The sequence below is a fragment of the Semicossyphus pulcher genome, unplaced genomic scaffold (assembly GCF_022749685.1).
Source record: "Semicossyphus pulcher isolate SPU_LCO1_2020_fin unplaced genomic scaffold, fSemPul1.0.p SCAF_2, whole genome shotgun sequence".
Lineage (NCBI taxonomy): Eukaryota > Metazoa > Chordata > Actinopteri > Labriformes > Labridae > Semicossyphus > Semicossyphus pulcher.
The window spans coordinates 10,378,198-10,522,376 of record NW_027211693.1 but is presented as its reverse complement, the minus strand read 5'-3'; the positions used below and the strand labels follow the sequence as shown (position 1 = coordinate 10,522,376).

The 144,179-nt window shown below is 40.8% G+C and overlaps 4 protein-coding genes across 6 annotated transcripts; 1 reads left to right on the top strand and 3 right to left on the bottom strand.

Annotated features, from left to right (window-relative positions):
- Nucleotides 1–41,734: 41,734 nt before the first annotated feature.
- Nucleotides 41,735–46,324, bottom strand: LOC138598086 (eukaryotic translation initiation factor 4E-1A). Its single transcript, XM_069669776.1, has 5 exons — nucleotides 46,243–46,324; nucleotides 45,886–45,949; nucleotides 43,911–44,024; nucleotides 43,427–43,566; nucleotides 41,735–42,967 (listed from the first exon to the last, which is right to left on the bottom strand). Exons 2-5 carry the CDS (start codon nucleotides 45,913–45,915, stop codon nucleotides 42,853–42,855), a joined length of 399 nt encoding a protein of 132 aa, XP_069525877.1. The 5' UTR covers nucleotides 45,916–45,949; nucleotides 46,243–46,324; the 3' UTR covers nucleotides 41,735–42,852.
- A 2,175-nt stretch (nucleotides 46,325–48,499) lies between these two features.
- On the bottom strand, nucleotides 48,500–54,066 carry LOC138597997 (alcohol dehydrogenase class-3). Its single transcript, XM_069669625.1, has 9 exons — nucleotides 54,022–54,066; nucleotides 53,337–53,438; nucleotides 52,831–52,972; nucleotides 52,637–52,724; nucleotides 52,205–52,424; nucleotides 51,310–51,570; nucleotides 50,934–51,069; nucleotides 49,734–49,872; nucleotides 48,500–49,634 (listed from the first exon to the last, which is right to left on the bottom strand). The coding sequence occupies exons 1-9, from the start codon at nucleotides 54,037–54,039 to the stop codon at nucleotides 49,610–49,612; spliced, it is 1,131 nt and encodes a 376-aa protein (XP_069525726.1). The 5' UTR covers nucleotides 54,040–54,066; the 3' UTR covers nucleotides 48,500–49,609.
- Nucleotides 54,067–55,447: 1,381 nt separating this feature from the next.
- Nucleotides 55,448–58,885, bottom strand: gar1 (GAR1 homolog, ribonucleoprotein). Its single transcript, XM_069669626.1, has 7 exons — nucleotides 58,826–58,885; nucleotides 58,349–58,555; nucleotides 56,735–56,889; nucleotides 56,537–56,596; nucleotides 56,322–56,436; nucleotides 56,066–56,224; nucleotides 55,448–55,979 (listed from the first exon to the last, which is right to left on the bottom strand). Exons 2-7 carry the CDS (start codon nucleotides 58,536–58,538, stop codon nucleotides 55,969–55,971), a joined length of 690 nt encoding a protein of 229 aa, XP_069525727.1. The 5' UTR covers nucleotides 58,539–58,555; nucleotides 58,826–58,885; the 3' UTR covers nucleotides 55,448–55,968.
- Nucleotides 58,886–60,807: 1,922 nt separating this feature from the next.
- LOC138597891 (alcohol dehydrogenase class-3-like) lies at nucleotides 60,808–72,687 on the top strand. Of its 3 annotated transcripts, none has more exons than XM_069669447.1 (11): nucleotides 60,808–60,871; nucleotides 61,590–61,633; nucleotides 63,618–63,661; nucleotides 68,242–68,343; nucleotides 68,663–68,813; nucleotides 68,914–69,001; nucleotides 69,088–69,307; nucleotides 70,392–70,652; nucleotides 70,892–71,024; nucleotides 71,459–71,597; nucleotides 72,413–72,687. In XM_069669447.1, exons 3-11 carry the CDS (start codon nucleotides 63,644–63,646, stop codon nucleotides 72,438–72,440), a joined length of 1,140 nt encoding a protein of 379 aa, XP_069525548.1. In that variant the 5' UTR covers nucleotides 60,808–60,871; nucleotides 61,590–61,633; nucleotides 63,618–63,643; the 3' UTR covers nucleotides 72,441–72,687. The 3 variants fall into 3 exon arrangements, with proteins under 3 accessions (XP_069525548.1, XP_069525546.1, XP_069525549.1); XM_069669445.1 differs by lacking the exon at nucleotides 60,808–60,871 and adding an exon at nucleotides 61,051–61,110; XM_069669448.1 differs by lacking the exons at nucleotides 60,808–60,871; nucleotides 61,590–61,633; nucleotides 63,618–63,661 and adding an exon at nucleotides 67,381–68,023.
- Nucleotides 72,688–144,179: the final 71,492 nt, after the last annotated feature.

Below are 144,179 nucleotides of genomic sequence, written 5' to 3'. Positions count from 1 at the left end.
CGACTGTTCGCTTGGGAGCAAGCTAGCTGTTGTTTGTAACATTATTGCAACTGACTAGGGCTAGCAGTTTCCCAGTTAGCTAGTGTGTTAAAAGTTAACAGTTAGCTCGCAGGCTACCTTAGATTACTATGTGAAATTTTAAAAAAGCAATGTCATCAAGCTATTAGCAATTGCTATTTTGGGACGATGCATAGATTAGCTGAGCTATTGTCACAGTGTTTAAAATGACCAAAACAGTTTAAAGTACCCATATTTCTTAAACCTCCCCTCCAGTGAAAATCCAGTGTTTAACCTTGTAAACATCTCCATGTGGTGTTCTTCATGTGCTACGAGACATATCAGGGACAACATCAGCAGTCATCTCCATTGCTGGGCCTGTCTGCTTTTAAACTGCAGTGTACCAAGGACAGGCTGAACAACACGTTTTCAGATTGGCAGGTTTGAGACGTCACAAACCTAAGGAGCCAATCCCGTTAATGGACGGAGTGATGCTATGCATATCATTATGCGTAACCTATGGCAACCACTTCTGCGATGTACGAGCCAGCTGTAACCGCCATCGTAATTTTTTCAAACTCACTACTGACTACTAACGTTAACGTTACTACTTCTAATTACTACATTTCAAGCTAGCTGAGTTTCAACAAGTTGCCACTAAACGATGGCAGAGACGTGTTTTGTTGTTGTTGGCTGTAATTTAACTTACATCATCCAGGATTTGGGCAGCAATCATTATATTTCCTCTAAGTTACAAAACCTTTAGCTCTATAAACTTAACGATTTTTTTGCTCTTAATACTTTATTCATCCCCGAAGGGATATTCAACTAGTTAAGAACATTTCTGTCTGACTGTGTTTTTATAATGTTCTCTCTCTTATAATTTTTGCCACATGAAGATGTTGGGTTATCTCAGTTACTTTCTTTTACATTCAGCAGAAAGGAGATCAAATCAAACCAACGTGCCTCCCACTCCTCCAAGCTGTTGACTTTCTGTAAAGTTAGAAAGACTTGTTTGGTATATTTCTTTTTTATGTGAGCTTCCTCTGTGTGCAGAGTGAACTCGGACTGGCCCTTGGCTGCTGGCCATTGCAGAAGAAATAAAAAAAAACCTCCACTCATGAGGATATTTGCATTCTGAAATGATATTATTGGTTCTCTTGATGGAGCTGACTTAAAGCTGCCCCTCTGACACAGAGTGAATTGCGGAAAGGCTTTAATGCCATGAAGGATTTCAAATATCCCAAAGCTACAGCACACAATCTTTATAATCCCAAAATGATTTCGCAGAATTCAAATTTCCATTTTTAGTGCAATACATACCTCACACTTCCAGCACAGAGGAGGACATTCTTCACGCTGCGTTCCTGGGGCGGATTTATACACATTTGTAATGGCAAAACCTCAAAAGCACAATGTGTGGTGCAGGCAGTACAATGGGGATGATGACCTTTCATTAGGCAGCCACTTGTGAACAGTTAGTGAAATGGCCTTTTGTCTTTGATCCCAACAAAAAACAACTGTTTATAACCTGAATTATTTTGTTTGAAAAGTGTCTGAGTAGCTTGAAATATGGAGATACTGTATGTGCTTTCCTTTACTTAGAAAACCAGCGGGCTCTTTGACGTCAAAAGTTGTATTTAAGATTTTAATGTGGTTTTATAAATTTTTAGTTTGGGTTCATCTAGGAAAAATCCTGTGTGGAATTTGACAGCTCACTGCAAACTGTAATCTTGTTTTGGTGTGATCGCAGCAGCTAAGGGGAGCATCATCAAATCAATAAGATAACAGCATGACGCAAGTTAAATTTAACATCAAACCTTTACTCAGTCGAACTAGTGGCTACCCGTCTGACTTCACTGGATCCTTGGTCAACACCAACAGCATCAAAAACAGTGTCTTAACAAATAACATAAGCATCTTCACAGCGGATAACTCCACTCAGAAAAATCTGTTCATGCACAAGCAACTGATGATGCATGGGCACGTTGACCTGGTTGGCTAGCAAATGGGGTCATATTAGGCTCGTGGTTCAAGGCAATCTAACAAAAGCGACTTATTTCTAAAACCTCCTTCTGAGGCAGCTAAGCTCCCGAGAGAGAGAGACAGAGAGAGCTGACAAGTTGACACCTGCACCACCCAGACTATATTTGTCTTCAAGGGCCTGTGATTTGCCTAATGACTTTTGATTCTGCACATTTTATTACAGGCTTTTATCCATGTTTCATGACTGATGTGAGCATGGGTGACCTGGGGTCATGCCTCTTATATATGTACCAATTTTATTGCCATGAAAATTAAGATGCTTCATCTAGGGTGTCTTTTTATCTTGTATATTGTCTTTGTCTGAGGCACACATACTCGCAGCCATACACACCTGGAAATACAAGTGTACTGGACTGTGCAGCAATATATTAAATATAGATTGAATATTTTAAAAGTAATGCCTGACTCTCAAGGCAACTCCACAAACATGGGCACGCTCCCCCCACCAGCTGACTACCTGCACGTATTTTACACGGAGCTTGGCACACATTAGTTTTGCACAGCTTTGACAACGACCTCTCTGCTGGCTTCAATAACAACAACTTCCTGGCTTCATACAAATATATTTCCAACCTTTGTCTTCACCTGACCTTGTGATCTTAACCTTCACAGCCAATTATAAAGGACATCATGTAAAAGCATGTTATATAGGCCGGCTCATGAAGTCACTGAATAGTCCAGCCTTGAATATATAAGCTCAGGTTCAAGGCTCGCTCACCTACTGCAGATATTGGATGCATCCCTGCTGCAGCAAGGGGGGGGGGGTGCATTTTGCTGCTGACCATGTGCTTTGACCTCGTTATGGAGAGGGCAAAGGATTGACTAATTTCTCCCATGGGGGATGAGGGAATTTAAAAAGCAGAGACTAATTGGCAATTGCAAGGTCTAGACTGAAGGCCAGAGGCTGTAGGGGCCGGGGCTACCTGGAACATCCCATCTGAGGAGTAACAGCTTCTAAGATTCACGTAATCCTTAAAGCAGCCTCCTTTTGAAGACATGCTTCTATGTAATAATTGTTATTCTTATCATGTGTGTTTGCTTTACTCGTTTTAATCCTCATAAAACTCACGGCTGAATGAATTGCTTTTGTTTATTAGGTTTTTTTTTACTTTGTTCTCTGTTTTGGTAAAACCAGTATAAAGAAGATTGTTAAAGAACATTCATGCATTAAATGCCATAATTTAAAAATAATCCTATTTAGATTTAATTACAGTTTGCCAATGTTTTTGTTGCCTATTTAGTAAATAAACAGATATCCACATATGAATGCAATGCAGGGGACAAGATTAGAGTCTGAGTATATTGACTAGTTATGTTTCAGGAAGCAAACTGCTCTCCTCTGACAACAACATACCCTCTGGGAGAGATGGCCAACTTTTCGAGGAATCCAATATACCAAGCTGTAAGAAATAAAGGACATCCTGCTCAGACTTACTTGTTTACAGTCTGACTAGCAACTTGAGGAGCGAGAATAGAGTTGAGAGATGACACCTAAGAGCAGATTGTTTGAAAGTTCAAGAAAAGCTAAATTGTTGTCAGATGAAAGCCAATGAGTTCCGGGATTGCACTCCTGCTGATTCGTTCCACTTCTTTTGCTTTCCATGTGGACTGTTTTACTGCAGACAGTGAAAGCCGGCTGAAACGTTGGCCGGCGATACTACTCAGACTACAAATGGAAATCAGAACGCTTTTGACACCAACGATTGCCTTGTATATGCAGAAACTGTTTCTAGGGATCATTTTTCAGTGGGGTTTGGTTCTGTACAGGAAAATACTTCGAGTTAAAGGGCAAAAAAGGGCGTATCCACGAACCCATCCATGAACCTATCGGCTATCGTCTGATGAATATTTGCCGTTTTATTACACAGTCATTTGCATGTATGTGCAATTAACAATCCAATTATAGACATATAGACGTCTCCCAAGTCCTATTCCATTTTGCGTCTCAAGTTGCTAATCGGACGCTTATCCGAGTACCAGAGTAGTTCTATCTGCAGAAACACAGACTGCTTGATTAGACCCTTAGACTTAGGCACCAAATCTACTTGGTCGGGTTTAGGATTCAAATGACCTGGATAGGCTTGTAGTGAATTGGGCGTGTCTTGTAGTTAAGCATGTAGTCTGCAGAACTGGAACACCTTCCATTCTTGAATAAGAACTCGTTCTACCAGAGACCCGAAAGGATTGGCGGAAGCTGTACAGTAGCTCATGGGTCCAGACATGGCCAGTTAAACAATGATAATATTCTATTTCACACCATACAGCTGTTTTTACACCCCCCCCCCCGTTATTGTATTTCTGGTGTTGGGTTGTTAACCGATCCATTCTTCACCTGCAGGACCCACCTGTCCCTCGTGTAATGAACCTCTGTGTGACTTGTTCAAAGCTGTACAATTTAATCCTCACCTCACGATATTCTACATCGAGCCAATTCGCAGGTCTTCCCCAGTGAGGCGAGGACACTAGTTGGTGATGGACACAGGATCTAACACAATCAGGCTGTGGTCATGATTCCCTCAGGGACCTGCTTTATTCACTTGTTTTCCTCTGTTTGCACTCCCTGATATATGTGCAAAGCTGTGCCCGGGGGGAGGCATTCAGAGAGGCCTTCTTGAAATTCCACTTGTAAAGACCCTGGAGGTGGAGGGGAGGGGCGGACTGGTGGGGACAACAGGATAGTTATTTCATAGTATTGGCCATGGATGTTAAAGCTTTAATCTCCCCAAGGTCAAAGGCAGGTATTTCTGATGATGAGGCCGATTCCCCTGTTGAAGACTAGATTTTCATTTAGAGCTCCTCTAGTAAATAGACTGACCACAACGTACAGCCCTAAAGCATCTGAAGCGGCCTCTGTGACTTCAGTGGAAGACTATCACTCACCGAGGAAGAGGGATGTGGTCCTGTGTTTTTTCACCGTCTACACTGCTGCTCGTGTTTGCTTATCTGCCATTTCTCTCTTTGTGTTCGTTTAGCAGACTGCGGCCATTACAGCATATTTGGAGGTCAACGTGACACATCATAAAAAGAGGTGTTCCGATACGAATGCCAGTGTCAGAAATGCCTCAAATGCTTCTTTAAATGCTGTACTGAGTATAAGCAAGTACGCCTGTTAATGTACCAAGCCAACAACAACTATTCTTTGCCCTCCAAACAACCTTATTTGTCTCTTTCTAAAACAGCAGCCTACGTGAAGTAATTTACAGTTTAGCTGCCACTAGCAGCTGCTGTTTTAGAGCAGCAAAAAATAACTGGTAAAATGATTAAGTGTTGATGGCAAATAAAACCAAAAATTGCTGACGTTTTGTTAGCTTGGACTTTGCTCGCACTAGAGAAGAGGGTTCAGTGTTTTTTAAAACTCTTTGCCACGCACGGGGTGTCAGGAGGGGCTGCAAGTGAAGCTATTAGCCTAGCTTCTTTCTGAGTGCTCAACTTGGTTTTAGGTCAGTTCCCTGAGACAGGCCAATACACCGATATCAGTCATATGACAATCCATACAGGGTTAGTGGTAAACAGCTGTTTTAAGTGATCAAAGGTATGTTAGTAGGGCTGGGTGTCAATAAGGATTTCTCAATTCGATTCAATTCGGATTCACAAGGTCCCGATTCGATTCGGTTAGGGGAATTTCAGTTACAATATCAATGCACCTCTAACCTGGTGCATTATCAATATTTTTAATGTTTACAAGAAGAATTGACCCTAAAGAAGTGACATCATGTGCTTTCTATTTAACATGAAAAACACACAGCAGTCAACACAATATTAACAATTTTATGAATTAGACAGCTTATGAACTTTTTTTACAGTTTCCGATTTTTAGTCCGTAATTTTTGTACGTCTGGCTCATGGTTATGACTAAACCAACTGGGGTTCAACTTGAGCGAGATTTGGCTACGAGATCTCATAGCGCGAAGAACAAAACCACACGAGACTAAGAGTTATGGGGAAAGGCATACTGTATAACAATATGCCGAAAATATACCCCGGCCAAAGCCAACGCTAACAGAGAGTAACATAAACATCAGTGCAAAACTAACTTACATATTCATGGACGCACACACGATAAAAAGAGTCCGTCTGCGATCACTGATGTCTCCGTAGTAGGTACAGTAAACAAGTCCGGGCATGTCTCCCTCACTGCCATGTTTCGGAGTCGTGCTGCGTTCACAGGCGCTCAGAAACGTGAGTTATCAGACACCTTTTTACACATATTTTTAAAGATTGATCTCGGGTTTTATTCATCGATATTGGGTCATTCAAATCAATTCGAATCAGGAAAATCGATTTTTTAAACCCAGCCCTATATGTTATGAATAATATGACTCCCCTTTTATCCCACTGGTATCAGAGCTATACTCGGTATCTACCATTACTCAAGGTCTAGGTACCGGAGTCGTCTTCAGGAAGGTAATAAAGCTCAAACCTTCTCCACTTTGGTGACATTGAAATTCCACATTGTCATTCCACTTGGGTAGGAGGGATTGTGCGCAACAGTACCAAATGCTTCTGTTATTATCTAGCTTTCCTCTTGCGCATGACTCCAGCTACAATAGTCCAGCAGGGTGTAGAAATGTTCAAATGGGACTGAGAGGAATCCACGCCGCCTGTGTCTTTTGAGCCCAACGTCTCCAGCTGATCTGATGAGATTACACCCTAGGAATGGGAAAATTCCCCACCTCTTGACTTACATCTTTCATCACATCAGATGCCCTTTTCTGAGAGGGGCAGGGAGAGGAGAGTCTGACTGGGGAAGGAAAAGAGAGGGGGATGGGAGAATGATAGAGTGAGGAGGATGTAGAGGGAGGGAGAGACAAAGTGGAGATGGAAAATGACAATATAATATGATTTGATTTGTGGGGCAGAATGGATTCTCAGTGCCCATTTTCTGGGAGAGAGGAGATGGGGAACAGGGACAGGGAGGGATGAGGAAGACAGAGGTGGGTGGAGGAGGTGGGCGGAGTGTGAACAGTAGGGCCATGGAGTTCATTTAGCACAGGGGCCGTGATCTGGCTTGACAGCTGCTGGTGGAGGCATTAGGCTGCACACTTTAGTCCAATTTTGCTCTCTTTTTCTCCCTGTATCCCTCTCTTTTTCTGCCTCTCTGTCTCTAATAGCTGTCTATGTCAGTCCTGCAGTGTCCATCACTGTGGACTATGGACTTCAGTGGCACGGCAGGATTCATAATGACGACAAAAACAACATTACAATTCATTAACGGTCACAAAATAGCTGCAGGCGACGGGACGTTTTAGAGGTCATAAATTAGGGAAAAGTCTGTTTCCGTAAAGACTGTAGCTGGAAAAGTTTGGTGCCAAAGTCAGACACTATATATCTGTCATTTGAGAAACATGACACCTGCTCTCAGAGAATGATTGACAGAAAGAAATTTGAATAAATTCAGATGAATTTGACATATCCAACGTTCTGAAAAACAAGACACCTGCTCTTACAAAGTGAGTGACAGGGAAAAAAAGTCATTTCAAGGAGAGTCGGTTTCTTGGTAGACAGGGTAATAGCTCTATTATAGAATTGAGTGTCTGTATTATATGGTTTAATTCATTTTTTGGAAATTAACTCTTGAACATAACATATCTCGGCAAATATACAAAATGCAAACGTGCATGCGCTTAAACAATCCTGCAAAATATGGAATAAAACCGTGCTCTGAATCAAAGTGTATCCTTTTTCAAGCTATGCTTCCTTCGACAGAATGACAGTGTTTTTTACTAGCAGCTAAGAGGCAGCCATAATTACTTCTGTCAAGGACCTGAACCCTCTCAGAGAGGAGCAAAACAACATTACCTGTCAACAAATATGTCTGCCTCACTGTTTCTATCTCTGCCTCTCTTTTGCTCAATTCTCAGTTCAAAGAGCAGCAGTGGTGTAAAAAAGATGAGCAATATTTTCAGCGGTACTCAATAAAGCACAGGTGTAAAAATAACCAAATACGACGCAAATGAATTATTTTTAGTTGAAACATAACAGCCTCCTTTTAGGCGTGCGAGGAAGTGTGTGTACTCTCGTCAGCGCTTTATTATGAGGCTCTCTAAATACTGAATATGTGAAACTCTCACAAAACACACAGTAAATACTTCACGACTCACCACGACTTTACTTTCTCTGTAGTTTTGCGATGTAGAGGAGTAAAAAGAGAATTTGATTAACATTTGATCTGAGGCCCTATTTTCCTGCTCGATAAATAGTGTAAGCATCAATTGGACTATTTATGATTACATTTTCATCCCGCTAATGTTTTTTCCCCTCCAGAATGATTCACAAACACGCATGATGAAACCTTTAGATCTGTGCGGAGATCTCAGTTCAGATCTAAATGTGAGTGGTGAATAAGAAAGTGGGTTTCTGTGTGTGTTTTGATCTTCTTGAACATTGACCAGACATTGAGGATTCACCGAAGACCGTGAATAAAATATTGGATAAAACCACTATTACGTCACCCGTTGGTTTGTGGAGTCGTGTTTCAAGCCTGGAGTTCGGCATTTTGGCCTGCCCAAACTTTTAATGTTATTTTTAACCTGAGACATTTAGTGATTGAGATCATAAACTCATTGTATCCTTTCGGTAATATCTTGACTCAAAATACATTTTCTGGAAGACGTACAAGCAGGCTCCTATTCTCTACCAGTGGAGTCGTCCCCTGCTGGCAGCAACAAAGAATGCAGGTTTAAAGTGTTGTGTCAAAAAGGTCCGGCCATAAGGGCCAGATTGAAGAGCCCTGAGACCCCCTGCCACAACGTAATTACCGCCATTCTTAAAAAAAAATAATGGAGACTGGCAGAATCTGATGCAAAGAGAGTTTATTCCTTTACAGACATTCTATACAAGCAACAAACTCGGAGTCACTCCGGAAAGTTACCGACTACGCAGTTTAACACTTGGGTTTTTATGGGCTTCAGTCTGAAATCAAGACACTGGGTCAAAATCTTATATAAAAAAATTTGCCTCATGTCTGATCTACTTAATCTGCAGGTCTAATAAATGGGACAACCTATTTAAATATAAAGGACTGCAGTTTCTCAAAATTGCCATTAGCGCTGGGTGCCAAAACCAAGTCAGTCCCCACAGAACACCACGTTAAGATGGACAATTTTACAGCAGAATGGTTGTGCTCTCTTTAGCTGATTTCCTCATTCGTGGCAGCTGCGTGTTAATTTCTCTATACGCATGTCACCTGTTTAAATTTAACTCAGGCACAAAGTAATGCATAATCATAAGGCGTGGTTGCTTTGAGCGACAGGTGGGAGCCGTTAGCTGTCTTCTTGGCGTCACCTCAGCTAACGCGAGTGAGACCAAACCTGACCTTTATGGATGTTATATTACGCTAATATCGTCAATTCTGTCTCCCAAAGATCAACAGACAAAATGCCAACTCAAGGCGTCAAAACAGAAGTCCACAAAGAAATAGATGACATCTTGGTGTCCACTTCATACGGAAGCCCTAAGCCGACATGCATCCATACATTTGATTTACTCCGTTTTCCTGTCATAAGTAATTTCCAGATCTTTCTCAAGATCTCTACTTTTTTAATGTCATATTCACTTGCACCACCGTAACGTCAGATGATCATAACTCGTGTCCCCAGAGTTGCAAAAGCACAAAACAAAAATAGAAATACACTTAACTTAAATCATTAGTGTGGGTAATTGCAGCGTGTCATGTCCACTTCTACACAGTAAATGATCTTGGCTTATAAATATATATAAATGTGTCCCTGTGTGTTTCTCTCTCCACTTTATGCAGCTCACGTGTCTTTGTTGTCCCATACATGCTGCTGTGGCTTCAATTAGGTTGTGAGAGTATAAAAGTTGCGCACTGACAGACAGTGTTGTTCTACTTTGGTGTAAAAAGGGGTCGTGTCTGGCAGAGGGAGAGGCTATTATGGCTCCTTTATGGATTATGAGACAGGAGTGTGACCCTTATCTCAAGGTGAACGTCAGTAGCTGCCCTTGTCGCACTACATCAAAACACTGTTCCCTATTACATTACAGGTGATGGCCCTCTGCAGCCACTCTTTGCAAACAATATTCATCTTAACAAGTCATTTCATACGGTAATAATTCTTACATATTTTATTTCCAGTAAAAACAGGGACATTTTAGGAGTAAAGAGAGGTGATTTGATTTTCTTTCAGAGCAGTACGTGTTTGGTGATAAAAGGCAGTCTCCCCTTTCAAAGATGATGTCTCTCATTTGAGGAAAATTCTTGACACAAGGTGCTTCAGACCAGAAACAATCAAAAGGTATTTCGCCTCTCAGGTGGATTGTTGACTTCTTAAAAAGAAAAAAAAGTATTGTAAGGCTAATTGATAGTGCGACCTCTTGAGATGAAACACAAGCACACACCCGCAGCAGAGTCTGAAGATTAACAAGTTTTTGCCAGGACGCGTGATTCACACAGCCGGTTATTTCAGAGAAACACCACACACACTAATCAGGTCAAACGCACACACTCGCACGCTCATTATTTTAATGAGCAGAACCTGGGAGACCTTTGTGACCTGGGAAGTACCTTTCTCATTGTTTAGCTCAGTGTATACTTGTGCAACAGTACACCTAATGAGGGCATGTCTGACAGATTTTAAACAGAAAGTTCACCTTTTGAGGGATGCATCTTCTCTAAAACTGCATGTTGGTATTGTAGATGAGCCGAAAGATGTGATCTGTAATCCCCACAGTAAAAGGCGGAATAAATGCTTCATAAAATCAAAAGAAAAGAGTGATTATTAACATGTTATCCCTTTGTATAGTTATCTTTGACAGCTCGAGTCTCACGAGATGAATGTGACGTACACTGACTTCTAAAGCACAATCCCAGGACAAAAGACGACTGAGGGGCAGGATAGTGAAAGCAGGCAGATTCTGTGCTGAAGATAAGCTCTCGGGAATACAGAAAGTCCTGAGCAGCAAAGGGAAACTTTCTTCAGGCAGGGACAAAAGGTAACAGACAAGACTTTTCTGTGTTGAGTTAACTGAGGACAGTCTCCGAGGGTACTAACCTTTATAAAGCAGCTTTCCTGCCATTCCTGCCATGCAATGTTTAGAACAACAAAATGGGACAGAATAAACTCTTAAAAGGTTTTTACACCTCTAGATTCAGACCAGCCTTTATTGAGCATTGAGTAACTCTTGGTGTTTAACCTGGAGTGACACTTCCTGGGGCTGCTTCGTGGTCAAAGCCTTCAGCAGGACCTTGTGTGATTCTTACTCTGCCAGACTTTTTGCAATCAATCCCTCAGGTTGGAAACATCTTAGCAAACTGTAATCTAAATGAAAAGTGTGCCTTTTACTTTACACAAGACTGAAGCAGAGAATTCAGAGACTAGCTAGTCCAACCATAAGCCAAGTCAAACTCAGTTATTAGTCCATTAAATGGCAGTTTTCCTGGGGAGCATAGATATGATGTAGCAGGGCCCTATTGCACCTCCCCTAACCCTAACCCTAACCCTCCACAGATTGGTAGGGAGTAACTATCTAGAAGTGAGGTGGAATGACTCCTCTTTTATATGCATTAAAGCAGATATACCTATTAGTAGTAGTTATCACGTTGGGAGCAAAACACACAACACTCTTTAGGCATGTGGACCAATAAGGTAATGGTTGGGTGTCATGGGTGGGTCAAAGTAAATCTTAGGACACCAGATTAGTGTCCTATGTGAGACCAATTTTAAATGACACTGGTTACATCCAGCCAAAACATGGCTCCACTTCCTTCTTGACTTTCCTTGAAGTACCTTATTTAATCGAAATCATCTTTTTCCAGATCCTTTTTAAGTAGCTTTTGTACCTTCATTTTAACTTGTTCAACTTGTCTAACTCTTGTGTGTTTAATTCAAATATGGGGGCCAGTAGAAGCCATGTGGTAGGGTAGGGAGTATCAGCTTTGTCAGCGCTTGCGTGAACGGAGCCTCGGTCTGTTGAAATTGGCAACGCTGCTTGGGTTGCAGTGGTAGGTTAGGTTAATTATAAGTATCGGGATAAGGGAGGGGTTTCTTCACTGAGCGCTTATCATTAGGGCACACGTATCTTGTGTTTAATTCAAAAAATAAGCCAGCTGCAGTCGTGGTTGTTACATTAATGATGAAGGTCAGTAGTTTTCTTCCTGCCGATGCTGTCATGACTATAGAGGTCTTGAGAATAATGGATGACGTTAGACCTTCTGGCCCACTGGTAAATGCAGTTGGCCACATCTGAAGCGTCCTAATGGAAGTGAAACAAATATTCACATCAAAATCAGGTGCCTAATGTGATTACTTAGATTCTTTTTACTACTGCCATTAACATAAAAGTGAGCCCACTACTAACATCTGCTGGACTCTGAAGGTGGTACCGTGGAACATGGGAACATGGAAACTCTCCAGTAACAGTCTCAAGACTCGCATGCTGTGAGACATTAATAGATGGGGGAAGAAATTGGCTACATCAGCGTGTCATAACTGCTGTGCTCAAGAGTAGAAAATTGTTTAGTCAGTGAAATATTATTCAAAAGCTTGTATGATATATTGAGAGACGTTTGAGGACATTGGGGTAGGGGCTGCAACTTGGGTTTCCCATTTGACACCAATGGATGAAAACAGTGTACAACAATCTCTGCTAGCTGATTCAAGGTCTCTTTGTGTTTTTCAACAGCATCATTTCTTAGAGATTTAACTTTGTACTCAACATTTTAAGAAAATATAAAGCTAAGGATCAGCTGAGGAGCTGTTTAGCTTTAAGATTCATGTTCTTCATTGTAATTCTGCACCAACGTGTAATCAGGCAATCACTCATTCTTGATCCCATCACTGAGGGAAAACCTGACATCCAACTCGCTGTCACGCAATTGTTCTACAAGATTGTAGCATACAGAGCAGACAAGCTGCGAAAAAACCCACCTCAGCACTTCAGGAACCTGACGAGGTTGTGGGCTTTTTATCGACAATGTTCAATTAAAACGTCCCATGTGGATTATGTGCCCAGGTGTCACCATGATGGAATGGCAGTCCTCTTTAACCCCACGAAGCAATGCTTTTCCACATCAATCCTGGAAAGGCTCCGTGTCTGCAGTTTTTGATTGTGGGGCAGCCAGACGTAATGCTTTATCGAGTTTTGATAGGATTGCTGATGAATCTGCACCGTAAAATCTTTTAATGCCGACTCTGGATCTGGAGCCCGATTACTCGGACAAGCTGGTGTTCATCCGGACAAAAGGCCCATTTTATTGGAAGATGGTGATGATATGAACCCCGTGTTATTGAGCCAGATCACTTATTGTATAGTGATTTTATCTTTTGTTTGTTTGACCCTTTGGAAACAATATTTATGTGACAAAATAAAGAGCTTGAGGGTGTTATTATACCATAGTTAGTGGAACAAATGAGCAGTCGGCAATCTCAATTTATCTTTCAATCAAAAGCCAGCTCAGCTCCATCAAAATCCTCAGCCAAGGCAGCATTTTATTTAGCGTCATTAGGATTGCGACGGCATGCGATTCGTCTCTGATTTTGCAGATACTTTCCTCTCTTTTTCTCGATAGATACAGTAGTCCCTGTCTTGCGAAAAATCAGATAACCACTGTATTCTTGGGAAATAAATAAATAAAAGTGTGATGGAGTTCAGGTACAGGTCACTTTTGTTTCCACTGCTGTGTGGCTCTGAATTTTAGCAGCTGGCATGATCTGCTCTGAGGCTTAGCCCCGTTCAACCAGCTCCAGAGTTCTGGAGAGCAGGCTGTCTATCAGTGTTAAAAAGAGAGCTTGCATGACCTTTTCCATCCATCACTGGTCTCTGATGCTGCTTTCTGTTCAGAAAGATAGCGGAGAAAAAACATCACGGACCACATGAAATAAAAAGTAAAGAAATCCTGCTGTCACTGATGCTGAGAAGAGATGTTTCAATACAACTTCTTACTTCCCGATATTGATTTTGTTTCCAGTACCGAGCCAATTCCAGTGCAAGAGAAAATCTACGTTGTATCCTTTAAAACTTGTAGACCAACGACATATGGCAACACTGGTGCTACCCCTTAAACCTGAAGCCTTCCATACTGTACGCATCATTTTTGTACAGTAGAGATTTTTCACTGTAACTTAGTGCCTAGTTGCTGTCATGGTTAAATACCTGAAATCTGCTCTTCTTCGGTGCTATAAAACAGAACTTGTAGCCATTATAAATCCATGCTGGCAGCAGCGCAACTCTGTGTTGGCGACTCTTCTGGAGCAGCGAAGAAGAATTGATTTCTGGTGAAACATGTTTATTTCTTGTACAATCCTAATAAATAATGATATTGCATTTTTATACTGCATACATTCACAAAGTTTGGTGAATGGGATGATTGTAGTCCAGGTCACGACTATAGTGGACGCTAACACAAACCATAGCTTGGTTACCAAGGGGTAGCCATAATACTGTATGTATATATATGTATGTATGTAATACACTTTGATAAGTACCTGAGAAGTACGGAACTATCCCTTTAATGTTAAACTTTCCTTGGTTGCTTCTTGTAGTACTTGTAGTATGTCAGTGATTTATTGTAATGTCGTAACTTAAAGCTGCTGTGAGGAACAAAAGCCGTACCTCTCATATCTTTGCTGATTTTGTCCTGTACATCCTTGAGTGGTGGTTTTTAACAAAAAATCTCATCCTGCTTTCTTTAACAGTCGTATGTATTACTCACTTTACATTTCTCCCCTGGAATATGTAAACAAAGGCAGCGAGCAGTTCTCGCTTCGTCTGACACCTACCTCCCCCCCGCCAGCAGCTTCAGGCATTAAAAATAACTACATAGAAATAATCAATCTTGTTGCTGATGGTCTGGTTTGCTTTTGTAGGTCATATAGGGTAATCAGAATTAATATCAGTCCATTTCATAAACAGCGAAAAACCCCTCACAGGAGCTTTAACTGTGATATTAATAGTGACTTCATTTTGCAACCAGTGGAGACGCCCCCTGCTGGCCCTTAGAAAGAACGCATTTAATGCACTTCTGCGTTGGCTTCACTTTGCAGACCCAGAGGATAAGTCTACTTCTTTATTCTGTCTATAGTTCTAACCTTTCACCTTAGAAAACTGTTGCTTTTACTGCTCTCTTCACCGATGTGTGAAGCCAAAAAAAAATAAAGTTCACATAATCTCTGGAGATCGTCAAAAGACAATCTGGGAAATGTTGAGAATCCTTTCTAAAGCGGACAAGGAGTACATTCAGCTGGCACTTCAAAATAGTACATTGTATTTTTTTTGTACGTAATACAAGTGGAATTTAAATCAAAAGGTTGCTTATAAATAAAACAGAAGTGGGTACATATTGTACAGGGACAACGTCTCAAAGAAACATCAAAGATAGAGGACGTTCACACAATACTCAAGCTCACGTTCCTTTTTTAAAGCAGCATGTAATATCGTCTGTGTGCAGCTGCTGAGGGGGATAGTGTGGGTCCTGCAGTGCATTTCAGCGAAGCAGAATTCTATTCATGAACTAAGACATGAAACAAACTGTCCAGGTGTTCATTCCACCACATTAGTGTGAACGCAACACCTGCATGAAAAGCAGTTTGGGGTATCCACTTCAAACCAGGTGAAAGGAGAAAAAAAAGAACTGTAGATTGACCGTGGACGTTTAAAATTAAACAGTGGGTTGTTAACAGGTTTTGAGGGCTCAAGAGCGTGGTGCTTGGAATCTAAGTAGGCACAAACTAAGCTGCAGAAATATGTGTTTTTTCCACCGTGTTTGCTGTAGGCCACAAGCTCACATCTTAGCTGAATGCATACAGAAGTATAGATTATGCATGCTCACAGCTATAAATGATGTGGTGTATGTTTTTTATATTGGGAAACATCATCAAGATGCATGTGTAGCCGTTTCTGTGTGTGTGTGTACGGATTAAAAATTAGAGCGAAGAGATGAATTTCCCCAGGGTGATAATAATAAAGAAATTGTTCTTCCTCTAAGAAGATATTGCAAAAGGTGGTCACTGTGTGCTCGCAGAATGGAGGTAATTCAAGGATGCAACTGCATTAGTGTTGTACTGATTGTTGAATACCAAGTGACAAACACTTTGAAACACTTCAACACATGCTAATTAAACAAATGAAGTTTTTTTTTTTTCTTTTTCAATTAAGCCAGTCCATGTGCTTCCGCTGTCTTGTGGTGGCCGGGGGGACAGAAGGAAGAGGATGAGGAAGGAAGGAGAATGCAGATTTAAATCCCCAAACAAAGGCGACTCTGTGCCTCTGCAGTCGACAAACTTCCACCTGAATTATCTCCCGGTTTGGAGGACATTAGTCCTGCATAAACGACTCCCAGGTTAAAGCTTTAAGACAGCCTGGATAGCACACCGCCAAGAGCTAAGAATGATGGAGTGCTCTCTGTATTCACACTGTCTCTCTCACTAGTATTATATGTTTATTAGTCTGTCTCGGAGCCAGCCTTATAAAACTGGCCAAGGCCCGCTATATCATACAAACCATTTTTCACTCCACACCACATCACCGCTTTTATAGTGTTGCTCTGCCCTAAGAAGAAATGGTCAAAAAAAAAATTCAAATGCACTTTCTTTTTAGCTGTCGGGAGGCAAAAAGGAAAGCTTAGCACCCAGTTGTTTGAGATATGAGGTCACTGTGGTAATATACTGCAAGTCCTCAGCTGCACTTTTTTAAAGGAATAAGATGCAGCGGCTCCTGCATGACTAATGTAAGATAGATGCATTGTGAGGGACCTTTACCTTTCCTATCATCACTGTATTATTGCACTTAGATGTCGAGAGGGGGGCTTATCACTGCAGTAAGGAGCTGGGACCTCTCTAACATTGTATCCATTAGAGTGTTAATGAAATATAAATGCAGCATGGAGGATTTCCATCATGGTTGCCTGCCACTGTAGATGTAATTAAGCACACATGCAGGTTCCCATTGTGCTTTAATCACCTTTTAGTTATAGCTGGTGGGAATTGCTTCGTCCCTTTCAGCAGAGAGCTACATTCCAGCTCCAATGACAGCTAAGTGATGACATTTTCAACGCGATCAATCGCCATGATTGCAAAAACTATGGATACAAGGCCCAAGCTGAAAATATTCCCCCACAATCGACTACAGACATAATCTCTGACCCAGGTCTGACGCCCAGCAAAGAGCCATAAAGCTGTGTCAGTTTCTAATGAAAGGAGGGGAAATGATTTATCTTCTCTACATAATCCTGATCACCCACATCATTAGTTATAATAAAATGCTAATAATGTATCGTATGTCTTCAAGGGAAACTCATTCGTCAAGCGTTCGTTTGTATATGAGCAGAATCTGTGCGTACATTCCTCTAACCTTTGAAGCTTCAGAGATTACTACCTCCAACACTGCATCAATGGTGCATTTCGTGGTGTCAAGAATAAAGAGTTTCTCTATTCATATGTTTCTGAAAAAGCTACCGTGACTCCTTTAAACGTGTATTGATGGTGGTTTGAACACGTGGAACTTCAATAGGAATGCATGGATTTCGGAAACTGGGGCCTAATGTGACATATGATAAAATAAGGGCTGCTCGATATTGGAAAAAAGTGACATTGCGATAACTTTTTGCTCTGTGATATTTATTGTGATAAAAAAAAAAAAAAAGACAGGAAATGATACCAGATAAATGCAGTGACCAGCTTGGTGACAGTCACTTTTGGAAACGAAAGCTCACCGTCTCCTACTTCCTGTTGACACACATAACGTTCTGTCATGTGTGTGCTGCAGGTATAGCCGCTAAAAGTAAACACTCCGCAACCCGTCCACTCCAATGACTGTATATATAGATTGACAACGCGTCTCTATCTGCTCTCATTGTACGGAATTGATGCCAAAATACCCACCGTGAGAGGCGCTGCCATCTTGCGATGGTGACGTCATTTGGAGCCAGAGACCACACAGTAGAGATCGGCAGGTGGAGCCACTGTAACCACTTCCACTAACCAAAAAACACTTAACTTACCAAAAAAACAGCAAAGATCCCGCACGCCGGCTTGTCAAACAGCAGAACAGCTTCTTTGTGTTGGTCTGAAGCAGACGTTCACACGTTATTGAAACTTCAATGACTGCAGTGATTGTTTCAGCTAGTTTCCTCTCGCCGATCCTCCTCTACTCTGCTAATCAGGCTGCAGGAGCTGGATTTGTCAGCAGAGCTGTCAATCATCCTTTATACAGCATCAAATAACTAATTAAAACTAAACTAAAGAAAAATGAACTCTTGGACATAAATCAGCATGATAATAACTTTCTATATTGACAGAAACCATGTTTGAGAAAAATGTATTTGACGTGTATTTTGATTTTATACTTTGACTCATGTCCCATCTGTTAACATGGAGGAGGCGGGCTTTATGACCTATACTGCAGCCAGTAAGCAGGGGGCGCTTGAAATGTTTGGCTTCATGTGTGGGGAGCTGTCATGTCTTTTTATACAGTCTCTGGTACGATTTATCGTGCAGCCCGATGTTAAAGAGAATAAGAAGTATGAAGCCTCAGCTGCTGGCAGCTGTGAATAGGGAAAAAAAAGGCTGAAACATAGGCTAATCTTTGTGGGCAACTGTGCCTGATCAAAGTACTTCCAGAAGGCTGTTTTTGCCAATGATGGCTCAGAGTGTTATTAAATGTCTCACAATATTTTAGAAATATACCATTCCTCTAAGAGGAAGATTATTTTTGTTTAACCAGAAACTGAAGTCTTGCTCTCAGTTTTACTCCTTTATAATTATAAAGTTGCATTTCTATAAATGTGTTTAATAAAAAGCTGTCTTAAGGCCTGTTAACACCAGGAAGTGGCACATGCTAGTTTATCTGTATATCCACACAAAATAGGTGGGGCATAAGGTGATATGGGAAAGTATTGGCAGGGCTGGTTGGTGAAACATGCTAGCTTGAAAGCTTACAAGCTAATATGCTAATAAGCTGGGACTAGTGCTGATCTCAAGTATTCTTAGCTTCCCTTGTATTGTCTCTCTATCTCAAGCATTAAGACACCCTGGTGTTTTGTTGTTTAGGTGTACATTTTATTTAAAAGAAGAGGGACCAAAAAACGTATCTGCAGGTTAGCAAGATAATTAGTCTGGTTGCTAATGAGACTCATCAACTTCTGTCCCATATTTGTCCAATAAACTCTTATGTGAAGCAGCTCGTTCTCAAACAGAAGAGGTTCAACTCAAGCTGATACTAACAAGTTATTAAAACAGCCTCCATTTAGGATTCACTCTGTCTCTGTGCCTCAAAAGTTAGGCCTGTCAAGACTGCGAGCCAATGCTCAACAGCACAAAATGCATGTTACAGCTTGCCAAAGTTGAATTTATTGTGAAAGATATGCACCAATTTATATTTTATGTATCTGCCCCCTGCAAGCGTATCAACAAATCACAGCTATTCCACTGAAATGAACTGATTTCACAGGGAAATTTGAAGATCTTGCCGGTGTGACCAGACTTTTATATTTCCCCCTTCCTTATTCATTTTGCCTCTGCACTCTTAAAACACTGCTTACAATAATTGAACATTTTCTCCTCTAGTCTGCGAGTGTGAAACAAGGTTACAGAAGCACGAACTTGAGACATAAGAGAACAGATAACAGCTGCTAAAACGTCCTCCGAGACCTTCGAGAACTTCATGAAAGTGTGTGTAGCTGCATACAGTAAAGAACACGTACTACAGCGCGTGAGGTTTAGCGTTAAAAACAGAAGTAGAAATCAGAGGTGCAGCAGCCTCAGCCTGTGTCGGACTGATTACACTGTGTCATCCAGCCACTGGCTCCTCATTTTAAACCACTCGTGGAAAATGAACAGCCATGATAGGGTATATATTGCTGCTCCCGCCGTTGTCAGCCTGGCTGGATGTACAGCCATGTTATCTATTACCTCCTATAAATTCCAATTATCTCCCTCGTCAGATAAGATCACACACGCACATACGCCCACATGTCAGAAGAACAACACACACACAAAGCGGGAGGCAACAAAAATTCTGTGATAGCAATAAAATAATCCTGTCCTTGGATCTAATCTCCACTACCTCAACTGTAGACAAACTCCACTCCAGTGTAATTAAAGCTGATTTAGCATGATTTACACGCTGTGGGCTAGATAAAATAAACATGATTAGGTTAGACAAATACTGAGGTCAATATTTTTGAAGGCTGGGAAATTAATAATACATTTCATATGATAAACACTTGCACCGTGGGCTGCGAACATGGAATGCTAAACAGTTAGGTTGCCGTGCCAAGCAAGGATCTGGGGCCCCCTGCTGTTATCGACTCAACCTCTTTGTTAATTGCTGAAATATGTCTCCTAAGGCTCTTGTTATCTCTCAAAAAAGAGGCATAATGTGCTTTGAATTTGCAATATCAATGATTTTCTCAGAGATAGTGTCATTTTTTACGCATTAATTTTGCAGTTCTTATTTAGGAACAAACGTTTCTCACTGCAACGCACTATTACAGTCTCTTCTTTCTGCAGCTGTTTGTGGTCCGACACATTACGGACTTACATGCTAATTTTGCATGACGCTGCTCTTTTAAACATGAGGAAATCGACGTAAACATGTATGCGAGTCCATGCTCCAAAACTTGATGCAAAGTGTGCTCTGCAATTTCTGCAATCCGCAGGATCTGGGACACGCTGTGTTTACAGTGAATCCAACCTGAGAAAGACTGGAACCTGAGAGAGAAAGACAATAATGTCCTGCTCATTGTGAGCTGCTTATCGCAGGCACTCAGCAGTGTCATCCTCTAAAATTAGCTTGTGCTGGCTGAGCACTATCTGCTGAAGATAAAATAAGGAGGGGGGGGGGGATCAGTTATGCTGCATTATTAATCTTGAGATGTGGGGGGAAAGAAGGAGAGGAAGATAGAGAAAGGGAAGTGTAGAGAGAATTGAATTGAGAGGGAGGGGGGAGCATGGTGTGAGGATAGGACAAGATAACTTCCCTTTGAACTCCTTTTACAAGCTGTAGCTCCTGGAAAAAAAAGGGGAAGAAAAACATTTAGCTAAATGAGGTTGCCACTCTCACCTGGCACAGCCGCAGATTTAGGTGGGTGGAGAGTCTGCGGCTAGCTGGAGGTAAAAGAAAAGTCAAGGAGATGACTGTCCCCTCGAGGCGGGTGGGAAATCACAGCAGCCGGGGACACACAAATGTACAGCGGTGCTCCCTCCTTCTCTCTCTCTCTCAGACACAATCACACACCGGCAGAAACATAACTGCCTCTCTGTTATTTTTCTTCCCAAAGAGGGATTTTGGATGGCCCCATTGCACCCAATCCCACCTCTCGCTCGGGTCACTGCCACATTGCAGCTCTATATCTATTCTTAAGGTCAAAATTCAATTACACTGCAGTATAAATGCCTCGATTCAGTACGGTGTTTATTTTGTGATAAGCCATGAAAAGTTGATATGTGGTTGTATTATACCTTGACTAATAGCCCGGGGTCTGAGGATCAACTTAGCTGCTTTTTCTCTCTTTCTAAACACACGAGCTGTTACATAAGGCGTTTATATCATTTGATATTTTGGTCATTCAGTAAATAGCGACTCATGCAGAGCAGCTATACAGGAAATGGCATCAAATGAGGCTGACTCAACAGACACCTAAGAGCATATAACCACGCAGAGACAATTAGCGACGCGCATGCATTTGTCTTCCCACTGGAAAGCATTCGCCGTGCAGTTGGGGCAAACTAAACCATGTGGGCTCGCTGCAGAAGACGTGCAAAACAGAGGGAATATTTAAAGACACACTAACAGTATCGGAATAAATAGGCCGATGGTGTGTGTGATGCTGCCCAGCCAAAATGACATTCTCCACACCGAGTCATGTACGGAAATGTCATCAGAGAAAACAAGGGAGTCCATCAGTCCACATGCACAATTTATGAATTCATGCATCCGGGCAGGTCAGTGAAGAAAAGAAAAAAAAATGCCAGCGTGGCACTTCATCCAGCAGTGATGAAAATCCAGCCGTGATACAGCAGGGTGGTTCAGGACAGGAGAGGGTTTTCAAGATAAAGCTGCTATAAAAAATGAATGACTATTTGCAACAAACACAGTGGCTCCTGAATCATTCATGGGTCATGTAATGGAAAAGTATGAGGGAAGGGATGACAGAGGAAACCCTTTACCCACGACAGGCTTTTGCAGGACAACAGGATTCGGACGCAGATGTCGTCGAATCAAAGCAAAGCTTCAGACCAACAGGAGTATTTCTATAGCAAGTTCTATACTCGCAAAATGCATAGGATGGCATTTTTACAATGGCAACCCTGGTGTAGTTTGATTTTGTAAAGTTACATTATGTTTGGTCAAGGATATCTCTTACAAATATCCGTGCATGCGTGGGTTCCCTCCGGCTTCCTCCCACAGTCCAAAGACATGCTCGTTAGGATCATTGGTGTCTCTAAAATTGCCAGTAGGTGTGAATGTAAGCGTTAATGGTGGTCTCTATGTGTCAGCCCTGTGATTGACTGGCAATCAGTCAAAGGTGTACCCCGCCTCTCGCCCCAATGACAGCTGCGATCGGCTCCAGCCCCCCTGAACAGGATAAACGCTACACAGCTCCGGAAAAAAAGAAGAGGCCACTCCAAATGTTTCTTGAATCAGCATCTCTCTCTAGGTTACAAGTCACAGCCCAATCCAGATCTGAAGCCCATTGAAAACCTGAATGTGATCAAGAGGAAGATGGACGGTCACAAGCCATCGAACAAAGCCGAGCTGCTCCAAGAGTGGCGTAACTTCACCCAACAGCAAGGTGGCGGACAACAGGCTGGTGGAGAGCATGGAAGACGCATGAAAGCTGTAGATAAAAACCAGGTTACTCCACCAAATATTGATTTGTGAACTCTTCCTGAGTTGTTTGAACATAAACAGAAAATAACATATATTTGCAGTGGTCTTTTTTATTTTCTGAGGCTGTATTCAGGATGGCATTTTTATAATGACATCCCCAGTGCACCATAAGAGCTTAATTTTGTGTAGTTGCATAATGTTTTCTGCAGGATACCTCTTGTTTACAACTAAGCATTATGTTAATCTGGCTGTACATTTATTTTGCAACAAAAATCAATTTTTTTTGTATAGTCTATGATAGTATATTGGAAGGCTGGATCAATGGGAGAGAAGATTATCCGCCATGTTTCCAAGAAATCCCAGTGTAGCGTGTTCAGGAAAGAAAAGATTGAAGATGAATGATGAAAACCCATGGTGTTCATGCCTGTGTAATCTGATTCCATGTGTACATTTAATGCATGTGTGGTTTGCACTGTCACTCCTCAAGATTCTGCTTTATGTTATCTACACTGTAGATTAACCTCTACACAAGCAAACACAAGCACAGACGCTTTCTATGCTGAAGCTGGAAGGTTGTTATGGACTATCTTCTATTTTTAAGATTCATATGAATACGGCTTTTTTAATCCAAAAGTCGGCTATTACACTGTACTTGTTTTGATAAAGATTCCTGTCTTGCCTGTTTGATCATTACAGTCGCAATGTGCACATGTGCAGTAGTCAGGAAGTGGGATACGACGAGCTTTCGTTACCCTCACCAAACTTTTCTTTGGATTTTCACTTATTTTTGAAGTTGTATCTGTAGTCATCGATCTTTTCTTTGTTTGTTCAGCCATAGTAGATTACTGTTTACTCGCAACACTTGCAGCGAGCGGAAAAAGCAGCCGCTTAGCTCCGCCTACCCTCTCTGGCAGACCAACCACTGCTGGGTGATGGAAAACGTGTCACTAACTGGGTGCCGCTTGTGAATTTTTTGGTTAAAGTCACAACAGACACCCAGTCTGTAATACTGCAAATGTAAGGGCTTTCATCGCACTGCATTCATCTGGTATAAATTGAGGATTTTTTTTATCTAGCAATAAAGATCACACAAAAAAAGTTATCACAATGTCACTGTTTCCAACAGCATGCAGCCCTAATCTAAATGTATTTCTTGTACCATCTCTTTACTTTATCCATTCTCTTCTTTGTTCACACCCTTTTTTCCAAAAGCTATCAAAAAGAATTTAAGTTGATATGAGAAAAGTGAAGTAGAAGTAATGCGGTCATTACATGGATAACTCTGTCTCAAACTTTCTTCAAGGCAAGCCATTGAAATGGTTCAGTGCATAAAACCTCGTCCAAAAAGAAATTGCTTTCTTGTTCAGAAAGTGAAAGGATATAATTCAACTGACCAAAAGCCTAAATGCAAGAGATTAGATCACCGTAAAGATCCCGGCCTCACGGAGATGAACACCTCCCTGCCAGCGCCGAGGACACTGAAAAGCCTGAGATCTGTCCAAATCGCTCCCTCAATTATCACAGCCGAGATGCTACAGGAGGATTCAAGGTCCTTCCATGATAAAGACGTCAGAATGGGAATAGATCAAGTCACAGAGAGCAATGAATATGAATTTTATTTTATTCATGAGGGGAACATACAGCAAACGACTATCAAAGTCATCCAACTACTACTTCAACCTCAGTTTAAGGCCACACGTAAGGCAACAACTTCAGATTTTCTGGGCATATTTTAATGTCTGTGTTGTATTTTTTTAGTTCCTAGTCAAACGAATAACACATGACATCCTATTGAGCTATTTCCTGTATAGCAACAACAGCAGACACTGTGTTACTGAGAATCTCTGGCTATAAATAGTCTTTAGCAACACTTAATTCAGCACTGAGCAAATATAGCTGTGTTCATTTTCAGTCACAATGTCAGTGTTGATACTACGAGCAGATTGTGCAAAAGTAGGGAGCCCTTCATGTAGAGTTTTTAATGAAGTGAGTAAAAAAAAAAAAAAAAAGGACTCAAATTACTGCACAAACACAGACACATATTTTTTCTTTACATCAATTCATGTGGAGCCAAGTGTGGCAAAAAGAAACAGTTTGCATTAGCATGCTAATATGCTAAAACGTGAAACGCTTAACATCATAGATCAAATTATATATAATTAGCTCTTGTAAGTACCCTAACATTTTAACATGCTAAATGGTAGCATGGTGATATCAAGCAGCCATTAAAAAGCACGTTAATTATGCAGGGTGCTTTAAAGCCTCTCCACACAGGTGTTTGCACTTATTGTGCCTGATTAGACCTGGCACCAGCACTGTGTGGCCGTCTCCTCGGCTTGATTGACATCTGCTGTGTTTTCCTGTTAGCACAGCGTACCCTTCACCATCTTTCCCTTTTAGTTTATGATTTGTACTGACAACATATAATTTCAGGCAAATATAGTTTTAAACCAAGCAAAGCTATAATTAAACAATGTGGGCGTGCATTTTACATGTTAATGCGATTACTGCCAAAGTGCAGCTAAGATTGAAGGTTAAGTCTTTCAGCCGCAGCTCAGGTGTCTTAAAATCGCTCTCAGGAATGAACCTTAAAAAGGAGTTCTTCAACATATTGGGAAAGCCTTATTAACTTTCTTGCAGAGAGTTAGATGAGTGCTACTACTGTTTAGTTAGAGCTAGGAGGATATTTCCCTAGCTTAGCATAAACCTGGGAACACCAAGTTTGCAATAACTGCACAGGCCATCTGTGATCTTAATCCTGTGAGAATCTGCCGTGTCATAATATGCAGCAGTAAAGAATCCACCTCAAATTATCAAATTTGTTTCCTCCATGCCTTTTTTTCTGCTATTAACCCGGACGGAAATGATCGAGGCTGCACGGGCAAATATAGCTGAAGGACTTGACAACATTTTGGCTGCAAATTCTGTGAGCTCACATAAGAGCTTGGAGACAGATCTGCAGAAGGAAGCTCAAATCAATCAGAAGAGTGAAATTATAAGATGAATCATGACACGGCAGCAAAACTTTAAAAGACTTTTCAACAGGCTGAGTAGTTTATTGTGGCCTTTTGATAGCAAAATAAGGAAGCAAATGTTACAGAGACTATTTTACCATGTCTGAGAGACAATGGGCCTCATTCACAAACAAAACCTGTGCTTAAACGTTTGACACACAAATCTGGGATTCATCACTATTTTCTTGTGTTTGTTCGTACTTTGCGAGCCAAGTTCGAACTTCCTCAGACCATGCGTACGCACAAACCGGCTTTCTCAGAAATGTTACACACACCTTTTTAACTTGCATGCATTGACCAAATGTATTAAATAACCATGAATTGACGCCCTTTCATTCTTATCAATAATAATTAAAATCTTTTATCTTAAAATTAAATTCTTAGTTTTACAATCAAGATCCAGATATGGATGATTCACCAACAACACCAACGCCGAATGATCCAGCTCGACTCTTGCTAAAGAGCCGTACTATACCTAACCATCAGGAAAGCTAGCGCCAAATAAACGAATGAAACAACTCACCAAACAACAGCAGAAGTTTCCCCGTCTCTCTGTCGGCCAGTCTCGTCTGTAAAAGTAGCTCCTCTGTGGTCTCATAAAAGTATCCTCTAGTCTCCGCCGTGAAGAGCAAGCAAGAGTCCAGCTGGATCATCGGCGTTGGTTTTGCCTAATCCTCTACAGAAAAATGATCGGTGCAGGCGTCTAACTGTCTCAGTGTTGCGCCTGGAGTGTTTATGTTTACATTTAGCAGAGCAGCCATGCTATCTAACAGCATTATCACTCAGCAGAACTCGGTGTGATCTACAAGGTAATCAGGACGCTCTTTGTTTCAGCAGTCCGGAAAAAAAACAATCAAGCACCAGCTGTGATATCTTCAGAAAAGTGAAGTTTGATTTCAGTCAGTGCTCGCTGCTGCACTTTCTGACACAAACAGCCGACATACGGCAGAAAACACTTCACGCCATGAAGGAAAACAACGTCCTCTGGTCCCCACCGTGAGCGGCACTTTGTCGTTTCCATGATATTGTATTCTCTTTAGTTTGTTGTCTCTTCTACAAACAGCTGATCAGACACTGCACACTTACTATTGATAAGTATCTCATACAACCCCACTTCAAACAAACCGAACTATCCCTTTAACACCTTTTCACTATAATATAATATGCACGGTCAGATTTACAGATAGCACACACAGCCTCTTTTTAAAGTAAAGCTTTAATCCAAAGGGCTTTGACATCTGCAGCTGCAGAAAATATATATTGCGTTATATCATGTTGGACTTTGTTTATATCTCATTTCAAATACGAGCTGGCTCTTTCCTTTGAGCAGCGGAGGGAGAAGAATCAATAGGCAGAATAATGATGCTGTTGTCTGTCCTGCTTCCACGCCTTTACGTTCACTGTCATCAATTTACGACACAGCCTTTAGACCTCAACCTCGCTTTTTATTCAGCTGCTCTCTTATTTATTTGTAAGAGCTGCGAGTGTGGGGGTGAGTGAACGAATGTATGTGTGCAGCATGTATGTGTGATTGTGTGTGTAAGAGGAGGAAGGTATTGTAAGGACATGAGGAGGAAACTTAGAAAATGAGAGAGGAGGGAGGAAAAGAAGGCAGGAGGTGTGAGAGAGAGAGAGATCACAGACGAAGGTGAAGTTCTTTTGAGGTGAGATTTTCTGACAGACCTTTTCACCACACCACGCCGCTACAAGCAGGAACAAAAGCAGCAAGGCTTTGGTTGAAGAGGTTGGCTAGTGGTCCTCGTGCTCGCCAGCCTGCATAATGATGGGAAAAGAGGAAATGTTCTTACTCGGAGCAGAAGATAAAAGGATTTGTAAGGGTATGTAAGTACAGAAGAGGAGTCGAGAGAGCGATCAATAATTAATTTACTTTCAACAGTCAAGGGCAATTAACACGCTTTTTTGCCCATTACCCGACTAAAAGGGCCGGCGCTGTGGCTCGAGCCCCCTAATCTCACTGACCATTGTCACAATCGAGGATTACACAGCTAACAAATCGATGCACACACACACACACAGATACAGAAAACACGCCGGATCCCCTAAACTCTGGAGACTTGGATTAGAGGCAGTTTTGTATAGTTACAAATGTCGAACATGCAGGATTTTGTTGCATTAACCTCGTCCTGAAAAACAGGACGGCTGAGCGAGACCGTGTTTGTTTTACTAACAAAGCCCTGTTATCCATCACAAAAAATGTAATGGCATATCAATAACAGATGCGGCCTGAATATTTAGAGCAGAACATACGCTGTGGTGCGACAGTTTGTATCCTAGTGCAACACATTTCTCTGGGACGTTCGTGACACTGTCTGCAGGGCAGGTTTTGGTGTATGAGAGACCTTCCTGCACAAGCGAGGTTAGAGGTTTGTTCCCTTTACTTGCCAGGACGTCCAGGAAAATAAATGGTTTTTGTCTTCATAATATGATCAGAGGCAACCAGAGGATGTTTGATTCGGTTTCTTCTTCATTTTCTTTGACTCCTTCGATGTGTCTCCTGCCACTCTGGTGAAAATCTCGACATCTTAGAGCCAAACGATGAGGGATTTTAGAGACCAATGAGACTTTAACTTCTGACATGGAGGCTGATACTTTTAACTTTTGACCTGGAATGAAAATAAACCTTTTTTATGACAATTATCCAGCGAATTTGCACAGAAATCACAATGCATAAGTACTCATGAGGCTGCTCTCTGACAGCCGGTGCAATAATGGGTGCACCAACGACTTCATTAGAGAATATGTACCGTAAAAAAAAGCAATATAAGGAGGCAGTCTGTTTTGGGGGGTATCCCAGAGGGAAAAAGGTTTTCTATTGCTATTTATTAATAAAAACGTGTAATTCAACACTATTTATTTTAATTTCAAACACATTCAAAACTTACACAAATTGCAGCCTACCATCTGTTTTCACCATGACGAGTTTGCAATCCTGCTAGCTACCAGTGCTGTAGCTTGCAGTAGCTGGAAGCCTACGGTAACATTGATTGTTGTGATGGTGGCGGCTGCAATGGCGATCATGATGGTGCATGTCTGTGACGAAGCGTTAGCAACAATCAAGTTTTCCTCCCTTAAATCAGTGAGGAAAACACAAAACGGAGACGTTGTAGCGGCTTGGACCCGGAAACAGTTTAATGCGAAGGTGTGATGTCACAACTTAACAACCGACAGCTTTAGCTAGATTATAGCGCCATCCTCTGGGTAAGTCGCGTAACACAATAACATCCCTCTCTCTGAATTTTATACTGGTATATTGGTGGCACCAGTATATAGGACGCAGCCCACTTTTTAGATGGAAAAAAAAAAAAGCATTAAAAATGGGTCTTATATACCAAATTTTGCGGTAATATTATTATACAACTTCAATTGCAGAACAACCTGACTGCTCAGCTGTGAGGCTCTGCTACATGTGCTGCAGACAGTGCTGAGAGTATTATAAACTATGGAGTTAGAGCGCAGTCTGCTGGACAAACTATGTGATGACACCATTTCTTAATCACCTTTAGCATCGCATTATAAGTTCTGTAAAAAAAGGTTTTGTATTGGCACATACCCTGAGACATGTATGCTCATAATAGGACTGTCATGTGATAGCATAATTTGTTCGTGGGCAAGCGTTACCTGCTGTGCTTCAATTTTGAAATCGATCACATCATCACAGTTCGAATTATTAATATTTCAACAAAAGTGACAGCCCTAGCAGTTGATGCATCTGTGCTAAAACCATATCGGCCCAGTAATATCGGCTGACTGATACCGGTCGGGTTTTACCACATTTTAGCTGTAAAGTAAGCACACGTCACGTTCAATCTGCCTTAAACTCTGGGGTATTGCTCCTCTGAGATCATCATCATAAGCTCTTGCAGCCTGTGAATGATTACACAGATAGAGATCTCCACTCTGCTCACTTCATCAGCGTCTCTCATGTAGAATATGTTGCCAGAGAAACACAATTTACACATGATGAGTTGACCTCTGAGTCAAGGTCAAACTCTGCACAAGAAGCATATTTCTGCAGTGTTACGGGATGTAAATGTGTTGCTGTTTTTTTTTTTTTTTTAAAGTAGGTCAGAAACACAACTTGGGGTCCTGGGAAGCAGGCTCAGAGATGGATGATACCCAAAGCTTTGGGGACCAGATTTAACATAGAGCAAATTCTGCGGGTGATTACTGCTGAACAGACAGGAGAGAAAGCTAATTTAACTAAATAACTGCCAGGGGATTTTTTTTTTCCTGCCCAAACAAGTGAACTAAAACTGAAAGAACTGAAGGGGAATGAGTGTATTTTTGAAGCAACTTACCCACCATGTTACCCACACGGCCTTTCCACCTGACGGGTCAGAGCACAAATCTGCCAGAGGGTCATCGTCGTGCTCAAGGACAAATCAGCATGGATGAAAACACTGCTCGGAATATGGAAGAATCTCTGTTTATTTTTCCTGTGCAATAAAGACCAGAGGTTGTTTGTTTTCCGACTATGTTTTACACGTTTTACTCATTCCTTCCCTCAGAGACTACTCACATTTTGTTACTGTTAATTAAGGGCTGCTGTATGGAGGCAGGCTTCTCATTACTGGTGGCTCTTTTATTTAGCAGGCAAGCCAAAGCTGCGCTATCACATTTAATTAACTTGTATGACAGAGAGAAAAAAGCATCAAGTAGATTTTGAGGGCCAAATTTGGTCAAGCAGTATGAGTAATACTTTCTGGTTTCTTTACTCCTTAATAGCAGTAGATGCACACCTCTGTGTTTAGGCTATAGAGAACATTATCTTGGGCTGTAGGCGGATGACGGCTTGCTGGCGGTGCATGGCGCGCATACCCGTGCAGATCAAAGTTTTAAATAATATAGGCCTACGTATGAAGCAAAAATGACATTGATAACAGTCTGAAACAAAATATATAATGGGAAACGAATTCAAACACGGACCAAATAAAAAACTTAATAAAAAAGAAAACTAAGCCTAAACTCAGGTTGTAGGCGACAATAAACAACAAAAATCCAAGTGACCTCGCTCTGACACCTGCTGCTACTCTCTGTGATGCGTATCCGCGCTGCTGCGATGGAGCGGATACTGCAGTTTCTAATTGTAGCAAGAATGTACACCATGGTATTTTTTTAAAATAGAGTTTTTTTTAATCTGATGAATGTGGGAGCTGCGCTGATACATGAAAATGAAATCTATGGGTTTTATTTCTATACACCCCCAGGGGAGTTATGCAGTCGTTGGGTGCCTGAACACCGTGTAACACCGGTAACACCGACTACCGTGGCAAGCCTATTGCTAAAGTAAAGACACGTCTTTATTGGGGTGTCTGATAATGTGCCTCTGAAAGGGGGGTTGTAAACAGGGTTAAGGGCTGTGGTTATCTCCCAGCAGTAACAACAGTAAACATTAACAGTAAATGTAGAAACAGTAAAACTCAATGCAACTCAAAATTCACATTTTGACGAGCTATCAGTTACTAGTGTACCTAAACCAACTGGACTCCATTGTATGGAAGGGAACTAGCCGAAGTCTTTAACAGTAAGTTCCTGTTCCTGTGTCACTTTCCCTCGTTTAGCGAAGGAGAATGGGTTTAACGTGGGTGTCTGACTGCTGCTAACGTTACCTCCTGCAGGTGAAGCTGGGGCTGCTGTTTGTCTCATGCTGTTTATGGATTAAATTGGAACATATATGAGAAGTGCTTATAACAGAAGCTATCGCTAACAACAGTGACTGAATAACCGCAGGCTTATTTATAAGCGCCATGCGTTTTAACTGCATTTGGCTAATCTCATTTGCAGCATTGCCATCGAAGCCACCAGGACTTAGCGGCTGCACTGAGCACATACGTCAGTAATGCTAGCAACGGCGTTAGCATTAGCTACTTTACTGAAGCAGTCAAACACATTGCAAATGGGTGCAAATCTTGAGTTAGTGTTTTAATCATCCCATAATGATTTTCCTCACCTTAACCATGAAGTTTAACCACCATTTAGACAGGAAGAAGACAGACGCCACCATGTGCGTCTGAATGAGATGCCAAAGGATATCTCTTGTGTGAGTGACACCCATAGGAAAGCGACAGTGCGTTGGTATTTGACAACCTGGCATGAGAATGAGTTGAAAATAATCACCAAAGGATTTAGAGGCAGACTCAATAAAGACGCTCTTTATCTGCTTTGTTTAGCTTCGATCCATAAAGGTTTGGCCCTGGGCTGCTTCAGCACTGCTGACGTTAAGGCTGACTCATAGTATTTCTTCACTTTGCACTTATGTGAGCTTTTATTTTTTCTTTTGTCATGTAGGTCTGAGCATGATGTTTTTCTGCATCCGGCTGATTAGGATGCGGCTTTCTTGACCAACTTTCTGGACTAACATGTTTAAATCAATGCAACTGCAGAGCAAGCAGTGGTGCATAAAACATAAGACTCCGAATATATAGCCGGAATTTAAAATATATTTACAATAATCTGAAGTTCTCTTAAATCCCATAGACAGACAGTACTGCTGTTTTAAGCATGTTACCAGTTCCTTAATGATCATTTATGGCTTTGATTATTAAGTGTGAGTTACAGAGCGACATGACGTGCAGCTGTTTTGTGTGTCTGTGACAGCAGTGTAGGCGTAGAAACAGCTGTCTGCCTGTAGATTACATCACCATAGTACAGGACTGCCATCGAGGACAGGCATACTGTACTCTCACGCAACAACTCAGCTGAACTCAACTGCTAAACAAATTAACAGTGGTTGATGCACTGATACACATATTTCACTTTTTAAGTGCAGGATAGAGGAGGATGCTTACATAAAATGCTGCCAGCTTTTGGATTATAGACATGCATACAGAGGCAGTTAATCTGTGAAATCTGTTAATCTGTGTGTGAAATTTTAACCTATTTTAACACCTTAGGTGTTCTCGTGATTAAAAACTATTGAGCACTTGTGATCAAGAACTTTCAGAGTTTCTGTGCCACGATGAAAACCAAATTTAGTCAGTCAAATTCCATGTAGTGTTGGGAATAATGGCTCTTTGAAGAGAGCCGGATCTTCCTTCCTTTCCGAGAGCCGAACCATGAGAGCCGAACCATCAGATCTGAGGTGAGAGAGTGGTCAGACTCGCAAACGTGCATGCACTATTTTCTCTCGTGTCAAGACACACGCTTTTAAAATTTAAAAGGAAACAGCAGAATAATGTAGGAACAATAAATCAACGTCACAGATTCACCAATAATTTATGGTACAACTCTGTATGACTACAGAGATGTCAACAAAAAAACAACAAACTCGGCGGAGGGTTGTAATGTTGCCATCTGCACTACGATGTGGTGTCATGATTCCGCTGCACGTGTCCTAGTATAGCGGAGCTGCAGTTGAAAAAAGCTGCCTGTGGTAACCCCGGCATAAAGGGGAGTGGATCTAGGTCAGGCAGTGAAATTTGGGCACAACTATAAAAAGAACGGCTCTCACCTACGACTCTGTTCCCGACGTTCGCACCAAAGAGCCGTTCAAAAGAATCAGATCGTTCACGAACGTCACATCACAAATTCCATAGAAATCCAGTCTTTTCTCTGATGAACAAATATTCTTAGAAAAACAAACACTTAAGGGCACTTCTTAAGGGCAGACCTCCAACAAGGCCAATAATCCAGTCTCCTATGGTATGCAAATCTGCAAGCATAGCAAGCACATCATCTGTGCTTTTATCATGCACCCATGATTGATATATTTCACATTGGGCTACTTAAAATACACTTGTGAAAAACAGAAAACACATAATTACAAATAGAAAAGTGTTGGCCCCCAATGCAAGATGGTCAAGGCAGGGACCATCATAACAAGCAGTAATGTTAAACGAAAGAAGGGATGGCAAGCAGCTTTCAAAGAACAAGCAACAACCAAATACACTGCACAGTTGAAGTAAAACTAATGTAAAGCTAAAAGTCCCAATAGCAAGCTCAATGTAGTGATTGACAAGTCTACTTGACAAAATCTTATGCAAGAACAAGATGCAAACATTACTGGTGACGGCGCACCCTTACACATGACAACATGACACAGGTGAAAACGTTATTGATGAAAGATTAGCCTTTTGGTGACGGCGCACCAGCACATTGACACCAGTGTTCAGGTATGCGTGTCGGCCTTTCTCAAACAAAATACAGGTGTGTAGGTTGAGCATTAGTCTAATAAATAATGGAAACTTACTTCAAAGGCGCACTCACTGGGATTTCCGCCTGATGAGTCATGCAATCATCGCTTTTGAAACCCGCGTTTGTGATTATAATCCATTTAGATGTCATCCACTTACTATCTTGAATCTTCGCTCTAGCTAACTCTTCTGCGTTTTTGTTGCGCAGTCGCGCGCATGTCCTTGATTAGGCATCCATATCCCAGAATTCCGCGGGCACACAAAGCAATTTTTAACATCAAATCGCTCAATAAAAATTTTTTAAACTTTAAAAAGAAACTTCATACATATTATACTTAGACGTATGAGTCAATGAATATGTTAAATTGTTTAATATTATTGTGTCATCGTTTAACAAAAAAGAAACCATCTAGCACCCTGGATCTCAACTGGTGGGTCGGGACACAAATGTGGGTCACAGAGCTGTTTTCAGTGGATCGCGTGGTGTGTGCTTGAAAAGGTTATGGCAAAAAGTCTATGCTGCGCTTTTATTTTGAAGGACCTGGGTTAGATTTACATTCTGAAACTTGATGAGCCCTACAGTAGCTGCATTAATGCTGCAGTTTTTATTTTGTTTCTGTTGAAAATAGGCTGTTAATTGAATTAATTGTAGAGGGAATATGTTCTTATGCAAACTGCACAGATGTAATTAAATCACTTTTTTCAAAATTTGGGTCGTGATTCGCTATTAAGGAGTTGGTGGTTGGTCCTGAGGCTAGACCAGTTGAGAACCACCGCTCTAGCAGAAGACTTTGCTTACTTTGCTTATTATTACTATTAATATTTACAACTTTTCTCAACATCTGATTACATTTGCACTGAGTACATGCAACTTTTTAAACAGTTACCAATCAAAACTTGGTAAGGGAAAGTTACCTATAGAGTAATTTAGATGTTAGCTTTGACTGAAGTAATGTAATGAACTTGGCAGCTTGATCATTTATGAAGAGCTGTTCAAAAGAAAGACATTTTAGCTGTTGATGAATGGGATATGCCATTATTGCTTGTTTGTGAGTGGTATCTGGTACAAAGTTGCTTGTTTATGAGTTGTATCCAGATCTGGCAGAAAATGAATGACTTCCTCCTTGGCACATGTCTTCTACCAAGTCTCATGAAAATGGGACAAGTAGTTTTTGTATAAACCTGCCGACAACTGGACAAACAAATGGCACTAAAAACCTAACCCCCTTGGCTAGGAATAAATGCGACATTGGTTAGTAAGTACTCGAAAGCATTAGACATGGACAATACTGAGAGCTGCACCAGAAGTTGAGTTTGTTTGTGTAGTAAAATGCCTTCTGCATACTTGAACATGGCTCTGTTTGAAGCAATTATGAGTGCAAATATGAGCTTCAAATCCCAGCGTTGGCTGCTTTTAGCCCTCCAGCTTTTCCATTTCCGATGAGTAAAGAAAAAGTTCAATATATTTGCAAAGCCTTCTACGTCAAACAAGTTTGTCACAAAGTGGTTTACAGAACAAAGCGCGTCATTACAGGTTAAAACAGGACAAACAGAGAATAACAAGCAGATCACTAATTCTGAGGCTTTTATAGACTGTTTCCAATTATCTGTTTTTATACCCAAATCACAGTGATATCAAAAAGAAACAGATCTTGTGAAAATGCACAAATCCTGTTTTGGTACAGTGACTATTCTTATCCCAAATATTTTTGCTATGCCACGTCTCTTTTGAGTTTGACTGAAATGTAGGTCTCCAGGAATAATAAAGCGTACTGGCTTGTTTTGTGGTATTTTTCTGTACAATCCTGCATACAAACCAGTCGCAAACATATTTAAATATTCTTAAAGTTTGATCCAGAACTCTGCTTATATTTTTAGTAAATTGGCATGTAATCCCGATATTGTTTTTCAGACTTAAAGGTCAAAGGTCACCAGATGTCATGACCCTAATGTATTAAGAAATTACTGGTATGGTCCAGCAGACTGATTGTCATGCAGTACGTAAACCATATGGGTTTATGAGAGTAATTGCAGAATCAAACCATAAGAATGCACTGAAAATATAGCCCGACATTGATTAATATGAGCAATCCATGTTAATTTAAACACATGTAAATACATGATTTAATCTAAATTTCAATGTATTACTTCTAAATGGGGAAAATGTAGCACCATTTAACATGATTTTAAACCTGTGGCACTGTGTGAACTCCAGCGCTCCCGTGTGCGTGTCCGTCTGTGCACACATGTCAGCTCAATATGAAGCCCCTCTATATACTACTTGGCAAATGAGTGAATTCCTCTCCCTCTGGTTCAGACAGAAAGATGACAAGATTATTATTGACTGTAGAATAGGTTTGGCGGCACCATGGATAATAGCCCTACCGACTGAGCCAGGCTCAGAGTCCTCAGAGGCAGCCGCTGCTGAGGTACTGCCAACGAGAAATAGTTAAGTGACGCGTCTGTCAGGGAACGCAGAGGGAATCAGCACCTCCTGCAGATGCAAAGAGCTCTCTGCAACCTCTCATGCTCCAACGTGGTCCAGAGCGGTGTCATGTCACCCGGTTTAAAAACTCCTGCACTTGAGCATGGGAGGTGGTACAAAAACATCAGTCAAGTGAAGGGTGCGCGGCTTGACTCCCCCTGTCCCCTTTTGTGCACCGTACAGGGGCTGGTGAGCAGGAGGTTGACAGTTGCCTCAGGCGATAGGGGGGGAATTGTAATGTGGACCCTTTTTTTCTCTCCTTTTTTATGCCGATTGGTGGGTATATAAATAAATAAGACACCCAGCTGCTATTTACAGATATCTTCTTTCCCTGGTCTGTGCAGCAGAAGCACTCAGTGGAATCCCAATTTCCTCCACCAAAATGTTTGTGGAGGATTGAACGAGTTGAAGCCAGAGTCAAGTGTGAAGCTGTGCTGCCTCCTTGTGGACAGTTTATAAAAAGGAAAGACAATCTGTCACTATCACACAAGTAGAATGTAAACTAAAACCACATGATGCAATGAAGAAAAACACACGTGAAATATACAACACGTAGTTATGGAAAATCTTTGTGTTGTAATATGTAAAGTCAATTTAAATTGCAGTTTTCCACATATGCTTATAATATTTTGCAGCATGTGATCACACGTGGAAAACATGGGAAACTAATGTGGTTCTACTGCATGGGCAAATTATAATACGTAGCAATTATAGTGAAGTGCACACAAAAACACATATTCCAAGCTTGAAAACTGAATGGTCTGCAGAGAACCCTGACCTCAACCATTCAAATCCTTTGGGATAACTCTAAATGCAGACTGTGAGCCAGGCCTTATCGCCCAACATCAGCTCCCGGCTTAAGTGATGTTCTTTTGGCTGAAAGGGAGCTAAGTCCTGCAGCCAGGTTTTAAAATCTGGAGGCAAGCCTGTAACAAGAAGAGAGGAGGCTATTTTGGCAGCTCTCTAATCACATGCATTTGAGAGAAGTTGTTCAACAACAACATGAGAGTGTGTGTTTGAGTGCCGAGTGTTCGTATTCCTCCCTGCAAAAATGAATGTTTTATCCCTTGCCTTTTTCCATCTGCACATGAACTATTAATACGATTATCTGAATTTAAAGTACTAATCTCAAAGATTTTCATTTGAGTCACTATCTATCGCCAAATGAGGTAACACAATCGTGATTGAGCCGACTGGGTGACAGTGGCAACGTTCACAGAAAAAATCACAAGCGACGCCCATTTAGTGACGCGATCACTCAGCAGTGGTTGGTCTGCCAGAGAGGGTAGGCGGAGCTAAGTGGCTATTTTTCCGGTCTCTGCAAGTGTTGCGAGTAAACAGTAATCTACTATGACTGAACAAACAGTAAAAAGATCGATGACTACAGATACAACTTCAAAAAGAAGTGAAAATCCACTCTGATGAAGGCAGTCTAAAAGGGAAAGCGACAATCAGCAAGGAAAATCAAGAGTTACAACCGTTGACGTCACACATGCAACACGGGTTGCATAAAGCAATCTATTTTAGTGCTTTACGTTTGTCTATGAGTATTGCTTTTTTATGTCTTGAGTGGTTCAGGAAATAGTTATATATTTGTGCTCCATGCTTGAGTCCTGTGTGTGGTTGACAATCTTTAAAATACTGACTCACAGCCCTGTGCAAGTTTGCATAGTCGCTGACCAAACAGGCACCTCAAGCATCCAGTCATACCATTAAAAGTGGTCAAATAAAGCAAATAGTGTCTACATATATGACCAGAGCAGCATGGTTGGAGTGGTTATCCCTTTTTCTGTTCAAGGCTCAGTGATGAGTCCAGCAGACTAAACTGGGCCAATGGGCAAGTAGCATTAAAAAATAGTGCAGCATTCAAGCTTATGTAAGTTACTGTATGCATGCCAGCCATTATAATTCACATAATCTACTTAACATGCACATGTGGAGGAAAACACATATACAGTAAGCTTGCATGTGAGCGCATGCTTTGATCCCAGCTACAGCCAACATGCTCATTAACACACATCTTGTCAAAGTAACCTTTTATTAGACGGGCAGTGAGCACAAGGCTACTCACTGTTGGGCACACGTAGTAGCAGCATTGGCTAAAGCTTTGGGACACTGGGACCTGATTATTACAATTTCTGAGACTTTCTACTTAAGCCCACTTGGACCATGGCTGCAACATTATCAAGTGGCTTTAATATTATTTAAATCAAAATTTGAATGAGCTGAGTGGGATTTTTTTTTTTAAATACACAAATTATACGATTTTTAATGCATTTTTTTTCTTTCAGTGAAATGTTTTGACATTTATGTGCCCCTTGGAGGATCTGAATAGCACTTTAAACATCTAGAATTTAAAGGTAAGCTGGAGAGTACATAGGCCTTGAAGCAGCAGCATTAAAATGTCATGTTTTCAAGACGTGTGCTCACATTTTGCTTCCTTAAATGAAGGAGCACATTTATTTTTCCTCTGTCAATTACAGGTGTCAACTCAGATTAGTACTTCCATCTGTCAGCACATCAGGGTCTTCAAATATACACACATTAGATGTCAGCTGTTACCACTAAAATCACTAATCAAGAGGGCCAAGACAGGAAAGTAGGTTTTACATAAATCAATACTTAATGGTGCTGCTGATAGAGGACAGGGATCAGGCTGCATCATCGTCTTATTTAAGACTTTAAAGTGACAGGCAGAGGTAAAGAAAAGACAGGCCTGTTAATGGTGAAATAACAAGTACAAAATAAAGTCATAATTACGCAGAACGTGACAAACTTGCACCTGTTTTTACATCTCCTTGATGCAATAACTGAAATATTAGCCAGTATGCGCTATCACAGAGGGAAATAATTATATTATCCATCAGAAGATGTTATTGCATTATCAGGCAGTTAATTAAATTAACATATTTTATCACATTCTGCCCTCATCCAGAGGGACGTATAAATCTGACACATAATTGCTTTATGTAACACACACACACACACACCAGCACACACACATCCATACAATAAATGGATAAATAATCTGCCTGACCTGCACCAGGAGGACATCTGAGGCCTGAAGGATTGACTGTACCTGCTGTTAGATAATTTAGTTGTGTTTGGGTCACAGCTGCACCAAAAATATCAGCAGCAATAAATCAAAGCACGGTTTACTGCTCTTCAGTAACCCACGCAGTGTTGCATAAGATGAGGGTCAATGAATTAGTCTGTTAATCAAATCCACAGCAACAACGACACTTTACATAGATACATTAACTGTATATTTGTATCGTGTTTATTATGATTAAGAAAACCTTTCAAATCTGTCGAGCTGTCTGAATCTATCTAACCACCATGGCCCTGAGTAGGCTTGAATGTTATAACAAACAGGGCCTTCAGGAGTAAGCAAATAGTGCACATTAAACCCCCCTGACACAATAAAAAAATGACATCATTTTCATAAAGTCACATAGCCAGTGTCCGGTAGCGGCCTAAAATATATTATACATCAGTTAGTTCCATCCAAATAATCTGATTGGACACGAGGCATTCCATGAGTGCTGATATAGAGTATAACACCACAGGGACTTGAACTATGTGTATCGCTCCGCCTCAGCCAGGTGTTCTGATTAATGCCATCAATTAATATTACAGCAGAAGGTCTACGTCTTCACACAGGCCTCCAAAGCATGACTGCATGATACAGTGAAACATACAGATAATTGTACATTAAACATAGTAGCAGAAATGTGTAGATACACACACAGTAGCAAAAGAGCAGGACAATGTCTGTGTGGCTTGGCTTCCCAGGCAAGCTCCAGAACTGGTTGTGATGGTGGAGCTAAATCAATGATACAATAAACCAAAATAGAACAATGTTTAGGGAATCATACAGGTTACTACTATATGCTGCTTGTAGAACTGTTGTATAAAAGCAATAGCACACTCAAGGTTAAGCTGTTGTACTGTATATCAGCACACTGTGATTACTTTTAAAACACAGCCGTGCTGATATTCAGTATAACATCACTTTCACTTGTGGAGTATTGCTTAACTTTCTTTCAGACTGAGTCAAAACAAAATTATTAGTGCAGTGACCTTAATGAACAGAGCCCACCTGGCTGGAAGGAATCAAGGACACGATAATCTCAGTCAACCTTTTAGCTAGCATTTTGGTCATGCTCTTTAGATCTTCATTTATTGAGGACATCAGGGTTGAATTTAACCCTCAAACACATGTATCCCTGTCGCATTGAGCTTCTACTGTATTAGACCACATCAGACATCTTCACTGATAAAAAAAAAAAAGAATGTAGCAGTGAAACCAGTGATTTTAGATTTGCATTTCAAGCTTCATGTACTGTATGTTTCCTATGTTTCCATTTATATTAATTCACAGGCAGGCAGAATGATTATCCTCAGCTGTTCAACATCAGCGAATTACCAACAATTAGACAACTAAATAGCACAATTTTCACCATAGGCCCTTCTCAACTTACAACCTCTCGACACATTTCTGTGGATCTCTGCTCTTATTTCCTCTTACTTGTCTCTGTTGTGAAAATGTGCCTTGATTGATTGTGTCAATTACAGGGAAGCTTATTTCAAAGGAGCTGGAGGCTCCGCGTCGCTGTTGCTCTTAAACAGCAGTCAATGGATGTCATAGATTACTTAAAGCCTTTTAAGGTCCAACTGCAATTTGTGAAGCCTAATAAAGGTGAAGACCAACTCAGACATAAATTACTGTTGCTGAAGCTATTACGGGTATACGGGAATCTCTTTAAATTGTTAGGACGCAAACAAAGAATCGAACACGCAGTGTCAGTGTAACAATTAAGAAGAGGGAGGGGAGGGAGTGTGGGGGAGACTTTTGTAAAACAGCCTGAAAAAAATACTCCATTATTGAACACAATGCCCCCCTTACATTAAAACAGGAGTTTAGAGTGAGCGATGGAGAGCTATTATAGATGTTATGAGATAAAATGAATAGCTGAGCAACCCATTATTAGCATACATATGGAACTCTCATAAAACTGCTATGTAAGGTTAAATGGTGGTCTCGTGTTCAGCGTTCAAAGTAATTATTTTCTGCTTGTAGTATCAGGTCCCATAAATTGAATTATAGAACTTATCCACTTCAAAAGCACCACAAATGTTATTTTCAAACAAACACACCGTGTGCGATTATGGTTTAAGAGTTGATAACGAAAACACCTTATTTAAAAAACACACACATACTGCAATATACATTTTTATTTACAGCCCTCTTTTGTACAATTACTCCTTAGAAATGCAGGGCAGGGTGTAACATTTAAGGCACAGTTCAATCCCTCCAAAACAAGTCTTCAATCAAATTTTTGCTTCTGACACATACAAAACTTAATCTGGAACGGCAGTATTTACACTACGTAGACGTAGCACTATAGATGAACAAAACCCATTTAAAATGAGCAAGTATACTTATAACTGAACACTGAAATATGGCTTGTGCACTTACCAGAAGAAACAGACTTATGTATTGTAAATTATGTATATTTGGACAAAGGCTTTTTTTAAAGATATGTTGTGATGCTAAATTCTGTTTGTACTGACATCCATCAACTCAGCTTTGAATGGTGAAATACTGGTCAATCTGAGGCACCACATCTGATCGACTTAACTTCCTGGTTTGAAATGTGTGTTGTTCAAGAGGAACCAGAAGTAGCCTTAAAAATATGGTCTTCTTTCCAAAACGGAAAACATCTCAAATGTCACTCGTCACATATTGCACAAGAAACGCAACAGTTCAAACTTAGGACTTCCTATTTGCAACACTGGCAATACAGTACTTTTAAATTATTTGTCAAACTGAAAAACAACAGCACAAAGATGCCAAAATATTCTGACTTATACAAAAATAGATGTTTGTTTTTTACAATGTATTGTCAAAAAATCCCCTGTAACTAAATGTGCAATAACTCTTTACATGTTCGCTGTTAACAACTGCTACAGTTTATCCCAAAGTACAATATTATTTTGCTTTTTTTGCCTTTTATGTTAACTATATTGAAATCAATTGCTTCACACTAAAGGCTGGATAAATAACACATTCTTCACAAATATGATCATGTATTTGAAAATGAAATCTGAGCATCAAAACATCTTTTACTCATCTTCAGGCCCATTCACAAAAATAATAATGTTCTCAAACAGTGCTACATTTTAAGTGCACAGAATCTCATGGTAAACAAAAGCTTTGGTAAATTGGCAACAAATAGGTCAACAAAAAGGAAGCAGTTTGGTCTCCACTCCAAATGTTTCTTTGTGGACAAACATGTCAGTTACATTCATGGAAAAAGGACAGAAAATCTAATCTGGCAACAGAAAAAGGCATGGTTGTCGGTCCTCAGGCAACAAACTTGTTCTTGGTTGTGGAGCCACTCTTTGTGGCTGTGTCTGCATGGGACTGGTACCCGATGATCACTTTTGGCGGAACGCCTAATCTCTCTTTATACACACGCCTAAAGGGGCACAAGAAACAATATCAGCAAACACACACAGAAAACAACATTTATAAATGTTCATATGTGGAAATAAATGACCCCTGAAAGTCATACAGACGCTGGTGTATAGCCCACATAATCCCTACACTCTGCAACTGCATCCTGCTGTAGAAAACTAGTTTGCCCTGGCTGCCCACTGAAGCTGTATCTCTGACATATTTTGCCCCAGAGGAATCTTTTTACACAGCTCTGAAAAGCTGAAACATGGCACTTGGGTTTTCTATCCTGCTGTAAACCTAAATGGCATCTTCCTCTTCCTCAATTCAACTACAGGAAAAAACACGTCCTGAAAAAAGAAACAAACACAACTAAAAAGTGTTATAAACTCGTCCTTTACTCTTACTTATAGGTATTGTTGAATTTCATTCCCCCATTTTAAGATTGGTCATGAATAATTGTAGCATCTTAAAAGGTCACCCTATGTGTGTGATGGCGTCCTTGTTTTCGTAGTCTGTGGTCCATATTGCTATTTTATCTCCTTTGGCTCGGACGTTTATGACAGCTCCACACACGTCGTCGCTGAAGTCATCAAAAGCTTCGCCCACAAGGCACAAGAGCTGCAGGGAAAAACAAATGCCTCGTTATTCGGGAGCAGTTACGAGCTAATGGGCCTTTTTCACAGCAGACATTTTGACTTGTCACAGGAGGAAAAGCACAGGTGTTGCTAATTACATTAACGATGGCTCAGTCAGTTCTATTCAAGTCTCCCAGTTAGCCTTGACAGTGAGACAGCATGAATAATACCAGGACTCTGAAACCAAAGCAGCTAGACAGAATTCAGCCATCATTAGTAATTGTTTACACCTGTGTTTTAATGCTGTGATTCAACAAAATGCCTTATAATAATACAAATAATAAGGGTATAATAAAATTAACCAAAACTCATCAGGGCTGAACATACCGTCTCCAACCAGAACCGATCCAGGTCTGCTTTACGCTGCTGCTTGGACAGAGTTATCAGCCAGCGGCCACCCCGTCGATTCCTCCCGTCCTCCCACATGGGCTCAATCCCATCCTGTAAGCAATTTAAGGTCACAGCTCACTAGAAATATACAGAGGCATTCATATCGGATCTAACTGTAGAGTTGGTTCTTAACGTTATCCTTGTTCCTTTTAAAACCATCATTTGCGTAGCTTTAACCGAGTACTAATTAATGTTAACTGTACGTATTGATAACCTATTCCACTTGATGATGGACACACTAGATTTGCTTTTCTTGATACACAGTTCTGTCTGTTTCTGTCTTTATCACACAACAAGGGTGTGATTAAAAACTAAGGGAAACAACACCAATGAACAGTAACTATATAAAAAAAAAAATGTTTGATTTAGGTTGTAATCTTAAAAGGGCCAGTTCACCGATTTTAAACCTCAGTCCTATCATGCTATAATGGGGAGCTAATGCCATTATGGTAGACAAAAAATGCTAATTCGCTCTGTGCCTTTGGAGGACGCTATCCAATGGAGTTTCTCAATCTAGGACGTCCGCCTCCAATGTCATGTCTTGTTCAAAATAGTCAGGTTTGAAATGCAGACCTGAGGATTTTTTAGACGATCCAAAGGTATATTCTCGTCGTATTTCGGATTCTGTACCGCTCTGGGCCCTCGCCTGCAGCAATCAATGTCCTTGACTGGAAAACGGTAGTATTTCACTCCAGCATCTCTTACTTGGCCGTTCCTCTCGCGAAACCACAAGCTGTTTGTACAACTTCTCTACAGCTATAGCGCCAATTTCTAATATTATTGCTTTTTTATTATTGCAAATTGCTCCTTTGACTTGTCTGTAAACGATAGAAACACAGTTAAAAGTGCTACCTTCCTAAAGTTATATTTGAGTTTTGTCAACTGGATTCAAGATTCTATAAACACAAGATCTGTGCTTCAGTAAACCGTCATTGTATGCTTTCACTTCAACTTCAGAGAAACAATCCAAATTATTTACTAAATCACAAGAAGCAGCAGGTTAAATTATGCACAAAAAAGCCTTTTGCATTGTTAATTTGGGCGTGGTGAATTAGGGAATCTGCATACCCATGATTCCAACTTGTGTGGTGAAGTTTAAATACTGTGGTTTTACCCGATAGGCTGCCAATAAACCACACACTGGTACTGTCTGATAATGTTTGCTTTGTCTACTTCTAAGCTATCTTTGGACAGTTAGTGATGAAAGTCAACACAGACCCTGAAGAATGCGACATCTACAAAATGTTTGTTAGAATAAGACATTTCTTTTTTTGTTGGATATATATTTAGTACCAATGGTAATGCAAGGACTTTTCTACACTGTATTGTGGAAATTCCTGATTAAAAATAAGGAAGACAAAGTAGCAACCAGTCCTAATCTGACAGGAATCATTTCTCCTCCCTATGTTGCAGCATATTCTGCCTTTCTGTTCTGTTTCCAACTCTCAGATGTCATTTATGACAAATGAGATCCAGATTGACTGTTGCTTATTGCTAACTCTTTCTTCATGAGCCCTTTGTGGCCACCAGAGAATAATAAAGTGAGATGCAGTGGGGTGCAGCCCGACTTTCTGCTAGTAACTGGAATAAATTGTGTTTTGATTCCGTCACCAAAATGGGAACATGTATCACTGATGACGGAGGGTCACAAGTCAGCTAAATGAGTCACTCATCAGACCATGTGGCTATAGGTGTAATAGTCTTGGTTCCTATAATATGAGATAGAGAGTGCCCTAAATGTACTAGAATTACGTTGCACCAAAAGAAAACCCTTTTTTTTATTTTTGGTTGAGATATGTGCACATGAAATATACACTGACTAAAAATGATACTGTGACTGTGTACAGACCCCCATGACTCAAAAATATGTAAACACTGGAAGATTAAACAATTCATACTTTCACACCCTTACCTTAAAGAGGGAGTAGTCGCAGCCAGACATCAAGTTACTTGATAGCTGAATGTGATTGTATAATCTGTGAGAGATGGAGGATATTTTTATGTTCAACAACATAAAACAGAAAACCAGGTGCCATATGAATTGAAACATGATGCATCACGAAGGAGATAAAGATAAAAAGCATCCTATTTCAAAAGTATATTAACTTCAGCATCTGTGAAGGGGCCAACAGGTACAAAAACTAAAAATTTACAGATGAATTTTCAAGATGTAACTTATTTTTGCTTTTTGGTGGACAGACATCCGTCTGATGTTGGGTTACTCTACAACTTTCAATGCTGTCAAAGAATAAAGCAATAATATACTTACGCCCAGAAGTCTTCCACTGTGTCAAATTTGGAGATGAGACGAAGATTTGCTTGCCATGTTTTGCTTTTGTCATTCTTGAAAAACCAAAGAGCCCACCTGCCAATCAAAGCACAGTTACTACAAACTACCTACATGCTAAGACTCTTTTATCATGCTGCTCATTAACAACTTGTTTCACTGAACAGAGATACACAGGCTAAGAGGAAAACTATAAGAATATTGAGATGAAATACACCTGATCACATCCTAGCCACTTTTAATCTTATCTTGGAACTTGATTAGAGCAATGCCATATGGACAGTAGGCACTAATTGGCAGGAATTTAATACAATCCTTGTTCTTTTGAATTATAAACTTCATTGATCCACTTGTTTATAAAGTTCTCTGCAAATACCATGATAACTTCTTGAGTTGGGACAAAGGGATAGAAGGTAATGGAGCTGTGGTCTTACTTGTTTTGTAGTGGATGCTTGATGTAAGATTCAGGACTCACAACTTTTTGAATTATTGCGTTACATTTTTCCTTTTCAGGATTCGTAGGAACTGAATTTGACACCTAGGACACAAAGAAGAACAAAGATTAATTTAAAGGGGACGTATTTTAGCTAATCAGTTTTCTATTATTCTAATGTTTTTTTGAATCACGTTGGTTAAGGTCGTTTCATTTAAAAAAATTGCATATATATTTTAATTTAATTATTTTTCAGAGCCTCTCCTTCCTCCTGAAACGAACAAGCCATTTTGCCAATCAAAGGTTAGACTTAAGCCACGATTGGCATGTGCGATCCCATGTGGGGGGACAGCCACACTACTCTGTCACTCCAAAACTGTAGAAGACATGGCTTCTCTAGGATCGGTTATTCATCCTGATATGTACGAGCCAGAATCACCAGGAGGTATCGGAATGGTAAGTTGAAATCTTGACTACAAGCTAGTGCAAGAGGGCAGCCTGAGCTGAATGACGGTGAATGATTATTGGTCGATTTTAGCGAAAGCAAGGTTCTAAGTAGAAACCTGCAGCTCTTTTGAACGGCCCATTTCAGAGGCGACCTTTTTAAAACATGTAATTCTGGAACAAAACGGAATTATGCAGTTTTCACTTTTTCACTGTGAACAATAAACACCCAAACATGTGAAACCAATGCAAAATATGAGAGCCCATGAAAAAACAATTGATTAGTTTGACTCTTACCCATGACAGTGTAAAACTATTTCTCCTTTACCTTGTCTTATCTCTGTCTTTGTATTGGGGTGTTTTGCAGCAAAACATGGTAACCATAGGCTCACAATATTCATCAAGGCAGAATTATGTCAACTCAAAATGAACTTCAATGTACGAGCACTTTTAGGGGACTTGTAATCTGAAAGACGTCTTCACAGAGATACCCTGTATTTTAAGTTAGACTGTATATTAGTCTTTTCAGTCCTCTCCCCTGCCCATACAGACATACATTAGCAAAAAAATAACACTAAATTAAATATATTTTGCCCATAGTGCTGACTACTAACATCTACCTTCCTGTTTATCGAAGTTTTCACTAGTTTGGTTAAAATCATTAACGGTTAAAGCACGTCACAAGGTTGACAGTGGTAACGTTAACGTTCGCGGCGCGTGCTTTCTCTCATTCATCCAAGCATCAGAGTTCATCTCAGGGTACCGACTGACTGACTGAGGTATCCTCATTCAACATTGCATTTTCATGCATTTGCTTTATCCACCCGCGTTGGCTTCACTTTGACTTCACGTTGACCACAGTTTCTGTGATTAACACAAAGCCAACGAACGTTAATGTTCGGGATATCCTTCAATATAAAGCGACTAACGTCCGTGTTAATCTAGAGTGCTGCTAACTTTTGGCTAGCGACTTCAGTTACCTGCCAAAGGTAATAACAGGAAGTTTACAGAATAACTAAAGCTGACGGTCTCAACGGACTGTCCAAGTGTTTTAAAAGTGTTGCTTGTGTTGTTGAAGCCCAATTTCATTGTATTCGTTAGTTGAGTGTTGCAGTACACTCACCACCAGAGCGGTCGCCATCTTCTGGAAATCACATTCAGTTTTTGGCGTGTGTTAAAATAGCTGATTGGACCATCTGTTACTCTCCACAACGCATGCGCAAGAAGATGGACAAAAGTACATCTTGCTCCAGGATTTGGGAATGGGACACTGTGTTCTTTCCTTTTGTCTTTGTTAATCATCCGCAACATGTGTAGATTATAGAATTCCTAAATTGAATACAAATCATGTCTTTCAAGTAATAAGAATATATTGGATGCATTTATTAACTTAAGGGTAACATTTTGGGAGGAAAAAACACACACAAGCCCTAACTTTATTTAGAGGTTTACAGAAGCATTTTAAATGCATGAGATCATCATTCAAATATACAGCACATTTGAAAATAAAATAGTTCAGTTTGATATAATCAGGTGGCCAGAAAGTGTTTTCTATATTTTCTCCAAGGCCTGTTGCAAGAGAGAAATCTGGGCTTTTTGCAGTCCATCTGAATCATCACAGTCTTTTATCAGTATTGCTGATGTGTTACTTGTTGTCCAGCTGGTAGGGTGACCTAGAGAACCAATGTGATGCATTGCAAAGCCAAGAGATGAGGTGTATGTTTATAGCCACAAATCAAAATCAGTAAGTTCATCACAGTAAACGCAAAACAAAGATGACATCCCCTCAAATGCTCAACTAATGCTTCTAAATGTTAAAACTTGATGAGCATAAAAACTAATGATGAAGACTGGAAGTCAACTCCGTGCAATGCATCATGTAGCTGTATAATTGTTATATATTCATCTTCTACAATATGCTCGAATAAATTGTTCCCCATGGGTGATGATTAGTCATGAGGTGAATGCATGAACAGCAACTTATTCCGATTGTGATTGTGTAATACAAACAATTATCTTTTACTTAAGATGAAACTTGAGATCCTGTCAAGCTGTGGTTTGCGCTCTCATTCTGCGTTGACCTTACAGTCCATGCAAGGAATGGTATTCTCTGTATACTAACTGTTATGCAATATGATTAGATGCTTTTTCCATGTTATAAACTCTTGGGGATGTGACTAAATAGCACTTAAATGACTCATTGATTGTTCATAATGAGTGCAGCAGCCAAACGCCTTAATTTAAAAATGCACAAAACACAACATCAATCAGTAAATGAGATACAAAACGAAGAGCAGAGACTACATGCCAATTCAAAAATATTTAATGACAGGTTTTGTGCTTCTAAAAATAACGTTCAAATACTGAAAGTTATTTCATCAAAGCAAGTGCAGGGAAAAACAGTAAGTGCTGAAACTATGGGGGGAGATTGTGTCAAGGCCGGATGTGAAGGATGTCAACGATATAGGCACTTTAGAAGGTCAGCACTGTGCGGATACTGCAATGAGAAAACACAAACAGACAGTTAAACAGCTTTAGAAGCTAAGAAAAGAGTACATTTTAAGCTCAGTCTCCTTAAATGAACTGCTTTTCTCACCTCTCTCCGGCATGCATGAGGTCAAATCCTTCATTGATCTTGTCAAAGGGCAGAGTGTGGGTCACAAACTCATCCACCTTCAGCTTCTTGTTCATGTAGTCCTCCACCAGTTTAGGAACGCTCTCCACACTCTTCCAGCCTGAGGGTAAAGTAAATCAAAACCAGTTGGACAAGTGGAATTTTGATAAAACTTATTGACACTATTGCTTGATGAATAAAAAGACATTTGGTAAGGCACACATAGATAGAATGTATAAAGAAGTTCTGTTGAACAATTAAAGACCAGCTCCAGTCATGTTTCAAGACATATAAAATGCTCTGCTTGAAATAATAAATTGTGTCCGATATGTTTTTTCTGCAAAATATGTTTAATTACCTTGCAAAAAAATCCTCCCAAGGCATCTCCTCCTTCTCCCTCACTAAAAATCCCCAAATTTGCATAGTCCCCGCCCACTACGTACTACGTTTCTCCTTTGGTACAGCCGAAAACAAAACACGTCTCTGCCATCGTTTAGTGCCAACTTGTTAAAACTTAGCTGGCTTGAAATGTAGTCATTAGTAGTAGTAACTTTAACGTCAGTAGTGAGTTTGCAAAAATCACGATGACGGTTACAGCTGGCTCGCGCATCGCCAAAGTGGTTGCCATGGGCTGCACATAATGATATGCATAGCGTCGCCCCATCCATTAACAGGATTGGCTCCTTAGGTTTGTGATGTCTCAAACCTGCCAATCTGAAAACGTGTAGTTCAGCCTGTCCTTGGTACACTGCAGTTTAAAAGCAGACAGGCCAAGCCATGGAGATGACTGCTCATGTTGTCCCTGATATGTCTTGTAGCACATGAACACCACATGGAGATGTTTACAAGGTTAAACACTTGATTTTTACTGGAGGGGGACTTTAAGCAGACCAGAACTTGACAGGTTATGCCTTCTACAGTTGTTCCATGACCACCTCAATGTTAAAAAATACCACTATCAATACAAACATTTACTTTACAAAGCTATCTTTGCTTTTGTGTAGTCTAATTATTAAAAGAAAAGTTTTAGCTGCAGTTTAAACTCGGCATGAACTCTTAAGTGGATGCTAAAAAAATCCAAATTACCCAGAATGAAAATATGCAAAAAGGCAGCAAGTTGGAGCTGCTGCCTCACCACATTATGCTCTTTATGTCCATTAATTCCCTAACACGGTCAGTCACCTCCAAAGGCTGTGCCCCTCCATACTCGGCCTGTCACCAGCTGGAACGGTCGGGTGGAGATCTCCTGTCCAGCTCCGGCTACGCCGATGATGACACTCTCACCCCATCCTTTATGGCAAGCCTCCAGAGCAGCTCTCTGAAATAATAACATGGTAATTTCCCTGGTGTCTGTGAAAAGCCTAATTGTGAACGCTGTTTTGTATGCTGTTTAACACCATGTACATCTGCACTGGCTGTGCTGTATACAACCAATCAACAAGGGGATAAACAGAGTAAATAGAGTGGATAATGTTTTGTTACTTGCTGCAATTTACATTGGGTGTCTTGTATGTATATTTTCATATCAACATTAGATCACAGTGACAGTAAGTCTCACCATGATTTGCACATTCCCAATGCACTCAAAAGAATAGTCCACTCCTCCGTCAGTCATTTCCACCAGGACCTCCTGGATGGGCTTGCTGTGGTCTTTGGGGTTCACAAACTCAGTACCACCAAACTCCTTGGCTTTCTCAAACTTTGCAGCGTTGATGTCCACACCAATGATCCTGGTCGCCCCGGCAGCCTTGCAGCCCATAATAACAGCCAAGCCGACAGCTCCAAGGCCAAATACAGCACATGTGGAACCAGGCTCAACCTGACGGTGCATGAGGAAGAAAGCAATGTGAGAATTCAATTATAACAGAGTAGTTTTGCAGATAACAAGTATGTATGAAATTCCTAAGTTGTTGAGTTGAAGCACATTGAATTATATAATGTGAATTCTCTCTGTTGTGTTTAAAATCCCTTTCTGTAAAGATGCCAATACAATTGTTAATAAGTAATAAGTCAAATTAAATTACTTTTGGGTCAAAATAATGTCACTATGAAAATTTAAAACAACAACAACAACAACAACTTGGAAACCGACCCCCTTGGCAGCACATTGTTTCACATTAAATGTGCATGCTTGAAGAGGGTGACCCACTTCAGGGTGAGACCTGCATATAATGACAAAAATGCTCTCCCTTTCATTATGTCCTTTGGGCAAACTCTTCTGCATAACAAGCTTTAAGATATATAATGTGTCACAATTTTCCAAAGGCTGTTATCTCACTATGTAAAATAACTCAAGCACACAAGAGGCACCCTCCTCTGTTGCTCTTCCATAGGTTTGTTCTATTTTCGTCTCCTACTTTGGGTAGATTTTCTGAATTTGTGATTTTGGGTTATATATAAAAATCGACTTGATGCTTTGTTTTGTAAATAGGCTGCTTGTAGCTGGTACCCACCTTGGCGGTATTAAGAGCAGCGCCGTATCCGGTAGAAATGCCACATCCAAGAAGGCAGACTTTATCCAGTGGAGCTTTCTCGTTCACTTTGGCCAGAGAGATATCAGCCACAACAGTATACTCCGAGAAGGTGCTGGTCCCCATGAAGTGAAACACTTGCTTTCCCTTGCAAGTGAAGCGTGAGGTGTTATCAGGGAGCAGGCCCCGGCCCTGGGTTACTCTGCAGGATTGAAGCACAGGGAAAAAATGATGAAACTATGTGCTTCAATGCAGGGCAAGCAGACGCTCGAACTTATGATGACTGAGCTTTGATTCGTTTGCCCCGGGCACCCGAGGCTACAAGTTCAACAACTGAGGCTGCAAGTTCTGCCAAAAAGAAATACACCTTTCTTCACCAACTCACAGTAACATGAATTTCTCTGACAGCATTACCTGATTTTCTGGCACAGGTTGGTCTTGGGATTTTTGCAGAATTTGCATTCCCCACATTGTGGCACGTACAACGGGACGACAGTGTCACCTAGTTGAAGAATTAGAAAACATTTGAAATCATACAAAACAGTTACTTATTCACGACAGTGTACACAAGTTTACATTTCAAATGTATTGTCTGAAAGCTCCCATACCTGGCTTGAACTTGGTGACACCCTCACCAACGCTCTCAACTGTTCCAGCCCCCTCGTGGCCTAAGATGACAGGGAAAAGTCCCTCAGGGTCACTGCCACTCAGAGTGTAGGCATCTGTATGGCACACCCCTGTGGCAAAGATCTGAAAGCACAGTGTCATTTAAAGTTCATGTCAGACATGATGCAAGATATGCAAGAGGGAAATATAAAAGATCTTACGCCTGATATTAACAATATTTTAATTAACTAACATCTAAAATAAGGCTCAGTTGTGAAACATCGACATCACACAAGTATCTTCAAAGCTTAAACCTTTGGGCCCACAGTGTTATACTTTTACGGGGATTGCAAATTGTCTGCTTCTCATGCTAATAAAAGAGGGCCCCTGAAAATAATACAGTAACTAGATACAATCAAAGTCCCCTTACTCTAGTTAATGTTTAAGGCAGGACTTTTATCAGCTGCTTTGATGGAAGGCTTTTTTGGCATGCAAAAGTTTGGTTTACCTTGATGCGAACTTCATGGGCCTTAGGTGGTGCTACCTCGACCTCTTCAATGGAGAGAGGCTTCCCAGGTTCCCAGGCAACAGCTGCCTTGCACTTGATCACCTGAGGGCAAAGTACATATTTATTTGGACAAGCAAAGGCTTCTGCAATCAATTTACTGCAGCTAAGTGAACTGAGTTAACAGGGGCTTTGCTGTTACTCTGACTTATCAATAGTTGCACAGTGCAGTTGCCCTTTGACCTCTATCTATGCTTATACAAAGCCATTCTTGAGTTCCAGTTCTTCAGTGTTGGAGTAATGTCCTGCTATATCTCTATTAACCTAATTTAGTCGCTTAAGAAATCTGTTTCTAAGCGAATGAGACGTGGCAATGCCGTCAACCTAAACTAGTTTACACGATATGTATTCACCTCATTTACTCTGAACTTATCGCTACAAACGCAATGCAGCAACTTGCACACACCAGCTGCCGACTGACCAGAGACCAAAGATTCCCTGTTAAGTAATCGAACAGGGATTCTTTGTACTTGTTCATTGAACGAACGTCAGTGTGTGCACTGTGCATGTTAGTTGAAATAAATCTGTTTTATGCCTACAGTGAAATGCATGCCCCCTTTACAACACACACATATTGAGGTAATGCATTTAATATATTTCTTGCACATTTAGTGGGAAATGTACTTACTTTTCCAGCTGTTTCCATGTTCGTTTCTTCAGCACAAGAGGGAAGGGCGGTGCGCGGCCGTAAAGGAGTTAACGTCCGGACCAATCAGATACGAGGAACTTGCACGGTACGCGTGACGCAGTTACGTCGGAGAAAAAAATCTCTGTTTGCATCTCATCTCTGCATGTAGACAAACTGTACATACAAAGAACAAATAACCGTAAAAACATTTTAAAACTAAAATGAAAAAAGGGTCGTCACTTTTTTATACTCAACTGCTGTCGACACTTTTCTATTTTCTCTTAAGTTATCTTTACTTACCTGTACATATTTTTAAGAGTAAATTCAGCATTTTCAGTTTATATTTGAAGTTAAACACCACATATGTTCTGACTTTAAGGCTGCAGTTTTATACAGCTCCGTTTACACATTTGTCTTTATCTTCTTTTATTGTACTTTTATGTTGACACTTGCTTTGGCAATGTAAATCTATGTTTCCCATGCCAATAAAGCTATTTTGAATTAATTTGAATAAAAAAAAAAATCAGATTTCATTCGTTTGTATCATAGACTGCACAGTCATTGGTTTGTATGATTAGGGCCCTCAGAACCGAAACAGGACGTTAAAAATGTCTCAAAATAATTTCCTAGCTTTTCATGTAGCAGGTATAATGGTCAATTTTAATAACGTAAGCGAGTTCTTAACCTTGTAAACTGTAATCTGACAAAATATGCGACAATAAGCCAACTCCTTCCAGTAATGAAGATAGTGAGATGCACTTAAGAGCCTCGGAAAGGAGGTTTATAAGGTTAACTCAAACCTTATAAAACCAGATTAATTTAGCTTTGACTTCGACTTTTTTTCCCCCCAGAGTATTCTGAATAAGTGTAGTGATCAGTAAGAGAAGCTTAATTTAGTAGGTTTCAATACATAGATCAATACCAAAAATACTTAATTACTTATATTGTAGTTGTATTACATAAAGTTTCCTAAAATTATATCCACTCATTCAATCCTTCAATTTTTCTAAAATTTTGATTTCAAACTTCTAACAACTACACATATGATGTGTCATAGTTAAGTGTAAAGTAAATCAGACTTCAAGCAAAGGGTTTTAAGTTTTCAAATCACAACTTGACTGCCTATATGCTCCCAAACTTTGTGATTGCACAAAATCATGCTTCTTAGGGGTCTTTAACCAAGGTGAAACGTAACCCCCTCAACAGGTGAGTATAATATTTGACATAGGGGCCAAGCCTCAATGTGAAGTAAAAAGCAGCGAAACACTTTCGACTATTCTGACTATATACAGACACTTGCTGAACCCTCTCCTAAGTATACAGTGTTTGTTTTCTTATTCTGGGTAACACAAATAGTGAGGAAAAAAAACACCACCTCTTCGGTATTTTGCTTCTAAGACTGGATCATTTAGAATGAAGACACAGTTACAAAGCACCTTTTAATCAAGGCATTCAACAAAAAATGTTACAATATTCTGCTTAAGATTTTACAAATTATGGGTATTAAAATGTTTTCAAATAACAGCATATAAAGTCTGTATTTCCATACATTGTCCAAAGTGAGGAACTGAATTAAGGTTTGTGAATGCATCTCTTGAAATCTTGATGAAAGCACAAAAATATGTCATTAGTCTAACAGTTTAACACAATCAGAGCAGGATATTGTTGTGCCTGTTCACAAAGGGACTCAGTAATCCTCCCTGACATGCTGGTCCTTGCAATGTTACACGAGCATAATCATGAACATTTTAAATACAAACTGAAGATCCATCACTCAGTCAAAATTGGTACAAAAGTAAAACGACAAAATCCATTCAAGTCTTACGAAAAAGAGGCAATGTTCATATTCTGAGTCTAACAGGCCAAGCGTGGACAACAGACTCAGACTTTTTGCTCGTGGAGCAGATGACTGTGATGAGACCGTCACACCAGACCACTGCTGCCAGATCATCTTCCACCTGCAAGTTAATAAAAAAAAGAAATTAGCACCTTCACACAAGTAAAGAAAACAAAACAATTGTACAAATTTGAATAAAGGACCAACCTCTGAATCCACGTCCTCCACCTCCTCTTGCTCTGAAGCCTCCTCCTCCACCACGTCCACCTCCAAAACCTCCTCCGCCTCGACCACCTCCAAATCCTCCACCACGACCACCTCCAAAACCTCCACGCCCACCACCACCCCTGCCACCTCGAAAACCACCTGAAACAACATAAGCAAGGAAGAAATAATTAAATCACTCTTTCAAGCCAAGCTTAAAATATATTAGAAGACCACCTTGAAGTTGTCGTTTCATTACCTCCACGACCACCACCTCTTCCTCCCCCTCGACCGCCTCTTGGTGGACCCTTCTCTCCTGGCGGCCTTGGTAGGAATCTCTGCAGTGGGAGGAGCTTCATTGGATCTATATAAAACTGAAAGAGATGTTGCAAAGTAAATATGTTGTGGTAAACAGCGGCACCAATTTGCTTTTAAGTATGCGAAAGCACTACTGATGTCATTGGTCTTTCATACCTTCTGCAGTTTTTTAAATGAAGACGCCTTCATATTTTCAGAAAGTTTCACTGAAAAATACTGTGAGGTCAGGTTAAGGAATGATCAGAATGTTAAGCAGCAACATTGTTATTTAATCCCCAGAAGTTGACCTTTATTTGTTGTCACCACAGGTTGTTTCAGAAGCCAAGAGAGTAACAAGGACGACAGTAAGGATACAAAGTCTCGGAGCTGGCCAAATATCTCATCCACCTTCCCGATCTGCTCCTTGTTTTCCAGGTACACCGGGGCGTTGAAGTAGGGAACTTTGTTTTCCTCTGTTGTACACTTACACACAATGTCATCTTCACAGGGATGCACGAACTCTCCCAGTGCTGCAGGGCGGAAATATAATGAATCACAGTTAGTTGTGCTGCCACTGCAAATGTTCAGGTCTGATATCCACACGAGTCATTGCAAAACGAGCTGCATGCACTTTTGTGGACTTTTAGAGCATCTTTACAGATGGTTTTTGCAAGTATGCAGAAATACTCAAGGAAACAACCCCTTATTCATGCTGTTGGGACATTAAAACAGTGATGCAAGTGGAAGTGGAGAAGCTTGAACATGAAGCATGTGTCCTTAGTGTTCTGAAGTTTATGGTGACTTCCAAATAATGTGATTTCACAGTTCTCCCACTCCTCATACAGCATTCTAGTTAAGTCAAAAATTATCTCAATTCGGTGACCATTCTCTGGCTTAGATATTATAATGATTGATTTGAGTTCTATGGACCTTTAATAAAAAATTTAGCCCCCAGGTCCCTCACAAAAAGCCCAGGACTTTTTGCCAGAGGGCTAAATCCAAGATGGCTGCCTGCGCAATCTGGAAAAATGAACTTTTGTAAAGCACCTAGAATCATGTATGAAGACTCTATTTCATATAAGTTGACGAAGAGGATTCCAAGTTTGACATGACCCTTCGACACATTCTAACCCAGAAATCCAAGATGGCCTACCCAGTTGAGGTAAAACTATATTTTTGAATGGGAAAACGTATTTTTGAGCAAAAACTGTCCATTAAAGACACCTTCTAAAGTATATTATTCTTTTAAACTATATTTGATAATTTACTCAGGTTGATCATGATATTAACTTTAAAATGATATACACCAAGGTTTAAACAAATGGGGCAGGCTATTCCAGGGGCTGTTGTCGTGGTTACTTATTGCATGTGAAGGAAAACAATGTCCTTTAGTCCCCACTGTGAACGGCACCTCGTCATATTCAAAATATTGTATTTCCTTTGGTTTGTTGTCTCTTCTACAAACCACGATATGATAAGATCACAGTTTTCTTACAATTTGTTACCATTCAGAAACCAAGACAGTTGTGTCTTTGCAGAGTTGGTTGTGTTGAGGTTGAATAACAGATGTTAGCTTGTTGGCTTCCAGGCCATTTCACATTATTCAGCCAAACTCTTGCTATATCAAATATTCAGAAATTTGAGGACCCTATTGTTATTACAACTGATAACTGTTATGTGGCATGAACAGGGGAGCATACTCTGCATATTGAAGGTGAAATGATCAATTCCCTGTTGGCTTAACTATTGTTGGACCAGGAAATGATCCTAACTGTTTTGTACATCTATAACATCTAATATGTATACTAACCCATTTTATTACACAAATAAATCCTAATCTCCTCTATTATAAAAGCAACTAATGAAAGATTTGTCACTTTTACACGTGTATCACTAACCTAGTTCTGCATGAATACATAGCTAGCTGACACAACAATGTAAGCATCTACATCTTTTCAACATAACTGGTTTGTGGTATGATGATCTTACCAACGACATATTCCGGAGGACCGTAGTCTTGCTGTCTAAAACCACCTCTGCCACCACCTCGTCCAAATCCTCCACCACCTCTGCCTCCATATCCTCCTCCTCCTCCTCTGCCTCCTCCATATCCTCCTCCACCTCCTCGGTTAAATCCTCCACCTCTTCCACCTCGTCCACCTCCTCCTCTGAAAGACATTTTTTTCTTCAAGTTCTCTGTGAAACATGAAAAACAACAGAGAAAAAAGTTAAAACTTCAGCAAAAAGAAGTTCAGCTAAACCATGCGGTGTAAATGAATTGCATTCAACATGCTACCGCCAGCACCACAGAAGTTCTAGCTAACATGCTAGCTCAATTCAGTCATTCAAACGTCAAAATTCATTCGCGTTTTGTAACACAAACCAACATATTAAGTATTCGCTTTAAAATATAAAGGCTACAAAGTTTATAGCACTATCTACGCACGGTTAGGGCAAATAACTCACAAACGTGGTCGTCTTGCAGCAGCTATGTACTCCAAGTTACTCCCATGCGATGACAACACGTGTGACCAAAAACTGCCGTAAAGGTATTACCAGTGTCGGAAGGTGTCGCAAAGTCGGAGCGTCACAGGGAATAAGATATGTCAGCTCTCGTTCACTTCAGTGAACCAGATCTTCGGATCTCGTTCAGCTGAAAGATTCGTTCATTACATTCGTTCACCAGGTCGTTCAGTGACATTTCCGGTTTACCCGTAACTCCCTCACTCTCACTCGTTCATGAACGATACGGCTCCCATTGCATTACTGGTCTTCTTGTTCAATCATCACAATATAACAGTTACTTAGCCCAACTATATTAAAAAGAAAATATTATAATATTTATATAAAAAAATAAACATTCATGTGTTATCTCATCTTGCTGTTGTGTCAGTTTATTTTTGAGCTGTTGTAATACCGTTTCTAGTATTGTACTTTACTTTATTTCTTTATTTCAGACACATAAGTCCATATCTGTACAAAACACAATACATAAAATAAAAGACGAAGAATACAACTTCATTGTGCTTTACACAAAGTCGGTTTGCTAAAAGACCCGGTCATTCGCCCCTCCTCGGCGCTCAAACTGTATTTGCTAGTGTGAAGGTTCTCAGTAATCCAGGTCATTGTAATTTTAATATGCTTCTAATATGAGAAAATCATTCTTAGCAGAGGCAATGGCCTAGACACCACCGATCTCCCAATTACAATGCAGTATTAAATCATCTGCCTAAACAAGTGAGATCGCACTCACACTCAGGATCATGTGAACCTAATGACCCGTCAACGCCAAGGGGAGTGGTGGAGTCCGCTAAAACGGGCCATCAGCTGAAATGGGCCAGATAAGGTTGTACCATAATAGCTCTTTAAAATGTAACAATCAATAACAATGACTGATCTTGATTTGTTGCCACAATAAGGTCGCGTTCTGTCTTTATTTTCCGCACACAATTACTATAAAAAATAAAGTACGTCTCTCCACATGCTGGAATGACACGAGCAGGAGCTGTAACCTGCGATCAGTTCATCATAGTTTATAACGCAGCGCGGGGAGAACACAGACGTTTAATAACGTGGACCTGTGTTCAGATATGTCTGTCTGTCTGTCTGTCAACAGAGACTGCAGTCTGCTGTGTACTACATATATTTTACACAGAGCTGTAGATGATCAGGCTTCATGACCAAACTTTTATATCACGTCATCACTTCAGTCCGCTCCCTCCCTCCCTCTGTGCAGATGCTCTCTCCCTCTCAGAGCTGCGAGACTGCGTCACCGTTTTTATTTTATGTTGTTTTTAAAGTTGAACGGAGGTGAATGAGGCCTTGTATATTCACAGGACCTTAGGATGTAATATATTTAATCAGAGTCTCCCCCAACACTGCTGTATGAAAAAAAAAGGCTTTAAAAGGCTCAGTCAGACGCAGTTCGGCTCACATTGCATTCACTGGTCTACTTGGCCCAACTTGCCCATTACAAAACCTTCTTACATTATAATTTCTAAATAAATAAATAAACATAGTGTAGTTTGTGTTCATCTGTCAGTGGTTTACACATCTGTGAATTGACTTGTATGCACAGACGCACCTAATCGGATCGCTTCGTTCAGTGAACGAGAATGGTCTTCGTTCAGTGAACGAGAGCGAGAGAGAGACAGAGAGAGAGAGACATTCGTTCAAGCGATGCGTTCAGTCGTTCTCCTAACCAATGATGGTCATTTGATACATTAGATTTGGTACAAACAGCCCTCCTCTGAAACGCAATTGGCTCGTGCTAACATCAACCAGTCTGGCTTTCTAAAAGAAAAAGTGAGGCACTGGGGAGCCGCGAGCGGAGCCAAGTGAACGAAAGGAACGAATTTGATGCATGAAAGTGAACGGATCATTCCGTTCACTGAAAAGATTCGTTCTTTTTGAACGAATCGTTCAGGACCTGAATTCCGTGAGGGAATTCAAGATATTTAAAGGAGCAGACGACTCGCTGGCTTACTCAGAAAGATGACTTCAAGATACTTGGTCAGTATGACTTTACATATTCCACTTTCGATATGATTACACTCAAAGCTATCTGTACTTAGTGTTATGCGCAAGTTTGACTATTAACGCTAATTAACGTCTCCCCTCCGGCAGGCGTTACAGAGCACTGTACGCCAAAACAACCATAGACAGGTTCTTTCATTAGGCTGCTACTCTGATGAACAGATGACTCAGTCAGAGTGTCAAAGACAACACATGTGGAAAAACTTAATGTACATGTGAGTTATACAAACATCCGCTGTGCATGCTATTTATTATTTATTGTCATTGCCTATATACCCTCTTTTGATGTCTACATTATCACTAAATCGAAGGCCTGTCCACATTGACTGTAAATAATAACCATCTACCTCTTACGTAACAACCTTATTCGTTATCACATTTAGCTCAGAAACTGTGCACTCTCTATTGCACCATTGCACTATTGTCTTGTGTCTCCTGTCTGTAAATGTTGTTGTGTTTTTAAATAATGTATATATATTAATACATTGTTATGTATCCATAGGCCTGTATATAGTAGTTTTAGTTTTTTAGTGTCTAAGTGTCTGTGTTACCTTGTCTAACCTGTGAAGTGTAGTATGTAAATTTGTGTCTCTGTACATTGAGAGCAAAGAAAACCCAGAGTCAAATTCCTTGTATGTGCCCACATACTTGGCCAATGATTCTGATGTAATCCTTTTTCTTTTTTGTAATTCAGGAAATTTAATCAGCAAACAGTCAACAATGTCAACAGCGGGTCAGGTAAGAAACATACTTTACCTGTGCATTTTATAGAGAGCAGAGATGTTTTAACATGAAAGTGTTCTGTTTGTGTGTGTGTGTAAAAATGTTGTGAAGAGATGTTGCGCTTAAAAAAACACATGCTGAGTTCCTGGAACGCAGAAACGAATAGAACATCCCATAATTATTTCATACTGCTCAGAGAGAGAGCGAAAAACAGAGATTTTCTTTTTACTTGAATAAACCAGTTCTCTTTAAAACACACACACACACACACACACACACACACACACACACTATTCATGTCTGTTAAGGTTTTCAGTCATCCAAGTTATGTAATTCTAGAGTTGAATCCATGAGGCAACTGGACTTGGTTGAAGTTCCTGAATACTTTAACCATGTCTTGTTGACTTATGGAATAAACATTTGAATAAGCTCCATTAATGTCTCTTGCAACATAACACAAACTCTTGCCAGTAGCCATGCCCTGGCCGTGCCTTTCTCGGACTAATTGAGACCAGGAGGCAGAGCTGTAGTCCTACACACTCCTCTGAGCTTCCCTGTGAGCAGTTTCCCAGCCACAATGTTAATGTTATAGAGACTGTGTCTGCCCCCCAACCCAGGCCTTTTATTACAGTTAATTCAAACTTAAATAAAAAAGGAGTAAATCAAAAAAATGTAATAAAAATTAAAACAACAACCGAAGTTATGCCAAAAAATATGAGAATTAAATGTGGTCTGTTAAATATCAGATCCCTGTCATCTAAAGCTCTATTAGTGAACGATCTGATATCAGATTATCATATTGATTTACTCTCTTTTACTGAGACTTGGCTGTGTCAGGAAGAATATGTCAGCTTAAATGAATCCACTCCTCCCAGTCATCTTAATACTCATACTCCTCGAGACACTGGTCGAGGTGGTGGAGTGGCAGCTATCTTCAGTTCTAGTCTTCTAATCAACCCTAGACCAAAACTTAGTTTCAGCTCTTTTGAAAGCCTTGTTCTGAGTTTTTCACACCCAGCTTGGAAAACTTTACAGCCTGTTTTATTTGTGATACTATACCGCCCTCCTGGCGCATACTCTGATTTTCTAACTGAATTCTCAGAGTTTTTTATCAGATTTAGTCCTGAGTTCAGATAAAATAATTATCGTAGGGGACTTCAATATTCATGTAGATGTTGATAATGATAGTCTTAGCATGGCATTTATGTCCCTTTTGGACTCTATTGGTTTCACTCAAAGTGTAAACCAGCCTACTCACCACTTTAACCACACCCTCGACCTTGTTCTAGCTTATGGCCTTGAAACCGAAAACTTAATTGTCTTCCCACAAAATCCTCTTTTATCAGATCACTATTTAGTAACATTCGATGTCCTATTAACCGACTACTCTTCAGTTAACAAAAATGTACTCACAAGATGTTTGTCTGACAGGACTGTAGCTAAATTTAAGGAAACAATTCCAACTGCTTTTAATTCTTTACCACATCTGTTTACTACAGAAAGCTCTGTATGAGTTTGAATGTAATTGGTTAAATCTGAACTCAGCCACATCCCCAGTTATAAAAGGGTGTGCACACTTATGCAACCACATTATCTCAGTTGTTTATTTTTACTTTACCTCCCTGAAAGATTTCTGTTTGTTTTTCAACTGCGTTGTACAGGTTATAAGTCACATTAAAGGTGGAAAATGTTGTGAAATTATTTATCTTGATGTAATTTTTTTACATGACAAAAACCTGGCATTTGAACAGGGGTGTGTAGACTTTTTATATCCACTGTATATTAATACATTGTTATGTATCCATAGGCCTGTATATAGTAGTTTTAGTTTTTTAGTGTCTAAGTGTCTGTGTTACCTTGTCTAACCTGTGAAGTGTAGTATGTAAATTTGTGTCTCTGTACATTGAGAGCAAAGAAAACCCAGAGTCAAATTCCTTGTATGTGCCCACATACTTGGCCAATGATTCTGATGTAATCCTTTTTCTTTTTTGTAATTCAGGAAATTTAATCAGCAAACAGTCAACAATGTCAACAGCGGGTCAGGTAAGAAACATACTTTACCTGTGCATTTTATAGAGAGCAGAGATGTTTTAACATGAAAGTGTTTGTAGATTCTTCCTGTTTGTGTTCTGTTGTCCTGCTCGCTTGAGGTGAGACAGCTGCGTGTCTGTTTGTGTGTGTGTGTAAAAATGTTGTGAAGAGATGTTGCGCTTAAAATAACACATGCTGAGTTCCTGGAACGCAGAAACGAATAGAACATCCCATAATTATTTCATACTGCTCAGAGAGAGAGCGAAAAACAGAGATTTTCTTTTTACTTGAATAAACCAGTTCTCTTTAAAACACACACACACACACACACACACACACACACACACACACACACACACACACACTATTCATGTCTGTTAAGGTTTTCAGTCATCCAAGTTATGTAATTCTAGAGTTGAATCCATGAGGCAACTGGACTTGGTTGAAGTTCCTGAATACTTTAACCATGTCTTGTTGACTTATGGAATAAACATTTGAATAAGCTCCATTAATGTCTCTTGCAACATAACACAAACTCTTGCCAGTAGCCATGCCCTGGCCGTGCCTTTCTCGGACTAATTGAGACCAGGAGGCAGAGCTGTAGTCCTACACACTCCTCTGAGCTTCCCTGTGAGCAGTTTCCCAGCCACAATGTTAATGTTATAGAGACTGTGTCTGCCCCCCAACCCAGGCCTTTTATTACAGTTAATTCAAACTTAAATAAAAAAGGAGTAAATCAAAAAAATGTAATAAAAATTAAAACAACAACCGAAGTTATGCCAAAAAATATGAGAATTAAATGTGGTCTGTTAAATATCAGATCCCTGTCATCTAAAGCTCTATTAGTGAACGATCTGATATCAGATTATCATATTGATTTACTCTCTTTTACTGAGACTTGGCTGTGTCAGGAAGAATATGTCAGCTTAAATGAATCCACTCCTCCCAGTCATCTTAATACTCATATTCCTTGAGACACTGGTCGAGGTGGTGGAGTGGCAGCTATCTTCAGTTCTAGTCTTCTAATCAACCCTAGACCAAAACTTAGTTTCAGCTCTTTTGAAAGCCTTGTTCTGAGTTTTTCACACCCAACTTGGAAATCTTTACAGCCTGTTTTATTTGTGATAGTATACCGCCCTCCTGGCGCATACTCTGATTTTCTAACTGAATTCTCAGAGTTTTTATCAGATTTAGTCCTGAGTTCAGATCAAATAATTATTGTAGGGGACTTCAATATTCATGAAGATGTTGATAATGATAGTCTTAGCATGGCATTTATGTCCCTTTTGGACTCTATTGGTTTCACTCAAAGTGTAAACCAGCCTACTCACCGCTTTAACCACACCCTCGACCTTGTTCTAGCTTATGGCCTTGAAACCGAAAACTTAATTGTCTTCCCACAAAATCCTCTTTTATCAGATCACTATTTAGTAACATTCGATGTCCTATTAACCGACTACTCTCCAGTTAACAAAAATGTACTCACAAGATGTTTGTCTGATAGGACTGTAGCTAAATTTAAGGAAACAATTCCAACTGCTTTTAATTCTTTACCACATCTGTTTACTACAGAAAGCTCTTATGCTAATGTTAGTCCCTCTCAGCTTGATCAGTTTGTTGATAGTACTGCAGGTTTGCTGAGAAGTACTCTAGACTCGACTGCCCCCTTAAAAAAGAAGATTATTAAACGACAGAGGCTAGCTCCATGGTATGACTCAGAAACTCGTAACTTGAAGCAAATGTCGCGTAAATTTGAAAGAATGTGGCGATCCACCAAAACAGAAGAGTCTCGTTTAATCTGGCAAAATAGTCTTAATAAACACAGGAAGGCCCTACGGCATGCTCGAGGTGTCTACTACTCCTCCCTCATAGAAGAACATAAAAACAATCCCAGGTACCTTTTCAGCACTGTAGCCAGGCTGACAGAGAGTCACAGCTCCACTGAGCCGAGTATTCCTATAGGCCTCAGCAGTGATGATTTCATGAGCTTCTTTAATGACAAAATCCTAAAGATTAGAGACAAAATTTGTAACCTCCTGCCGTTAACTGGTGCAGATGTATCTTTGGAAACTGCTCAAAAACCTGATGTTTACCTTGACTGTTTTTCTCCAATTGACCTTCCTGAGCTAAATTCTCTGATATCTTCGTCTAAACCATCAACCTGTCTTTTAGACCCGATTCCAACCAAGCTGCTTAAGGAAGTCTTTCCCTCAATTAGCACTTCTTTACTAGATATGATCAATATGTCTTTATCGACTGGCTATGTACCCCAGTCTTTTAAACTAGCTGTAATTAAGCCACTTCTTAAAAAGCCTACCCTAGATTCAGGCACCTTAACTAACTATAGGCCTATATCTAACCTTCCTTTTATCTCAAAGATCCTTGAGAAAGCAGTCGCTAATCAATTATGTGACTTTCTTCTTAACAACAGTTTATTTGAGGACTTTCAGTCAGGATTTAGAGTCCACCACAGCACTGAGACAGCACTTGTGCGAGTTTCAAATGATCTACTTACTGCTTCAGACAGAGGACTTCTCTCTGTACTCGTCCTGTTAGATCTTAGTGCCGCTTTCGACACGATAGACCATCACATCCTGTTACAGAGACTAGAACATTTAATTGGCATTACAGGATCTGCACTAATCTGGTTTAAATCTTATCTATCAGATCGATCTCAGTTTGTTAATGTTCATGATGTGTCCTCTATGCACACCAAAGTTAGTCATGGAGTTCCACAAGGTTCTGTGCTCGGACCGATTCTTTTTACCTTATATATGCTTCCTCTTGGTAATATCATGAGGAAACACTCCATTAATGTTCATTGTTACGCAGATGATACTCAATTATACTTATCTATGAAGCCAGACGAAACCAATCAGCTATCTAAACTAGAAGCTTGCCTTAAGGACATAAAGATCTGGATGACTAGAAACTTTCTGCTACTTAATTCAGACAAAACTGAAGTTATTGTGCTTGGCCCAAAACACCTTAGAGATTCTTTCTCTAATGATATAGCTGCCCTAGATGGCATCAGCCTGGCATCCAGCACTACTGTTAGGAATCTGGGAGTTCTATTTGATCAGGATATGTCCTTCATCTCCCACATAAAACAAATCAAGGACAGCCTTCTTTCATCTTCGCAACATACAAAAATCAGACACATCTTGTCTCAAAACGATGCAGAAAAACTAGTCCATGCATTCGTTACTTCCAGGTTGGATTACTGTAACTCGTTGCTATCAGGCTGCCCTAATAAGTCACTAAAAACTCTGCAGCTGGTACAAAATGCTGCAGCACGTGTGCTGACAAGAACTAGGAAGAGAGATCACATCTCTCCTGTATTAGCCTCTCTGCACTGGCTTCCTGTAAAATCTAGAATAGAATTTAAGATCCTTCTTCTTACTTACAAAGCTCTTAATGGTCAGGCACCATCATATCTTAAAGAGCTCATAGTGCCATATTACCCCTCTAGAACATTGCGCTCCCAGGATGCAGGCCTGCTTGTGGTACCTAAAGTCTCTAAGAGTAGTGTTGGAGGTAGAGCCTTCAATTACCAGGCCCCCCTCCTCTGGAACAATCTACCAGTCAAGGTCCGGGAGGCAGACCGCCTCTCTTCTTTTAAGAGTAGACTTAAAACTTTCCTCTTTGATAAAGCTTATAGTTAGGGCTGGCTCAGGCTGGGACTAGCCCATAGTTATGCTGCTATAGGTTTAGACTGCCGGGGGATCTGACACACCAAGCTTCTCTCTCTCTCTCTCTCTCTGTGTTTCTCTGTCTCTCTCCCTCTCTGTCTCTGTCTCTCTCTCTCTCCCTCTCTCTCTCTCTCTCTCTCTCTCTGTCATATTAATGCAGCTCATTAACTCTGTATCTTCCGGTCCCATTAACATTACTAACCACATATCTTCCCGGGAGTTCTTGTGCTCCCTTGTCTTGAAGGTTCCTGGGGATCGTTGCTGCAGACCACCTGCTGCTGTGGACCTGCTCGACTGCAACAACTACTAACATCAGCCTTCCCCATAGTATCATTATTGTTGCTGCTAATGCTAATAGTAGACCTGTTGACTTCAACTGTTACAATTACAATTACCTCAGCCTTTTATCATTACTCTGCTTCTCTCGCTAATTTATTTATTTATTTATTTAGCTAATCTTCACACTAGTCTACCACTATTATTGGCATTGTAACCATAAGTATGTGTCTGTTGTTGTTCATGTAACAAGGACATATGTTGTTGTTGTAACAAGAACATATGTTGTTGTTGCTCTCTTTGCCTGTCTCTATCCTGCATCTCCTTCTATCCCATTTTCGGCCCATCCAGTCGAGGCAGATGTTTTTCCTGCCAATGTGCCGGATGTTGCTAAGTGCTACTCATGGTGATTCATGTTGGGCCTCTCTTTAAATAACATAACAAAGAGTCGGTCTAGACCTGCTCTTTTTGTAAAGTGTCTCGAGATAACTCTGGTTATGATTTGGCGCTATACAAATAAAATTTGATTGATTGATTGATTCCCTATCATTTGAGACATGCTTTAAACGCACTGGGATTTATAACTTGTACATCCAACACACACTTTGTTTTCCTCTCGCCCAGGTGATCAAGTGCAAAGCAGCTGTTGCGTGGGAGCCTGGGAAGCCTCTGTCTATTGAGGATGTGGAGGTGGACCCTCCTAAGGCTCATGAAGTCCGAATCAAGGTCAACTGACTATCACAAGTCTGTCAGTCATGCAAGGAAATATGAGATCATGTCCAATTTTGGTTGTTAGCTATGCAGCAAATTTTCCAATGCTAACAGCTGGTAATCTTTTAGTGATAATCATTTGAAGTTAGTGGTGCTAAATATATAAGAATTAAATGAACAAACAGCAATTTTTGCATAATCTTGAATCTCAAAATAATGCTGACAAAAGATTGTAACTCTCGTCTATCCCAGTTGGTTTCCTGTTGTGTGAGTATTATACACAAACAACTTCAGAAAATTGCCCCATGAATCATCACACTCCCCGTTTGTGCAGGTTGTTTCCACAGGTGTGTGCCACACAGACTGGGAATACCTGTATGAGAGTAAAAAGGGGATGAAGTTTAGACCCTTCCCATTAGTCCTCGGCCATGAAGCAGCAGGGACGGTGGAGAGTGTTGGGCCAGAAGTAACCAAATTCTCACCGGGTAAATTGAACAGCTCGAAACAAATATATATAAATGTTTATAAACTGGCTTTGGATTCAATGGACTGAAGTAGTTTGTCTGCTTTTTGCTGTTTTCACAGGGGATCAGGTTATTCCTGTTTTCCTGCCACAGTGTCAGGACTGTGATCGATGTAGGAGTCCTAAAACAAACCACTGCAGGAAGAACTGGTGATGTCAATACCCTGTATAAACCTTTACAATACTGCTTTAATGATGTGAAACTACAATTTGTTTCTCTTTCTGGTGGCTTTCAGGGCAAATACACAAGGCGGTGTATTGGCTGATGGCACAAGCAGGATATCTTGCCAGGGGCACCAGGTTTACCAGTTCCTTGGCGTCAGTTCTTTCTCCCAGTACACTGTGGTTCCTGATACCTCACTTGCAAAGATACGAAGTGATGCACCGCTGGACAAAGTGTGTCTGCTAGGCTGTGGTGTTTCCACTGGTTATGGTGCTGCTTTAAATACAGCCAAGGTAAGAGACGGATGCAGATTTATCCTACACTTCAAATCAAATCATAACTTAAATACTCAGTAGAGTTGCTACGTGTAGGAAAAATGTTCATTTAAAAAGTATTTGCATTTTTACTAATTTGCTGCCCAGTGATGTTATCTGTCAAAGTCAGGACTGCAGTGACCTACTTCCCCCACTAGATGTCAGAAGATACCATGTGCACCACAAAAAGAATACATCCGTCCGTTAACTATCCCGCTTATCCTGATCATGACCTAGCTGTCACCGGGCGAGAGGCAGGGTACACCCTGGACTGAGTCAATCACAGGGCCGACACAGACAACCATTCACATCACATTTACATCTATGGGCAATTTTAGAGTCACCAATAAACCTAACGAGCATGTCTTTGTAATGTGGGAGTTACGCTGGAGTGCCCGGCACGCACGCACAGGGAGAACATGCAAATTCCACATAGACAGGCCCCCTACGTCTGAGCCAGGGTTCAAACCAGGAACCTTCTAGCACCACAGTGCAGCTCAACAGAACACAGGATGAAATGGAGTTAATTTTTGATAGTGTTTTTGCATGTCAAAACAAGATAAGATGAATACAATACCAGCTGAAGAAAGTTCTGCTCAGAAGACTCCGACTTAGGTCTGTAGAAAAAAATCAAGATGTGTGAGATCTGATGTTCAAACTGGTTGTGATTATTGAGCTAAACAAATACGTCATCCATCAATATGCCTTAAATAGAAACTAAAAATAATCTGTTCTTTAAAAATAGCGTAATTTATATTCTTGATATGTTTAGTATGTTGTATACAAAAATGACTTTTAAAATCAAGTTTACAAATCCTCAAAAAACAATGAACAAAGCCCAAAATACCTAAAAAATCAAGCTTATATTACAATAAAATGGGCTGAAACAAGGTAAAGAATAATAATGAGTGATACTATACTATAGGAATAATGAATGGTTTGAGAAGATTGAAGTTAAAATGCCTTATATTCAAGTTATCTGTTAACATGACGAAGCGATCACTAACAGATGGTTGTTTTAACAGCTTCATGTTGACAGACTCCTAAATTTGTTGGCATCCAGGTTGAAAAAGATTCCACGTGTGCCGTGTTTGGGCTCGGTGCGGTCGGACTGGCCGCTGTTATGGGCTGCAAGGCTGCCGGGGCGAGGAGGATCATCGGGGTTGACATCAACCCTGGCAAGTTTAAAAAAGCCGTAACGCTGGGAGCGACCGAATGTGTCAACTCCACAGATCAGCAACGGCCCATCCAGGAGGTCCTGCTGGAGATGACAAACGGAGGAGTGGACTTTGCTTTGGAGTGTGTTGGAAGTCCATTTGTCATGGTGGGTGTCTCAGTCATGATAAATATTTAAGACATTTGAATATCACATCCAGGATAATTCACTCAGTGAGTCACAGTGTGCATTATGTGCACACAGATTTGAGCATAACTTCCACAAAAACTTTATATGCCGATGTTACACAAGGCTCAGAATTGTGCAACTGCACTACTAGTTTCGACGTAGTCAGTGAATTTGTGAATGTGTTTCAAAATAAGTGTTTATCAAATGTTTGGTCCTAGAGCGCTGCACTCGAGTCAACAACAGACGCGTGGGGCCTGTGTGTCATTGCTGGTTGGACGGAGACAGAGACGATGAGCGTCGCAGTTGAAAAGATCCTGATGGGACGCACCTTAAAGGGGACCTATTTCGGAGGTGAATTGTTACTGGGTCTGTTAGTGCATGCAAAAAACATCTTTCCACAGTTGAGTGATAATTAAAACTTAAAATTCACTGTATGATCAGTCAAGTAAAGATCAAGTAAAAAGTCAAGGTTTTGCTCTGTAAGTGACTGAATCACTTATTTAAACAGTTGGCGATACAGTAATCAGTTTATTGTAAGTAGTAGCAGTTATTAGTAGCTTCAAGCTAGCTAGACCAGAATGCAATGCAGCAACACTACATGTTATATTATCCAATAAGGAAGAGGTCTTGGTCATAATAATTACATCATAAAGATACACAGAGAAGGCTTAGGCAGGCTGAGAGGAAGTGGGTCCTCTGGCCCAAAAAAATAACATAACAGTAAAAAATGATGCCTTTATTAGGTGCTAATAATTGTCTGTTCTGTTCACTATTCTCTTCATAAGGCTGGAAAAGTGTGCAGGATGTGCCCAAACTGGTGGACGAGTACATGAACAGTCAGCTGAAGCTGGATGAGTTTATCACCCACAAACTCCCTCTGGATCAAATCAATGTGGCCTTTGACCTTTTGAGCAGCGGGAAAAGGTAAGACCTAGATGCTAGTTTTATTTAGCTATTTGTTTGTCAATTTAGTCTCTATGTGTCTCCTTGTGTAACTCTAAATTACAGGTGTGAAATTGTTTATCTTAAAGTGGCAGTGAGCAACATGAACATTCCAGTGTAAAAAACCTTGGTGTGGACCACCTTTTTACCTCTAGGTTTTGGAGCTTAGTGCTACCGTTAGCTGTTAGCGTAAGAGCTACCGTTACCTGTCATGAAGGAACAGAGCAACCTCTGCATCGCTTCGCTCTTCATCCCCTTACACTTCCACTCGACTGATCCCTCTTTTTATTTAAGGCTCTCTTTGTAGCTTTTTTCTCCTCAAAGGTCGTCCTTCTTTTTGCTTCTTTAGCAGTATACGCCGTTGTCGGCAAAGGAGGTACTAAGAATTTTACTGCAAGTTGCCAGTCATGTGGAAGCCGGATGGCGCTAGTTTGTACAGAGTTGCTGGGTTTGGCTAGTTACATGGAAAGCTAATTCTGATTGGTTGTTTCATTCAGACCGGACACATTTTTGGACAAACTTAATACAAAGGGGCGGGCGCTCACAGTCACACAGCAATAATCAATTCATATGAAATAATGTTAACTGTAGCTTTAAGTCAGACTATTGGCACTCATTCTATGTGGGGACAGGAAGCTGGTCCTTAAGTAACCATGATATTTGTGGGGTTAAGACTTGGGTTATGTCACTTTTTAAATTGTCTTATCATTTCTGTTCAGTCATTTGTATTATATATTTTGTCAGACTGGAACTCTGTGGCTTTGATTGTTCTAACAATTTTTCCTTTTCTTTTTTAGTATCCGCTCTGTAATCAGCCTGTGGTGAAGTGAGGTTTTACTTCAAGTGGCTCCCTTATAAGATTATGCATCAACTGCCTGGAGTCATTGTAAACAAATTTATACATGCATGCAACAGGAAACTGGAAACTCCAACATCCATCTTTTTCATATCAGATAATGAAAATAAAAATGTTTCCCCTGCCTCTAACTTTTTGTCAAATGAGCACATTGTCCACTAGATGGCAGCCTTATGTCATGTAAAATGATCTGTGTTTTTATGTCCATTAATAAAATCCAACTTTATAAAGAAACTGATTTGATAAAGGCTTTTATCTGCAAAGCTTTCTGTATTATATTTCAGCTACAAATTCTGAGGTTGTTTTAATGCTGATCACAGACTTGATAAAAAGGAAACAATGCACCTCTGTTAGAAGAAAGGTCTCTCTACATCTGATATACGAGGCGTTTACTGCCATTCTGTTCCTGGCATCAAAGTAGAGTGATAGTTGGAACTGAATACCCTTGTATGGAAGATGGGGTAAAAGACACAGGAAACAAATGGCTGAATCTGTCATCAGCCGAGGAGAAGTATCTCCTTCATGTGGTCAGGCTTACCAAATTTCGTCCTTGGTAATATTATATATTGATTTAATAGTGAGCCGACGAGGAGGGCTAACGTGACAGTTGTGGGCTGTCAGGACAGAAGACAAAAGGTTGTTTGGGGAAGGCCTCTTGGTGAGGAACTGAAATAGCCGTCGGAGGAATTTGTTTTAAAGGCCTGGCAGTTTCGCCCTCTTTTCCGTCCATTAAAAATGGCAAATAAATAGTTCTTCTTATGTTGCTCTCATCTGTCTGTGTGCCATCAATCACAACTTATACAGCTGAGATCCCCCCTCCTCCTCATACAAAAGAATCCTAAAAAGTTTTCGAGACATAGAAAGCACAATAATGTCGACAAAGGAGAGAGAGGAAGATCAAAAGAAAGAGGAAGACAAGTTTTGACAGGTGGTAATGTGCATGTGCACCCTCATCTATAAATGTTGGACGTGTTCGCAGATTTATAAGGCTTCTCGGGGACATGTGTCTGAATGTCTGCCTCATCTATGGGAAAACTATCCACAGCGACCGCCATAAGTCTCCTACCTTTTTTTTTTCTCCCTGTGTTTGAAATCCACAACCTCTTGAATTGTCACAGCATTGTGCAACTGATACAGGCAGGACATGCCATCTGAACTACACCCACAGCATTGTGCACATACTTGAAAGTCTTCACTGTCAATCCTGTTTCATGTACATCTGTGAAACTTTTCTGCAGAAATAGGAAACTTTGAAACTGTTAAACTGAACAGTGATAAAGGAAGCTAACATTTGCAGATCATATTTACATTTTAATCTCTATGTTCATTTTCTTTTCCTCCTCCTGTCATGACTTCATCGTGACAACTCTTTCAGACCCGAGTCTTCATAAAGAAAATTGACAAACAACAGAAATGCCAGATGAGGTAAATGCCATCACACAAATAAAAACACGCCTGGGGAAAAAAATGTCAAAAGTGCTGCCTTGCGTTTCACAATATTTAGATTGGGATCAAGAGATTTCCTCTTATTTATTAAGCTGTATTCCTGTTTGACAGACAGATGATGGCACACTAAATAAGATGAGAGCATAAAAATAGTCAGTGGGAAACTGATTTGAACAAAGTGTGGTTTTATTGTGAAAAACAGCACAAAATATAACACAACAGTAACTATTTAAACACAATGTCATTGGTTTTTTTAGCTTATATTTGTGTGTTTTCATGCTAGTTACATCAAGACTCAACATGTTTATTGTTACTCCAGTTGTACAGGTAGGTGTGAAATTAGCTTGGGTGCTCCATTTAAAAGGGTAATACATATCAAAGACATACTGTATAAAGTATAGTAATAAAATATATAACTAAATAGAGAAGCAGTACTTAAGAAAATGAAAATGTAATTGTACTGTAATTTGCATGTCGAGTTAAATATATACATCCTAGGCAAATGTATATATATAATAAATATACTTCAGCACATAGGCTATAAAAACTAATGAGTCTATATAAATTCTTCAGTACTGGATATCCATTAATAATGTATTACTTATATTTGTATTTTTAAATATATTTACCTGATTCATTTTGTCTGTTTCTCTCAGGAAAAAAAACCCATAACGTGTAAGACAAATTGGATTATTAGAGTTAATTTATAGACCAGAATCAGCATTATTCTTTGGCCAAGATCACATTCACAAAGTCTGACACGGAGATAAGATGCTTCATCTTGAGGAAGTACATTTTTATGTCTCTGTCTGACAGACCTGAATGTTGTTAATCATCATATAAAACTTCCATACCTTGTGCTGTTAATAGCTGCACTCTAGGGTTAGCATGTAGCAACATTCCACTTTATATATTATATACACTACAAAAACATTTCCCAGAATGCAACTTTGATGCATACAGATATAAAAGATAAAATTTACTACGGTTGAATTCCATATAGCAGCTTCTGTTTCAGGTTCCTCTTACAGAACAAGCTAGCTCACTGTCACTCGTCACATGGCAGACTGGGACATTTGAATTTGTAACGCCTGCATGATTTTTACTACTCTGATAAGTTAAAATGTCTTCTATGAAAGGAGCCCATTACTCCATTATATATATACTACTACTATATATAATAGTCCACTAATAGTTAGATAATTTCCTAATTGAAATAGGAATTAATTTCACTGCCCTTCACAGTATCTTTAAATCCACATCCTTTGTCCACCTGTTGGTCTAAATGTCTGCCGCACTGTTAACAGCATAAAACCTTAAGTCACATAAATCAGTTAAAAAAACCCACTGTATTAACATCAGTGAGAAATAATTCAGAGGGGAAAGCATGTCTGACGGAGACACAGTCAGTCAGACCCAGCAGCAGAGCGATGGATATACTGTATAACCCCAGCGGCTATGGAAGAACGGCCCACTTAAGTCACTAAAGACTGCCAATGTGAGGCCCCTGTTTTATCAGCAAATCCAGGCCATTATACGGCTAATGCCAGGCATTGCCTGTGACATCCCCGGTCTTTCTGTGACACGGTTAGCTTTAGCTCCTGTGTCAGTGGAATATACCCAGCTTCACCAGAGGACAGCACAATACAGTGCTGAGTGTTTTGGATGAGGAGCTAGTTTCTGCTGCTTTAGTATGCTGAGCAGTGACAAAATCTGACACAGTTTTATCATTTGAAAACTTTTTTTTTTATCTCCAACATATTTATATATTTTTTTAAAGGGTCATAAATGGGTTTAAAGGACTCAAAAAATGTAACAATTGAATTTTAAAAGCAGTTCCTGAAGTTCTGTGGTATATTTATTTTATTAAGAGGACATATCTTTTGAAGGGATATTCTCATATTTTGCATGGGTTTCATATTTTTGGCTGTTTATTGTTCACAGTGAAAAAGTGAAAACTGCATAATTCCGTGTTTTTCCAGAGTTACCTTTTTAAAAAGGTTGCCTCTGAAATGGGCTGTTCAGAACAGCTGCAATCGACCAATCGTCATTCACCGTCATTCACCTCAGGCTGCCTTCTTGCACTAGCTTGTCGTCAAGTCGTTGTCAAGATTTCAATTTACCATTCCGATACCTCCTGGCGATTCTGGCTCGTACATATAAGGCCGCATAACCGATCCTAGAGCAGCCACGTTTTCTACAACTTTGGAGTGACAGTGCAGTGCAGCCGCTCCCCCACGTGGGATTGTGCATAAGGAGGAGGGGCTACGCGGTGAAAAATAATGAAATTAAAATATGTATACAATTTTTAAAACAAAACAAACTTTACCAACGTGATTCAAAAACACATTAGAATAATATAACACTGATTGCATAGCTAAAATATGTCCCCTTTAATGTGCAGGTGTAATGTTTCAGATAAGGAACACAAAGAGATGCAAACATCGTGCTTGTGCAAGAAAAGAAACACAAAAAGAAGCTACTTCCCCCCAAAACCTTACATGAAAATAAAACAATTTAATGGCACCTGTGCATTCAAAATAAAAGTCTCTGGTCCGACACTACTGCGCCTTTCTGTAATACAAAACCCCTTAACCCTGATGGCATTGCCCCACACCACCTATCATCTATCAGTCATACTGTGTCCGTTTTATTGCGAAGTTGCAACAAGAATAGTCAACAAAAATCACTATTAGACAGAGACCACACATTGCTCGAGACACACACACACACATAAAGGGTTGTATGCGTGACAGCTTTAAGCTTCTGTTGTGTTTCGTCTGACAGCAGCAGAAAGGTAGTAATTGAGAGATTAGCGCTAAGGTGCTATCATGGCGCTCCTTTGTTTGGTCTCTCTGTTAGTGGGCACACAGAACATTACTAGTATGCGTGGGAAGGAGTCATACAGTGAGGTAGTTAGTGTAGTTTGCCTTATTTTAGTTTTTTGTTTGAATCCGCCATAATTGCCCTGAGCCGAAGACGTCACCCATAGCAACAGTGCACCCAAAATATTTAGATTACGGGCAAATTTGGTGCCTTTATAGTCAAATGGCAGGATTGCGGAGGTATAAATGTACTAATACCTATCTCTTTCAACTAAAGTACCATAAAAAGGGTTAAAATAAAAGTAATCTTAGAACTTTTCACCTTGTTGGTTAAAGGAACTCGTCAACGACAGACTCGGACCCGGCCTTATCCCCTCTGCCACAATGCTTTATTCAATGTGCCAACCCTGAGTCAACAGAGTCATTTCATGTGGTTTTGGGCTGAAGGTAAAGGGGGGGGATATTTCTCTCAGACCCTGTGTGTTTACCCCATAATCCCTGAGAAGAAGTTCACAAGTGTGAGGAAAGTACGGGGAGATTTAGCTGCCTCCCAAACCTGCTCAGTTTACCGCTCCCATGTTCTCCACAGACACTCGGGGGGCTCGGATAATTCCTGGGAATGTTTGGGAAGATTTTTGTTCTCCGTGTGTGAGTGCAGTTCTAAGAATATAATAGGTATGAAATTACAGGTTGTGTTCTTATATCAAAAATTACAATAGCAACTATACAATAAGAAAGTGTGCATAGAGAAGAATGCTTACAGTAATCAAGATGGGATTATATTAAGACTTGCTCTAGCTTTAGCAGCACGCAGAAATTGGTTGATTTTGTTACTTAAACATTTCATAATCATTATATTTTTATTGGAAATAACAACAGGATTGTGGCTCGGACGTAGAGTGGGTCGACCTCCAATCGGAAGGTTGGTGGTTCAATCCCCAGCTCCTCTAATCTACTTGCCGAAGTATCCTTGGGCAATATAATGAACCCTAAACTGCGCCCATGCCAACAGTTGCCTTGTGTAGCACTAAATGAGTGTATGAACGTAAGTGTAAAAGGGTGAATTTGACATGTAGTGTAAAGGGCCTTGAGTGATCAGAAGACTAGAAAGGTGCAGTCCATTCAGTCCCTCTTCCATGATTGTTACCATTTACTATATGAAACCATAAACTGTATAAAATATATGGACATAACCACCATTAGCGATTTGTTTGTATACACCCTTGTTGAAGGCTGGAGTTCAGCAGCTTTTTCGTCGCCATCTTCTTTTTGTGTTTTTGCAGTGGTGGACAAAGTACACATCTTCATTACTTGAGTCAAGGTATACATACTCCTGGTCAAATATTACTCCAATACACGGGTGAATCGTCATCCTTCTCTGCCGTAGCCATTATTACCACACCTAAATGAACCGCCTGATCTGAGTGACGTTTGCTCTACGTTCAACCATGGAGACGTTCGAGGCACAGGTTCGGCAACACCACTTAGACAAACCACACGCAGAACTACACGAGCACAGTTTATTGTCTTTTGGATTTTAGGAGAGAAAAGAAAATTCATCAGCTGACCTCAGAGCAAAAGTAGCGAGTAACGAGAACGATCATCGAAATGTAGTGGAGTCGAAAGTACGATATTTGTCTTTCAAATGTCGTAGAGTAAAAGTAAAAAGTTTCCCCAAAGAATAATACTCAAGTCAAGTACAGATACTCACAATATGTACTTAAGTACAGTACTCAAGTACATTTACATCATTACAGTCCACATATTGTTTTTTGTGTCCATATTAGGCGACAGAATGGATAGGCATTGTTAGGTCTCTATCCTGGCTGACTTGTCAATCATATGCAGAAGCATTCCCTGCTTTATCTTCAGTTTTACTCTAAATGGGATCATGATTTTCAAAATGAACCTCATGCTGTCGTGAAGAAGACTTGAAAGTAGCGATTGAGACCATAATCATGTGAGAAGTTGGGTCATTTCCCCACCTGGTTCCATACAATCTGACATGTTTATGCAAGGACCTCTTTATGGAGTCTCCCCCTGCTGGCCATTAGAAGAAAGGAACTTGAAGGCATTGTGCTTTGGCTTCATTTAAATGTGTCTGGATTCAAAACCCATTCTGCAGCTCTTTTCATTTTAAATTGCTGTTGACAAGAGTGTCTCCTTAAATGCAAATGCAATCTAAAAATGTCCCCTATGATAATGATTCACTGTAAACTTCTCCTTCACTGAGGAAAATGCTTTTGCACTTGTTTTGTTTGGCCCTGAAAGAGACTCGAATGTCTTCCTTGATAAATCTCCAGCGTCTCTTCAGATGAGTCTCAAGGTTGTGGTCGGACAAAAAAATCTAAATAAGTGCGCGATGAGTCATCGTTACCTTGTTATACCGCCACAGCATCACTCTGTTTTTCTCCTTCTCCTCCCGACAGCTCACTGTTGTCCAAAGATGAGGCTTCCAAATCACTGTTCACTGGCCCGCTGCCAGGCCACAGAAGGCCTGAGCCAATCCCAGAAAATACACTTCTGACTGAACGCAGTTGAAACACTTCTCTTTGGATGGTAATTGTGGTTAAAAGAACAGAAACCTGAAATGATCCATTATAGGTGTCTGGGACTGTTACTCATTCCCAAGCATCCCACAGTTTTAGATTATACATTAGCGGCAGGACTGCAGCCAGTAGTGCTGAATTTATATTCACTTATTTTCCATGTACAGAGCTGACGATAAAACACTGATTTATTAAGATTTATTCCGTTTTTCTTGCTGTGTTGGTATCACTTGCGTATTAGCTGCACAAATATACAGCATATATAGAGACTGAAGATTAGATGTCTGTAGTGCATGAATAATATATAATGTAACACAGCTAAAGTTCACGTATATAAAAGTAAGTCTGGATCTATTTTTGTCAAAATCTATCTATGTACAACTTTTAATTTAAAGCAATAATCTTGAAGATTTTCATATAAATAAATGTCCGTTAAGTCACTATCTATCGCCGACTTTCATGGAAAGAATCACAAGCGGTGCCCAGTTAGTGATGCGATTTCCATCAGCCAGCAGTGGTTGGTCTGCCAGAGAGGGTAGGCGGAGCTAAGCGGCTGCAAGTGTGCAGTAATCTACTATGGCTGAACACACAAAGAAAAAATCGATGACTACAGATACAACTTCAAAAATAAGTGAAAATCCAAAGAAAAATAAACAAACTCAACGCTCAGATGAAGCAAACAGTCTAAAAAGGAAAGCGACCGTCAGCGAGGAAAATCAAGAGTTACACCTGGAGCCAACCGTGGACGTCACACATGCAACACTGTCTGGATATCTGGGAAGTGCGCTCCAGCAGTTACTGTTCATCGCCATAGGTGCCGCCAAAGAGGATTCATCCATCCATTATCTATACCTCTTAACCCTTTCAAGGCGCTGGAGGCAATTAGCTGTCATTGGTTAAAAGGTGGGGTTCACCCTGGACTGATCCCCAGTCAATCACAGGGCTGACACACAGAGAGCATGTCTTTGGACTGTGGGAGGAAGCCAGGGTGAATACATGCATGCAGGACATGCAAACTCCACACAAAAATGCCCACTTTGTCCAAATTGGGACTTGAACCAGGAACCTTCCAGCTGTGAGGTGACAGGGCTAGTCGCTGCACCAGCATGCAGCCCTTGTTGCAACCTCAATATACTGCTTTATAGTTATTTTATTCATGCATGGGACATCATGGGGGTTTTCTACCTTATATTCTGTTTGTTGTCTTTTTCTGATCCAAATGTTTATCCGCCCTCAAAAATAACCCCCTGTTACTAATCTTTACTTGTATTAGCGGCACAGCAGAAACCCTAAATGCCTTTGGGAAGTTAGTTTTTCAGAAGGTTCACATTGTAAGGTCAAACTCGCTGTCAGCAAAACACACAGATTTAAACTTTAGAGACGGATTTAACATGAAATAAGTAATCCTAACCGGGGACGTTTGGACTTGGACAATATTCCCACAAGCTCACACTGAGAGAGCCAACAGTTCGCTGCCACCACCTCTGATATGTCGCTTTACCAAAAGTCTCTCTGTCGGCCCCTCGTCTTAGCTGGAGTCTCTCTGCGTGCTGCGTGTTTGCCTTTACTTCCCAAATCCCTGAGAGCAAACAGGAGCATGGGCAGATTAGCTTAATATCATCCTTGGCACTCAATACACAGAAATGAAATGTCATCCATGTCCCTGGGTGTGAAAATCAAAATAAGGAAGGGCTGCCCTGATAGGTAAAGTGCAAAGGGCATCATATCAATCCAAATTGATGTTTGAAGTTGTGCTATCTCCCTTTTACGCTCACCCTCTACGCCGACGACAGATGCATTTATGTGGAAGCTTAATAGGATTAAAACTTGGAGAAAAAAAGTCAAAATGGATTTTAATCAATAATCTGGCTACTTCTTTGTGTGTTGCTTGCGAGTCTTGAAGAATAGGCAAATGACTCGGAATGAGAGCTAAAGCTAATAAGCAGGCCATCGCTAATCTCTTAAACAAACCTCCTCTCTCCCTATGTGGCCTTCTTTCTCGCATTGTAAATAATGTAGATTTTGCCAGCACACACACACTCACACACACACAACACTCCCCCTCGATGTCTCTTTTGACTTTTGAGTTCAATCTGGTCCCTCCCCCAACCTTATTGGTTTACTTTAATTAGTGATATTGAAGGAAGGGGCAAATGAGGAGGGGTGGTGGTGGCGAGGAGGAGGAGGAGGAGGAGAGGGGGGATTTGGGGTGGCGTAAATACTGAAAACAAACAAGAGAGCTGAATGGGAGGATGGCGGCGGGTGCAGTCCCGATGCCGCTGCGCAGACGGAAGGGGACACATGGTGTAAGCAAACACTCGTAATTGCATTAGATTCCCCTGGCACACGGGTAATCTAGCCTTCCCCCTGTCCCAGAACACAACAGGACACATCTCCCGCTTCTCTCGCTCTCTTTGTCGCTCTCTCCCCGCCACAAATTATTAATGCAAAACCCACAGCGCTGTCATTGATCATTCAGCAGGCGTGATGCAGGACTAATTATCATTTAAGGGGACTGAAGGTGTGGAGTGTCAGCGAGTGTGTGCCCACAGATTCTCACAGAAATGCAGCATGTATTTGCATGCATACAGGATTGTGTGTGTGCGTGTGTGTGTGTGCGCGTGCAGGTTTGGCTGTGTGAATGTGCGTGCATCCCATTAAACAGTTGTCCTGTTTGATATTTCATTCCTCAGCCCACATGTCTTGAGAGTTTGAGCAAACACATTTGCTTGAATGGGATGTTCCCTGAGCAAACGATGAAAATCTGGCCTTGATATGAATATCAGTGACAGCCAATGATAATTAAGATGGGCTGTTTTTGCTCCTTATTAAGATGTCCAATGCACGAAGACCTCATAAAGTGAAATACATGGTGTAATTTTATTTTTTAAAACATTTAATATTCAGTCTTTCAGGCATCTTGTTTACTGCTTTTTATTTAGACCACAGCAGCTTCGTCTGTGGCTGTAAAAACAACAGAATCCACTAGATGGTGTTGTAATATCCACAATGACCAAGATCCACACATCCACATTATAAATACTCCGAGCTTATACTATCAAATCTTTTTAAAACTTTTGTTTGTCACTGCAAATACGCAGGACTTTTTAAAGAGTTAGCGCAACAAAAAAGCCCAGATTGCCGTGTTTGCTTGAATTTAGCTTGTTAATCAAAACTATACTTTGTCTATTATTCAAGTGCTTATGTACTCTGTATTTTGACAGAATTCGAGCTTTACATTGACATCTCTCAGATATTCCTCTTGTATTTTCAAATGCTAAAACACTGCTCTTAACCGGACTAGTTTGACTAACAGAAGAACATGCTAAAAATCCTAAATAAAGAGAGCAATGTGGAGCCTTAGCTTCATGACAATAAGTGTAAAATAATTCCTGCACCTGAGGAAGAAACACAATTGTTTTGCAAAGATTCTCCGTCAGCGAATGGTTCCACTGCGGCCGAGTCGGGTCGCCTGCACGAGCATTAATGAAAGGGCCGGTGGAGGTCTTCTCTCAGATCTCTGACGGTATTTAGCGGATATGCGGGGCTTTGAGGGAGAGCCGCAGTGCCAGAGGGTTTAAATTTGTGTGGCCCCAGGGCCGCTGCAACAGAAAACAAACAATGCTTCCCAGTGATTAGGACTTTATTAAGGCACACAAAGTCCCCCGGCCTAGATTGGGTTTATGTTTGAGGAGGGGGCCTGGTAACAATGCCAGTGGAGGACTTCCATCGTCTGAAAAAATGATGATATTCTTCAGGACGTTTCAGTGACTGTGATTTTGCTCATAAAAAAATATCGTCCTGCCGCCTAATGCAAGATGAGTTCATCATTCAAATCCGACTAATTATGTCTGTGTTATTAACTCCACACTGCACACAATTAGCTTCTATTGACCGCCCTTATAATCACTACCATTTGGATTAAGAAAGACTCCCCACACAAAATGCCTCATCTCTAATGACTGACAAACAAACAACCAGGAGGAGACAGGAGGAGAGCGGCGGGAACACCCACCGAGCTGCTTTTAAAGTAATATCCTGTAAGCCCTGGACACCCCGACAAAGTCTGTCATGTCTAACCTGGCTCCTCACCTGTTTGGAGGCAGCCAAACAGCCCAGGGTAATCCCTCATCCCCGGGGGCACTGGAGGCAGATTTACCCACTCCAGAGCTCCGTCCTGCCCTGACAAGTTAGTGTATTGCAGGGGCCTAAAGAACACCCACAGCCACAGCCGCCATTTTGGATTGTGTAGCTCAAACAGAGTGACTTTAAATGTTTTAAAAAGGAAGATAAACTTCAATGGCAGCGTGTTACAGGCAGTAAACAGCCATGTTTGATGAGGGGTAAACAGCACAGAGGCTTTATCCATATAATTTACGAGTAAATTAGCAATATCACACTATAAAAATGCTCTGTTTTGTTATGTAGAATAACCCCAGTTAGCGTCTTATAATTACATACATGACTCACTGTTTTTGTAAGTTAAAGTCGAGCACATTGTAATAACTTTAAGAAGTTTAAGAGAATGACAGTAGGATTTATCTTGTCTTGTGCAATTGTCTCCACTGGTTTTACGTAGCAATGCACCAAGTTATCAGCAGATAAATCTATATAGCAAATATAAAACATGACAGAATGGAGATATGGGGATGCGATCGATTCCTCCGCCTCTGAGTGTTCCTCACCTCCCGGCTCATTAACAAAGCATGTTAAAGTCTGCAGAGCGCGGTGGCAGAGGGATCAGCCCTCTCACCGCTAATTGGGCTGTTTCAAGGAGAGCTTGATGTTGCTTAATGATCAGTTGCAGCAATGCTCTCTGAAACATGATTTATATTTGGAGACATAAAGACAGAGATTTAGCTGAAATCCTCTGCAGGCTTGTCAGAGCACAAATCAGACGAGAGGAAAATCAAGAAACAACCAGTTGTTGTGCAAAATCTTAGCTTACAACAGAAGTGGTGACGGGTTGTGTGTCTGTATTCACATAATGCAGTGATGGTGTGGCTCCACTAGGGGGAGCAGTGTTGCACAAAATCGTGTCGCTGCATGAGTTTAGACAAAGAAGCAGGCGAAGCTGGAAAGTGTCATACTAAGAAGCATTTTGATTTATTAAGTGTCAAAGTAAAGCAACAACTGCTTCATGCATGTTGTAATTTTAAGATATGATTCAGATTTATTTATCTATGATGAATCTTATTATAAATCTTTTTTTATCTATTATATTCTATTTTACTTACTATGAACATTTTTTGTCCCAGAATCTCTTGTACAAAACATCAGCTACATTTTAATAGTAAATTATATTGTCAAATATTACTGAAAATTATGTCAGGACAGTGAAATTTCTCATAGTTTTTTAATAGATTTACATAACAGCAATGACAGATATATGCATTTTATACCCATATTAGTTATTTAAACACATTTAAACAGTATTATCTGCAGATTCTATGAACCTTAACCAACAAAGCATTTTACAATCTGCCTCTCATTCACAAATCCACACACTCACACTGAAACCTCCATGAGTAACCATATAGTACATTTCTGCTGAGAGGGAGTTCTGGCTCATAGGTAGAGCGGGTCGCCCATTAGCAGGTTGGCCGTTCGATCCCAGGCCTCTCCTGTGTGTGCATTAAAGTGTCCTTAAGCAAGAGTGTACATCCCAATAAGCGGGGCTTGCATGGCAACCATGTAGAATAATAAAATGTGGTTAATTAAACGAGTTGATTTTATGCTGAATAAACTATCTATTTATTTTTTAAGTATTTAGATTGATGAGTGTCTCCCATACTGCGTAAAACATACAGCAAAAATCTTTTACATCATCGCAGCACAATTGTTGCTTTAACATCAGCATTTCTGCAACATGCAAAATCATTACAGTGCTATAAAAAATATCTCACAACATGATGAGTCTATTTCAAAGTCTTAAATCGATCAGTTTCTATGTTAATGAATGCAGATCTCTGATTAGACTATAACATGTCGTGTCTAGAGTTATTATTATTGGCTCATTGTCATTTAGAGTCAATTATATTGATTATCTTCTTAATAATTAAATAAATAATCTCAATCTGGAAATCAAGTTTGTCTGAGTTTTATTTGATTAAGAGAAGTTGATATTTTTAAATCAGATTTGCAGTTAAAATTACGGCTTGTTTTCTATAAATGACTTCCTTTGACTTTCTTTTTCTGTCATCTAAAAACTGCTATTAGGTATTTTATTTTATTTTTTTAATTTTGTAAAACGTTTCTATGTTTTCAAAATTAAAGTGTAAATTAGAAAGTAAGAAAAGTGTCCAGAAAGACGTTTAGACAGCACAGGGTTAATCTCCCGTGCCTTTAAATCCTCATCCTCTCAGAGCCATTAGTCTGTCTCTTATCTGCAGACTAACAACATTAATCGTGTCTGCGTTCAAGCTTTTAAATATTATCCAAACCTTTGTGTCAATGCTCAGATAAGAAATAAAAGTGAAAGTAACATTAAATGGAGCCTGTTCAATTAGCTACAGTGGAAACTATTTATCTTGATCAGCACGAAGAGATCGTCGGCTCCTTCATGATGTTTTATCTTTTCCTGTCCTTTGTGTGTGTGTGTGTGTGTGTGTGTGTGTGTGTGTGTGTGTCGACGCAGTGCTGAGCTCAGTGTTGAAGCAGAATTTCAGCTGACTTTGTTTTATTCGTGCCATGCGTGAAATTGATTTCCTTTCAAAGAATCTTCCCTCGCTGGAAAGTTCATTTGGACATTTTGTTTGTTTGGATCTGAATCCCTAAAATCCCCCCTCACTCTGCGTCGAGTAAAAACAACTTATTAACTTAAAAACAATAATTTCCCAGGAGCATCCCTCACCGATGCCAAGATATTTTCTCTCCCATCCACAATATTTCTTTGATTCTTAATTAACAGAGCAAGGATTTAGTGTCCTCCAATCACTCAGAGGACGAGTTTGAACCCTGACAGCTCTGCACGTCCAAATGAAAATGAGAAAGTTTAAACTGGGAACCAAAACATATAAGCTTCATTAAAACACACCGTCACTGCCAAAACTAGTTATGGTGTTACATTTAAAGATTGAATACTGTGTGTGTGTGTGTGTGTGTGTGTCTGCGTCAGAGGTGTGTGCCTTCTGTGTTATGAACTTGTTTAATATGGAATTGGTAATGTTCAGTTGTTATATGAGAGAAGATTGTTGTATCATGTTTATATAATAGGACTTCTTTGCATCAAAAGTTAATTTCCCCTCGGGGATTAATAAAGCATGCCTTCTTCTGAAATCTGGTTTTGATAAAAGTTTTGTGCCAATATTTAATTTTTTAAATTGGATGCATTCATGCTAAAAGTGACTGTTTCCATGAGGAATTTTTATGGCACAGTCGAAGCACCTCTGAAGCAGCATTAAGTCCTTAATTTAGCACAGAATACCATAATAAGGAATAGCAATAAAACTCTTCCTGGAAGCTAGATTATTTCTTTAAAGTTGTAATCTCAAAGATCTCTGTTTCGTTCTCTTTGGCGGCACCTATGGTGATAAACGGTAATTGCGGGAGCACACTTCCCAGATATCCAGACAGTGTTGCATGTGTGACGTCCACGGTTGGCTCCGGTTGTAACTCGGTCGCTTTCCTTTTTAGACTGTTTGCTTCATCTGAGCGTCGAGTTTGTTTCTTTTTCTTTGGATTTTCACTTATTTCTGAAGTTGTATCTGTAGTCATCCATCTTTTCTTTGTTTGTTCAGCCATAGTAGATTACTGTTTACTCGCAACACTTGCAGAGACCGGAAAAGTGTCCGCTTAGCTCCGCCTACCCTCTCTGGCAGACCAACCACTGCTGGCTGATGGAAATTGCGTCACTAACTGGGCGCCGCTGGTGATTTTTTCAGCGTAAGTCACACTTCCAGACACCCAGTCTGTAATACTGCAAATGCAAAGGCTTTCATCTGTGGGCCGTAGGCTCAATCACCAATCACCTGCTATCCTGACCAGTCTTCAGCTACGCAACAAATTGCGATGAACTTTTTCAGCAGTTTGAGCTACAGTAGCTCTTCTGTTGGATCGGACCACACAGGCCAGCCTTCACTCACCTGCAATTACACCTAGCGCATCAGTGAGCCTTAGCAGCCCATGACCCTGTCGCTGGTCCATCGGTTTTCCTTCTTTGGACCACTTTTGGTAGGTCCTGCCCAGTGAAGACCAGGAAACACCCCACAGGAGCTGCAGTTTGGAGAAGCTCTGACCCAGTCGTCTAGCCATCACTATTTGGCCCTTGTCAAAGTTGCTCACATCCTGACACTTACCCATTTTAGCTGCTTTAACATCAACTTTGAGGACAGATAATACACACTTATGGTTACAATGTCCATATCTGATTAAGAACTAAGAAACGGCCTGATATATAAATTTAAACCCACTTTTTCTGCTGTGCAGTTAAACCAGAATCATTTGGTTGTGTCCTAAAACACTTGCAAACACAGAGGCCAACACACAGCCACTCCTTACATGTGCTCTACTTCTAACTCAAAGCAGCTTCATACCAGGCTTGGAAAACCTGTCTTGACTAAATTATGACCCCGAGAGAATTATGTCTCTGCTGTCTGGTAAAGATGTGCTTAAAAAGTAGTCAGTGGAAAACACATCATAAAATTTTATGAGATCAAGGCAAAGGTGCAACGAAAGCACAATAAATCTTTGATCTTCTTCTTGGGACCCATTCGCTCACCATATGACTCTTCTGTCAGGAGGAGGAGGTCTCAATAAAGTTGTCTTGCCTCACAGCAGGTGTGTGGAAACACCGTAAAAATGTCTGTTTATCTAGAGTAAAATATGAGTTAAATAATTAAGTTTTAAGGAGCGCCATGAAAGTTTATGAAGGGTGTCATTGAGGGAACTTCAGAAGCTGCAATCCAGATAAGAAAGACCCAATCTTTAAAGTATTTCTCTGCAGTAGTGAAGAAACAGATTTGAGAGAGTGTGCATGTTTCAACTTTATTTCAGGTAAACCCAGGGAGATTACCTTATTGTCTTTCTCATTTACAAGACAGGCCTGACAAAATTGCAGTCAAAATCACATAAGCACTGAGCTGGAAACGGCTGAGTCCTCAGCAAGCAACAACAAGCCGGCAGGTGACAAATCTGAACAGATCTTGGATAAACAAAATATACACAAATCTTTATTTAGTTTGCTTTAAAGGAATTGTGCTCATTGTATTGTGCACTGAATGCTCAAAATATCAAGAATGTACTCATACAGTTGAGTTTGTACTAAATTCAGCTCCACTATCCAGGTGTAAGAGGACATTCAATTTACCTTGTTCACTGAGATACTCACTTTACTCATTGTTCAAGTTAGTGTTCACTGTACTGCAGACTGTGTTCATGTTGACACTCTTCCAGGGGCTTTCCAACGATCTTTCACTGGTGCATGTGGTAACATGGAGGGTAAGAGAGGATTTACCTTCAAAAGGCTCAGCCTGTTATTGGGTATAAGTAGGATAATCTGAGGGGTTACACTCAAATTTGAGCCTTTTGATTGTTCATGCTGTCATACAGAGATGGCAACTTAGCTGACAGACAGCAACTTTCCAGTTATGAAGCAATTTCAAGGATTTAGATTTTTTTCATCAGATGCTTTAAAAGTTTATTCTGCTGCCGGTTTTGAGGTGACGAACTGGAAACGATACAAAGCATTCAGCCATTTTTAATTGCACTGAGTGGCTGAATTTAATCTCAACATTTTAAACTGACATCTGACACAGCATGAGTGCAATTGTATTGTAGCGCAAGATAGCTGAATACCGAGTTTAACAGACATCAATAAGCTTCTTTGTGATGTCATGTACCCTCTGCAAGCCATATTTTCATTCTTTAGCTCTCACGCAACAGTTCATATAAATAAATTCTTGCATTTACAATATCATTGCAGATAATAATCATTATCAACTTAATTCAACAGAATTCACCTTATTCTCAAGGCGGCCATTTTCCTTGATTTTACGTTCAGGTTGGGATGTTCAAACGGTGTACCACTGTGTTCCAGGCTGCAAATAGTGTAAACGTAGTGAATCCAACACTTTTTTTAATGTCTCCACTTCCAATCAATCAATAGCTGAAAAGACAATTGACACTAAATGGATACTGAATATTTGGAGAGGCAAATGGACTAACCCAAACTCCCAGGGCGCACTTGGGCTGGAGATATGCGGTCGGCCATATCGGTGCAGGCTGTGAGGTTGAATAGCAGAACGAGGGCACCTGTCAAAACCCCTGCAATGCTGGGACACGAGATATCTGTGGATAGAAAAAAATATGAAGGGCTATCAACATGTTCTTCAAATGTATTAGGGTGCTTGTGGGATTCTCCAACATAACAAAACAACACATTTGGTAACCTATTAGCTAGCGTTAGCATTCAACCACTTCCTAGCTAGCATTAGAGTTTGAGACTGTTACATGACATAATAGGAGAGGCATTATATCTTAGCTAATGGAAACGTTAGCTGGCAAACATTAATGTTAGCGTGCTAACAGTAATGTTAGCTTACATCAATGTTTGCTAGGAAGCGGCTGGATGCTAAAGTTAGCTGTTGTGACTAAGCTGTTGCAAGCTAATATCTCATTTACATGAAATATGGATGATTCTTTGGAGTTTTCAGTTGCTAATCAATCAAGAAGTGGTGAAATAATAATTATTCATCAGATTCCCTACATTTATATAACTTTATTACAGCATTAGAGCTGTCCACCCTCAGCATGACATCAGAGAAAAATGGCTGCCATGTATGGTGAATTCATTTCATGGAAATTCCTATATTGCCTCCACTTGTTAATCAGATATTTTGCCTGTTATTGTGATGTCAGTGCGTCATTCTGTACCTTGAAAACATCTTCTGTGCACGAGGGCTAGCAATCAGGTCATACTGTCTTGAGTTTAGGCCTAAATACTGTGGCAGCTCATCATTTGTCACCAAATCTGTCTCGTGGTTAACATAAGTGTATACATCTGCTCTAATATGACCCCTTGGCTGTCTGGAGATCTGTGACATTTGTGGTATTACACTCCTGCTTGCCATTTTGTAACCCTGAAGGCCTCACCACTGACTAAACATGGTGGTACCCTGACAAATTCAACACTCACTCACTCACCTACTCACTCCCTTGCTGCTATTTCAGCGTGTAAGAATATACAAGTGTCACAGCCACAGCCAGAGAGCCCGGCACTCAGCTGTTGATTGAGGGATCACCAGCCAAATGGGATGTTGCCAGTTCCAAAAGGTGCAGAGATAGAGATAAATAGCTGTGGGGCTCCTCGGCATTACAGAGGAATGTCACCCAGCGAGGAGCCTTGTGATACAAGCGGCCAAAAGACGAAACGTTCTCCGCGGTCGCAGCTGGAGAGGAAAGAGGAAGAAGGATAGCCGCCGCTCCTCGACGAAAGGTAAAAGGCACAGCTGACACAAACTGTCACCCAACTCCCAGGGCGCACTGGGGCTGGAGATATGCAGTCGGCCATATTGGTAAGGCTGTGAGGTTGAATCGTGGGGCACCTACCAAAACCCCTGCAATGCTGAGACAGAAAACATTTGTGGATAGAGGGAACTGACATCAGAAAATTGTGTACAATGTGAATTAGGCTGCTTGTGGGATTCTCTGTCACAAGCAAAAGCCATGCCAAAAGAGGCCTTACTGCTTTGGAAAACTGCCAGTTAATTAATTTTTCTCATGCTTCTTTTCCTATACTAAAGATATTTTTATTAACGGACCTATATCTTTAATTTTGAGGGGAATATTGAGTGAAAAAACACCCACAACACAGGCCTAACGACCTCTAGAGAGTAGTCACTTTACACAAGAATAAACGATCGCACGTAATTCAGGAAGTGGCAAGATGTTTGTGTCTTCTATTCAATCTATCGTGTTGTACTCAAACTCAGAAAAAGAAAGAGATCCAACCCTTCACGATAAGTTCATTACATTAAAGCCAGCGCCTGTCACATGCAGCTCGGACCACTCCGGGCCTTGTCGCTAACTCCGCAAGCTATTAAAATTCCCCCTGTGAATGTTAATTTTTCAGATTGTACGTGTAATGCAACGCAGATAATGAGCTCTGGCACTTCACCAACCATTGTTCCTCTGGACATTTTAGTATTTGTTTGGCAACCGCTCCACTCTCTCAACAGGCCACTTAATCAACTGTAGATCCCTCTGAGGGACAATAGCATTGTTGAGCTAGCTCTCGCAGCCCACAGGGACCAGAGTCGACATTTGTTTTGGACTGAAGTGACCCTCACGGCACACTTACAGAGATAATGTGACATGGTGGATGCTGCAGTATTTAAATAGGAGCCAATGTTTCACGTTTTCGTTTGAAGTTCGGGTTATTTTTCATCGACGTTGAGGGAAAAAAGGATTTCAACAGTTTGGGGACTTCACTGAAACACATACAATAAAAAGTATTTTAGGAATAACACTTGCTAAGTGGGATGACCCACCGTACACATACAGTATTCTTGAGGATACAAGTGATTTAAGAGTAGGATTTAATAAGCAAAAGAAACAAAAACAAGACAAGGTTTATCTTCATGTTTTAAGGTTTTTGTGTGTGCAAAGAGAAAAAGTGTCATTAGAAACGGCCTAAGAAATCGCTTTTTCAAGTCAAAAGGAAATGCACCAATAGGATTTTCTGAAAATGTTGTCACTGAGATGTTACAATCTTTAAAGACCAGCAGTGAAAATCCAGTGTTTAACCTTGTAAACATCTCCATGTGGTGTTCTTCATGTGCTACAAGACATATCAGGGACAACATCAGCAATCATCTCCATGGCTGGGCCTGTCTGCTTTTAAACTGCAGTGTACCAAGGACAGGCTGAACAACATGTTTTCAGATTGGCAGGTTTGAGACGTCACAAACCTAAGGAGCCAATCCCGTTAATGGACGGGGTGACGCTATGCATATCATTATGTGTAACCTATGGCAACCACTTTGGCGATGTGCGAGCCAGCTGTAACAGTCATCATAATTTTCTGCAAACTGACTACTAACATTAACGTTACTACTAATTACTACATTTCAAGCCAGCTAAGTTCCAACAAGTCGCGACTAAATGCTGGCAGAGACGTGTTTAGTTTGGCGGTTGGAAATGTGCGTAGTGGGCGGGGACTATGCATATTCAGGAATTTTTAATGAGGGAGAAGGAGGAGATGCCTTGGGAAGATTTTTACAAGATAATTAAACGTATTTTTGCAGCAAAATAGATCAGACACAATTTATTATTTCAAGCAGAGCATTTTATGTGTCTTAAACATGACTGGAGCTGGTCTTTAAGTGAACTGCTTAAAAAAAGGCAATGAATGAAAAAATATGTACAAATATAGGGAACAACATTACACATAAAAGGGTATCATCTAAAAGTGTCAGTAATTCATGAAACATGTTTTAATGACATATTTTATGTTAAAAGTACTGTCCACTTTTATAATTGTAGCTGTTTCAATACAAGCAATAGATATATATATATTTCTGCACAATTTGTACCAAAAGAAGCAATATTTGCATTGATTTGTGAATTTGTTGATTTTTAGATCCCACATTCATTTTTATTATGCATTACATTTTGGGACAACAATATCTATCTACCATTAATATGCAAGCATTAAAGAATTTGACTAAATTCTGTTATTTTATTTTGTGTAAACAATTGTTTTTTTATAGAAAGCAGTTCTATATTTGGGACATGTCAGTACTGTCACCTGGACACAGAGATATCAGAGGTCAAGGTCAGCTACGGTCCCTTTAGGCCCAGCAGGGATCTAATCTGTTGAAATAGAAGTCCAATATTTGGACCCTAAAGTTAAGACACGGTTTCAAAGCGACTCCCTTACACTAAATCCTAACGATACAATGTACCTCGATTCCTCTGGAATAAAAGCTTCTATTTGCGGCGGGTCTGTCAGATTAAATCGTTGTTTTTCTGGATTCAGAGTTTATCTTCGACACGTTACAGAGAAATGTGCTTGGCATGCCAGTCAAATGCAGGAGTGGAGAAGTTTTTCCAGTGCGGCTGGATGAATTTGCAGACGGATTCCATGAAAGTCTGCTGTCTCAAAGACTGACTGAGATGAGACGCCCCACCTGTGTGTGTGTGTGTGTGTGTGTGTGTGTGTGTGTCTGTTGATGGACATATGTGTAATAATATGAGTATTCTAACTCTAACCCTATCATAACGATGGATCTAAAAGCATTGGCGATTGCAGAGGAACATAACGTTTGAACATCCTCTGCTAACTACGATAACATTATTAATCGCTCTTGTATTATGGCTGGGCAGCTGAGAGACGAGCAGGTTGCTAAGATGAGGAAACGTGGAATTGACTCACGTCTGTGTCTATAACTCCATCCTAACAGCAGGCTAAGTGTCAATCCAGAGCAAACATCTTGGGCAGGTGTACCAAGAGCCAAAAATCCATCGCCAGCTCAGCCGAGGCTGTGTGGATCTGAGCTGCTGCTTGACTGAGGAGCCTGAGGAAGAATCACTCCAAACAATAAATGCCCCAGGAATAAAATGCTCGTGTTGTTGTATGATGGGGATCTCATACAGCGGGACACTTTATTTGTTTTTGTTTAATTGCTTTGGCTAAATATATTTTAATATATTGTGTTGGGTTATTGCATTTTGTACATGCAAAAAAAAATAAAAATTAAATACCGCTACATATCACCTTTATTATGTTCATACACCAAATAGATATTGTTGTACATGATAAACATATGAACTCTTAGATTTTTAATATTTTTTAAACCTATTTTAATTTAATTCTTGTTGAGGCTCAAGGGGAATTTCTCTTGATGGTGTTACAGCAAAGTGCAAAGAAATATGGCAGAAAGTGGCTATTCTTTTCATTATGTTCTGTAAAAAAAATCACCAATCTTTTGTTGTTAGATTGATCGTAAAAGTAAAATTAAAATGTATTGTGCAGAGTGATGGGAGGCAAAGTCCATCCACAACAACAGACATAACCATGACAACAAACGTGACATTCAAAAAGAGAAAGAAACAACTTACAAATTATAATCAGAAACTTTTATCACAACCGTGTTTTATTGTCCACAGACACTCCCAAACCAGCTCAAGGGGAGGATCGAGTCAGATCTGACAGCACTTTGAAGCTTGGAAGCTTTAACAGTGTTTGGTGACGATGAAACTGGAGTAGGAATCGCAGGTGTTTTAGTAATAAATAGTATTTGTTGGTTTAAATGTGTAAATCCAGCTCAAAGTGCCAGACATACAACTATGGAAATATTTGGCTCCTGCTTTGTGAAACAAAATGGCTTCTTCTCCTCCTCACAGTAAATACAGAAAAGAAACCTCAAAACAAAACAGTCGAGAGGATAACCATTGATCCCCATCTAAGCCACGCTCAATCACACTTAAACGGGGCGGCTCTTCCTACCAGAGGAACCAGCACAAACCTTTAAGTCGACAGCTAATGCCCGGTTTAGTCCTCGCTCTCTCTCTCTCTCTTTCTGTCTTTCTTTCCCTCCTCAAAACTGCCGTGCTACAACTTAATTCGAGACGAGCTCCTGCTGGGCGGCTGGGAGCCGCTATGGAGGCCTGACTCCACACTCTCAGCCTTTTTGCTTTCCATTTTGTTGTCGCCATTCTTCCTCTCACCCCCGTCCAATTTCTCTTTTGCGGGTCACCACACCGCGGGACAAAGTGCGTCTGCTCCACCTCCTGATCCTCGGACGCCAACACCGAGACCACCACGCCACACACAACGCTGCGAGATGACATTTCCTCACCCCCGAGGCCACCCCCTCCCTCCCTTGTCTCCCCTAATCCAATCAGCAAGGCCTGAGTTTTTCTAATATACTGGTGGTCTCATACTCTGACTTTATCCCTGCAGCTGTGCCGGACCGCTCATTGGCAAGATTAGGGCCTCCTCAGCTCCTCTGATCATGTATTTCAATATGAATGGGACCAATAAGGGGGTGGATTATGGCTTAGTTACTTTGGAAATCCAAGGCCCCCCTTTGATGCCCCCGGGTTTGAACAGCAATGGCAGAACCCTGCCTGGTCGGCGTGGCGTGGCGGCAACGCCACCTGGCAGTCAAATGTTTGCTCATATGCGCTCATTAAACAACAGCACTCTGGCAGTGTGGGTACTGACTGCGGGCCCGATGGCGAGCCGCGGCCGCGACCAGATGGCGCCGTCGCCAGTTTGCCAGGTGGGGTTCGTCACTGCCACTCGTGAGATATCGCATGGACGAAGAACGGGGGGGGAGGAAGAGGAGCGTGGACGAAGCATGTTGGCAACCAGGAGGACGACAAACAAACACACATTGTGGTTACCTTCGCAGATACACAACCTCGTTTTCGAGGATAAACACACTACTTTTTGCACACACACACACACAAAGTTGCAGAAAGGTTTTTGTGGATACACACACTCCTTTTCGTAGACTAACACACTTCTTTTTGCACACACACACACTCTAATTTGTTTTGCATACACGCACCAAGTTGCAGATACATTTCTATGGATACACACACTCGTTTTTGCAGACACACTCATTTGCAGATACACACGATTCACGCAGATTAATAACAGCATTTCCCCAGTTCCTAAATTGCATTTGTGTTTCTTGAAAGCTGCTAATATCGAGTGCTTTATTAATAACACATTTATTAATACATTTGTTGCTTTGTGTATGTTTAAGTGCCAGCACTTTATGTCGCATTAAAACGTATAAAAAGTGCTCTACAAATAAAGTCCGACCGATTGATCGATGCTGTAAACAAGCCCTTAATGCAGAATTATCAACACTACATTAATCAGAAGTGTTCCCTCATGCCCCCTCAGCATCACCTGCATGTACAAGTGCGACTGAATTCGCCTCCAAACACACATTCACACACTGAAGTGTCCTGATAGCGTCGGCCCCAGTGCGGCGCGGCCTCTACGGAGGGTTTTTCATTACTTACAGAGGCCTGTGTCGTCCTCAGCGCCGGCCCTCCCGCCCTCACATCTCGGGGCCCTTTTGTGTGTGAAGTGCTAGAGGTGATTAATATTTGTTTTCCCTCCTCTGTGGGAGAGGAAGACCCAGCTGATCCACTGTGACCCCTCCTTAATCCCCAGCGGGTCGAGCCGGTCTCTCCGTTTCCTTCCCTCCTTCTTTTGGGGTTTCACCTCGCAGGGCGTCTACCCCAGACTGACGCTCATGTCGGACCTGAGACCGGGATTTTGTAACTCTCAGGTTGAGCTTAGAGCTGAGCCACTGTGACACGTTTCTTTACGAGGGCCATGAAGTTTGTATTCGTCGTATTTCACTACTGTAAAATGCCAGTTGTGTACATATAACCGGACAGATGATGTTTAAATTTGCTCAGAAACTGCATACAAACCTGCACGTCAAAAGTCATTTTAGTGCAGCAGGATGTTACCTTCAAGTCTTCCAAAATAAATGTCTCAGCTACTTTATGGCCTCTTTTTCAGCCCCACACTCCTCCCCAGGTAGTTTGGGCAGGCAAAGGAAGTATCTTTCTCACAGGAAAAAAGGACGACATCCTGAATCAGTTGGCCTGAGATGGCCAGGTTGAGGCTTTTTGGGGCTTTGTTGAGGCCAGTGATGAGGGTGTCTTGAAGGATTGAGTGGCTTGCGGGCTCTATTGAGCACTTGATCCTGTTGACAGATATACTGCTCCCTTTGTGACCACATGGCTGTGATGGAAATGGCAGGTGCAGTATGGGTAGCCGATGGAAAGAGAAAAAAAAAATCCTTTCTCGCGTTGTGTTTCAGTGGTTGTAAAAACACAGCTGTTTTCGGCTTTGTGAAGCGGCTGCGCGCTCGGTTTCCAATTCTCTCTAGCTCCTTGTTGCCTTGTTGGCGTCGTCACTAAACTCGCAAACACAGTCTTATGGTCTTAGCTCTTTATAAGAGCTTTAGTTGGAAAAAATGTACAGATCAGTATTAACGATCAACACTGTTGGATGAAAGCTCTTAGCAACTGGCTCCAAACCTGCCTCAGAGTAACTGATAGTAATGGGAAACTGCTCGGCGATTTAACACACAGTCATATTAACACAGAGTGAGAGGGAACGGTTCAGACGGAGCACAGCTAAAAAGATAAAAGGTGTTTGAATAAGAAATACAAATAACAACTTTAAACATATAAATAATATATATATAAGTAGACAAATAATACGACTTTTTTAGTGGCATATATAAACATATAAGACTAATGATAACCCCTAAACTTTCTTGTTGTTGTCAATGTTTGCATTGTAATGTTTAAGAATCGCAGTAAATTAAACCCTAAACACTGACTTTGAGTGACAACTGTTACTCAAAGAAAAATGAGCACCAGCAAAAGAAAATATATAAACTTCAATGATTAACATCACAAGGCATAGAGAGAAAAATAATGACCTGGAGGCAACTGTTGGTAGAACGATCACATTTGATAGAGCAGCAAAAAGAAAAAGATTCAACAAGAAATACATTTAGTGAAAGAAAAAAAAGTATTATATTGTCAATTATTGACTTTATTTGTATTAACAAATTCCACCAGCCTGGCTGTGTGGTCATTAAAGAATCAATCAATCAATCTTAGTTCATAGTCATTATTTAAAATAAGTTAGTTATTAAATTAGACAGTCATTTATTCAATTCAAAATTACTGAGACCTAAAACAATGTTTATATGCACGTAAAAACTAAGAGAAATAGAGTTTTATTGTATTAATTATTTTCCAAATAAGCATATTTACATGAGAATATTTAATGTGCTGTATTTTTGTGATCAGTATGACATCTTAATACTACCCTATTTTAGGAGGAGGAGACATTTTTAAAATTGATTTTATTACCATTATTCTTAGTAGAGGTAGGAGACAGTAGTTGTAGTAGTACTCAGATATTATCTTTAATCAAAAGTATCAAAATCATAAATCATAAAACCATTGTCTGGAAACTACTGTAGAAATAAAAATGTTTTAAAAAGTTGACTTGGAGCTTGTGTGTGTTGGATTGTGTGTGTGTGTGTGTGTTAGTGTGTGTGTGTTGCTTAGCTTTAATTTAACTATTTCATGCCTCTTTAAAATCCTATTGAACCCCAAAGCATAACATTGAAAAAACAAACTGTAAATGTGCAAAATAAAAACTCTTTTAATTTCTGACAAACTTTTTTCCTCCCTCAGCCCGTCTGTGCCCGACCTGCAGTCTGCTGTGTGTGTGTGGGAGCGTTCAGAGGAGAAGCAAAGCTTTTAGCTTCTCTATGAAGTCGTCTCACGAGCGGCGCCGAGTGTCACAACTCCTCCACAAATTACTTCTCTCTGCTCGCACTCTTCACTCCCTCCCTCTTTCTACCCCAAATGTGTTCTTGTCAAATTGCACTGCCATGTCTTCGTACCAGCCCGCAAACCGTACATTTAAAACATCTTTTTTTTTTACTTGTTTACTATGTGAAGTAGAAATGTAACAATAGGGAAGTTAAGTAGGAAGGGAAGTTTTTTATGTAGGACAAAAGACATGAGTATAGTATTTTGTAAAAACAATGACTGATAAATAAATAGAAAAAGACTGGGTACAAATTTATTTAAATGAAAAATGTATGCAAAGAAAGTGTGTGCAGAATGGAGCATATTGGTCAGAAGAATTATGATATTTGAAAAAGTATTGATAAAAAGTTATAGTTTAAGCTATAGTTTTACTTGACTGTACTCTGACCTAACTTGCTTGGTAGTTTTTCAAAATAAAATATATGAGAGTCTCTAAAAGACATAAAGGGTTTTTTACTTATTTTTTTAGCCATGTAGCAAATCAAATAATTAACAAATGGAAAATTTCATTCGGTCAAAACCATTACTTCTAAGAAAAGAAGATGAAACATACTAAATAAAATACTTTGAGGCAGATCTGATTTTGTCCTGCCAGAAGACACACAACTTTCCAAAAACATGATTTTCTTAGTGATAGATAAAATCCGATTAAAGCTGCATGAAAGCAACAAGCTCTAAATTATGTAACCTGTATTGAATGGGCTCTGTTCTTGGAAGATTTACAGCAAAATGCCAGCGAGGACTAAGCTCAATATCCTCAATGACCAACATAACAGCGCTCTCACACCAAGGGGTTTGACTTATGAAGGTATTGATATCTGCCAATAAAAAATAAAAGCACGTATAATTCTGTTTGGATTCAGCATTGTGACACGTCTGATGGACAGAACTGAGCTCAGACTGTTTGCTGTCACTTTCCCATCGTGAAGCTATCATACCTGCTCATCGCTCGGGGGCTCAGCTGATGAATGACTCTGCAGTGTGCAGCGCCTCACTGCAGGGCCATTTGTGGGGAGATAAGAGAGACTTCCTGGATTAAGGAGGTAGTTGAGGTACATCTCCAGAGAGCCTGTTTGTTTGGGTAAGACAGCTCCTTCATTACTGCAAAACTGTGGGAGGCTGGGAAGCCAACCTGTCTCCGAGATAGCACGGGACTGCTGCCAAAACGTACTTAACCAGACTGAAAATGCAGCCCACTTACCCCTCATGCCTCTAATTTATTACCATGGATTGTGCATCAGGTATTCTGCACAGTTTGAGGCGTTAATATTAAGCAGATGCTAAAATACTGACTTCATAATATCACGTATCCAAGCTCACGTAGAGTGAAACGGCACACTCTTGATGTTCAGATTTATTTTAAAGTAGTCTGGCTTTGTGGGTGGCCCAGCATGACCCGGCAAGTAAATGAGCCTCGGCATTAAAACGAGTGAGCTCCTGATGCCAGAGTCGCTCTGAAAACACAGGCTGACCATCGTGTTCTTGTCTCAAGGTACAGGCTTACACTCAAGATTGTTAGTAAGCTAACGCACTCATCTGAGACAATAACAACAAAATATGGAGGCTGAAACATTAAGCTTTATCATTTATTAGGTCACTTATTTTGATCTTTGTCTTTTTAAATGTTTTTACAACAGCCAGCTGCACACATTCACATGAGGTTAAACTTAAGTTAAGGGGCACCGGTTTAGCTCCATGCTGGACTCCCATCCTCGGCCCCCTGCCACGTGTCATCCCCACTATCTCATCCCCTGCTTCTGACTCTATCCACTGTTCTCTCTCACACAATAAAGGCATAAAAAGCCTCCCAAAAAATGAGATAAAGAAATAAACTTTTATGATTATTATTATTAATAATTAATTGTTTAGTCTATGAAACATTAGGAAGGTTTGATTCCAGCGGGCAAGCTTTGTGAGGCGTCATGTTCTCCTCGCCTTTCACGAGTCTCTATCTCTGTCTAATAAAGTCTAGGTGCCAAAAAAGCTTAAACACCCACTCTCCAAGAACCCAAGATAACATCTCTACATTTTCCGATTTACGGTCCAGATCCCAAATTTAATTTACACTAAGATAGAAGGGGCATCAATCCTCACCATTCAGAAGCTAAAATAAGCTTCTTCGACTGAAATATTTGGCATTTCTGCTCTATGAATGACTCATACAGTGAATCAATGATCATATTTTACAATGAAATTTAGATCGATTGTCTACTTAATGAATCGTTTCAGCAGAACACTCTTCTATTTATGGCTCGTGGTGAGCTGCACTTTAGCGATTTTCAATCATCAGAATCCAAAACTTTTGCTCCCAAAAGCTGATCAAAAGTTTTCAATATGTAAAATCAATTCAATGTGTTAATGCTCATGACAAACCTGGTACTTGTAACATTATGAACATTATTACGCATTGATCTCAATCAATCAGTCACTACATGGCAGCTACTTTGTTTTTCTATTTAGGCATATCTACTGTAACATATTATTATAGTATAATATCATACTGTGGTACGTACACTCACCGGCCACTTCATTAGGTACACGTGAAAAATCTAATCCAGTACACCAGCTCAGCCATTAGATTTGCTTTTATGTAGCTTGTAATGTACAGGCTTTTTTCTAAGCTGTCACAGAGGTGTTAGTTCAATGATGTTTCAGTGTCAAGGTCATAACTGGAGGTGGGGCTGTACTGCGCTGCATTATATTCAGAGCTGTTTCTAATACTCTGGCCCCCTCGTGTATTCAAATAGGGAGGACAAAAAATTAGAGACACATCTGAATATAATTTAGTTCAGTACAACAGCACCTTTAACTATGACCTCAGTAATGAGCAATATTGAATTTACTTCTGACTCTCAACAAAACAAAAGCCAACAAAAACTAAACTTCATAAAAGCAGGATCCATGGCAGTGCTGTTATATTGAACAGCATTAGATTTTTCAGGTGTACCTAATGAAGTGGCCGGTTATTACTGTAATCCATAACGTGCACTTTCATGTGCAATTGTTATTTATTATGCAATATGTCACTTTACTTATCATCAACCAGATCACCATGATACACACCGTGTGTGTTTTGACTTGGTGCCATATTTTTGTACAAACACTTAACCATCCACAATAAGTGAAAAGTGTATATAGTGCATATATTTATTATTAATATCATTATTGTACTTTGTCTTTTTGTCTTGCATTTTTATCCATCACTTGTTTTACCCTGTCCTTTACTTTGAGCTGTTGTAACAAGTTAATTTCCCCCAATGGGGATCAATAAAGTCTCTTATTTTATCTTATCTCATCAGCCAAGTTGTCAGACCTGTAAGGAAGCTTCTGTAACACAATAACCATTTATTACAATTAAAGCATAATAACTTTTAAAGGTAATGTTAAGGTACATTATGTTTCCCTCACCTGTGTTAGGGATAGTGCTCGGTCATGCACTATGCACGCTAAACACATCCCAATGACTTTAGAATGATACAAAACTGTTGCAGGTCACTGGGCACAATCCAAGCAGCAACATGATGGAGGACCGTTGGCTAATACTAATCAGTTATGTCTGAATCAACAGGTGTATATCTGCCTTATGTCTGAATCTGATAGAATTAGTAGCATGCACATGCATTGTTATCTGTTCTGTGCTCTGGTGCTGCAGTGCTGTGTGGGGCCTCTTGTTGCCCCAGTGGCGGTGAAGGGGGAATTAGATGTAGTGTTGTCTGAGTCCCTGTTAATCCTCAGCTGATTAGTGGAATTCTCATCAGGGCTCCTTCAGAGAGAGCGAGCGAGAAAGAGTGTGGAGAAGAGAGAGAAAAAGGAGAAACAACAAGAAAGCAGAGCTGTAACGACCCCCCCCCTTCCTTTTCCTTCCTGGTTTCTTCTCTCCAGTCGCCCCCCGCCAAGGACCACAGGCCTGCGTCTCCTTCGGCCAATAAGATCTCAGGCCCTCGGGTCACCTGGCTCACCGCACTAATCCTGAATCTGCCTTGTAGATTAGCACTTTCCCACTCGCAGCCACTCTAGCCCAAGCCCCGGCAAATCCCGAGGTAAATGTCGGAGCTTCCGGTAAGTGGGTGAGCGTGGCGTTGTGCAGTGGATTAAGGAGAATAGGATAATATTTACAAGCCCATCGCCAGTAGTGATAAGGCCGAGGATAAACAGTAATGGTCCCTCTTTAGCCTTTTTTCTTCCTCTCCCTCGTCAAGGCAAACGGTTAAATCTCCGAATCCCCGCGTTTAGTCCCTGACATTGATGTGCTAAATTAGTCAGCTGTGAATTAGTTCATGTCACTCATGGAGCCTTATTCCTGCTTAAATGGATAAACAATTATTTAGGAGGAGGATTTTAATACGAATCCTATTAACTAAATGAGGTAAGAGTGGATTTATTTGTATATTTTGTGATATTTTGACAAAAGCGGTAAAAATAAACGTTCCTATGAGACATTTGGAGGACACTTCATCAGCTTTATGCTTACAAGAGTGCTTACAATTAGGATCAGTGTCAGATTGTCTCAGGGGTTAAAATTGGTGATCTAACAGACTGAAAAACATCCCTTTACACAAACTACACAGCTCACCATGAATCTATGGATGAAATATAGAATATGTCTTTGTAAATGAGATAAATATACAATAATTTAGCGAGCATAAGGGTAAGACTTTAACACCTTGATTTTGGAGTTGGTGCATCAAAAGCAGGACATTTAAGAACTGCTAATAAAGTGCTTTTATTCTGAAAATCAAAATACTTCCTGTCATGACCCCTTAGTTGTACTTCGGTAACATATTGGGTTCGGGTATGTTGATCAGCTGAAATAAAGAGAGTTAAAATCTTGGAGTAAATGGGCTACACATTGACCAGTAACTGCAAACATTGTATTTAAATGTACTGTATGATTTGTATTGGGACAAGTATAGCATGTAAACAGATGCCACTGCAGCCTTAGCTTATTAGCCCGTCCCTCGATCGGCCTTTAAAATACATAAAAATACAAATACACATGAGACAGAAATCAAGAAAACTACAGAAAATAACACGATGCAAACTATTAGACTATCATCATAATGAAGCCACGTTCTGACTGATGGACGACAGTCTTTGTTTATCTTGGTATGCAGCCCCGTTTTTAGCTCTGCCCCATGTTTGCTTAAGCTGTTAGCAAAACTGGTACTGTGCTAAATTAGTGGACAAATATGAAGTGGCACCTGTTTGTTAAAGCTGTTGTTCTTTAGTGTGGAGGTTATTTTTATCATGTCAGAATCATTCTTTATTTTCATCTTTTACATCTATAACATTATCTGTATATTTTTGAGCTTTGCATGCATGTAACTGCTGTTTATCTGACTGTCCAGTTTTACAGTATATTGCAGAAGCTGAATATGGAAAAACAGAAAACTTGTTGCAGTTTGAGAGTCTATAACTTTCAATCAGAAATCAATGTACTAATGAGCCACTGGTTTAGCTCAGTGGGTAGAGCAGGCGCCCCATATACAATGGCTATAGTCCTCAATGCAGCGCCCGCAGGTTCCACTCCCACCCTCGGCCCTTTAGTGCATGTCATCCCCCACTCTCTTCTCCCAATATTTCCGATCTCTCTTCAGCTGCCCTATAAACAAAGGCAAAAATGGGGCACTGGTTTAGCTCAGTTGGTAGAGCAAGCGCCCCATGTATAGGGGCTACAGCCCTCGTCGCACTGATCGCAGGTTTGACTCTCTGTCTGCCGAGCATTTGGTGCATGCCCTTCCCCACATTTCCTGCCTCTCTTCAGCTGTCCTGTCCGTTGAAGGCAAAAGCAAAAATGGCCCAAAAAATAATATTTAAAAAAATTAATGTACTCAGAAATGAGATTGTAAAGAAGGCTTAAGATTTCCAAAAACATGATAGTGTGACTGAGTTTTTGTTGTAGTAGTACTTTTGTGCATTTGCCAAAAAGACGCCCACTTTTGCTGAACTCACACTGAATAATAAAAGGAAAATACATGAGTAAAAGGTGGCTGATACCTCTGATATGTCCCTTTCTGTGCCCCTTATTTCATCGATATCATCAAAGCACACAGTGGACTAGTTTCCTCTCTACTGTAGATGGCACTGTTAACCTTGACTTCACTCAGCAGGGACTTCAGTGCTGAGGGAAGTTAGAGTGGGGTAGAAACAGTCCACGTCTGTTCTTTATTACCGCTTTGAGCCCCGGGGAGAAATTAATTAAAGTGGAGGAATAATAATAATAATAATAACAAAGATTATCATCACAGTTATGCTAACAACAGTAATGGAGTTCTGAGGGGAGCCAGCGGCCGACACAAACGCCCTGCAGCTTTTATCTTACAGAAAAGTGAAGGTACAGATCTGCTTCTTCTTTCCCCTCCTGTGTTTTTCAGAGTACTTGTGGTGGGGGAGGAGGGGGAGTGGGTGGGGGGAGGGAGTTTTGGACGGGGGAGGTTAGGGCCGGAGTGAAAAGCAAGTGTGTTATTGTAACAGAGCTTATGAGGGAGTCAAGAGGAGGGCAGTGTGCCGATCGCACGCTAGGCTGCATGATTCACAGAAGAGGCCCGAACACGAACCCTCTGGACCCCCGCCTCCCCTCCTCTGCGCCCTGCTTCCCCTCCCCTCTGCTTCTGGAATCTCCACCGTCAGCTTGCACTAAAGGGACTAATACCAAAGTGATGGCGAATCACCTCACGTCACCTCTCGTGCGGGCGACTTCATCCATCTGGGGTTAATTGGCACCCTAACCTGCGGTTAAAACAGACAAAATGATCCCTCTTTATGATTTTGGTTTCTGCTCTGACTGTAGACAAAACATCAATTTGACCACTGAACTTTTAGAGTGAAAAAAGCAGCTGGAAAAAAATTATATTGTCACAATTTGATGGCACTTTTAAGCATTTTTCCCCTGTAAAATAAAGTTAAATAATAGCCACACATATGTACGCTTATAGGCTTTTATGTAGGCTGAGAAATCCTTGACCTTGCACCCTTTATGAAACTCTTTCATGACCCCTTTTTACAATAACAAAAATGCATGATAGTCATTTTTCAATCTTGGTTTTAATCCCTGAAAAAGCTGATTTTAAGGAAATATAAGATTCCACAAATGCAGCGATAACACATCTCTCACTCCTGAAAGTTGTCTGTGTCGGCAAATGTCAATGAATGCATGCAATATTGTCTAATTACATCAGTAAATTAGAAAAGTCCTGCAGCAGCCGCCTCACCCTTTTACATTACGTGAACTGATGAACCCTCGAGACAACGAGAGCCCAGCCCTGTCTCGTGACCGCCACTCGAACCTCTTTTCATGTTGCCTGTAAAAAAAAGGGGGGTCGACTGACTGACCTCATGCGTTGCCGGGATATTACTTTACATCTCCATCAGGCCGCGCCCTCGCTGTCGGCTCGTGAATGATTCAAGCCTGCCGAGCACGTCGCTGCATCACTTCCTGCTGGTCACCGTAACCTAATGAAAGACAGACGGTGAGAGAGAGGCACAAAGAAATGACTCAAAGGAAAGATTATTAAAGCTTCCTATAATTTCCAAAATCAGAATAATCTATTGACTTTTAAGGGTCGGAAGATTGAAATGATATTGGTTTCTGCAGCTCATCAATAGTTAATTCAATCAAATTGTAATGCAAGCTAGCAAATTTGCCCAAGATATGAATTCCTGATAATTGTGAAAGATAAATGTTCTTTGTCCTCTTCACTTCTCCACAATCCAATTAGGATTCAATGCCCAGAAAATCAGATGACTGTATGCTCTGGAGCGAGATAAAGTTAGCTTAGCTGCTCATTAGCCATTTCCTTGAGCCCTCTTGTAATATTGTCTCACCAAAGTTAGCTTTGGTCTGAATTACTAATCAAGTGCACACATCCGGTGTTTGATGAAATTTTTACCTATTCCCAAAGCATTTCCTCTTCCCACGAAAAATTCATTAGTTTCAGCTAGAAAAGGAAAACGGTGGAGACGTGCACATATTGAGTTGAGTCACTGTGTCTCTACCTTGTTCCGATCATCTTGATAACATCCTGTGTTCTTTTTTTTTTCCCGTTAAAGTTTCGTGTCCTCTTTGTGGTCCCCTCATTCCTGCACGTCTTTGTTTCTTCCCAGGAAACATCTCTGAAGCTCAGGGTGTGGGGGTCTGCGGTCAAAGATAGAATCACTGTGTCGTCTGTTCTGTGGAATACCCCCCTGTTTTGACTGGAAATGGACCCCCATGTGGGAATAAGGTGAGGGGAACGTTATAGGCTGACATCCACTGCAAAAAATATCCACTTTATCACGCACCATTCAAACAGAAACTTCCACTCCTATGAAGATAATTTTAAGGATATTCTCAATTATTTTCCCATCCTTGACATATTTGTGGAAACATCGAGATCTAGATTCAAACCTTAGGGAGGGCATATTATCATGGCAATTGCTAAGTGACTTTAAAAAAATAACTATTGCTGTCAAGTTGCCCATTTTTTTAAGCGCTAACTTATTGCAGGTCCTAGCCCCTTACAACCACAAACACTGACATGTTTTTCCCTTGCATAGGCCTGTATAGAGTGGGTTATGTACCATTTAAACGCATAACGTGATTTCTGCTGCGAGGGCTTCTCATTTAAAACAACGAAACATAGTTTGGGGTTGTTGTAAAGTAACGTGGGATTATGGGAGTTGTTGTTCTCATAATTACACTATCATCTTTGCCCATACAGATCTGTCTGACATGACTCGGCAGAAATCATGTTCACGAACAGGTAATGTATGTTTATTCAAGTGACTTCATTTACTTCGAATGAAATTGCCAAAACAATACTAGCTAGCTAACGTAATCAGTTAGCCATCTTCCTTCCTTCTTCTCTAACATATCCACATATCCACCCTTAACATGGATACAAATTTTTCTGAGTCTGACGTTGGAAACATTTGGGATAATATACGTAGCCTACATAACTCTACTAAATATAAAGCAAAGGTCTAGTCGCCATGCTAGCTAGCTAACGTAATCAGTTAGCCATCTTCCTTCCTTCTTCTCTAACATATCATTGTGTCTCCCGTTTTCCCTGAAAGTCAGGAGGCCAAATCAAACCCACCCTTAACGTGGATCAGAATTTTTCTGACGTTGTCTGCGATGGAAACATTTGGGATAATATACGTAGCCTACACAACTCTACTAAATATAAAGCAAACGTCTAGTCACATTTAAACATTTTAGCGGGAAAATGTTACATATTTTAAGACACACATTCCACAGAAGACCTATCATGTTCTAACTTATGTCTTATACTGCGACAGTGTAAGCTAGCTTAGCTTGCTAAAATTAGCACTGACTCCCTTGCTGTAACTTTTTGCTCAAATTATATAACAAACTGAGTCATTGGCAGCTCCTTGTCAGACCCCCTCTTGTTTGTACAACAGATGGGGTTTTGGTAGCGTTTGCTAGGTAGCAGCTAGCTAGTTACTTCAGCTCTCTGTAGCCTACGTTATTTTGTGATTTGAATAGTGACGTGGAGTAACTACGGAGTGCTCAATGGGAATATTAAGCAACAGCTAACGACATTAGCCTCGCAGCTAGCTGACTGCCACTGTGGAACTGAACTGTTTAAACTAAACCAATACAAAACACTATTTCTAATGCCCATCCACCAGCCATCCAAGTATTGAACCTATAAAATAAGGTGTTGTGAAGTTGTAAAAAGACACGCTACACCAATGTAGTGATGTGGTTCTGTGATCTTCAAGAACAAGCACGTTAAGCAACAAAGCTGCGAATTTAGCTGCGAACGCACACCTAATTTTCTCAGATTATTACCTCTCAGAAAAAAAAGTATTTTTTTCACTAAACTAAAATTGCCTTCATATGCCATCGTAGGAGAGTCGCCTAGTTGGACATTTCTTGCAGTGTAGAAACCAGAGAGTAGCTGGTATGTACATAGCAATTACATCTCAGCACCGTGTGCAGAGCAATCGCTGAAAGACTCTCAGAGAGGTCACTGCCCAGGGGATCGAGGTTTGCCCATTAAAACATCATCAGACAATGCAGTTTATTTAAGAAGACATATGACTCTCCGCTGCTACTGTTTACCCTCCTTACACCGGAGAGGAAAGATAATACCATTCAGAAATCAAAGGGAAAATGGAGACTGTAATATCCAGTGGGTGAAGTCAGCAGAGGCCAAAGGTGCGTGTATGGACGTAGCAGATTTATTTATTTGCAGTGGAGACTGAGAGAGGATGAGCATGGAATATGTTTAACTTGCTCCTGGGGTTTTGGTCTCCCTCCAAAAGGCTTCATGTCTGTCCTGGAAAATATTCTGGAGTTTATCTTTCCGGATTTTAAAAACATGGATGGGTTGATCCTCAGGATTGTTGCTTTTTTGGAGCAAAGACTTTTTCTCAGTATGAGATATCTCCATTTACTTACTGTGCACTTATATCTATAAATTTGTTTGGTTTTAAAAGGAGTTAACAGCTCAGTAATAGCATGAAATCTGACACATGTATGTCTCTCACCTTCACCCAGATAAATCAATCAACCTGCACACCCTGATGGCGCCCCACTGGGCAAATTTTCCCCCCCTGGAGGGTCTGCCACCCTGCCGCATGCCCACCCTATCTAGAATATTTCCCTCAGATAGCAGATTTGCTCCCTCTAATTGTCCTGTCAGTAAATCAGTAGCCTCAGTTCCTCCCTCTCCTCGCTGTTCCATGTCACCCGTTCTCATAACACGCTGCCTGATGAGTGCAGATAGTGTCTTTGTTCTCGAGGAGCGCCGGCTGTTATCGCTGGCGACTTGTGTGTGGTGAATGAAAAGCAGGCCAGAGCTGGAGCGTACTTACAGTGTGAGCAACGGTGGTAAGAGAACTGGAATACTCAGGGAAAAAATCTGATATATCTGATATTTAAAGCTGTTTTCCCCCTTTTAAGAAAGAAAGAACACACTTGTAGATCTTCATTTCCTTATTTACATGCAAGATCATTAAACAGAAAACACTTTAAAACTAACTTAGGTGTGTCCTGCAGTTGGTTATTTAGTCATCATTTAATAATATCAGAAAACATACAATAAAATCAACCACAAATAGAAATATATACTGATATATAAATCATATAGATCATATATAGATTAATGTTACATATATTTGGCTGCATTTATGTTTAAATAAATGCAACAAGTAATGAAGTAATGAATGAAGTAATGCCACTCCCTGCCCACTTCTGTCAATAACGATTGTAATATTGTTTTTCTTTTGTACACACTTTATAATTTCACTGATATTTGAGTTGTTTTTTGTATATCTCTTATTTGAACTGTATTTTTTGGAGCTATCTGGCACTATAATTTCCTTCGGGATTAATAAAGTTCTATCTTATCTTAAATATAATAAAAAGCAGTTACAGTGTAGCTCTTTTAACACCCTTTTGAGTGATTTGGTTTTAGTTTACATTTTACTTTAATTGAAACCATCAAATGAATGTAATTTTTTTTCCTAATTGAGGTACGGCATCTTGATTATACTGTGGTGTTTTCTCTGTGCATCAGTCAGGAGGCCGTGTAGAAGTTGCCACGGTGCACACATGTATACATGTATGTATAAAAGTCTGTCCTGTCTTTCTTTTGCATTTTGTTTTCTGTAAAGCAGAAATGCTTTACCTCCAAGCGTACCTTATCTTGACCTAACCCCTGTGCACGTCCCCCTCCCCCCACTCCACATCAATCAGGCCTGTGAGAGGCATCGAGGTAATTTGTTAACCTTTATCCAGTGACCTCTGCTGACCTCTGGATCACCCTCAGTCTGACAGTGAGACTGGGAACCCTGCACTGGATCTGTTCAGGAGAACTGGAATATATCCCCGGCTTATATATTCACTCATAAAATTATATTTCTTATTAACAGTATTCTGTTATTTTGTTGCTAATGTGTGACATGAAACGGAGCTGTGATCACATAAATACACACATAACCGATTTAATCTCTGCAACACTGATGATTTATCATCACATATGCAAACATGGCCTCATATAAGAGAAGAAGTTCCCCCGATCACAGCACAATTTGACATTCAGACTCAGTTTCGTGCTGAAATTAAAAAACAAAATGTGCTCTTATTATCTTTTTTCAATTACGAGGCGAAGGCAAAGAAAATGCAGCTCATTTCTCTGCAGGATTATTATTCCAGGCACAGCGCTGGCTCGCCGCTAACTCTGAGAACAAATGCTCTATGCCGATGCATATTCATATGTTTAACATACAGACATGCATTCCTAATGATGCAGGAGAGGATAGAATGCAATAAAGCTCATTAATACTTTTTACCATGCCAGTCAGTCCTCGGCGAGAGAACGCTGCTGCATGCCGGCAAATCGAAGCTGATTCAATTCTCCAATAAAGAGAGGAAAGCAGAGAGAAAGGGAATGTAGCTGCTGCAGTGTTTTACTCTTAAAGTGGGACTTTTGCACTTTATTATTATTAAAGCTCATGTGTGTAGCGAACGTTTCTCATTTGTAAAGCTGTTACTTCCTTAACGCTCAAGTTTTCTTTTTCTTTTGCCCGTTCATCCATTTTAAAATAAGTGTGCGAGTGATTTTTCTTCTATAGAGTCAGGTTTAGCACAAGCATCCTCATGTTTAAATGCCCTATATTACTTTGAACCTAAGCGTTTGAATAAAGGTAGAATTTTTGCACGTGATTGCATGGAAATCAGGAAAATAGAAGCATTATTTTCCAGTTGGAATAACTGATTTAGTATCAGGATTTATCTCACGAGGGGCTGGATTCTGCATATTCTAACACTGTCATGCTTGTAAAATACACCTAATAAAACATCTACAGTTGACCTTTGACAGTGTTTTAGCACACAGCCAATGCACTTGGCCATAAATAAGTATGATTACTGTTTTACAGAACACAAACCAGCCCTGCACAGAAGCTGAGCTGCCTTGAAAACATGACAGTGCTCTTTGCAATTAAAGAAACTCAGCATAAGTACTGGGCTTTGGTCACTAGCCACACTGGATAAAAAGTTACTTTTGCTAATTTCAGGGCGTTACTAAGACCTTATTTTAAAATGGCAAGCACCACAACTAGCTAAATAGATGTGTACCTTCCTGGCTGCTCCTCACTCACTGCCTTATCAGAAGTAGGATGATAGACTTTAAATCAAAGGAGTGGTCTGTATGTTTTACGAGCCTTTCCCAGCATAACCTTCTCTTATCTCTATACCTGCCCCGTCGCTTTTAGTTTTAAGATTTAACATGAACCAGCCCCTGATGTTAGGGGTTAGACAACCAGACGTCTCGTCCGGCCGCAGTGGGCAGACGTCAGTAATGGCCGTCCTCTTTGTTTATAAATTATTAATGATTTTCTCCCCTCGCTGTCATTTTGGACAGGCTGCGAGACGAGCCCATGCCTCTCCTGTTTGCGTGGCAGCGCGCTCCTCAAACAGATTGCAATTTATTCCTCTGCAGTTTGTCCGTCAAGGCTAACTCTGACAACATAATCCCGAACTAATCCGCCATGTTCAGTTTTTCTTGTTGGCTCTCATGCAAACTGCTCTGCCAAATCCCGCTACCTGTCAGCCTGGCCTTGCGATGGGGAGCGCAGACGAGCTGCCAGCCCTGCTGCAGTGGCTCCCGTGGGGGAGAAAGCGAGAGAGAGGGAGGAGTGGGGGAGGCATGGTGCCTGGGTAGACTTAACCCCTGCCTCCCTCCCTGTAATCCACTGTAAACAGCCAGAGCCTTAGAAGGGCTAACTGCACTAATCAAGCCCCAAGCTCGCCCAGTCACTATCATACACAGCACCCTAAGAACTAGAGATTTGAGCAGCTACTGCAGTGTGTGTGCAGGGTATGAGGGTGTGTGTGTGGAGCAGAGGGGCCCATTGACAGCTCCTAATCCCCAAGGAGGGAAAAAGGTGCCAACATGAGGCGGAGATGGGTGTCCTTACAAAGGCCGAATAGAGCCAACAGAGGAAGTTTCCATGGCATAAATTGGGGGAACTAGACCATATTGCACCTCATCATTCTAGATTTTTTTAAGCCCAAAACACTTCATTAGATCCATAAAAGCCAAGATACCAGATACCATAAATTGTGGAGTAAACGTGCAAAGTATAAAATATGGATACTCACGTGGTTTTCAGAAGCATCAAAGGCTTGATTTTAACTCCAGTAATTAGGGCACAAAGTCTGTATTCCCCCAAAAGAAAACCAGCCACTCAATATTCTCTCCCCGCCTTTGGAGAGCCGCATTTAAATTTCCCTCACAGCCTCGCTCAGACTCTCTGACAGTGACCCAAAATCCACAGGAAGAACATAAAAGGCCTGACAGTAGTAAAAGGCAAAGGGAGGCACTAAGCCAACTCCCCCCGACCGACACAACAGAAAGTTTCAAGAACTTGTGAGTGGACATGACAACACAAGAAATTAAACTTTACCCGCTGGGCTTGTTCCCCGCTCCTTCCCCTTCATTGTGGCCAGTAATGAGCAGACTCAGTGGGGTGTCTGTGGTGGGTGGGGGTCTGATGGGTTTGTAGTTGACAACACAGGCTAAAGTCAAAAGCCACTTTGTTAGTGTCCATCAAGTGTTATCAGCAGATTTACGGACAATAAAAGAGGCTGTTATGTGATCAATTTGTTTGTCATGTGTAAAACAGAAAAATCATCCTTTTAAAAAACGCCATGTGTACATTCCAAAGAATTCAGTGTCTCAACGACAAAAAGGAAAACAAAAGCCTCTTCTCGTCAGAAGCATCTTCACATGCAATGCTATGCTATGTTGTGTAAATAAAAGGCCTGTCACTGGAGGAGGATAAACAAACCGAGAGGACCCAGACGCAGAGTATGCAGAGATTTCATTTTAACAAAGAGACAAAAAAGGGTGCGAACACAAAGTTTATCCATGAGGAAAAATTAAAGGTTTCACAAAGGTAGACTAAGTTTCAAAGGCATAAACGAAGGCTTCATGAAAGATAAATGTTTTACGGAGAATGACGATGAACTGGCCCAGAGACAGATACTATACTAGCGGTACGTACTGATTTGGCCAAAATGTAATATGCAGTATACAAACAAAAGCAAGATGTGCAGTATGCCAAAAATACCCGGATGTCGTACTGATTCAGAGAAAATCTCCAGTATGCATCAGACCAGTCTACCTCCCCTACTGTATCCCACAATGCAAATAGCTGGAGCGCTTGAAATGACGGACAGCAGCAGCATTCCAGCAGAAGGGGGCGCTTTATCTAAAGAAGCGGCGGTTATTGTTTACTTCCGCCTGGTGTAGCATTGACATGAATTTGAAAAGCTCCTCCATACTACATACTACCACCAAACGCAGTAGGCAGTATAGCATGTAATATATAGCATGTAGTATGTAGTATATAGTGAGGCATTTCGAACACAGCCAAGGTGACAAAGTAAAACAGGAAATGATCTCAACAACGAAACACAAATGAAATACAAGACGAAACAAGAATAACTTGCGACAACAGACCACATGAACTTAATTCAGTGTTCAATATGATGAATAACTTTTTTGAAGCAAGATTCATGTTTTTGCAAAGTTTTTCCCTTTTCTTTTAATGTCTATTTTATTGTGCTAAAGTGAGCTGGGAATTAATCTACGTCTTATCTGGAGAACTGTACAAGTCCACAGCAGGTTATTGCTCTAACCCAATCAAAAACTGTCTCATGTAACTGAGGCGGTTTTTAAAGACCCCCTCCAGTGAAAATCAAGTGTTAAACCTTGTAAACATCTCCATGTGGTGTTCTTCATGAGCTACAAGACATATCAGGGACAACATCAGCAGTCATCTCAATGGCTGGGCCTGTCTGCTTTTAAACTGCAGTGTACCAAGGACAGGCTGAACAACACGTTTTCAGATTGGCAGGTTTGAGACGTCACAAACCTAAGGAGCCAATCCCATTAATGGACGGGGCGACGCTATGCATATCATTATGTGCAACCTATGGTTACCACTTCAGCAGAAGGAGGAGATGCCATGGGAGGATTTTTACAAGGTAATTAAACGTATTTTGCAGAAAAAACATCAGACACAATTTATTATGTCTTAAAACATGACTGGAGCTGGTCTGTAAAGTTATCAATTTGTTTCTTGTTTGTAACTGTTACATAGTTAGTTATAAAGTTATATGCAAATATACCAAAAAACAAATTAAAACTTAAAAGCTAAAAATATGAAAAATTATATAAAATTTTCACCCAAAAGAAATGCTGGCAACCATGCTAGACTACCTTTCTTCGGCAACATCCATATCTATAGCTATACACGTTTGTTTTCTTGAAGTGATTGGAAAGAAATGACAATCTGGAAAGTAAATATAATCTGAAAATGTATCAAATAGAAAATGCTCTGGAAAACTGTTAAGTTTACAGGACTTTTTCCCCTCAAGCAAAAACTATCTTCATAGTTGTCAGAAAGAACTGGGGCATCAACTCTGAGGGGCCCATGAACACACTCCAAACCCGGGGCTCCATGTGGACACACTGACTCCTGTTCTGTGTTACTCTGCAGTTGCTTCTTCCACTTTCCAACCGCTAAGACTGTGGGAAAGCTCTGGACAAATATGTTTGCCACTTTAGTGCTTCAGATAAAAGTGGCCTTCAAGGGTGGAGCTTAGGAGAGTGTTGAGATGGCGGTAAGGGAGTTGGTGGAACTGCGGGGAAAATGCTAACATGACATGTCGGTGATAAGAGTCCTCCAGCGGGTTAACACCAGAGCTTGTAACCGGGATTGCCCCGAGAAGCCCTCTTAGGAAGGCCTGGCATCTGCACGATAGCAAAAGCCCTGGCGCTCACACGAGTGTCGCACACAGCAGGTCTGGAGGCGGTTTGGACAGACGCACACAGCACACCTCTGAGTATGATCTCAGTTACAAAGGCCACAGATTGCTCTATGAGTGTTAGACAGGGCAGGAAATTTGCTTCTTTCTGCATGTTCTACAATGAGACACTGTAACATCCGGATGTTTCATTAAGCAACATCACGACCTCGAGTGTGATATTGCTTTTATATAACAGTTATACAAGTGGCAAATAGTTGTAATCTGTAACAATCAACAACAGTTTATTTTTTGCTCCACCAACTTAACTGAAACTGGACTTTTGTTGCTAAGCAACCCAAACATTCTCCTGCACTCTGTGTCTATAGGTTACCACAGATCAGCTGTTTTTATCATGTACATTTATCTGTATGTTTTCATTTATCATCAACAAGTGAAATAAGAGTCTGCTGTCATGCTTGATTAATGTCTACATACACAGTCTGCTGTAGCATTAATTAACAGTATTCAGAACACGTGCCTGACGCGGAGTGATACACAGAGTGAAAAGTCGCAGTGATGTTGCTCCGTATATCACCACTCATGGAATGCTTCTGATCCGATCAGATTACCTGGTCAAGACTAACTGTTGTATAAATATACTTTACCATTAAAAGAATGTTTGAGCCCAAAATAAGCAGTCACAACTGTTTCTTATAAGTGATTTGACTTAACCTGCCTCAAGCTCATTGCATGCCATGTTCATCCAGTTACATGTAACAAAAAAACCTGTATTAAATAGACAATACATTACACTTTTTCAGGTGTTTTAAATTATTTTCTTACAAGGAAAAACGAGTGGCATCCATAATTACAGACTGCATATAAGAAGGTCACATGACAACACTCATTTAACCCCTTTCCCACCAAACTTAGAGCGTTGACGCGAGTTTCTCAGACCCAGGAAGGCCCGCTTATAGATGACATTTGTCTCTTTTACCATTGTCAGTGGAGTATCCTGCTTTCGGTCTCTCTTCTGCTGTGTCAGTGTCACAAACATGCCCGAAACAGGGTTAGTAAAAACTCAGGATGTTACGGTGGTTAGGTCTTTATTGTATCTGTTACTCATTCAGTCTGTGTATCAAACTCGGCACCGACAAATTTGGAACGATGTTCGAGCAATGCTTGAGATGAGTCGCAGGACATAGCATCGCGCCGGGGCGGAGATTAGTGTGTCAACACTGGTTTTGTGTTCCCATCAATGCGATCTGAGCCGAGGCAATACTTACCCAGGTCTACTGCAGAGTCATTTGACCCGGGTCTGAATGCCGATTGTAGGCTTTCCTATTAAGCAAAAAAGCCGGGTGTTAGTGGGTTTTTTTGACCAGTGGGAAAGCAGCTATCGATTTGTGGTCCACTGTTTTGACCGTATTTGGATAAGGGGGTGGATACAAATGAGGTCCATTTCAGTGGCTCAAATTAGCACAGCTTGTTGTCTGATTCATGTCATATAAGACAGCTGTGCCCTTTTATTGGTAACATGTGCCGTGCTTCTTTAAAGCTGGGCAGTGTAACATTTGGTTCTATGGGGATTGACTCACTTTTGGAGCCAGCCTCAAGTGGCCATTTAAGGAACTGCAGTTTTTTTGGCGCATCAGCAGTGTCCTACATTTTCAGCTATGGAGTTGCCACTTGCTTACAAGAATTGTTCCACTGAATGCCACATATTTCATCTCCAACAGGTCAGGCGAAATGTAATGTAGATGTACTGTTGCTTGGATGATGTCAGCTGGTGGCTATGGAAAGATAAGAGGGTAAACATCACTGATGTTACAGACAGAGTTACAGATTAAGTGCAGGACATTTGATGAAAGACTGAGCTAAGTATTTATAATTAGTACTAAATGAAGTGGCTGTACAAGATTTTTCATGGGTATTAATGCAGCCACCTTTTGCGCAATGCAGCTAAGCACTGCTAAAGTTACAATAGCAAGCAGCCTCAGCGGACTTCAGCGTCACCCTTGCTAAAACTGTGTCATAAAGGAAAGTGTGTGGCTTATAAGAAAGTGTAGAATATGTGTGAAAACATTAAGCTCACCTGCTTTAAGACTCCTATTGCTGGATATGGGCAAATACCATGAGTTCACTAAACATGCAAAGACATTTACCTGTAGATTTTCTGTAGAGTTCTTCCACATCTCATATCCTCTCTACAATGCCGCACAAAACAAATGCCACAAGAGCAGAAAGGACAGGAAAAAAGCAATAAAAAGTGAGTGATGGCCATTGATATTTCAGGCTGAAGAAATCCCGCGTCAGGAGTCTTTGCTTGGCTTTACATAAACGGGGTAATAAATAGATCGATCACACATAGCGAGGGAGATTCATGTCACATTAAGTGACGGGACGTTGAACATAGGCCCAGCTATGTCTCATTACTCAGAGGGCGCTTCCCTGGGGGAGGGTGTGCGTGTGTGTGTGTGTATAGTTGGTCGAGATAGTACATTACATGTGGCGAGACAGGCACAGTAGAGAGGCCAGCTGCTGCAGACACGTCACTGCTGTAGGCTGAACACACTACATGGATTTTTTGGCAATATAGATATAGTCATGCAACATTGAGAGACCTCTGGCAAAGTAAATAAATGGTCTGTTATTAACGCAGATGATAAAAACTTTGATTTGAATACTTGTCCGAGTACAGATTTCATAGGTATGTGCAGTTAAGAGATAAAACTATTTATCCCAAAACAAAAATAGTGAAGTAATGTTGCTTTATCGTCTGATCTTTTTTGCTTATTGTCTTGAAACTGTGTTCTTACAATAATAATGTCTTGCAAGTTTTACGGGTATTAACTGAAAGTAACAATCTCGAAGAATTTCATTTAAATAAATGTCTGTTAAGTTACTATCTATCGCAGAATGAGGTAACACAATGGTGATTGAGCCTATGGCCCACTGATGAAAGCCTTTGCATTTGTAGTATATGGTATTATTATGGACTGGGTGTCTGTGGCGACTTTCGCACATCACAAGCGGCGCCCAGTTAGTGACGCGATTTCCATCACCCAGCAGTGGTTGGTCTGCCAGAGAGGGTAGGCGGAGCTAAGCGGCTGCTTTTCAGGTCTCTGCAAGTGTTGCGAGTAAACAGTAATCTACTATGGCTGAACAAACAAAGAAAAGATCGATGACTACAGATACAACTTCAAAAATAAGTGAAAATCCAAAGAAAAAGAAACAAACTCGACGCTCAGATGAAGGCAAACAGTCTAAAAAGGAAAGGGACCGTCAGCGAGGAAAATCAAGAGTTACAACCGGAGCCGACCGTGGACGTCACACATGCAACACTGTCTGGATATCTGGGAAGTGTGCTCCTGCAATTTCAGTTTATCGCCAAAGGTGCCGCCAAAGAAAACGAAACTGAGATCTTCGAAATTAGCACTTTAATGCTTAAAACCAGAGAGCAGAATATGTCTGAAAGCTTTATTATTGTGAAAGTAAACTCCCGCACACTGTCTAACTTGCTGTTTGCCTGATGAAGGTCGAGCACCGAAACGCTGCAAGCAAATAAATGTATTTTCTGTAAGTTAGACAGTGTGCGGGAGATTACTTGCATTTTTGACCGTTTTTCCCCTCTCCTGTCCTATAAATCAGATGTGCAAAGTATTTCTCTACTGTCCTTTATTACTTTATAAATCCCTTATTTTACTCAAGTACAGGAGCACAAGGGGCACAAAGCTTAGAACACACACTTGAAAAACTGCTCACTAAATAGCTATGGACACTTCCAGTCAAGTTTAAAACAGGAGCTCAAAGTTGCGGACACACTTTAATAGCTCCAGTAGTCTGTAAATATACCGTGTTGACACAGAATACAACAGCAACTCCAGACTAAAGAGTGCCTTGAAGTCAGTTAGGTATCTATCAGCATTAACTTGGCATGAAATAGAAAAGGTGAGGATGCCTTCTGTCTCACTCTTAAGATCCGAAATACAGCAGTTAGATCGTTCAGAAGTTTTTTATTCCTTTTGAGAAAGCATTATGAATCTCTTATTATAATGTAGAAACCATTAAATATCTATATAATGCATCTAATGCCGATGAGCCAGTGAGTTATCTTCTCGTAGTCTAGGCCACTTATCACTTTGATTCATCCTACAGTGGATTAAGGGCTCCATCACACTCCATTCACAGGTTTAAGATCAGAAGCAGGATTTCTGATCTGCTCGAGTTTATTCTTTGTTAAACCAAATAATTCATCTTCAGAGCCGATTGGCTTTCAGTTATTCAAACTCTGTCAACAAGGCTTTCCTAGCTGAAGGGGCCCTGGTGCTCGGCTTCCTCTTGGCTTGCACACCATGTAACCAAAATCCAAACACAGCTCGCCAAGTGTGGCTTCTGACCTTTACCGTCTTGTTGACCCGCCGTGGCATATTGCAGCGCTGGGGATTTCCCATTTGTCACTGTCCAACGCTGTAAGGCTGAGTCCTGCTGCTTTAGATAGCAGTTTGATTTACAGTGAGGTGGGGGAAGGCCGGTGTCGCTTGTGGGATTCTGCCATAAGCCATGGATGGAAGTGGTCAGAGGCGTGTAAGATAGAGTTTACAGTTCTGAGAAGGACTCTGGGGCGTAAAAGGTTGTGCACGCAGGTGACATTTTCAGCCAGGTCTCATTTAGTCTCGGTGTGCTGGCCGGCAGAGGCAATCCAAGCATCTCAGCAGGCATTAGCAGGTCTTCAGTTGTTGGCCCTCCTGCCTTGTAAATCAAAATCTCCAATGACATAAGAGGTGCTGCATAGTTGTCTTGCAGGAGATCCTTATCAAGGTATACATGCACAAGATAGACTTGATGCTCTTAGAGATAGGGTAAAGGACGTTTAATTTTGGGTGTAGTGTGATCCGACCTCGAACACACAGCGCTGCGCTTGTGTCACATGTCTTTTTCCGTTCCATTTCAATCAAATCAGGAAGGATTTATCGCGCAGACCCTGCAGAGTTTTGAAAATGAACAGGGTAATGGCAAGTTTTCAGACGTGTGAAAAATGAAAGTGACCATGTGGCACAATTTGTAGAGGGCTTTCGCATCCACTTTTAGACCCCTGGTGACTTCTCACTAACAGCTGCTGTAAAACACGAATTCATCAGATAATCCCTCCAAAGCCCAGCGGTCAAGCCGAGGCATTCTGGGTCTCGAGCGCTCTCATAAATGAAATACCACCTGCACCAGCAATTTCAAACCTGCAACGGAGTAAAGTTATATTTAGGTAAGAACATGAAGGACCTTGATCCCTTAACAAAATAAAAGCTTGACAGCTAATCTCTCCAACAGAAGTCAATATTGTTGAAGTCTGATGATGTACAACAGGGGGGTCGTGAGGACTACGGCTAAGACAAGCAACTGGCAGTTGTATTTTTCAAAGAGCAGACATGGGGCAATATCAAAAGGATCAGTCCATCTCCCTGTTTGGATGTGACTCTGACAGAGTGCCTATAGTCCTGCCATACCACTTGTCTGTTTGGTATGATAGAAATTATGTTATTTAGCTGTTTTAGAAACCCCTTAAATCCACATTAAGGCTACAGCGCTTACATTGTGTGTTTTTATTGGAGTTGATAAGACGTATGTGAATTATGACGCAGGAGAACACCCTTTTATTGACTGAAATTTGGCGTTACAGTGGTTGTGTGCTCATTTACCACTGCCTTGGCCTTGAAAATAAACCAATTGACTCAAGTGAGAAGTCCCTCAATGGAACATTGTAATGCACAAGTATTACCAGGGGCTCTACAGAAAGGCTACAAGTGAGCCTTTGGGACACACACCGCATCTCCTCGATTCACATCCAGAGATTACGGTCAAGTGCAGTCAACACGCTCAGCACTTCATCTTCCCTCTGTCCGTCCACGGCTCTCTGCTTCCACGCTGCATGCATGAATGTGATAAATGCACGAGTGTGTTCGATTCACACTGTTCCACCTCCGGCAACACTGTAAAGAGGAAAAGGGAGGAGGCGAACTGCGAGCACTCACTCCCTCAGGCTCTGCATTTCCTCAACAAGTGACCCCCGCTAGACTTTGACCAGATTCCTCCGTACTTTAAACAAGACTCCCATTACAGCTCTTGTGAGTACAGTAACAGGTTTTCATAGTTTGCTTTGGGCAGTTGCATGGCAGATGTGTGTTTGAACATGCCTCTATATTTCCGTAGAAGAGAGGGTGGAGTATATGTACGCTCATGCCCTTGTGTATAAATCACTTGACCTAGACTTACTGTTGACCGTGGATTTATGCCAGCGTGAGAGGCTCCCGATGACAATGTATCTGCCTTAGCCATAATGGATGGTACACAGCGCACGCTGTCATCTGGCAAATATGCTCCCCGAATGGATCTCAAGTGGGGCGGCGCTCAGCGAAGGGGCGGCGGGCGACTGGAAAGGGGGAGAGATGGATGGTGATCTGCCCAGGGTGGAGCCATCAGCCGCAGACTCTCCCCCACAGCTTTTTGGAAACTCAAAGTATTGCTTGAATTAGACCAGCCATCAGCACCGCAGTTGGGTAGATGGAGGGGCCGACTGGTGCCTACTGTGCTTTAAGCTCGAGGGTACCTTTGCAAAAATAAGAAAGGGAAATCCAATGCTCTCTGTTATTATGTGTGAAAATGACGAATTTGAAACGACGCCAGAGAGGAACCAGTCTACATTATCCACGCAGATTCAACCCACAGCCTTGCACTTGGTTGGAAGTCAACCACTTATATCATCTGTTGTTACTTTGATAACGCATAGAATAATAGCATTAGCACTGTTTGACGTTGATCAAGAGAAATGAACGCAGCGTAGCGAGAGATCAAATTGAAACCACATGCTGCTAGAACCTGATACACTGTACGGGTTCCAACTGGTCCGAGGAGACGAATCCATGATTCTGCCAGACTATCACAAAGCATAAGCGCGTCCAGACAAACTGGAGCTATCAGTGGGGGAGAGAGCTGAGAACCTTCCACAAACTACCGTGATGAAGTGTCCTATCGCTAGGTCGTCTCCAACAATCAAGGGCCCCAACTCCACTTAGAGATGACCACCAAGGCAAATCTTATCTGTACAGTGTGAGTGTTTGTGTGTTGGTGAAATGTTTCTCACATTATTCCATGTCAGTATTTTTAATGGAGTAATGACCCAGCCGGAATTGTTTGATATGAACAGATGCATCAAGTCGGATTTGAATGAGAAAAGATTTCATGTTACTCCTGTGATTAAACATAATTCAAAAGGTAGTAGGTAAGCCGACAGTCGCTACCAAAGGGCCTATTAACACTCGCACTACCAAGGCAGTCATTGACTGCTTTCAAAATTTGCAACGTCATAACTTTGTTTAAATAAAACCTATGTACCAATAGGACCCTGACTTTTCCTAAATGTGTGTATATTTTATTCTAACATTGTTTTATCATTAAAATTTCAAAACACAAAAGAGATCTGAGTATTACCACCTCGAATAACCATAGCAGTCAAATTGACTGCATGCTTTTTACAAGGGGTGTCATATTTCACTATTTGCTACATTTTCCCGCTTTTTCTCCTGCTCTATTGTTTGTTTTGTTTTTTATGCTCTGTGAAGCTAAAATCTAGCTAAAGCTTCACTCAAAACCCAGGAGAGGCACAAATGACAACTACTGACAACATCCTGTTCAAGAAATGCACCAATGAGATGATGTCACCAGTTCGAGTTTGCATGACAGAGAAGTTATGTTGGTGTCAATTAAATAAATAAAAATCTCATTCATTATCATTTTCATTTTGTGTCCTGATGTGTTTTTTACCTATTCCATCAATTTATTCTTAGATCTTTTTATTGATTATCCAAATTATATGCAAATAATGTCTGATCAGTCAAAATGATGGTCATTCTAGTAGTTGCAGAATTCTGGTAGACCGAGTGTTAAAGCAACTCAGAATTGGTTTTACAAGTGCCTGACATAGTTAGTCACACTCAGACACAAAAGATTAAGAGCCAAGACGGGGCATCCTTTGTATGTGTAACAGTTTCAGTCTGCGTTGTGTTGAATAACCAACGACAATGGCAGTTTTTCAGTCAATCTCTCTTTAAGTGCTGGATATCTGGAAATGGTGGATGGACACACACCCAGTGCACGCATGCAGCTAGAGCAGTCGGTGGACGGTTCACATGCTAAATAATACAGCATGCGTGTTAGCTAGCTGCCACATATCATGGTTAACAGTGTGAAAATCAACAACTGTAGCCATACACATATTAACAGTGTGCATTAAACATAATGCTACACATTAAAAATAGAAACCAATGTAGAAACACAAAAATATGTATTATATGAAATATGTAACAGAGGCTTGTTTAAGCGGACTGGGATGATGGTGGCACATGTGCCGTCCCAAGACAGGAAGTACACCACAGTTAACCACTAGGTGTTATTCTTTTATAATTTTAGGAGGTGGAGGTAAGGGGCTGGGTATGCAGCTTTATGCTTTATTAAGATACTGAAAAGTACAGACTATACAAAGAAAAGCTGTAAAAGGTGGGGAAATGTGACAAAGTCCTCGGTTGGACTTAGAATCATTGGAATTAGCACTAAATTTGTTAACAATGTATGAGACTTATGAGGCTTTGGACTCCAGCACTAAAGAGCTCTTGATGCACTAATACACAGTTCCAAATAATTTTCAGTGAGGTAGAAATATCCATCCATCCATCCATCCATCCATCCATCCGTCTAGACCTTATTTATCCTGCTCAAGGATATGCCTATCATCACCTGTCATTGGGCAAGAGGCGGGACTCCCTGCACTGACCAGTCAATCACAGAGCTGACACATAGAGACGGACAACCTTTCACGCTCACATTCACACCTATGGGCAATTTCAAGTCCCCAGTTAACCTAACGAGCATGTCTTTGGACTGTGGGAAGAAGCTGGAGAGAAGCCACCCATGCACGTGGAGAACACGCTAACTCCTCACAGAATGGCCCCATGCGTCCAAACCTACGAGCCATGCAGCCCAGTACACAGACAGCTGAAAACAAAGATGAACAAATACAGCAAAAATAAACATAAAGCTATTAAAACAAGTGCTTCAACACATACGTCAATAAAGATTGCTTGTTGCCACCCTTCTACCCCACCCACATGAAATCAACGCCCTAAAATCCTACCTATTTGTTTGCACTGGACAAACAAATGAAAAGCACGCTTTACAATGTGAAACAGTCACAGTTTGATCAGGGTTTAAGCTAACTGCTGTGTAAAGTTTTAATGTTTGTGTTGAAATGAATACACTGCTTAGGTACGTGGGTTGTTTTAGGTACAGGACGTGGGTGACGTGAAAGAAGTCATGGTTGACATTTGGTTTCATCGCTCATGACAGCTACCCAAAGCAGAGTTTAGCGCTCCTTTAACTACGTCACCCAAATATGTGACCTGTCGTAACTCCTGCAATTATTACTACGGCCCATAGAGGTTGCAGTCTTACTTTCAATGCAAATATGAGTTGTAAAAAGCTGCACAGGTCACCACTATGCTCATATTTTTGTTGCGGACGAATCCACTAATATGTGCATGTGACTCAAACTGCTCTCCTTAAATCTTTTGGCCATCAATTAATCGATTAGAAATGGCTTAAGGACACCAAACTGTGTTCTGAAATAAGGCTTTTAAAACACAAAGTACATAACCGCCAGGCAAATAGCACAAAAGGAATTATTGTGCAGCCTTAAAGAATTTGTTTCCTTTATTCAGGAATGTAGAAACACCGTCTTTTGTATTGATACAATCCACTTTTGAACATTTGTCACAGGCTCTGAATGGATTTCACAAAATCTACTTATGTGTATTTGAACTGTCAATTAAATTAAATCAACAGGGAAACATGTACAAGACTTTTCAATGACTACAGTAACTTGATTTTGTTTCTTTTGTGCAAAGGAAATGATCATATCAGGATGGAGGAAGCTACTCATAATTTCAGACCTATCCACGGCATGCGCGATCATCTCTCAGGTGTACAGCTTGTGGTATATGTTTCTGTTGAAGCCGTCCATAACGCAGCAGATTTTTCCTTTGTTCTCGTGATTGTAATCACTCCAGACCTGACATGTTTACTATGAGGAGGATATTTAGTCTGTGTAGGGGTAGATAGACTGTACATGACAAAAAATAAATAATAGACTGACAGCTGAAGCGGCCTGCAGACAGAATAATGTGCACACTGCCAAAGGTCCAGCTGCTTTTAGTCAGTTTACAGAGCGCAACTGTCCCAGCAGTGTGTGAAGGGAACACACACTCACAGTAAAGGACCCTCATGATTCTGTCACAATGTATTGCTTGCAAAGTAGGCGAGGATCCTGCTATCAAATCCACACAAACACACATACGTGCGCACACATGCTCTCACACACTGTGTAATCCTCTCATCCAGCCTTGTCTTTTACACTCCCCCTCTCACTGCTGGCGACATCGCTCGTGAAGCACGGACGCTCGTAAATTCCCTGCCTTGATTTTGTTAACCTTTACTGTGACCCGTCACTTCTCTGCTCGGCGTTCTAGCACCCACTCAGTCACAGATGAGGCTCCACGCTCGCCTCTGCGGAGACCAGGCCTCGGCGCTTCTGCAGCTCATCGCTCAGGGTTCTGGCTCAGCGGGATGCGGCGGCCTCACGGTGCCAACACACCTCAGAATTATGAGCCACTTTTGGACCAAATAATAGACGTTTAAATCAGGCGTTTATGTCTGTAATCGTTGCCCTGCACAACACTTAAACCAACAGTCCAGCATTCGGTCTTTCTTAAGTAGAAAACGATCTAGCCTGCAAAAGGACTTCAACTGCTGTGCTATTAATCATTTTAAAGTAGAGGGTAATTGCAATTTAATATATGGAATAGTAGTAATAATAAGAATAATGAATACCCATTAGCTTTATGTAACCAATCAGCACTTTCCCAAAACTAGAACTCATCATAACGGTGCAGAAAAAGTCTGGAAACACTTGCCGAGCTGACCGCTAATATATGTTTAATATTAGGTGTTATTATGATGTTGCAACATATTGTATTGGCTTGGCTACAGTGGAATTACTGGCCAATTATGTTTTTCTATTAATAACAAAACTGGGCATTAAAAAGTTGTTGGAAAGGATAAAAAAATACGTAAAATGTTTCAAGTAATATCTTCTCTTACTCCCTCGAGCAGCGTGAGTGTTTAGTTGCATGCAACCACTTTGCAGACATTCAAACCGTCCATTTCTCTGCATGTTAATGAAGTGGATGCATTCTTCAGCCTAATTTATCTCTGCAACGGTCATTAGGCTGAGTGAGAATGTGTGTGTCTGTGTGTGTAATATACACATCTCTCTGTGTGTTTACATGTTCTGTCTCCTGAGGTCAGCAAGGTGGCATCTTGTTTAGAGTGATGCTGATAGACAGGCCGCCTGCTGCAATATGTTGTCTGTGTGTTGAGTGCTGCGTGGCCTTCGATGTGCAGTGTGTACATATGCAGTCACATAGAAATGATATGTGGATGCATGTGCAATATAATTTCAACGTTATGTTTTGGATTAAATCTGGAGTTTAAAAAAAAAAAGGGATTGTGCCAAGGAGCCAACAGGGTCGGGCAACGACAAAATAGAAATTGGAATCCATGCAGAAGTAGCAGATACTTTTTCCTCGAGAGACAAGACAGGAGAAAGTGATAGCTTGTACCTCACAAATGCAGAGATCAGTCATTTACAATTTATGCATTGACCGGTGCCGAGGTTTCCTGGCAGTAAACTGTGGAAAACACTCACCACCGAAGGTCTTCAAACTCAACCGTGGAAGTGATCCAACTGTGTGGCACATATTCAATCAAAAGTGTGAAGCCATCCCAACATGTTTTAGTCATGTAAAGTTTGATCTCACTTTTAAATGTTAGTAACTGTAGGCCTTCATAAGTCTACTAAGGTTTGACCTGTTTTTAGTTGCATGGAGTGTTGGTTTGCTAACATGCTTTTATTTAAAGTCTTTACTGCAACAAAGTCCTGATTTGGGTTCTTTTCTTTTGAGGCAGTTGTGGAAGATGTGCTCAAATCCTAAATGCAAATGAGAAAAGCAATTCCACTTAACTGATATATTCCGTTACACATTAAAGTTATGCATTGACATTTTAAAATGCAAAAATATATAAGTAAAATCATCAAAAAAAGAACCTAAAAGTCAAAATACTCATTATAAAAATAGACCCTCTTCAGAATTCTAAATGTTATGGATCCATTAATGTGTTACCGTCACTTTAAGGCTGCAGCTGGTAGACGTGGGGAAATTATAGTTCCTTCTTACAGTAGCTTAATCTATAATAAGACCAACTAATGTATTTGCTTATATGTTGTACTGATAGTCTAAATATGCAAATTTAACTACAAGCACAAACAGTCAAATAAATGCAGTTGGGTAAATCGTGTAATACTCATTACCAAAATGTATTTACTAACACTTGCTGAACACTGGCACACGATATGATACATAACCCCTTTGACCCCATCCTGTGATTCAATTTCCGCTCTGTCACAGTGTGACTTTCTTTCCACCATTTTTATCTGTTCATCTCTACGGGGATCCAATTAAAACATCCGGAGGGGATGACCTCTTTTTGTTGCTACATAATCACAGCCACACCTGCCTGCTGTTAGTCCAGTGTGGATGCAGAGGGTACTGGTGCCATAAAAAAACACTTTTGTTTGTTGTTGACTTCACTGTGTGACCACACACTGCCTGTTTAACTCAGATGATGAAGACTTTAAAGTAGGGACCAGATTGAGTCTATATATGAGTCTGCTCTCTGTGAGCCGCAGGATTTACTTTTGGTTTGTCAGCCTCTCGGCGCGGTGGAGACGGGGTCATGACACCCAGCGGCGTCACAGCACCAGTCCTTACAACGCAAAGCTGCTGGTCAGCTCAGTGCGAGGGGGCTTCCTTTACCTCCCCATGGCCTGTTTTTTATGAGGTTCACATGGAGGTGTTGCCCCCTCCTCTTTGGGGTCAGACCCCCCTGCCATGTTGGCCCTTGTGCCTGTTAGCTGCAGCGCTAATCCACCCGCGCTCGCTTCCCGCTGAGCAACAAGTCTGCGACTTAGTGACTCGGCTGTTTGTAGGGAGGGTTTCAGTCGTCGCCGCAGTAATTGGTTCATCCTCTCCCCTATCACTCACCTCTTTAAGGTCTTTGATTGGCCAGGCCTGCCAAGGAGGAGACAGAGCAAGGGATTATGGGATGAGAACTGGCCTTAGAGAGAAAGGCAGCTTCACAGCTGATGGAAAATCCTTCAGAATTTTTCATGAAAATAAAAAACTTTTTCTTTGTAGCTGCAAGCTCAGAGTCAACTGTGTCGGCTCCCTTCCAACTTTTGTTTGAGCGCTGTGGATGTGTATGTGTGTTCTGGCTGCAATCTGGCATCTGCACAGCATCGTATGACCACGGAGAAGAGGCTTAAATCAAGATTACAAATACTCTCACATTAGTGTCAGATATTTACTCATTCATTCACAGCTCAGACAGAAGTTTCATTAATGTTCAGTTTTTCTGTATTGGACAAAAAACTAAACAATTGTTTCAATAAACTAAGTTTTACAATATTGATTAATCAGCCTAATCAGTGAATCATGAGTATATAAAGCGTTTAGGTTGTAAAATTACAGTTTTATGAAAACCAAAGATGATGTCATCAAATTGCTTGACCAAAAAAACAGACCTATCCATCAATCATCTATACCGCTTATCCTGTTCAGGGTCGAGGGGGGCTGGAGCCTATCCTAACTGTCATTGGGCGAGAGGCGGGGTACACCCTGGACTGATCACCAGTCAGTTACGGGCAACTTAGAGTCACCAATTAACGAGTTGCAGGAAACTGGTGTACCCGGAGGGAACCCACACATGCACGGGGAGAACATGCAAACTCCACACAGGAAGGCCCCCCTACGTCCAAACCAGGAACCTTCTAGCTGCGAGGTAACAGCGCTAACCACTGCATTACCGTGCCGCCCAAAACAAATCTAACAGAACCTAAATGTATTATTATGTTCATTAGGTTAACTATCAGCTGTATCACAGCCATAACGGAAATGGCAGTGGCTTCTCGTGTTGATCTTATTGACATTATTGATCTTCAATCTGTATTGAAACTACACGAGCAGTCAAAGTTTAGCACTTTAAGAGGCATTCTTTAATCCCCAACTCTATTTATTTCTTTGATTTCTTGTTATATGATGTTACAAACATCCTGAGATACAAGTTTAGCGAACATTTAGAGATTAAAATAGGCTTAAAATGTCTCATATTCACCTAATTGACCAGGTTACAAGAAGATGAAGACATACCTTATTAATCCCTGAGGGTAAATTCAATGTTTTCACAAACATGCTACACACAAAGGCCCGAAATACACACATGCACAAACAGGACCCTATGAACATGGACTAATGGAGAGACGTCAGAGTGAGGGGGCTGCACATGGACATGCGCCCCGAGCGGTCGGTAGATTCGGTGCCTTGCTCGAGGACACATTGACAGAGCCCAGGAAAGGAAAGGAACTGGATACTTGGTCCGTACCGGGACTTGAACCGGCCACCCTCCAGTCCCTACAGACTGAGCTACCGTCTACCCCATACAACAGCAACTACTACCCGAACATAGTTTGACTGCAGCACCAAATAAAGGGCTCAGTCTTTAATCCAAATATAAACGACAGAGTTATCCTACAACCAAAAATCCAATATAAGAATCTGCAATCCCTCTCACGTTGACTGACATGTCTTTGAATACATGGAATAACACAAGACAACATGGACTAAATCTAAGCTGCAAATGTTTAGCTCATAATGTCTTAAAGGCTTGTTTGCATAAGTGATGCATTTACACACACAATAAAACAATTAGAATCAGTTAAGAAGAAAACAAAGTAAAAACGTGAATGTATTGCTGTGTAATGTGGTCACAAGAAGAGCAGCATGCACCTTTAATCCCCTGCAGCTACCGTCTGTGTCCATGAACAACCATCATTATCAGCGTGTTGTGTAAATCTATCAAAATATTAGTAGAAAGGGAGTTGAGGGGATGAAAAAGGGAAACATGTCTTAAATCACAGAACGGGTGACAGTCGGAGTCGCTTGGTGTCTGCACGGCTGCTCTAAATCTGCCAACCGGAGCAAAGCAGGGCAAGAAAAATCTCTCCGAGGACACATCTGTGTCTTCCTACAGAGACGTTTGCTTTTCTTTCGGAGGCTCGAGAGCTCCTTTACAACTGATAAGACGGCCGCATTCCTGCTGAGCCCGCGGGCCGGCCCTGCCACTGACCCCACTTGACAATGTCCAGTCACGCAAGGCTCCAGTACCCACCCATACACAACCATACCGGGACCCCCTCCCCTGCAGCTCACCCTCATCTCTCTCCCCCATCTCCCTCCAACCCGACACTCACCCACGCTGAAGAGAGCAGAGATAAGGAGCGGGAGGCCGGGCGTTCTCTGACTGTACTCCACCGCTGGGCCTCCGATAGCTGCATTTCTGGAGGTACCTTTGAGTAATGTCGGACACTTTGTGTGGATTAGTTTTTGTGTGAATGTGTAAAGATAGCTGTGAAATGACAACTGAATGATTCTTTGTGGTATTTCTGGAGACTTTGATAAGAAAGGAAAAGTGGTGTTGGACTAAAACTCCTCAGAAAAGATTGCGTTTGAAGTCCTGAGTTTTATTTTGAAAAACTGGCATGAAACGATGCTGTGTATTGTTACACTCCTTCTCCACATGTTGGCTTTCACTGTGCAGGAAAAACACCACAATTCTTCCTACAATCATGCCAACAATCAATATGTGATCACTAAAAGATTCTACCACAAAGGACCAGACCAGATACTGGGCGAAACTTTGAAACAGCAGGTTTGTTAGGGCACTAGACATTCAAACAAGTGTAGTTAACATAGAATATAACAAATTATTTCCAAAGTATAAATTGATGTTGCAATTTTCTGTGTCTTTACCTCTTCGAGTCGAGTCCTGCCAAACATCACAGCGTGTAGACAGTCGCTGATAACTCCAGTTTCCCACAGCCACGAACACCACGCAGCCTGAATCTGACGATTCCTGATGACAGGTTTTCATCAACATCAAGCTCCCGGTCCTAAAACAGAACACACACACACCAGGTTTATGTCAAAAAAATAAAAAATGATGTTAAAGTCGGAGAGACCAAAAAACTTGATGTAAAGCCTACTTTACTTTTGGGGAGTGCTGTAGCTGTCCGGACAGTTTTGAAGGTGTCGTGAATCTTTAATCATTCATTTTCTATACGTTGTTGTGACGCATGAGAAACTAGTGCCAAATAAATAAAGACTATTACTACAGATTCAAGTCAAACGTTGTCACTCTGGGCAAAGTAGTGCATTTAAGAACAAATACTTCCATGTCTTGTTTTCTGACACAGCTCAGTTTAATAGAAGACTTCGGCGACTGTTGTGTCTTCTTATTGTATTGATGTGTCTGCAGCTCTGTGTGGTTAGACAACAATGTTCTTCTGTCTTCTCTGCCTCCACTTTTTTGAAGGTTTTTATCACAGACTGTATACAGGAATTGGATGTAGCCACTGCAACGTCACCAATTGGTTTGTGGACTACTGCTTTGAAGTTTGCCTACTGCCATCTTGTTTTTTAGGGCCAAAGTGACCACATTAGGACGAGAGGGGGGATAAAATTGCTAGGCCTCTGTCCTGACAAGTCTTGATGGTTGAGACTCGTCAATCAGATGGTAGCCATACACTGCTTTATCTACCATTTTACTCTGAATGGAATCATAATTTACAACATTATGCTGTTTTGATCCTTCTCCTTCTTCTTCTCCTTCCTCAAGAAGGAGCTGACGTAAGGCAAAGCGTTAAGTCTACAAGTCGATCTACTTTCACCCCTTACCTATGGTCATGAGCAAAAATTAGATCGTAGATACAAGCGGCCAAAATGAGTCTACTCCGCAGGGCGTCTGGGCTCAGCCTTTGAGATAGGGTAAGGAGCTCAGACATCCGGTGGGAGCTCCGAGTAGAACTGCTATCTCTTCGCATCGAAAGGGCCCAGTTGAGGTGGTTCAGGCATCTGATTAGGATGCCTCCTGGGCTCCTTCCTGTGGAGGTTTACTGAGCATGTCCAACTGGGAGGAGGCCTCAGGTTAGACCCAGAGTCCTCTGGAGGGATTATATATCGTACCTGGAATGGGAACACCTTGGGATCCTCCAGGAGGAGCTGGAAAATGTTGCTAGGGAGAGGGACGCCTGGGTTAACTTGCTTAGCCTGCTGCCACCGTGACCACCGGATAAGTGGAAGAAAATGGCTGGAAGGATGGATGCTGATTTGATGAGGACTTGACACTAGAGACTACAAACGTAACTAAAGAAATGTTAAGTAGGCTTTTTTTTTTCCTCATAGATTTCTATATAAGCAGAGTTCTTCTTGAGACCAGTTGTTTGGCCTGTTTTGACCTGCTGGTCACAGGAGAGTGCAAGTATAAGACACTTTTGTTTGCCTTAAACTTACAGTTCTCATTTTGAAAGGCGCAGTAATTATTTGGTGCATGCATTTGTAGTTTTTAGGGAGAGTAGGCAGTTGAATGCTCTGGGAACTGAAGCCCTCTTTTTTCCACACAGTGTGCATGTGTGTGTGTGCGAATGTGCCTTATCCTTCCTGTCGAGTGACACAAAGCAACAGGAGAACTTGAGATGAAAACATGAACACATTGCTTTGAGAACAGTAACAACAAAAACCCCGCAGCCATGAGTCCAGTTGGCCGTCGCAGCGTTTTCAGGTTAACAGAGGAGAGAAATCAAGTTGCTTAGTCCCGTTGTAAAGCCCAGATTAACATGGTCTTATTCAGCATGAATTGGCTTACACGAGCCGAGGCGGTGGAGCTAAGAGTGACTTAGTGAGGCTTACACTAGCTCGTTCAGAGTCTGGGACGGGATGGAAAGTCTCCTGTGGGAAGACGGAGAACAGCAGAACAATATTTAAGCCGGCCATTTCAGGAAGCCGCCGGATCAAAGAAATTAAGAGTCGCAATTCGTTCATTTATACAATCTGAGGAGCATGGCGTACCTCCCCGGCAGAAATGTTAAAAACCAATAACAAGGGTAGTTTTTTAAGGATAGGAAGCAGACAAGTTTAATACAAATTTGACTCTTTTTGTTTTCGATGAAACGTGAAAAAATAGCTCATATTAAATTTCAAAACTTTAAGGATTAAGCTGCAACGATTATCGACTGCATTGGTGAAACGATAATACTGGTTCCAGCTTCATGAAAGTCTTGGATCTGTTGCTTTTCTTTGTCATTCATGATCGTTTTGGACTGTTGGTTGCACAAATAAGCAACTGGAAGACATCGCTTTGGGCACTAGGGAATTGTGACCTTTTCTCCAAAATAAAAGACCAAAAGATTAATTAATTAATTATGAAAATATTTGTTAGTTGCAACCTTTTTAGGTGTCTTTTGCTCAGAATGGTTTTCATTCAAAATGTGATGCATCCTTCACCCAGGGCTGTAAATAGTCCTTTGATTCTGGAGATTTTGCTACCAGACATCTTCCAGCGTTTCCTGTGGTGAAGCTGCAGAATATAGTAGTCATAATAATAATGATTTTTTTTGTATATTACATTTGTATAGCACATTAAAAGGTACTCAAAGGCACTTTACAAGAGAAGCATGTAGACGGTGAAAAACAAAGTACAGAAATAAGAGTTAAATATAAATATGTATAAAGAAAAAGAAAAGAGTTGCAACAATGACATGATGAGAGATCCGATTGAAACAGGTGCAGGGTTTTGAGTGCAGTTTTAAAAGATGGGAGGAAGGAAGAGTGTCTGGGGGGGCAGCACCAGGTGAGAGGGGTGAGGGGCGTCGGCGGATGTGAGGTTAGAGAATAAAACTTAAAGGGGGCATATTTCAGCTCTGCAATCAATTTTCTATTATTCTGATGTGTGTTTGAATCGCGTTGGTAAAAAGTTGATTAGTTTTCGAAGCCTCTCCTTCCTCCTGAAACGAACAAGCCGTTTTGCCATTCAAAGGTCAGACCTTAGCCACGATTGGCTGACAGTATTTGGACTGACCGTGTAGCCCCTCCCCCTTGGGGGAGCGGCCGCACTGCACTGTCACTCCAAAGTTGTGGAAAACATGGCTGCTCTAGGATCGGTTATTCGGCCTTATATGTACGAGCCAGAATCACCAGAAGGTATCGGAATGGTGAGTTGAAGTCTTGACAACAACTCGACTACAAGCTAGTGCAAGAAGGCAGCTTGAGGTGAATGACGGTGAATGACGATTGGTCGATTTCAGCGAAAGCAAGGTGCTACGTAGAAACCTGCAGCTGTTCTGAACGGCCCATTTCAGAGGCGACCTTTTTAAACATGTCATTCTGGAAAAACACGGAATATGCATTTTCACTTTTTCACTGTGAACAAAAAACACCCAAACATGTGAAACCCATGAAAATATGAGAATATCCATTTAAAAGACACGGCCCCTTTAACTTACATGTTGGTGTCTCTCTGTTTACGAGTCGACACAGTGGGTTATGACACCACCAGTTTAAGAAGATGTAGAGCAAAAAAAAGTGCAGGATTTTAAATCATGGTTTGGAAAGAGAGCGTCTAGAAATAATCACACTTTAAGAATTTCTCAGCAAAAACAAATTTCAAAGACATCATATTTAGGTTTTTTATGGCCAGTGCACCAAAGTCTGTTATGTAATGTTTTTGCTGCTTTTTACAAACATGTTTATCTGCCTTATATCTTTTTTATGGGATGGGCCTTTAAATCATGAACCCTGCACATCTCGTCAGCTCTGTCTCTCTCTCTCGCTGTGGTTTCTCCAGCCTGGGAAAATTTCTGTTTATCATTCCTGTTGAATCAGTTATTTCTGTTGATGTATTTCTGCAGCCAAATCCAGCCAAAGCCAAAGCAGTCGTTAATTTATTTCCTCGATAAGCGAAAAAGTGGCGTTTTTACTGCGTCCCCGACAGCAGATGGACAGCGTCGGTGGTGGTATCGCACTCGTCTGTCCCGCCTCAGCGCTGATGTCATATTTCTCACTGTATCGGGCTTGTGTGATTCGGGGTCTCTAACCTTTTATGGACAGTCATACATTGTGGAAGTGTCGGCCGCGTCTCGATAAGGGTTGGAGGCCAGGCTGTTGAGCTGTGTGTCAAACAGGCTGTCAGTGACCCCACGTGACCCCGGGCTGAACCATGACGGGGAGATAAGACACAGAGGGGCCGGCTGTGAAGTTCAGCACTACTGGGAAAAAAAGAAGAAGAAGAAATTATTATTAGAACAAAAGAGTGAAGCCACATGAAGTCAGACTGAACGTCTATTGGTGGGTTTAGGCACATAGATGAACAAACGTTTTTAACTGAGAGTTTACTTGGTTTCAGACTGATGCTGTTCTTTTCAACATTTCAAATAATATGAATAAAGATCTGATAAATATATCAGATATGAACACTTCATATTGTCTGCTGTATATATGCAGGAGGTTTCTCATTGTGGCTACAATTAAATCGCAAGTAAAGTAGCACTCGTGCACAACTCATCAGGTTAGTTTCAATGTCAGTTTTTATCTGTTGTTTCAGGCAAAACTCAAAATTTCTCTTATAATGTTTTAGGACTAGAATTTAAAAGCATCGATTATAAACACAAAATAAATATATATATTACCTCATACTGCACATAGCACTTTATATCATCACTGAACACCCCTTTAAGAGCCATCTTTAAGAACCTGGTGCCCTCCTTTAATGTTGCTCTGTTGTATCTGTTCTATTTTTTATCTTTATTTTATTTATCATGTTTTCTGTTTGTTGTATTTTAAGTATTTTGAATAGTTTTAATTGTGCAAATGTGTTACTCTGTGTTTTATATGGCATTTATTTGCACGCAAGTCAAAGACACATTTCTTTGCCTACGACGCCTTTTGCATGCAAAAAGTAGACAATAAAGTATTTTCTATTCTATTCTATACACCTATCATCACCTTCAGTCTAAATGTATTCACTGGTCTTTTAAACCTGTAGTATTTGAGTGCTGACACGACTTCATTCCCTTTCAAGAGGTGGACAATAACAAAGATTAACTGCTAAAAAAAAGGATTTGCAATGGAAAAACATGATTTGCAATCATATTGTAAAAGCATCTTTATGTAAGACGACAATTTGATTGTGGTCTCCTGATATTTTAGTTATTGTCCTTTGCTGCTCTAACATTGTAGCACATCTGTGCTCCCTTAACGTCAGATTTATCTCTACAACAGGAGCTCGTCTGCATGTGACCTCCAACATCACCTGTAGGTCTTTTAATATCAGCCAAATAATGTTTGAATCTGCAGCCGTGCACGAGCAGATTCAGGCTGCTGTGAGTAAATCAAAGACAAGAACCACATATAACAGTGAGAGAGAAAGAAAAGAAACAGTGCAGTTTCAATAATACATGCAGTGCAGTAATCCATCATTGTTAAACCTCGGTCTGGTTTTAGGTGTTAGGTTTCCTTTTTGTTTGTAAAAAAAAAAGTTCCTTTAATGGACGCAGTTCAGTCTCTAGTGGTGTAGAAGAAACATCACAGCTGACCACTGCTCTCAGTGTGGTCCTAAAGTTTCACAATTCTCTTCAGAGTTTCTTAGGACCTTAAAATCTTTAATGTCTGAGCCTGCAGTACTTTGCGAGATGCCTGTAAATAAATGAATCTATAAAGAACCAAAGAGAGAAGACGGTGTAGATAAGGATTATTATTCAGAGCATAAATGATTACTCTATATTTCTCTCTTAATATTTTGTGAGTACACTCCTCTAGACGCAGCTGTTAATGTTCATACAAACTGCAAAAATAGACAGGTGTTTGTTTGCTTGTTGTTCTGTTTGTTTTTAGGCTCTCGTGCTTTAATGAGAATCAGCTCTCCACAGCAGCTTTTCACAATTAAATGTCTTAAAGAACAGAAACAGTTCCTCTAATGTAGATCAGCAACGTCATAAAACGCTGAAACGGCTCAGTAAGTGCAGAAATAATGATTTATTATCTTTGTGGAGTTTTTTAGAACTCCTGATGCTGCGTCTGTGGGGCTTCTCAGGGCTGCTGTCTCCCTCTGCTGGTCAGACATGGTAACTACAAAGACAGAAGAACACTGGTTTCACTGTCAGAGATACATCAACACGCTGAAACCTGATGAAACCCCCTCACTTGCCTCTGAGTAGAGGTCATGACCTTTGCAGTGGACATAGTAGGCTGGTGGAGCCTGCAGGTGCTTGAGTCAGCTTCCTAAATCCTACATCTGGTCCACGTGGTGGTTCCAGTCCAAGCTCCTCTCCCCACAGCCAAGCCCCGCTCTCTCCGCCGCTCCTACGCCCTCCGTGGCAAGCGGCCATTTTGTCCGTGGAGCTTTGCCTGAGTCTGCTTCCCCCTGACTTCAAAAGTTGTGCGGAGGCTTGCGAGGCCACCAGTGAAGCCTGTGAACATTGCCTCACAACAACTTGTTGAAGGATGGGATTTCTATCTCTGACTCAGCGAGACACAGTCCGGCGCCACTTTCGAAGCTTGTCAGAGCACGGGGCCCCGAGGCAAAGCTCATTGTCCACAAATTGATCCACCCCCCCTTTGGTTTTGTTTATTTAAATGAGACTCTTAGACCCTGGGGTGTTTGTTGAGGAAAAGTCAGAAATGCCAAATATCTTTTATTTTCCTTCTTCGTCTTCTTCCTCTTTCGTCTTTCCTTTCTTCTTTTCTCTCGCAGCTCCTTCAGCTCCGTGAGCCAAAAATCCTTGGTAAACATCCCGGCTCGGCAGCTTTACTGAGCCGGTCTGCCTCTCAGCGTCCCCCCCGCCCGCCGCCCACCCTTTTTTTGCACTCAGATCTCTGGTTTCCACAGAGTTTCAGTGACCTGCCACTTTAATTTGATGAATTTATGTTCACCGGCATCACTTTTTAGATACTAACAGGTAAATCATAAGACATAAAAAAGACTGCACATTTTGGCCTGAAAATACTTTAAATTTTCTCCCACCAACAATCAACCGACCATCAGTTCCTCTTATGTTACCTGCTGAGGCTGCATTCACAAGAAAACAAGTGTTCAGGTCTAAGTTTCAAATGTCAGCTGAAGCCATGTGTGCATCATGTGCTCCTGCAGAATGCTGCTTTTGTTCCTGCTAACATCAGTGTAATCCCAGATTGACAAAGACATGCTAAGGCCTCATTGTCATCATGTCACAGCGCTGCTTAAAACAGTGTCATGATTTATGGTTGCGCACAGAGCTATCCCTAATGGTCGACACAAGCAGCATAAAAGCGGAACTCTTTTTAAAGCTACTCAAACACGTGTAACGAGTTATAAAAGGGGCCAAAAAAACCGACCCTGTTGGAGTGTGATGCTTTAAGTATTGGCGCTTTGTGGGAAAACATTCTTGGCATGAGAAATAAAAAGGATGAAAGCGCCCCATCATATGAGAAAAAATTCTTTTGGCTATTTATTATTAAAAGGGAAAAAGTTTAAATCCTTTTTATCCCCATAAAGGCTGTGAAGACACAAAGGTTTTAATCTTTCATAATAAAAAACAAAAAGAAGTTTTGGCGTTGGACGTCCATTTTTTTTTTCAAATTTCCTTCTTCATTTGTTGCAGGAATTAGGACACATCTTGGGACGATCCATCACAGCGGAGCAGCAGGCCCGCTCGCATTAGACGGAGGACGGTACAGTCGGTATGCAGCCTTCAGCGCTCGACTTATAGTAGCTACAAGTGGAGTAAATCATTGGACAGAAGGGCTGCGTGGGCGGGGCATGTCACAACAGGGAACGCAGAGTTCAGCCGTAAATCACCCCGGTCAAGTTCCTGATGCTTTAATGTATTTTATGCTATGGGAACCGGCCGTACACTACAGCAAACTTATCAGCCACAACTGGGACTGTCACACTCTGTCACAGGTGCTTTAGTGCTGCAGCCGCAGAGTGAATTTACACATGGAGGAAGAGGCATGCCAAAACCAGAGGTCATGTCCCCTCGCGTGTTCTGTATCCAGCGAAACACACAAACCTAACATCCCTCTGTTATATCAATCCACTTCCCCTCTCTCTGTTTGAACAAGAAACTAATATCATTAATGTCATTACTGCGAAGCTGCAGCAGGAAACGTGTCAGCGGCTCATTTCCCCGCTTCAATAACACACTGAGTCCTCACACTCCCACTCCTCAGCAGGCGTTCTGCGTATTAATTGGAAGGTATAAATTACAAGTAATCACTACCAGGTTTTTCAGCGCCCAGACAATCGGCATTTACTCATCCTGCTTCCTGTTTAAACTATCTGCTGGAGGAATCGCAAAGCCCCGCTGCTTATTTTCCAACGATTAGCTGTACATCAGCATTACCACCTCAAATCCAGCAGTTTCACATCCAGCATTAAATAGGATGAATATTGATCTGCTAAAGAGGATTTATTTATTTCATGCTCTATCCAAAGATCAACTGCTACCAGCTTTGGACGGATCTGCGGAGGTCTTACCGAATAAAGCTACTGCATACATGACTTTGGACTTGACATTTTAGGCCTGGAAGAAGACCAAACAGTAAATTCACTGCAATAATCCCAGATAAATGGGATGATCACTACCAAAGCTTAGATAGTTAAGTGGCCTACACTTAAGTCCAGAAACGATAAAAACGCATCTCGGAGGAGATCCTCCATGTCGGAGGCGTGGTCTGTGCGGTCCTGAGGAAGGAGGACGCCCACCTGAGGGCTGCCATCTCTCCTCCTCTGTGAGAGTCAGCTTACAGCGCGGGGTCATGCGAAATGGCATCTGTAAAAATAACCTACAAATGGTCCAGTGTACCTGTGCATGAGCTCAAGTCTGTCTTTTGATATCAAGGCCTGAATCTGAGCATTTTATTTGTATTTGCAGGACATAATGTAGAATAAAGGAAATATAAGGAGATTTGGACCTTTGCCGAGCCGTTATAGGTCTGTCGGTGTGTCCTCTTTACGTCTTTGTACGTCCAGTCGTTCATTTATTTCTTTACCTAAAGGGGATATTACATCTCAGGGTTTCTTCTACCATAAAACAGTGAGTCTTTCTGCTTCAAAGTGCAGCTTTTGTTATCTTTTAATAAGTCTTTTGACCTTTAAATAAAGGTTATTTCCTAAGAGAAGATAAAGAATTCTCTTTTTTATGAGAATTGTACGTCTTGTGTTGCTTTTCCAAATATTTTCCTCCTTCGAAAAACATTAAAGAGAAAAAATACTGAATCCTTGATATTGTTCTGGCATCAAAACGCTCATTTTTAACTGTTTTGGCTGAATACAAACAGTTTCAGTGGAAAATCATCAGCTGTTTATAACCGGCTCATAAAATGCATCCAAATTCTCCTCCATAAACACACGCACTCCTGGTTTAACCCCTCGCTGAACTGTACGCAGCTCGGGCCGGTCTTCATATTTTTGGTGCTGGTTAGCAGCGGGGCTCAGCGAGCTGTCACAGGGCTCAGCTGGGCGGAGCAGAGAGAGACAGACAGGCAGACAGACAGGCAGACAGAGAAGTGGCCATCTGGAGAGACAGGCCGCGGGGTCACATGGTGGAGTCACAGACAGGATGGAGCTCAGCTGCTCCATGTCTGTGCTTCAGCCTCTGAGTCTTCTGAGGCTGCTCGGAGGCGGCGGGGGGGACGGAGAGGCAGAATTATTCAGACTGTATAGTTTCTGTTTGATTTTGGCTCTTTTGAACAAATTTACTTTTTCTTGTTGAGGTAATTTCTGTTTTAGCTTTGAGGATAAATGTTGTCTAATGATTTAGGGTAAAGTGTTGACTGGTGGGATCAATGTATTTACCTTTTCATCATATTTCCATTTTAAATCACAACAGCATGAAATTGTGTGTTAATCACAACACAATCTTATTTTTTAAGACTTTAAATGATGTTTATCTTATGATTATTTCACCTAAGTCTATATTTCTCTCAATTTGCCTTGACTTGCCTCATATAGAGGAAAAACAAACTATTTCCATGTGTTGTTGATTTTACTCTGAAATTCTCTCTGTTGCTATTTTGCACTCAGTTAATTCAGGAGTAATATGACAACAATAAGGGCAACAATATATATTAAAACACTTTGAAATGCATCATATCTTTTATATTCAGCACTCACTCGAATGTGGATCCTCTGCAGCAGCAGTTTGCTGAGGGATGACGCAGCCACAGCGGCCAGCAGATGGCGTCTGACACCTGCTTTAGACGTGTGAACCGGCCCACCTTCACACTGCAAATCTACTGTTAGACTCTTTACAACAAACAAATTCCTATAATAGAGAAAAATATGAAACAATATAGTCAGAGTGAGATGACTTAAGCTTATTATAGCCACACCAAAATAAAATGTTATCATGATGATTAAACTTGAATCTTATTTTAAGAATGAAAACATTTACTGTTTCAGAATATAAGTTACATCCTACTAAGTTTTCATGCATAAATGATTTAAAAAATGATTGTAAATGCTTCATAAGACCTTATTTTCTTTAAAGCTACACCTGTTCTATAAGTTTGCAATTAAAAAACGTTTTTTTTATCATTAAAATACAAAATAAAGTCATGTTTTGTATAATTTGTAAAATTTAAAGCATGTTAAAAAATCCAAAAAGTCCACAGGAGAAATAACTCCACTCACGCAAACACAAAAACCATGTCAGAGTCTTTGAATGCCTCTCGTGCTGCAGTCTGTCATGCCTGTCTCGAGCCCTTCAAATTAAAGGTCCTATTACTCGGAGAAAAAAACTCTAATTGAGACATATTTGATTGCAGCTTTAAACACGGCCTCCGTCTCCCCTCCCCTAAACATATGGGTCTGCGTTCTAGCTCTCCGGCCATAAATTTCCCAACCCTGCAGGACATTGTCTTATTTTATGCCCCGTGATCCATCCTTCATACATGCCAGAAAAGTGTCAAGGCCTTCTGGGAGCGAAGAGGGGGGGGGGGAAGACGTGCCGTGGCAGTGAGCGCTCAGCTGGCAGAGAGGAGAGGATCCTCACACAGGCAGATCTGCGGGTGAGGAATGTCTCCAGGTTGTGATGGTCGGTAGATCAGACGCACATCAAAAGAAGGAGACGGCTTATTCTGCTATTTAGGTACCACGCAATAGGCTGATGGCTCTGGGAACATTTCAGGACACACAGCTCTCTGACACGCTCGATGAAGTTGGAGTTCTTACTTTATGAGCGGTTGTTTTTTCAGTGTGTTTCCTGTCAAAAATAACTGGAATTAATGCTTTAAACTCATGCTCAGCTCTGCTTCATTCTCACAGTCTCTTGAGTGACATGAATGTTTAAAAATGCACAAAAAGAAGAAGCATGAATTGATACAGTTTTTAAATTGTAGGAGGGACTTTCATTCAAATAAAGGATCTACAAATGTAAGAGATTTGTCACACATTTACTGGACTTTAATACAAACTTGTTCAGGCGTCCAGCTTTTGTCCAAATCTTTATACAAATAATTAGTCTTCACCAGAACAAAGATCAAAATGTGTGAGTTTACAGGTGTCAAAACCCACAGAAAAATCTCTTTCCTGGTCTTCTGCACCGTCTCTGACATTTCAAATCAGACTCCCTGATCCGACAATGCATCTGTAAGATCTAAGAAAGCGAATATCAGTGCAACAAATGACCACGTCTGACTGAGAGCTGAAGACCACACAAGCAGACAGATGGCCTCTGCTATGCAATCAGCTTAACAAGAGCACAACAAAAGAGCAGCCACGCCTTAGATAAAGGTGCTTAACCTCGGAGCATGCTAAGTGCCCCCCGCTCCATTACCACTTAATAGGCCTAATCAGTTTTGGCCCAGATTACATTTTGAATCTATTGCCACCAAAGCACAGTGGCATATTAAATTAGTGACTTCATTAGAGCGAGCAGGGTCATGTTGTTTAGGTGATGGAATAATAGGTATTATCAGCACTTAAGCTACAGCACAACCGTGCTACAGTAGGGAGGGCTTGTGGGTGTGGATGGTGGTTAAGCTGCTTGTTTTGGTGTAAACAGGTTTTCTCTGTCATTACAGAGACAATGCTCTTTTTAAAGGTGATTGTGTTTTTAGGTTTTGAATGGAATATTGGTTCTTTTAGCAAAATAAAAGTCTCTTATAAATACAGAATGACACCAAACACCTGCTGAAAAACTAAATAGTTTGTGTGCTAATTTCTCCTATAATTATTAAATTTGCACGTTTACGTTCTTCATATTTTCATCAATATTTTTAATGTTTAAAGATCAATTGTGACGTAGCTGTTTTCAAAATAAGAGTCCCCGACAAACCTACTTCAGATCAGGAAAATCAAGGCCTTAAACTTCCTGACTAAATCTAAATTTCAGAATAAATGTAGAGCTTCAAAGGTGGCTTGGCTGACGCTGCAACACTCGAGCTTTTAGATGCATATGTTTCTCCAGTGGGTTGGTATTTTCCACTGCAATAAAATGTAGTGAGATGCATGCCACACGCTGGCAGAGCAGAGTGCACGACAGCATCAAGCCCATCAGATAAGAGGCAGCTGTGCGAGAGAAATAAAGACACAGCATCATGTATATGCTGCTAAGTGTAATGCAGAAATAGTATTAAGCAAATTTGCATGATCCATTTATTCACTCGTGTAGCAATGTTGAAATGTAGGGGGTTAATAATTTAGGGATAAATTGCACAAACAGCTGTGAGGTCAGGTTTGAGCATTAAT

Coding starts and splice junctions, on each gene's coding strand:
- LOC138597997 (XM_069669625.1), bottom strand. Junction 52,973..53,336: donor CCCATGAAGTTCGCATCAAG/GTAAACCAAACT, acceptor CTGTGCTTTCAG/ATCTTTGCCACAGGGGTGTG. Junction 49,873..50,933: donor GAGGGGCACAGCCTTTGGAG/GTGACTGACCGT, acceptor CTTTACCCTCAG/GCTGGAAGAGTGTGGAGAGC.
- LOC138597891 (XM_069669445.1), top strand. CDS start 61,058: ATGACTCAGTCAGAGTGTCAAAGACAACACATGTGGAAAAACTTAATG. Junction 61,111..61,589: donor TGGAAAAACTTAATGTACAT/GTGAGTTATACA, acceptor TTTGTAATTCAG/GAAATTTAATCAGCAAACAG. Junction 70,653..70,891: donor TTGGAAGTCCATTTGTCATG/GTGGGTGTCTCA, acceptor GTTTGGTCCTAG/AGCGCTGCACTCGAGTCAAC.
- LOC138598086 (XM_069669776.1), bottom strand. CDS start 45,915: ATGTCTGGCTGCGACTACTCCCTCTTTAAG. Junction 44,025..45,885: donor GCGACTACTCCCTCTTTAAG/GTAAGGGTGTGA, acceptor AATTGCTTACAG/GATGGGATTGAGCCCATGTG. Junction 43,567..43,910: donor ATCGGTTCTGGTTGGAGACG/GTATGTTCAGCC, acceptor TTTTCCCTGCAG/CTCTTGTGCCTTGTGGGCGA.
- gar1 (XM_069669626.1), bottom strand. CDS start 58,538: ATGTCTTTCAGAGGAGGAGGTGGACGAGGTGGAAGAGGTGGAGGATTT. Junction 56,437..56,536: donor CATTTAAAAAACTGCAGAAG/GTATGAAAGACC, acceptor CATCTCTTTCAG/TTTTATATAGATCCAATGAA. Junction 56,225..56,321: donor AAGAGGTGGTGGTCGTGGAG/GTAATGAAACGA, acceptor ATGTTGTTTCAG/GTGGTTTTCGAGGTGGCAGG.